This window comes from Melozone crissalis, unplaced genomic scaffold (assembly GCF_028551555.1).
Source record: "Melozone crissalis strain CALT ecotype California unplaced genomic scaffold, PUWL_Pcris_2 ptg000063l_1, whole genome shotgun sequence".
Classification (NCBI taxonomy): domain Eukaryota; kingdom Metazoa; phylum Chordata; class Aves; order Passeriformes; family Passerellidae; genus Melozone; species Melozone crissalis.
The window spans coordinates 3,901,378-4,031,143 of NW_026535841.1; the positions used below are offsets into that span (position 1 = coordinate 3,901,378).

At 44.3% G+C, this 129,766-nt stretch overlaps 5 protein-coding genes across 8 annotated transcripts; 2 read left to right on the forward strand and 3 right to left on the reverse strand.

Annotated features, from left to right (window-relative positions):
• Positions 1–476: 476 nt before the first annotated feature.
• CRKL (CRK like proto-oncogene, adaptor protein) lies at positions 477–14,940 on the reverse strand. The gene is made up of 3 exons (XM_054288956.1): positions 14,219–14,940; positions 10,679–11,141; positions 477–1,836 (listed from the first exon to the last, which is right to left on the reverse strand). The coding sequence occupies exons 1-3, from the start codon at positions 14,530–14,532 to the stop codon at positions 1,702–1,704; spliced, it is 912 nt and encodes a 303-aa protein (XP_054144931.1). The 5' UTR covers positions 14,533–14,940; the 3' UTR covers positions 477–1,701.
• A 5,705-nt stretch (positions 14,941–20,645) lies between these two features.
• Positions 20,646–40,149, reverse strand: KLHL22 (kelch like family member 22). Its single transcript, XM_054288946.1, has 7 exons — positions 40,076–40,149; positions 31,121–31,379; positions 28,471–28,636; positions 26,619–27,337; positions 25,297–25,489; positions 24,421–24,654; positions 20,646–21,799 (listed from the first exon to the last, which is right to left on the reverse strand). The coding sequence occupies exons 2-7, from the start codon at positions 31,351–31,353 to the stop codon at positions 21,422–21,424; spliced, it is 1,923 nt and encodes a 640-aa protein (XP_054144921.1). The 5' UTR covers positions 31,354–31,379; positions 40,076–40,149; the 3' UTR covers positions 20,646–21,421.
• Positions 40,150–40,460: 311 nt separating this feature from the next.
• Positions 40,461–68,231, forward strand: MED15 (mediator complex subunit 15). Of its 3 annotated transcripts, XM_054288944.1 has the most exons (18): positions 40,461–40,573; positions 45,423–45,510; positions 46,439–46,490; positions 46,917–46,946; positions 48,351–48,566; positions 49,117–49,376; positions 50,746–51,108; positions 52,185–52,283; positions 57,194–57,313; positions 62,544–62,686; positions 63,570–63,697; positions 64,603–64,737; positions 65,119–65,182; positions 65,333–65,399; positions 65,859–66,019; positions 66,156–66,322; positions 66,461–66,559; positions 66,674–68,231. In XM_054288944.1, the coding sequence occupies exons 1-18, from the start codon at positions 40,506–40,508 to the stop codon at positions 66,808–66,810; spliced, it is 2,397 nt and encodes a 798-aa protein (XP_054144919.1). In that variant the 5' UTR covers positions 40,461–40,505; the 3' UTR covers positions 66,811–68,231. The 3 variants fall into 3 exon arrangements, with proteins under 3 accessions (XP_054144919.1, XP_054144917.1, XP_054144918.1); XM_054288942.1 differs by lacking the exon at positions 57,194–57,313; XM_054288943.1 differs by lacking the exon at positions 57,194–57,313 and having other exon boundaries at positions 66,677–68,231.
• Positions 68,232–68,678: 447 nt separating this feature from the next.
• Positions 68,679–85,554, reverse strand: SMPD4 (sphingomyelin phosphodiesterase 4). 2 transcript variants are annotated; one of them, XM_054288837.1, is made up of 19 exons: positions 85,473–85,554; positions 85,013–85,099; positions 84,228–84,370; positions 84,006–84,081; positions 82,973–83,081; positions 82,318–82,370; positions 81,627–81,778; positions 80,480–80,612; positions 79,788–79,859; positions 76,346–76,435; positions 73,939–74,084; positions 73,410–73,500; positions 73,042–73,142; positions 72,587–72,750; positions 71,782–71,987; positions 71,007–71,240; positions 70,202–70,333; positions 69,928–70,056; positions 68,679–69,047 (listed from the first exon to the last, which is right to left on the reverse strand). In XM_054288837.1, exons 1-19 carry the CDS (start codon positions 85,509–85,511, stop codon positions 68,721–68,723), a joined length of 2,484 nt encoding a protein of 827 aa, XP_054144812.1. In that variant the 5' UTR covers positions 85,512–85,554; the 3' UTR covers positions 68,679–68,720. The 2 variants fall into 2 exon arrangements, with proteins under 2 accessions (XP_054144812.1, XP_054144813.1); XM_054288838.1 differs by lacking the exon at positions 76,346–76,435.
• A 22,295-nt stretch (positions 85,555–107,849) lies between these two features.
• Positions 107,850–126,656, forward strand: GGT5 (gamma-glutamyltransferase 5). Its single transcript, XM_054288850.1, has 12 exons — positions 107,850–108,036; positions 115,626–115,756; positions 117,320–117,409; positions 118,440–118,629; positions 119,432–119,589; positions 120,304–120,453; positions 120,871–121,004; positions 122,021–122,223; positions 123,721–123,812; positions 124,982–125,091; positions 125,425–125,532; positions 125,734–126,656. The coding sequence occupies exons 1-12, from the start codon at positions 107,876–107,878 to the stop codon at positions 125,878–125,880; spliced, it is 1,674 nt and encodes a 557-aa protein (XP_054144825.1). The 5' UTR covers positions 107,850–107,875; the 3' UTR covers positions 125,881–126,656.
• The last annotated feature ends 3,110 nt before the right edge of the window (positions 126,657–129,766 follow it).

Consider the following 129,766-nt stretch of genomic DNA (forward strand, 5'->3'; position numbering starts at 1 on the left):
AAGACAATCTTTATACCATTAGACATTTGTAAGATCTGATGACATTCTGCAGGTGTTTGAAGTTTCTCATTTTGCTACAAACAACAGCCTACCAAAGCTCAAAAATGGGAGCTGCTGTTTTCCTGCCAGCTTCCCCACTGGACATCTGCCTTAACCAGGCTCCTGAAAAGGGAGGTTTAGTAGCTGTATCTTTGCAGACATGTATTCTGTTAATTCAGTGTTCCACCATTTTGAAAAGAGCATTCCAGTTCACCTACAACACGCATTTGAGGAAGGTGGCACAGGATTCCCCTGTGCCTGCACTTTCATATCCTGCACCAGGCTGAGGCTGAGCACCCAGCTGCAGAACAATCACAGCAGGGGAGCTTAGCAGGGAAAAGCTACACAGAGAGGGGAGGAGCTACCCCAGTAACAGACACCTCCTGACCTCCTCCAGCCCGAGCGTTCCCATGGGAAGCCAGGCAGCTGACTCCAATTGACCATTCTCTACAGGATGCTGGGAGGGAGGGACGTGGGTCGTATATAAATCACAGCCAATGTCTCAGGGAGGGTAAAAGAAAGATGTCAGCATGCAGAGGAGTTGGGATGCAAGCAAGGAAAAAAAAGGAAGGGAAAAAGAAGATGAAAGCAGCTCTGGAAGAGAAGCACAGCAACACAGACACCCTGGTAAAAAGTTACTGTGTTTGAAAAGCAGCTTTTGATGAGCTGGGGCTGGTACAGCTAGGAAACTTTGGAGAGAGCAGGGAGCCTGCAGAGAAATGGATATAAAAGGTCTTTAAATGTTTAAATAAGAGGATTTTATCAGTATTTACCAAGTTCTTCTGTCCCACCCCTATCTCTCCTCATGGCAGTCTGATCTGTCTACCAAGTAACAGCTTGATGACAAGCACTTCTGTACTAGTCAAACTACACTTTCAACACTGCAGAAGAGCTGTTTGTAGACCAGGCCAATGTGTTTCCCCTTAAAGCTCACTTTCTACAGTTAGTGCTTGCAAAAATCAACAGAAATGCATTAAATATGTCAAAACCAAGTTACAAGTACAACCTCCTCCTGGGTTTCCTTATAAATAAATGCCTCAGCTTCAATGCAGCCGAATCAATGGTTATTTGCATGTAACACACACTGTTTCAGGAAGGTCAACAACAAGCTCAAGGATTAACAGAAAAGAGCAGTGTCTAATACAACTGCTTAGAACACATAAGCTCCAATTATTGTCCTTTAAAGAAACCATCATTTTAAATGTACTACCTTAGCACAGGTAATTTCAAAACTAAATCTTCTTCAGTTCTAAAATTGCATTTTTGTTGTTGCTCTTTGTTGGACAGTAATGCACGGAATTGCTCGTTTGATCTAAGATTAGGGCTCTTCCTACTGAGCAAACCAGAAAAAAGTCCATGGAAGTCTCAACAGGAAAGGTTTCCTTCCCAAACCTCTCTGCTATATTCCGGTTCAGTCTTGTCCAGCTTAAGGCCCAAAACAGTTTTAAAAGTGAAACTAAATTCTGGATGATGTAACTATGGTCTGAAGGTCAGGCAGTGACTTCAGTTGTATGAATTCCAAATGTACATTAAAGAAACTGTCAAACTGCAGCAAGCTGGAAAATGGGCAATGCTAGCAACGTGCCATTAAGTCATCATCCCACCTCAAAGAATGCCAATGGTAGCCAGGAGAATGAAGCAGCAGTGAGAGGGGCAGGGGAGTCACTCGTTCTCCTCGGGGTTCTGAGGGTCGAAGAGCTGCACGTGCGTGAATGGGAAGAGCCCTTTCCTCCCGTTCACCTCCCCTTCCCACTGCCCGTTGATGTTCATCCTCGTCACCTTCACAATGTCCCCAACCTGCAGGAACACAAACACCTGGTCAGGCATGGCTTCAGCATCAGGAACACAAACACCTGATCATATATGGCTTCAACATCAGGAACAAAAACACCTGGTCATACATGGCTTCAATATCTCCAACCTGCAGAAACAAAAACCCCTGATCATGCATGGCTTCAGTATCTCCAACCTGCAGGAACAAAACCACCCTGACCATACATGGCTTCAGTATCTCCAACCTCCAACCTGCAGAAACAAAAACACCTGATCATGCATGGCTTCAGTATCTCCAACCAGGAACACAAACACCTGATCATGCATGGCTTCAACATCAGGAACAAAAACACCTGATCATGCATGGCTTCAACATCTCACACCTGCAGGAACAAAAACACCTGATCATGCATGGCTTCTCAGCTCTGATACAAACCAAAGGAAGAACACAAGCCCATCACGGGAAAGAAATCTTGCTCTCTTCTTGGCAGAAGGGTCAATTGAACAGTTACTTTTACTGAATTACAATACCAACACTTTGTTGCCAAACATAATAATGCTGTCTGTGCTCTTTCTGAGACTCTTAATTACATGTATATCTTTAAAGATTACTGAACTACACCTCTTTTTATAGGAGAGCTCACAGCTTCATGCAACAGTATCTTTAGCTTAGATATAAATTCACATCAGTAAAGCCACCATCAGTGATGAGTCACAACATCCTTTCAAAAGAGCACAGTGCTGGGACTGCTTTACCAGCAGCTGACTTAAAAGAAATGTAGTTTTTCAAAGAAAGATTCCTAAGGCAAAAAAACCCATTACTTGAAGCTCTAATTCTGATGATCACAGTCTAAGAACCTTCTGTAATTTCTAAAATAATGGTACACTTCAAAGTGAGGAAAAGCAATCTCATTTTTTTTTTTATTAGTAGTAGTAGGTGTAGATTCTAACTTTATGTGTGGTTTTCACATCTACTTCCTGTCAGAGCATTTGAAGCAGGAATGATGACATGTCAAGACTTTCCTACCATAACTATTCTCTTCCAATCTGGCAGTGGAAAATGAGAGAAGTCTAAGCCATGACCAAGCATGAAACAACAGCCCAAATGATGATAAATTATACTCTTACTGTTCAACAGCTGTATTGAATCTGGATCAGGACAATTTACAAAGTGAAATATCCAAATTGATCAGAAGCATTTAAGACAAGCTAAATCCTCACTCTTCAGAGAAGCTTCTGGAGAGCTGAGCACGTGGTTTGTTACAGCAGCTCTCTGACTTTCCCCCTCCCTTCCTGTTTACTTATTTGACTCTATGTGGTAACTACAGTAAATATTAGAAAAGTGACATTAGCAGCTAGAAACTAATTTCACAAAAAGTAGAACCAGCCTGTGACTGATGCCCAACAGTTCCTAAGTTTCTTTCCCAAACTCGGTGCAAGCTCTTTGTAACTGAGCCTCAGTTACCAAACCACTGCTGTGAAATTCAAAGGAAACAAACTTTCATCTTATTTAAGGAAAACACAGACATTGATACAGTATGTAAAGCAATTTGTCTACATTTTCTAAATAGTATTGAAATTCAGACCAGATGAAGATAGGCCCTTGGCAACATCCTTAAACTTTTCAGGTGAGACCTGTTTATTTTATGTTAAAGAAAAACCTGAGTGTACAAAACAATGTGCATGTCACTAGATGATCTGAAGCCCATTTAACCCAGTTACCATTACCATAATATGTATTTTTGAAGATCACACAGAAGCAAGAACCCTTAAGTAAAATTTAAGATACTTAATAAACTCATTGGCAGTCAGTCACTCAGTGTTATGTCTCTTAAAATAAAATTAGTCAACTTTGAAATTATTCTCAGAGATTTAAGCCTTATGTGTTGCTCTGCCTTCCCTCCTTTTTCTCCATTACTTTGCTTGTCTGTGTCTTGTCTGCTCCCATATCTGAGACTGTCTCACTTGGAGCAATTGTAATCTTGTGCTTTTGAGAGAGGAGAAAACCCTTTGAAGTCCTTAAATTCTTGGGATATAACTGAGGCCATATTATTTTTTAAATGGACATTTTTATATATGCTGCTCCTAAAATCATGCAGCCAGCATACAGAATGAGCAGTTAAACACTGCATGTACACACAGAATTCAGAATTCACCCAACTGCCTTTCATCTCAGGGCCTGCTGCAGCATGCTCTGATTGAACATTTGCTAAAAAGCACAATTTGTCAGACTCCTCACTCCAGAAAGCTTTAAATAGTAACAAGATGACCTAAACAGGAACCTAGCAAATGTTTCTTTAGGAAAATGCTGATAAGATCTATAAATACTCAGTGTTACATTTGCTACATTTAAATAACCCTTGAAGACACATCCAAGTTCCAAATTCTAGACCCAACCTGAGGAAGATGCAGCCAATATCACAACAGCTTAAAGCGAATGAGTTGTGTTTTCACTACACCATAAACCAACTCACTCTCAAACCTTTTAATCTTAAAAATAATCTTTTGAATCAACAATGTGGACCTGCATTTTCTGAGTGTGACAATGTAATTCTGTTTCTGTGCTGTACAGATCAATCCATTATTCATTCTGAATCTCCAGAACAGAAATTCTTCAGCTTGGTTCTGAAAGACTCACAGTGGGAATAGGTTTGGAAATCTTTGCTTCAGCTGAGTGAAAAGAATATTTAAAATATATCTCCTATTGCATGGCAACAAACAAGCTGCCCTGTAGATTAAAGATGTGAAATGTCCTTTATGCTGCTGGGTGGGCAAAGCTGCTGCACACCAGCATCTGCCACTAAAGAGAGCTGGCTGACAAAAGCCACTCAAAACACACTCCCATGTGCTGAGAGCCACTGGAATAGTAAATTAATTTGCAATGACTTTGAGAGGGCTTTTATTTAAATGAAAGCTGCTGAACATCCTCTTGTGCAATATTATTTTAAAAATATAGTTTAGTAAATTAAACAGCATGTTGAAATAAGATTTTTGGTGCAGAAACCTTGATTTCATGCTACACTTACTCATGGATCTTACCTTATAGACCTTAATTTCAAAAATGTCTAGAAAAATCTGGTCAATTAGTCCCTCTATGTATTTTTCCCCAAGTGAAAGCATTATTTTTTAAATGCCTTTTAAAGCATGTTAATGCCATTAACATGGTCAGCTGAGGTGTAATCTCCCACTAGAATTATTTAACACACTATTTTTTTTTTTCAGAGCATGTTTTAAGCCAGTCAGAAGAATTGTCTTATGATTAGGCACAGGACAGAGTCAGGAGACCTGAGGTTCTATTCTCATCTCTGCCACAAACTTCCTGCATGACTCTGGACAGCTGATAGCCCTTATCTCAGATGAGGAGAGCACTTCCTTGGGCTCAGCATCTCCCAGCTCAGTGAATTCAGCTGGGAAGCACACCAGCATCACTGGAATGAAGTACCACTGCTGAAATGAGTAATAGTTCTGAAATGCTGCCATTTGGTTACACCCAGGTGATAAAAATCAAAATGTATTTTAGATAGCATCTTTCATTATGTCCTTGTTAGAGCATGAATTCAAAGCCCTGGGGAAACACAACTGTGGAACATGCCAGTCAGAAATGTTACTTCATTACTCTAGACTCTTCCATACCTGCCTTCCATCTGATTCATACTCTGCAAAAGCCATTTTAGTCACCCAATTCAGTGAGTTTTACAGATATTCCAACAATTCTATGTTAATAGTTTTATGGCTGATAAAGTTGTGTAATATAAGTTTAAGGTGATAAAAAGGCATTAAAATTCTAAATCATCATTTTAGCCCAGTGGGTCAATGCTATAGAAAACATTGCTTTGGAATGTACAGGGTGTTAAATGTCAGTCATTATCCTAATTAGTGTCAAAGCTCACTAACATTCATACCAAAACAGCTCCTCAGGCCAGCTGCCGGTGGAAGAACAGACAAGGTCCAACCCAGAAAATTCCTGGTCCCCACTGTCCCCAAAGGGGACACAGGAGAGGCAGAGCTCAGCCACTCTGCACACAGGACAAAGGACACTGAAGGAGCTGCTGCAGGGTTGGAAGATCCAAGGAAGATTAAGTAAAAGCACAGCTTAATTACTGAATTATCTTCACTTCTGATGTTGTGGGCCAGAACACAGTTGATGCCCAAAGTGCAGAATCAAACAGCTCAGAGGAAAAGCTCCATCCATTCCTGAGGCATGAAAGGAGGTTCAAGGGCAGCACAGGAATGTGGAAGTGCTAGATGCAATTAATCTGGCTCACCTAGGAACAGATTAAAACAAAGGAACTTTCCATTTCACTAAGAGCCAGGAAAACTGTGAGAGCAGGGTTTGCAGCATCTAAAAGTGCTGCTTTTCACTGCAGGTTGGCTCCTTCCAGTCATTGTCGTGACTGCACAGAATTTGGAGAGTTCACTTTCAGTTCAACATTTATAGCAACTAAATAAAAAATTCACACTACTCAAATACAGGATCAATACTTTGCTTAAAATCCAGACTTTGAGGGTTAGATGCACTTTAATGTGTAACACAGCAAGGCTAAGTTTCCTTGGCTAAAGAAAAACACAATGCTTGTTGTCTACTGAAAGAAGTAGCCTAATTTCCTAATTAAGAAAGTTCCACTGCTAGCACATTTTGGCCTACTTGTCTCAGCTCTCCTTTGAAGAGGGAAAAAGTTAACTGTAACCTAATTGTAACAAGCTCAGGAGAAATATTGTAAGTCAGTTATATAATTATGGTGGATGGATATTTATTTCACTAAAACCTTTCAGTGACAGGTTAACTCTGTACTAGCAAACACACACGTGTGTACATGCTACATCACAAAAAGGTAAACTATAATGCTGGCACAAGTCTATAAAAAGCCAACAATAGTATAAAAATGTTTAAAAATAATGTGCAACTTTTGTTTAAAAAAAAAGAATAAATCTTTGATTCTGTAACACTGTTAAGTCTAGAGATGAACTCTCTAGACTTAGAACGACTGCTGGTCTCTGGAAGCACTGCTGTCTTCAAAATTAACTCTGACACTGACATTTAAGAATCATTTTTTAAGCACAGCAGGTATGAATCTGGTGGCTGCTGCTGGTCTCCCACTGTCTGGCTCCTTACCCTATTTAATTCCACTTTATAGGTGAATACAGAATTTTTTGTTCATGTCCTGCTTACAGCTTGTCAGTTTGAAACAAGGCTTCACTAGCACACTATTTCTAATAGGCTGGCTATAGAATTACTGCAAGTTTTTAAAGGCTGGGAAACTTTCAGGTAGACTTTGCTGCTCTGTATCACAGTAACAGTGCCAAAGAGACAAATCCATCACCTTGAAGTGTAAATCCTTGGAACATGGGATTGCCCTCCTGGGTTTCCCACAGCAAGCAGCAGGATGGAAGAACAGCAATGCAGAACCCTGTGGGGCAGAGTTTTGGTCCCAAAAAGCACAGGACACTGTAACTCTGTCCTGCAGAACCCTGTGGGGCAGAGTTTTGGTCCCAAAAAGCACAGGACACTGTAACTCTGTCCTGCATCCCCCTTCCTGTGCAGCAGCAGAAAGGAAGGAAATCGCTGCTTGGCTAGAAACACACAAGTACAGAAACAGACCTGGCTCCTCGGCTGTTGAGCTCTTCGGTTAGGGGCTGGGTTTGGTGGTTTCTATTTTTATTTTGTAGCTTGCTTGTTTTGTGGTTTGGGTGTTTTAATGCAGTGTCCATAAAGTTCTACACACATTAGTAATGAAGTTAGTTGTAGTGAGAAGCTACAAAGTTCAATCTGTAGAATTTAATGTTCATTAAAAATATTAAATCTGAGCTGCCAAAGTAACTTAACAGACAAGAGCACATGTAAATCTTAGAAATACATGTAATTTACTGGAGGCTTTACTAACTCTTCCCTGGTGCAGGGAGATGCACAAAATTCCATGTACCACCTGCTGTAAGCTTTGAGATAGTGTCTCTACTTACAATTACCATTTTAGCCTATAAACAGATTATAGGTTAATTTTTCATTTTGGATAATAACACAATAGGATCGAGTCAACACTCATCCATTGGTAACTTCAATAACACAAATATTGTTGCCCAGAGAGGCTGTGAACAGCCCTGGCAGTGCCCAAGGCCAGGTTGGATGGGGCTGGGATCACCTGGGATAGTGGAAGGTGTCCCTGCCCATGGCAGGGGTGGGATGAAATGAACTCTTAAGGTCTCATCCAACCCAAACCACTCTGTGATTCTAGATAATGTTAAATAAACTTAGCCCAGCAAAAATAAATGCCCTGTTGACTATCATAGAGAAATAAAATTGTAGTTGCTCCTAAACTGTCACACTTTTAAATTCACCTGTTGAATTCATCTTTATCCAATCTATCAGATCTCATTTCAGATTTTCTGTAGAATAGTCACTTGGTCACTTACATTTTCCATGTAAGAAATTAAAAAAAACCCCAAAACCAACTTGTTTACAAAACAAACTTCTCTGTAACAGGCTATAAATTCTTACCTTTTCTTAAAGAAAGTTCTGCCAGCTCTGTAAACAATAATGGTGTACAATGGAACCACTGGACTTGCAGGCAGGGAGCTTGTCCCATTTTCAAGCTGAACCAAGAAGAATGGCACTGCTCCACTAAAAAGGAAGCTGAGCAGATTATTGTGCCATGCCTTTATTTACTCCAGATGCTCTTCTCTTCCTTTTTAGTACTGTCTGTGTGCTGACCACACAAGGCTCCAGCCAGCAAACAGATATTTTGCTTTCACACTGCTTTATCAGTTGAAATGAGGTTGCACAATCAGTAATTACACTCCCAAGGTGCAGCAGCTGAGCAGGCACTTAGGGTACCCCTATTCTGAGGGGGACAACTGTCAAATAATATTTTTATCAAAGAACACCATTAACTTTCTTCCCCAAAACAGTCCCATAACCTGTTTTTTGTCTAGCACTACTTTCAGTGGTCTTACAAAACAGAAGTTTCAAATGGTTCAGTTTATTTAGTAATGTAAAGAGCTCTCACAGGGCTGGGATTAAATATTTTATCAGGGTCCTGCAGGGGGTTGGCAAACTAAAGGAAAATAATGAAAAGAAGCTGAATTATTTTTTTCTTTAAGCATAGGCCATGTGACAAAATAAATATTGGTATAATGAACCTGCTGAAGTTCCCTATGCATGGATAGATAGGAGAAACTGCAATCACTGATTCCAATGAAAATGCAGAGCAGCTCCCAGAATTCTGCTTCTGAAGCCTCTTGAGAAGCCACAGTGTGGATGAGGTGCACTGGCACAGAAAACAGACAAAACATGCCAGTGTTGAGACACAAAAACACGAGGCAGTAAGTGATCAGAGGATGAGAAGAATCTCTCAAACAAAACTTGAGTAATTTGAAGGTTCAAACCAAGTCAAACCCATTTGTTGGCCAGAGAATGAATCCTGCTGGTGTCCCAGAGGAGCTGAACTGATGGGGTTAACTGGGTCACTTACAGGGCAAGTCAGAAAAGTGCACAAGTAAGGACCAACCCTCCAAGTGGTTCTGCTCCCTGTGCAAGTTCCCTGAAGTCATTCCATGACACATTGATAGCATAACAAAATCAATCTCTTGCCTTGCTCTGCTTGCAGAAGCATGAGTAGTTTTGGCAGGAATTTTCTGTACAGTGCAGTTGGCAGTGAATTTACACTTTGTTCTATGGTAATTTTCACACACTGTTCACAAATAACAAGCTGCTAGATTTCACAAGACAAAGAAATTGCAGTGATTCATATTTAACTTCTAACCCCACAAGAGTAACCTTAGAAGTGTTACAAATACAGGAGTAAAGCAATTAGGGTGAGCACTGTGAATAATGGGAAGTCACAAATATAACCTTCCAAATTTCAGTCAAAAGTAGCAGCCACAGGTAACAGCTTTTACCTGCAAAGTAACTGAGCAAAAACAACAGGAAAGGTTCTAAAGTGTTTTAAAAACCATTATTATTTTACTTGCTAAAATGTTGCTGCTTCCTATGCTTGTTTGCTTGCATTTGTGCTGGAAGTATTGCAGCATGCTCAAATTTCACTTTTTCCAGGTGAGACATTTTTGAATTACAGGCTAATTAGCCTCAGTATCATCTAAATGTAAAAGTAACAGTATTCTGGATACAGCTTTGAAAAACTTCTTCCAATCAATCATTTATTCCAGTTAAACTAGAAGTATGATATGAATTCTTTACTATTTACAGAATAACCCTCTAAAGTTTTACAAGATATCTCTAATAAAAATAAAATTAAAAATGCAATAGCAAGCACAAAAACTTGCAGCACTTCAGAGGTTACACTACACTCCTCACCCCCAGTTTAGGTGTTAAGGTTTCTTAACTTCCACTTTTGAAAAGCAAAGCAAAAGGGACTAGAATGTCTGATGTATTCTGCCCAGATTGAAGATCAATCAGCACAAGGTCTTTAATTGCATCTCACAGCTGAGGATCAGAAACACCAAGTGCATCAGCCAGCAACTTCTACTTTTCTCTGGAGGGTGCCACTGCCAGCTTTAAGCCTGGAACTCTACAAGGATTAAGGAAATATCTCTTTCCTGCCCCAGGATTAGGTGGAGAAGCAAAGCCATCCTGTCACTAGCACTTCTTCAGCATGTTACCCTTGTAACATCTGCACAGTTGAACAAGCAAGCAGGGAGGCAAAATACAGGTCCTAAAGTTATTTACTAGGTCACTTTTCTCAAAGGAAGTGGTAGAGATGAAGCAATTCTTGAGGACGTTTCTTCAGAATGTAACCTAACTTCTCAGTCCCTCGACATAAAACAGCAGACTCCACATGAAGTCACCGCAACAATTTTTAGTTTTTTCTTTCACAAGGCAATTGAAAACTCTGAGACTGGAGGAAACACTTACCTCTAATGCCAGCGCAGTCTTGTCATAAGCACAGGGAACTCTCTTTTGGACAGCTTTGGCATAGACTGGTCCATTCTGTGTGGATGGCAGAGGGTTGATCACTGCTCCAGGCGTGCTGGACGCGGAGGGCAGGGGAGTTGCGGTCTGAGGCTGCGCGTAGGCGTGGGCAGGTTCTGGGATCCCGTAACTGTTGGAATTCCTGTTGCCATGCTTCCCCACTGAGGGCCTGCCCAGCTTTTCTACATAAGGAACAGGGATCATCCCAATCCGACCCTCCTTGTTTCTGGCACTCCACCACTGTTCCTCTGGCTTCTCCACGATTGCCAGCAGCTCTCCCTTTTTGAAGGGAAGATCCTCGGCGTCGTTGCCGTGGAAGTCATAGAGAGTCCGAACGTACTCCAGGTTCTCCTCTGCAGGGGGCATGGCAGGGGCAGATCCAGATCCCATGGGGGGGCTTGGGTACCTGAGGGGTTGGGAAAAGGAAAGCTGTTGGTTTGTGTTTCCAGGAACAAAGCTAAGTGCCAGGTCTGCAGTAGGAACATCAACTAGAGAAGAGTTGCTTGGATTTGTAACAAAATCATTGCCTGGTAGCACTGTGAGGAATTTAATGAGCAACTCACACTTCTCAAATAATGACTTAAATACCCAAAGTAGCTTCCCCAGAAGCCCAATATAATCTATCATGGGATGCAGAAAACTGGGAGAAATAATGCAAAATCTTCATCCACCTGCTCTGGATTGTTGTGAAGATCTTAGAGTCTAATTAATTCTATAGCTTAAGTTATGACAGTAATGATACAGAAAACCAAATTAAGACTGTTGGGGTGATTGAGGTGGAAGGGCAACACATAAAAATGTAGCTGTGAATCTCTCCAAGAGTCCTGTGTCCCCTCCAAAGTCATCCAAATAATTCTGTTTTTAACTTCAGCATCTACTCTAAAGAGTTCAGTAAGTAAATGCAAGACTTGAAGCAGCGTAGAGGAAAAAAGGAACAAAAGTAACATGGTATGACACAAAGACTGTATGAAATACTTGTATCCACTGATAAGAAGGAACTAGGGAAAAAAACCCAGCAAGCCTTCTATAAATATTCCTTTGCCTATTAACCGTATTATCTATAATTTATTTACATAATTGTTTATTACTATGTCCATCATTTGTCAAATACACTCACTTTGTTGTCTGTGTTAATATATAAGATTGTCCATCAAATGAGAATGCTTTCACTATTTTCATCGTAAAATTTACCCATTTTATTCAGAGCAGCTGTCAAAAAGCCTCAGTGGATATAGGCCACAGCAGATAGTTATTATCTAAGCTATGGGAGCAAGAATGCATGTCATTAGCCTACTTCAATTCTCTTCTGCTACTTGCAAAACACCATGGAAGTCAAATCCCTGTGATTTCTGCAAGATCTGCCAGAAGCCCTGAAGATAAAGATATTCCATCTTTCAGACACCCTGCTGCAGCCAGGGCAGGGGGACAGAGGGAACCCTTCAGGAGCATTGCTCTGCATCAGGAGGGCTCAGGAACATCAGCAGGGATGGTCAGAGCTCACTACTAGAGATGCAAAACAAACAGAAAGTTTAAAATGGTCCATTTAGAACTGTTTTAAAAGTTTAAGATGTCATCTCCAAGATCTAGAAGTACTGAAGAGCTCTATATAGAAATCACCTTTCAGACTGTACTTTGTGAAATTAAAAGAATGAACAGCTTTCAAAAGCACAAGCATCTGTGCCCAGGAAAATGCCAGAGAAATGAGAATTAGCATAACAGTTCTGAAGCACATAGCACTGTTCTAAATCTAGTCCATTAAAAATAAAAATCCCAAAAATCTGGGAATGCTACCTTCATCCTCCCTCTTGCAGCAGGAAGCCTCCTTTGCACAGCATTTAAAACCATCAACCACATAACTGGTTTTTTTAAGATTTCTGATTTTTCAAAGTCATGCTAAGTTGATCCCATTTGTAGCTCTATTAAAAAGTCAATTCACTGCAGGATGGGTCCCACTTGTCTCTGTGCTGAGAGAACAATATGCAACCAAAACCTTGAAAATAAGGTGGCACTAAAACACTCACAGAACATTTCACAGGACTCCTCACAAATACCAAGTGTGCAATCAGCTCTAAGTTCTCAAGTGTTCTGAGAAAGCCAAGCCAGTCATGGCCATAAATGATTAAGAACAAATTATTGCATCCAGAAAGGTTCAAGAATATCCAGGTTGGAGAGCAGATGTAAGCATGAAGATTGCTTCAGCATTTTTCCTTCCCAACTCTGCACAAGTTTAAGCATGCATGTAACACTGGGCAGCTCCATTCCTACAATGGTGAAAATTATTTTTTTTTCATCTACCTATCCCTCTAGCCACAATCACTACCAAAGGCTGCCAGCAGCTTGCAGGGTTCCTGAAGGTTGTGCTTGCTGTCACATCCTGCCCATCACTTGACAGCTTTCAGAATGACTTTTGAACACTTGAGTTTTTCAACTTGACAAGCTATTGTCAATCTTTGACAAGTGACTGTCATTAAGCACTGGTCCATGCCAAGGTTCAATTGTGATTATAAACCTCAAAGTTATTCCTCCCTCCTAAGAGCTTGCTAATCTGCAAAACATAATAAGATATTAAAATGCAGACTTCAGAAGTGAACCAATTTGGATTTATTTTTTTAATATGTCACTACTTTTCTCTTATTTAATTTAATTCTATCCAGGAAGCCCTAAAGTTTTGACAAAAGATACTGAGAAAGGTTTTATTAATTAAAAGTAAGGAATGTGTTCTAGGGTTCTTCATAAGCAGTTCACTGATGCATGCTGCAGGTATGTCCCATGCTGGGACCAGGACAAAGAAGGAGCTCACAGCCAAGTCACATTTTCCCATCCTCCTAGAACAGCACTTCTCAGTAAGTGTATGGTGTATGCACATATAGATGAACAGTGCCATGAGCAAACTGTGAGAAATAAGTGTTTCCCTTTTTTTTTTTTTGTGCAGAAATGCCACTCAAGAAGTTTGGGAAATGGTGCCCTAGAATGTGTTAATGCTGACTTAACAGAGCAAAGCAGTCTAATCACATAAAAGCCAGCTCTATTGTAATCAGTGTGGGTGCAGGCGTAGACGGCAAACTAAGCTCACAGGCTGTACTTCCATCAGGGAGAGGACTGGTGAACCAGCTTCTCAACCATCCTTGGAACGGAGACAATGCTACACGAGAAGGGTAACACAAAAAGGGTGACGTGCGGCCACACCCTCTCTCAAAGCAATTACAGCCCGTGCAGAGGTACATGGAACCTTCACACACAAGGTCAGCACAGGCACCGTGGACAATTTGACTGAAAGAGCAACGCTTTTAATTGTCGGCGAGGTCCAGAGAGTTAAGAACGCCCAGAGTTAGAAACTAATTTATTAATATTTATTCATAGCATCTACATGCAGTGCCAGGCTCCGGAGCTACTGGGCTGGCCTGTGACACCGCTCCAGGTCGCACCTCAGGCGCCACTCGGGCACAGGTGGCGGAGGGTGTGGCGGGGGCGGGCGACACTCACCTGGGCGCGGGCTCGATCAGGGTGGTGGTGTCCAGGTAGTGGATCTTGTAGAACTCCAGCAGGGCGGGCAGGTGCTCGAACTCCTGGTCGCCGATCTTAAAGCGGCGGTTGGGCAGGGAGTTGATGATGTAGTGGGAGACACGGGAGTTCTCGGACACCGAGAGCACGTAGTCCCCGGGGCAGGTGGACGAGTCCCGCACCAGGAACATGCCGTGCCGCTGCCCCTGCAGCCGCGTCTGCGCCTCCGCCCGGGACACCGGGCCCACGTACCAGCTGGAGCGGTCCGACGAATCGAAACGAGCGGCGGAGGACATGGCTCCGGGCGGGGAAGGGGAAGGAAAGGGAGGAAGGAAGGTGAGGAGCCCGAAGGCCCAGGCGGAGGAAGAGACCCGGAGGAGGCCTGGGCAGAGAGGCCTGGGAGGTGGAGCGGGCTGGGGGCGAGGGGGAAGCGGCTCCTGCCTAGTCCGGGGGAAAGGAAACCCAGGGAAAGGGGGATCGGGGAGAAGGAAGTTCCGCGCCGCTGGAGGCGAAGGGCCGAGCAGCGGCTGGGGTGGGGCTGGCCAGACGCGGCGCGCAGGGCCCCCGAGTCTCCCTCAGCGGCGGGGTGTGCAGGGCATCCTTCCCGCCTCTCTCAGGCCTGCCGCCGGCCCGGCCAGGCGGGTGACGAAGAGCGGCGGCGGCTGGCACGGCCAGGCGGCCCGGGAAGGCGGCGAGCGGAGCCGGCTCGGCTCGGGGCGGGACGGAGAGGCAGAAGCGCCGGGCGCCGCGTCCTCCTCCCGCGGGTTCCTCCCCTCGCGAGCCGAGCTCCAAAATGGCGGCTGCGCCGGGCCGCGCGAACGCTCCGAGGCACCGCCCCGCGCACGCGCCATGGCGGCGGCGGCAGCGCGGGGCCGCGCCCGCCTCAGGGGCCGGGCGGAGGCGGGCGGCGGGGCTGGCTCGGGGTTTCGTGCCCCGGTGCCCCTCCATGGAGTCCGGGCGAGCGGGAGAGCCGCCCCTTCCCCATTTCTCCGCGCGAGTCACTCCGGCCGTCCCCGGCGCACCCCCGGTCGGTGCGGTGAGTGAGGCGGGGGTGACCGCGCGCCTGCAGCATTGAGGGAGCCCTGCCCTGTGAGGGGATGCGGCAGGCGCGCTCTGACACGGGTCACCCCCAGAAACTCCCCAGCCCTTGGCCTTAAGGTATCTGAGGGGGACCCTCCATCTTGTCCCCATCCCTGCTTGGTGCCGCCCAGCTCCGGGCTCTGCTCCCCGGGGCTGTCTCGGGCCGCTCTCACTGCTCCTGGCTCTGAGGGGTGCCAGCGCCCTGACCCCAGGCGGTTTGCAGACAGACACCACCTCCCCCGAGGTTTTGCTGTTTTTTACTAGTTAATTAATTTTCTTTTAAGGAACAAAACGGCCCACTGTGATAATCATCTCTGATCTCCAGATAATTTCCTACGTGCTCTAAGGGGCCGTTTCCTGCCTCTTCATAGCCCTGTTCGCAGATAACGGGGTCAAAGCCCGGCGTGGCCCAGGCGGGAGGGACGATGGTGCGGCAGCCGCTGAAGAGGAAGGAAGCCCCGGAAAGGACTCAGCAGGGCCCGGGGGCAGCGCTTGGCACACGGGGCGGATGAGCTGTTTGAATTTGAGCTTGGCGCCGGGAGCCCAGGCAGGCACCGAGCCCTGACTCAGTGCCGGGGGCCGGGCCAGCCGCACTGGGCAAGGGCGCGACAGAAGAACGGCGCTGCTCCCCGGAGGTGTAGAAACCTCTGCAAATGGTGTGATTTTAGCTCAGTCTTGTGACTCCGTTTAATTTGTGCTTCTGGTATTCGTTTTGCGTCAGGGCTGGCAACGTGAAATGAAGCAGCGCTTGAAAGAAAAAAAAAGTCAGTTAAAATGAGAAATAGATTTAAGATGTCTGTCTTGAAGCCCTTAACTGCACTGTTGTGCAGTGTTATTGCAGCTTTGCTGTCTTTATCTCATGCTCTTTTCCAAAAGTTCAGTCATTACTCAGTCATTTTTTTCCTCTTTGTTCCTCATCCTGCGTTGGCAGCCAGTGCCAGCTGAGGTGTCTGGATTGGAACATATGGGCTCTGTCTCTGCAGACATTTAGCAGAGTTCAAATCATCTAAAATGGAAGACTTCTCCAGTGTCGTGTTTTAGACAAAAGCATCCAGGAAAAGTCTCATCATCAAGATGAAAGGATCTTAAAGCAGTCCCTAAATCCATGTGCAGGTATCATTTTACCAGCCGCTGACATCCAGCCATCTCCTGGGTGGAAAACAACAGCTGTTAGTCATGTACAGCAGAACAGTGACCTAGAGATGAATAATTGCATCTGAAAAGTCACATCTATGCAAAAAAAAATTCATCCATTACTAGGAAATCTTACTTAGTAGCTATAGCTCTGACCCATTCCTCCTGGTTTAAGTGCTTGTATCTGCCAGTAAGAATCAGTTTTAAACACCTGTAGTCAGGCTACAATACAAAATGAAGGTTATGATGTTTTCTTGTGTCATTTGAACAGATCTGGCTTGCTTTCTGTTTGACCATGGCCAAAATACAGACTAAAAGATAGCAATTGGACTTGCAATAATATGCTAAATAATGTTTAAAAATAATTACAAAAGCTGTAAGTTAGCAGCAGATTTAATTACTCATAGTATATAAAAAGGAAATAAAAATTCCTGCTGCTTCATTTGATTAAATTGAAATTTTGGTTAAAGTAAAAAACAATAATACATAGTGATTTTGCCTCCATTTTGTAGAGATAATACAAGAATCTCAAAATAGTTGGAACTTGTCAGAAATAGGTAGTACTAATTATAAAGCAGTTTTTGTGCTGGACTGCTGCTGAAGAACCAGCACTTCCACCTTCCCACCCAGAGAGGATTCTAAGGCATGGAGAGGTTTTCAGTTTGAATGAATTTTTAAATTAGATGTTCTGAACTTGTATTGTGTGCATCCTTTAAGGAATTCCCTCTTCAGTTTTAGCAACTGTGGTTAAACTAAACCAGGTATTTTAGGTAAAAGATCCCACATTCTGCTTCCATATGAGAAAAACATTCATGACTTGTTCATCATGAATGTTTTCTGACAAGACTGGGCTCCAACTCCCTAGACTAGAGCCAATCATCTCAGGTGTATTAGATCCCTACAAATGCATTTGGTTTAGGAAGAATGGATGCCTGTCTGGTACCACTTTACCCTTTTAGCACATATAAAAACCTTTGTGCTCTTTGACTTTACCTGTTGGCAGCTGAGCAGGGCCAGTTCTGATGCAGTGGAGGGGATGGGGAGCTCCAAAGTGCATCAGCTGCCCATGAAATAAAGCTCAGCTGGCAGAATATCCCCTTGAGAAGGCCCTGCACCTCTTTCCTGTTCCTTCTTCCTTTCACCAGAAGCTTTTGATCCCATCACTTGGGCTGAGTGCCAAATAAATTGTACATGTGGCTCATCCCTAAGTAAAAAGTAAATTCCTGTCAAGGGTACAGAATAAAAATCCTTATTTTGTTTCAAATCAAGTACTGGGTAGGCCTCCAATGCAAAATTAACAACCCTAATTTAAACTAGGAGGGAAATGGGAAAGGATCTGTTGGATTTGGAAGTAGACAGCTGGAGAAGAAATAGAGTAGTGAAAGCAGTTATGAAACAAAACTGAAGCAATCACAATCACTTCTGCAAATGTGGAAGCCTGAAATACTTCAGGATACAAGTCCACTAATTACAAATCTGGCAAATATGCCTGTACAGCTTTACCTCTGTGCTGGCAGGAAATAGGAAAATAGATCATCAAGGAAGCTAATTACTATTCTTCTGGACTTCCTAATGTATCAGCAGTTTGAGTGTTGGTATTTTGATCACTCAGTTCTGGAAGAGCTGTTTGATTGTTCTCTCACAGACCAGAAATAACTTAAAGCTTTCTTAGTTCATTGTCCATCTGCCCACAATGTCTTGCTGGCTCAGAGAGCTTACTGTAAAAATAAAATTTAAAAAAAAAAGCCTTTTACTGTCAGATACAAGATTGACATATTTAGGACACCAGAGAATTTATAAATTAAAAAGAAATACAGAATCAGCTGGAAATCCCTATGAGTAAATGCTTTTATTGAGGTAACAGAAAGCTTAAGTGGGCTCATGAAAGTTCAGTTCCTGAAAGGAAAACCAATCAATAATAATTACAGCTCTTGTATCAACCTGTAATTTTTCCTGCAGAATCCTGAAAAATCCTCCTATCAAACCTGAAATCTTTCCTATTTTGTTTACATAGGTAATGGCAGTAAACAAGAAGTGCTTTATGTGTGCTGAGTAAGAGAAAATTGACATTTTTAAAGCAAAGCAATTTTATTATTATTTAGTCTGTGTGTAAGCTTGAGAAAAAGACATGATGGCCTAAAATGAGCAACTGCTAAAAAAATGATTAGGATGGTTTGAGCTAAACTCTGTGGTTTTTTACCTAAATGAAATACATGCAAGTAAAATAATGCATATTTAACTTTCAACAGTCACATTATGCTCAGATGTAAAGAAATTTTGGGGCTGAAAGCAAAAAGTTGATTTTTTATCAAATATTACCTGTCCTTAGGGTTAATTCATGTAACTTAGGGTTATTATACCTGGTAATATATATATAATATATATACTGGTATATATTTTATATAATATATATAGTATATATATTATATAATATGTATATAATATATATACTGGTATATATATTACCAGTAAGTAAAAACAAGAGAAAAACAATGTAGTGCTAAGGTAGGTGATAATCTGCTTTACGTAATTTCCTTGCAACTGCATCCTGAGCCTTATATTCATTAGCTTTGCAGAGCATCCAACTGCAACATTCAGTGAGTAATAAAATCACAAAAAAGCATATCCTGATAATGGAATAATGGATGGGCTCTCTAGAAATCAGTACTCATAAAAAAGCATATCCTGATAAATGGAATAATGGTCAGTATTCACACACAGAAGGAGTGACAGGGTAGAAAGATGGAAACTTTCTCCCCCAAAGTTTTCTCAAGATGTTTCTTTGGCTCATTAATTACTCATGAATGTCTTCTGTTCTCTGTAATCTAAGAATTAGCTCTCAGCTTGGTTATTTGTAACAGTGAGTAATACCCTCTAGTGGCACACACAGGAAAAGGAGCTAGACAAAGAATGATTAATTCTTTTTTCATTGTTGTAGAGGCTAACTAAGGTTTCATCTAAACAACAAAAATAACCCTCTATCTCTGTGTAACACCACTGGTCTGTCTAGAGGTGCTGGTTAAAATAGAAAATGGAAAACAATCACTTTAATCACTTTTTTGCTGAGGAAACAAATTGCCCCCTGCAGTCTGGAAGGAGTGGTTCTAGTGATAGCCAGGTCAGAGAGGGATGTCCTTACATCTGCAGGCTACATTTAATTCCTACACATCACAAGTAACTCTGCAGGCAAAAAAGGAATATTTATCAGTCTCTAATATTGCACTGTAATAAAGTCTGTATTTCCAGACCCTGTGTGCAGTACAGAGTTCACTATCAAAGAATTATCTTCTGAAAAAGCTCATAATCAGGGTTTCCTGCAGTTACCAGGCCTTTTGTTTTATTTGCCAATTGGCAAAGGTTCAGAGATGGAGCTGAAAATTGACAGTGCTGAAGAAATGACAGTGAAAGTGCTGAAGAAAATTGACAGTGCTGAAGTGCAACAAATGCCCCTCTTAGCAAGAAAAAGCTGTTGAACTTATTTAAACAAATGTGCAAATACTCTTAATCTTTTTCCAGCAGCCCAGTCTACTAAAGCAGAGTAATTGAGGTCTGGTTTGAAATCATCTTTGCCTCCATCACCAATACCCCAAGGAGGGGGAATATGCAGGAATTCCTGCATTTCTCTGAGTGGCACATCCAAGTGCAGTATTTGTCACAAGTGATGACACTTGCCTAGTCCCATGTCATTCTGATTGTCCCTGGTTTTGCCTTTCTGCAAGCCCATTATTGCTGTAAGATTTAAAAGCTTTTGGGAGTTTTTCAGGATTTTCTGCACTGATTACTCCACCCCTCCTACAGGAAGGATCTCATAGTGTTCAGTACCACACTGGTTCAGACTTTAAATCAGCTTCTAACCTAATGGTAAGCAAGATGGGAGTTAGGAACCAATTATTTTAAGGCCCCATGAAGGAAGGATTTACTGTGCCTTATCTTTCTCAGCTGTAGTTCCTGGCATTGGTTCAGCTACTGCAGAGTCTTGGACCAGTGTAATCTCCCATGCTTTTTGTTATCTCATTATTTTTTTTCTTTTGCTGTGGCAAACCAATGTCTGCTCTCTTTATTCTCTTGTAAAGCCTGTAATAAAAGAATGAAAAAATTGCCCATCTCCCAGGCTGGAGTAACTTTGCCAATCCTGCTGCAGGATATAATGAAACTTTCAGCCATCACATCACTGTTAATAAAACGGAGACAGCAGTTAAAAAAGTTCTGACAAGAATTTATTAATTTCTGGTTGAGAACAATGAAATGTGTCTGACCATGAAATGATGAGATTGCCATATTCTGTACAGAGAGATTTTTCTAGAAATCTCCTTTCCACTGTGTTGACAGAACTTGCAGTATAGAAGTTCAGGAGTGGGTGTCAGTTCAGAGACTCTCAGCCAGTTCCAGGGATGGCTGCATGCCCAGATGGGATGAAGGTTCAGACTTGCTACTCTTCCTGTTTCTGTACGTTCACTCCTGCTGAAAAGCTAATCAAGCTGTCTGACACCTGGCACAGGAGGGCAGCACTAGGTGTTACCTTCCTGTATTAAGCTGGCTAGGAAGTTTTATTACCCAAAAGAAAAGGAAAAAAAAATCTCAAGAAGCTATTTTGAGCTGAAAGCTGGAAGGAAAGAAGCTAGTCAAGCTGAGCCTTCTGTGCTTTTTTTCTGTCCATGCTGAAGGCTGAGAAAAGCCTCCTCCAAAGTACAAGAACCTCTATACACCTGGGGGAAATGGCAGTTGTGTGGTTACTGTGAAAATGCTGCTTTCTGGCAGGGGGGCAGTACTGACTGCCAGTGCATTTTGTGCAGGACACTTGCAGGTGGGCAGGTATTGACTGTGAATGGCATTTTGTGCGAAACACTTCTTTTTAAAACCTTTAAATACTTTTATGATATAAGAAAGACATATAAAATCTCTCAAGTACTTTCCCCAAGCCTTCATTTCTTTATCCACTGGCGAAAAAAAAAAGAAAAAAATTAAAGTTTTCTAATCTTCACTTGAGTTGTCAAATTCCTCCCAGTCTGATACACTCATAACTTCTGGTGGAAAGTCAAGATGATGTTTCATTCTGTCTGCATGCCATTCTGAGAGCCACTTCTCTGTTTCCATCAAAATAGCCCTGGGCAATGTGAGGACACAGGCAGCCATGCCAGAAATGTCATCCTCCAGCTGGGGCCCTTCCTCCCAGCAGTCTCTCTCTGCATCATAAATGTGCACATAGTCCATGCGGATTCCCCTGTTGTGGGATCTGCCTCCCAGCACATAAATCCTGTTGTCTAAGACTGCAATGCCTGGCTCTCCATGTCCTGCAGGAAGTGGGCACACATTTGTCCATTGATCAGTGCTTGGCTTATAGCAGGCAACCTGTAAAACAAAAAAAGAAATGAGAGAAGGCAAAACTGGACTGGTATCCTTGGCCATATTTTTATGCTTGGCCAGTAAACTTGTAGGCTGGCCATAAGATAAATTATTTAGGAAGGAATATCATCAGTTGATAATGGAGCCAGCATGTGACTATCTAATACAAGTACAGTGCTCAGCAGAAATTTGTGCATACATGCCACATAGCTTTGAAATCACAAGTTCTGACCCTGCTGCTGGAGTAACAGCTTATGTCATTCCTAAAATGTATACAAAAGTGAAAGAGATGGGGACGTGCTAATATAAGCCCAGACATAATTCACCTGTTTGCATTAGAGAAGAAATGCTGGAACATAAAATATGACAAATCTGCAAAGCTGCCTCTGTGCCATATGTTGGAGAGCTTCAGATTTCATTGGTACCTACCTGGCTAACTGCCTTCATTTGTAGGCACCTTCTTATCATTCAGACACACTCTTCAGCTAGATTTAATTCTGCCATCTCCACTGGCTCTATAAAAAGTTACTTTTTGGGTCCTCTTTTCAAGTCTCTGGCAGTTCTAGAAGCTGGAATATGGTTGAAGAGAATTCTCTCCAGATGTCCCTTACCATCAGACACTGTACATTTTAATTGCATTATACAGCTGCCATCCAGTACCCCCAAGTAAGGGGAATATGCAGGAACTTACTGCATTTCTCTGCATTTCTTCTTCTTTTCAAGTCTCTAGCAGTTCTAGAAGCTGCAATAAGGTTCTCTCCAGATGTCTTTTACCATGCTGTACATTTTAATGGCATTATACAACTGCCATCCAACATACCCCCGAGTAGGGGCAATATGCAGGAATTTACATCCTTAACAGCTCTGCCCTGCAATTACACACTGGTAATTCAAAAGTTCTCCACTTATAAAAAATGAATGGAAAGACAGCATAAAGGAAATTTAACTGATGTGCTGCTTACTGGGCATATACATGCCAATGAAGTTATCCATCAGAGATGTTTTAAAATTGGTAAGAATTCCAAGTGCTGGAGCTTTAATGCTTTGTGGGTGAGACAAAGTGTTCAAGACAGACAACAGTAAAGAAATCATTGGTAGTTCTGCAGGTGAGAGCTCATCTAGCTGAGCAGACAGTTTTATCTGCATACTTAGTAGGACAAAGACATTACATCTAAGTGCCAGCATCCACAAGAAGCCAAGAACAGACCCAGGCATTGCTGTATTGCACTAAATAGTTTATGTTATGTCACGTGGATTGTTATTCCCTTCTCCCATCACATGGTCTCTCCCTCATCCTGTACCCCCTGGTGGTCTGGCCCCTGGTTACCCCTCCTCAATGGTATCCCATTGGCTGCAGTCCTCTTCCCCGCCCCCATTCCTCAGGTATAAAAGTCTCCTGCAAGAAGGGAACCCTCTCTTTTCTACCTGGGGGCTGCCAGAGTCTGAGGTGTCCCTTCCCAAGCCAATAAACAGGACACTTGTCCCCATGTGGAGAAGAGCATTTCTGGTCTTTTGCTTTGTCCATGTAAGACTGTGTGGGCCAGTGTGGGAACCCAGAACATCCCTCTGGCTGTCCAGGACCCCTGCCAGGGGGCTCAGAGACCCTGGCACAGAGCCCAAAACACCTGTGGGTTTGATTATGACCCATGAAGCAAATTACCAACCTTAGATGAAGATCAGCAAGCCACAACAGTTTGACTAGAATAACAGTGAAGTTATCACGGGGTGGAAAAGTAGATTTTAGGGTTTTTAGTATGGGGGTTCAGGAGGCCAGATGGAGGGAACTGGGCATGTCCAGCCTTTCTCCTTCTTCTTCTTAGCCTCCATTTTCTGCTGTGATGTTGGCACTTACAGATTGGTTTAGAGTAGAAGCTCACTGTCTAACATAGGTGAGAGGTATTGGGAAGCAATTGTAAACATTGTATGTTGTATTCACATGCCCTCTGAACAGAGAGAAGCTGTGAGACAAGCAGAGGAGAAGGAAAACACAATTCTTATCTCACTTGCTGTGCCTGTGTTGTGCTATAGTAGAATGCAATATGGAGATTGTTAACCCAGAGTGAGGATGTTTTGTTCCCTTGGCCTATCAGGGCCAGGTGTGTGTGTTGGACTGTCAGGGGACAGTCAGGAGAGAATCAGAGATGAGTGCAGTGTGAGCAGTTGTGAGCAAGAGTGAGTGCATGGCAGATTCAGTTTAGATACAATGCACATAGTATAGTATAATAATGTAACTCATTAGGCTTGTGATGATGGAGTCAGATGCATCATTCTCTCTCTCCTTCATCAGAGTTGCCTTCGATTTACAATAACTGTACATGTAGTTTTTAGTATAAAGACATAACACTGCCCTGGGGGCAGGCAGAGTGCCTGGAACTGTCCTGCTGGATGGACCTTGGCAGGGGAAGAGAAAATTTTCTATAGATAAGATACAATGAACAACCTTGGGACCGAGAAATGAAGAGCCCTGACCCCTTCTTCAAGTGCCGGGCTGGGAAAAGAGACTTTGAACAATCTTGGGGTTGCAGCGACCCAGAAATGCCCCGAGAGGCCAGGATCCATAGCTGGCCAGAGTGAACTCAAACAACAGCCCAGAGCTGTGGATCTCCCAAGGTGTGCCCTGCTCTCACCTGGTGCACGTCTCTCCTGTAGCCGGAGTCGTTGTTGCTGCCCCCGATGACGTAGAGCTTGCCCAGCAGCGCGGCCATGCCGTGCCACGCGCGCCGCACGGGGCCGTCGGCCAGCGCGTCCCAGCGCTCAGTCCTGGGGTCGTAGCACTGCAGCTCCTTCAGGTAATCCTCTCCTCTCCTGCCACACGAGATGTACATCTTCCCATCCAGCGCCGCTCCCGCGTGCGCGTACACCTGCACGGCACAACCATGGCAAAGCAACAGCTTGGGTATTTCTCTCACTTTGGAAGCAGGGAATAGACATGAAGGGAGTGACATTGGTCATGAGTTATGCAGAGATCAAAAGCAGAAAGGATTTTCTTATGGACAGTTCTTTCTAATATATTATAATTGTGAATTTCTTAATGAAACACACCAGAATTTCTAAAAGTTCCAGAAATGCAGCATTCTCTGTCTTTATTGTTCCTTCATACTATACCTTACTCCCTAATCTTCTTGGAAGCCTTTTATTGGTGATTTTTCTTATACAAGCAGCGTTATCAGGAATGCAAGTTATTCTACTTAGTAGCACTCAGTTCAGGCTTTTTATATTTTCACACATTTATTATTTGTTTTATTAATAGCTTTAAGGATTAACACAATAAAGATGCAGGCAAAATCAACAAGAAAGAGGAAAAAAATAACATTTAACTGGAAAATGTAATTTACATATACTATTATTTCATTTTCTTGTCATCCATTTACTCCATATACAGAATTTACTGCTTCCCATCTGAATATCAGCAAATCGAAAGTTACACCTGAGAAAAACATCTAGCAAGCTTAAATAAGGAATTGGGGGGCTGTGGTAGTGTGTGTGGCTAATGCACTCCTTACCTCCTTCTTCAGAGGTGTCACATATTCCCAAGTGTTGGTTTTAGGGTCATACCTCTCCACTTCCCTCAGGTCTTCATGGTAATCTCGGCCTGCGACGGCATAAATATAGTTGTCCACGACACAAACACTGAGGTCAGCGTGCTCCTGCTGCAGGGACTGGATCTGGAACCATCTGTTGTGTCGTGGGTCATACCTTGTAAAAGAATGGGACCAAACAAAGTTATTCCTGCAGCTGCAGAATCACTGCAGGAATGCCAGACAGCTCTGGGGATGTGGGTACTGCACTGGCTTCAGCTGAAATTGAGCTCGTCTGTAAGTGATGTGAAATTTGGCCTTGTCAGCATTTTATTATTAGCAAAGTTGTTTTATTCTATTTATAGAAGATGTAGTTTGGCTGACATAATGATGCTATCAAAGCCTGGGTTTTCCATTATCTTGTACACTGCTGTCAGGTTACACATCACAATCTCTGTTTGCACAAAGCCATTCTACAAGGTAACACAGTCTAAAAATAGCACAAAGACTCAATCTGGATCTTCAAGAATACAAGAAGGGCATAAATATGTTGATTCTTTGATATAAATATCTTTGATTCTTTTCCCCAAATATCTGCTGCTCAAAGTGAATCTCATTATTCACTTTCATGTCAAACCATCTCTCTCATCTGGAAATTTTAGTTACAGAGAAAACTGGTTGAGAATTGAAATTATCCATGCCATAAAATAAGAGCAACTCAGCTAAGACTTGTAAAACTGAGCACAATATAAAGACAGAAGGGTTTATATCTGTTTTTGCAATGTAATGGGCATGAAGGTCTAAACCTGCTCCTCCCTCCTGCTCTTCTCTGTCATATAGTAATATAAAAGCACTCTGGAATGATGCAATTGTGCACACAGATTCTTGAAAATCTGTTGGTAATAGCATTTTATTTAAAATCCTTTTGTACTGGGACAAAAACTACACATAGAAGACTTCCAGAAAATGCTAGTTAAGAGAATATTTAGACACCCTAGAGTTCAGGCTCATTACTGCTTCCCACACCTTTAATACTTCCTCCTCCAACAAGGCAGAAAGAAGCACAAGTTAACACTCTGAATGAGTAGCTGTTTCTACACTGTCAGGCTCAGCTTTGTCTCATTAGCACTGCTGGGAGCTTCCTGTTACTATGAAGCTCATTAAATGAAGCTCATTTCTTGTGTTTGCTTTCAGTGAGGCTCCTGCCCAGTTCCTGATCATTTGGCTGGCAAATGTACTGACTGTCTGCTGGCTTACTGACCCAGAAATGGGCAATAAAATTAATAGCAGGATTATCCTTATCTTACCTCCAACACCTTGACTCTGCTCGAAAACCACTTACATTGTTGTCTCCACCAATTAAATATACAAAATTATTGAGAACAGCAATCCCTTGGTTGGACATTCTGGGGGCTAGTGCAGCTGTAAAGTGCCTCCACTCCCCCAACAAGGGGTTCAGATACTTGGCTTGATCACTGAGGACAATGGATGGAGTAGAATGCATCCCTCCAAATCCCACTACACACTGGAACTCTGATCTCAGCTGTGTCTGGGAGCTCTGAAGCATTGGCTGAAGACATTCATTCTTGTGGTACATTAATGCATCTGCAACTGTATCTTTTAAAGGACATGGACTTAATTTGTCATGAAGTCTTTGCAGGATCTGGGGTTCCATCAGAGGAAAACGAACTGTCTCAAGTAGCTTAAGGGGCTCCATCAGGGAGACCTGATCTGTCTCCAGTTCCTCTGGAGAATAATGATAAAAAAGTGCTCCATCATAAACTTCAAACTCATAGTTAACCTCCAAGCGGTTGCTGCTGAGAAGGGAGTAGACCTTCTGCAGGGGCAGCTGTCGGTACACCTGTGTCCTTGAGAAAGCTGTGAAGTTCTTCAGAATGTAGGAGTCCAGCTGCTCACTCAAATGCTTCAAGTCATAGTGGTCAGCTAGTCTGTACACATCAAGGATGTTCTCTTCATCCACCCAGGACATGAGGAAATCACAACAGAACTTAATGACTTCTGGAATCTGCAAGAGAGAGTGGTTTTTCATTTCAGACACCACCTGCCCCACACTTAAAAGACAGGAGACTGAAGCCTGGGATGACTGTAAGGAAATTGTCCAGAGAATGGCTGCTCCTCTCACAGTCTGAGCACCGTGGTCACCTGTGCCCTATTCACCTTTCCCTAGAGAAACAGAACTCAGCATGGCGGTGTGGATGAATATAACACAGCTCTTCTAGCCATGCTCTGCTGCAAGGCTAAGCTTGGCTTCAGGTGCAGCAGCAATGTGCCTTCCAGGACATGTGGGACACTGGGCACTGCCTGCTCTGCTGCCTGCCTGGAGCAGCCAGGAAAACACACAGGACATGGTGATTACAGTCACTCTCTGATTGTTCTTCCAGAGCACAACAGACATGCTATATCAAAGATTGTATCTGTAACAAATATTTCACTCAAGAGCACAGGAAGCCATTGGAAAGGAAAATGAATATTTAGTATTGTCTTCTGAAAACAATTTGAAGTTGTATCTGGCAGGAGGACCAAAGATCTAACTGCTGTCCAGGAGCCCCTCTGCTAACAAAGTGTGTAAAAACCAACCAAAGCAAGCACTCACAAAGTTTAGGATTTAGTACCAAAGCCTTGTGCAGCAGTTAGCTGCAGGGGAAATTAGAAAGCAAAAATAACTTGTCTTAAAAGCACATGAACCCTGCACTCAGTGCAGACCATAGTGGCAGGATTTCCTGTAGTGATGGGGTCAGGAGAGGCCGTGTGCCTGTGGACTCACCTTCAGCAGCACAGCAATTCCTGAGCAGCAAACCCTATTCCTTACCATAGGCCAGGGATTTTCTGTTTCAGGGAAGCTTTCACAAACAGATCAGTGAAAGTGAATGCTATATAAAATACTCCTCTAGATGAAATAGGTAATGTTTTAACTAGTGAAACCATTGGCACAAATGAGATGTGTAAGGACCCCATTCATTGTTCCTACCCTTCCACAGTCAGTTGCAGTGGATACAGCATCCCAGAAATCCTTCTTATCATGCCCATGCTCCTGCTCACCTCTTAACCCTCCCTCTAACCAGACATCCATGTTTTCTGTTTCTTTCATCATTGCTTTTGTATCTTGTTTCTTTTTTGTGACATCTCCCAGTACCTCACCTGGAGCTGACAGGCTGCAGCTAAGGTTTCCTGTACACTGTTCACACTGAGTTCCAGCTCAGAAGTGTAAATGAAGTTCAAGATTTTACACATTGCATTGTAGGTGATGCCATGAATATGAACTTCTTCTTGTTCCATCTCTCTCAATCCTCCTGCAAACATTCCTCTGCAAAACAGACAATGGCACATGCTATGGCAGATTTACATTGAAGCTATTTCCAGTTTGCTCATCTTATTTTGTCCTGGGAACATAAAAAATATTCGGAAATACAAAAACCTAGCTGGACACTTTAATGTGATCTAAGTTAAGAGTACAGGCCTTTAGGTCCTAAGAAAGTAACACTTCATTGTGCAGGAAAGCAGTAGGGGCACCTAGAAGGGACAGTTCACAAGTGAAGGACTTAAATACACACCCAGTATCTAAAGGTAGTCAATGGTCAAAGGCAGATACTCTGGGTGTGGGGGAAGAGGAAACAGAGGAACTCAGGACAGTGGATTTTTTTTCCAAGGTAGAGCAGTTCTTCCTTCAGTTAGAAGTTTGAATTGACTTGGGTGTTTGCTCTATGAAAACAAAGGAACTGCTCATCACATTGCCTGGGGACTGCCTGGTTTAATGGCCAGTGAGTCACCCTAGAGGCACACAGCAGTGACCCAGCTCCAGTGAGTTTTTGTGTATTATGAAATGATCACCACCACAGGCAAAGTCTTACAATGCCAAGGATATGTTAAAAGCCACTTAGAGTGCACTTAAGCAGAAGACACCAGTTCAGATAGTCTCTCCTCTTTATAAACCTCCAAGTACCACAGTGAATTTAGTGGAGGTAAGCTCAGTGTGCAGGAACAAGAGCTTTATTTCTGCAGAGAAATAACAGAGAGATGAATAAAGCCATAGTTAGTATTTTGAAACAGCCTGTCACTCTTGTGCTGAGAATAACACAGGAACAGGCAGGAGGCAGTATTGTAGAAAGAGCAAAAGAAAGCTAATTAATTACTTTATTATACTATATTACATTATGTTACATTACATCTAAACTGAATCTGCCAATCACTCAACTGCACTCCACTGCACAGAACCAGTCCTGAGACACACACACCTGGCCCTGACAGGCCAAGGAAACAAAACTCCATCACTGGGTAAACAATCTCCATATTGCATTCTACTTTTGCACAACACAGGCACAGCAAATGAGATAAGAATTGTTTTGATCTTCTCTGAGGATTAGAGAATGTGAATCCCAGAAATATTCTTGGAAAGTTGTGCCTTGCTTGCTTGCTTTTCTCTGTGAGGAGAAATGTGGCTACAACAGCCTCAGCTCCATCTTACAGGTCTGATTTTCCATTCAGAAGGAGTCTGCCCAGCCAGAAGCTTTGGATGTCACAGCTGTGACTAACAGCCAGCCATGTGCCTATTACTGTGATATTTTATGAAAAATCCCTTTGCCAGGATTTTTTCTCCTGAGAAGCTTCAACTTTTCCATGTTTTCCTATTTGGAATGTGATTTGGAGAACTGTTTACCCAGCATGTGAATTGTCTTTACTTCATAACCTGTGTCAGACTCTCTAGTCAGTCACGAGTTTTTATTATTCATTCTTTTCTAGCCTTCTGATATCTCCTTTCTCTTTCTTTAGTATAGTTTTAATATATAATTTTCTTTTAATACAATATAATAAAATAATAAATCAGCCTTCTGAGAACTTGGGAGTCAATTCTCATCTCTCACCTCGTCCTAAGACCCACAACAACACCCACAGCAACACGTGCCCGTTGCTGCTGCATGTCGCTCTAGGACACGAAATAAAACTACGCGGACTGTCTCAGACATATTTTATGAAAAATCTTTTTGCTAGGATTTTTCTCCTGAGAAGATGAGAGGCCTCAAAAACAAAATGTAAACAATGGTTATCTGCTGCTGTGGAATGCAACAGGTGCATCTGGGATTGGTCTCATGTGGTTGTTTCTAATTAATGGCCAATCACAGTCAACTGGCTCAGGACTCACTGAGAGTCACAAGCTTTTGTTATCATTCCTTTCTATTCCTTGCAAGCCTTCTGGTGAAATCCTTTCTTCTATTCTTTTAATAAGCTTTAATATATCATTTTCTTTAAATATTATATATATCTTATTTTATTTTATATGTTTTATATATTTTATAAAATATATTTTATATAATATATTTTAATATAATTATATAATATATATTTTATAGATATTTTATATATATATATATATATTATATAATATATAAAATAATAAATCAACCTTCTGAAACAGTCAAGATTCTGATCTCTTCCCTAGTCCTAAGGGAGATCAGTGCTGTGGCACTGCAAACACCACCACAGCGGACACTGGACTTTCTAAGGTAAAAATGAGGGTGTTTAATTTCTGACTCCAACATTTACTGATTTCCAAAAGTTTATTGATTTCCAAAAGTGGAAAGGATGACAGTGGAGGACAACATTGGAGGATGAAATTGGAGGACAACAGTGCCACCTCTCCAATGACTCTGGACAAACCAACAGTCTGTCAAATTTCTCTTCGTCCATAAAACAATGCAAACCAAGAAGTTATTTACATAAAGTGTGTGAGAAAATTCGTTACAAAAATGTAAACATCGGAAAATCTTAAAAAATCAGGATGACAGCAGCGTACCTGAAGTAGTCACAGGAGGCAGCCAGGAGGATGCGATGAGCCTCGATGGGTTTGTCCTCCACCACCAGCACCACATCGAAGAGGATGCTGCTGTCCCGCAGCGACACCAGCCCGCTGAGCAGCGCCTGCGAGTGCTCCGCGCTGCGGTACGTGCTGCTGCTGCGCTGCTGCTGCTGCACCGGCGCCTCCAGGGCACCTCTGTGGGCCTGAGTCAGCTCCTGCTCCTCAGCCATCCCAGGCACAAATGCTCAGCCACCAGCTGCAGCAGAATGAAATCTGTGAGACAACAGAATCGGCAAAGGTTTGTGCTTTTTGCTTTACAGACGGCGCTCTGAGCCTTGCCCGTCACAGAAAATAAAGCGACTCTTCAGGCAATGGAGACACAGCTGTGTCCTGGACAAATTATTACAAATTATACTGAAAACACACAGATGGGTGTCGCAGACATTTTTTCCACAGAAATCCTTTCTTTCAGATTTCTGTAGCTTCTGGGAAGCAAGGGCCCCCAGAAGAAGAATGTAAACAATTATTATCAGCTGCTGTGGAATGCAATAGGATGCACCTGTGATTGGTTCATGTTCCCATGCTTATAATTAAGGGCCAATCACAAGAGCAAGCTGGGGACAGAGTCCCCGGACACAACTTTGTTATAAATTCTTTCTTTTCTATTCTTAACTTAGCAAGCAGCCTCTGCAACTTCTCTCTTTATTCTTATTAGTATAGTTATAATGTATTATATATCATATATCAATAAATCCAGCCTTCTGATCAAGAAACAAGATTCTCGTCTTTCTCTCACCCCCAGTGACCCACACAAGACGCTGTAATAGATGGACAACAGCACACCAAAGGGGTAGAATAAGGTTTTCCAAAAACAGGTTTTCCAAATAAGAATAAGGTTTTCCAAATCCAGGAGTCAGGTATTCTGACTCCTGGGTTTTCACACCAATATCAGAGTACATGTCAGCGGGTATTTTTTTTCTCAGCAAGCGTTTCACTTCCCAATCCATTACCAACCCCCCTTGTTTCTTTTGTATTTCTGCATCATCTGCAACAAAAAATGGACGAAAATTTTGCCAAATTCCAAATGGCAATTTTGCCAAATTTCAAATTGGAACTCTGCCAAATTCCAATTGCCTGGCATTCTCAGGTAACTTTTCTGCAATATAAACTGCACCTTCCATCTTTCTCTTAATATTTTACCACAGAATCTCCTCTCTCCTCTCTCTCCCTGTGTTTGCTTTTTTGCATTTTCTGTAGCTAAGCACATTTCAAACCTTAATTGTGCAAAACACTGTACGAAACTGTAGGCTTCAAAGTGAGTTTCTTTATTTCGGCAATTTCAAGCAGGCATGCACAGCTACTTTCCACTTCCCCGTCACTCCCTGCAGAGAGGAGGTATTTCCTCCAGAATGAGCACTGTCCAAGGCTATCCTGTACCTTTTTCTAGGGCTGCCACTGACACACTGGGAAGGTCCCCTATGGCACATTGGGAAACATCTGTAAAAAGCTGTCTGCAAGTGATTGTTTCATGTCTGTGGTTAAGCAATCAAAATCTCATGAGTCCTCTTCTACCATCCTGTAATTTACCCTGTCCATTGTCTTTGAAGAATGTCAGAAGTTGTGGCAGTCAGGGCTTACAGACTCCATCCAGTTGTCAGCACACATTAAAAAACACCCTCCATTAGCCAAAGGAAGTAAGTGAGCTGATTTGGCTGCTAACACACTCAGAAGATCCTCTCTCCAGCAGGGAAATAGCTTAGTGCCACAAGGGACAGTCACAAGGGTTTAGCAGCAGTCAGGGAAGCAGAAGAGAACAAACCCAGCAAATGCAAACAGAGTGAAGAAATGGAACCATTGTTTCATTGTGGCAGCCACAGACAGTGAGGGCAGCACTGCAGATCTCAAACACTGCAGGTACTCTGGGCATGGCAGCCAGGAAGGAGCTGCCCAGATGACACCAAGAAATATGAGAGTGTTTATTGTTCTGCCTGAGGAAGTTACCCTACGCTGCCCAAAACAAAAGGTGAATGGGATGGAAAATACCCTGAGAAAGTGAATTAATGTTTATCTGCTCTTTGCCAGCAAAACCAAGAGAGCAGCTCAGAAGAGCAGCTCTGACAAAACAGCCTTGTGGGGAGCACTCAGGTCGATTAGAGAGGGAAAACTATCCATCATCAGCTGAAGAGATGAGTAATGGCTTATTTTTCATGACAAGTTGATGCTTTTCCTAGAAATCAAATGAAAGCAGACAAAACATTAGTGTATCATTGCATTTGCTCCTGGGGAATACTAAGAGTGATGGATTGAGGCAAGGGAAATAATGTAGTAAAAAAGGCAAGTGAAACAGGGAGTGTTACACGATGTTGATCAGAAATTTCCCATTTCACTAAAAGGAAATAAATGCAGCAAAACCAAAGTAGGGTGACATATGGTCCAAATGAGGAACTGATTAAGATTAACTCTGTTAATGTGGTTTAATGTGGTTTAATGTGGTTAAAGCTCCAAAACAGGTTTTATCTTTTCCTCTTCTTAGAGAGCTGTATCAAAAGAAGTCCCTATGGAAGTAAAATTACTGTATCAAAAAGCAGAAGTAAAAGCAACAAATTATCTATTTTCTGAATCCAAGGACATTTCAGGATTAGGGGAAACACCATGATCTTTGATACAATTTTATATCATATACTGCAGTCATTGGTTACCATGGGGAGAGAGGCCAAGGCAAGATAAGAGAGAGATAAAACTACAGGGGTACTGAAGCCCTGTAATAAGTGTTAGAAAATAAATGTATTGTAGGAGAAGCTGGTTACAGACAGAGATACATGCAGGGTAGAGTGGGAAACCCATATAATAATGCAAGCCTTTATTTATTTAATTTTCTTTAACATGACTGTAGACAGTTACTGTTCAGAATATATTCTCTATCTGAATAATCTTAAAAAGTAACAGAAAGAGGATGAAGCTCTCAGCAAGTAAAGCCCCAGAAGAGATCTGATCTTACAAATGTGGTAACTGGAAGCAGGAAGATGAAATGGTATTATGAAAGAGAGAAAATAGAAATACATTAAAAGGATAAATTATTTAGTGATTCTGTAGCCAGTGTGAGCATTAGTATCTGAATAGCTCTCAGTGACAAGTGGGGGCTGTCCTGCAGATCTGCAGGGAGTTTATCTCACACTTAGTTGGAGCAGATACAGACTTCAATTATGCCACAACCATTACCAAGAGCTGAACAAACCAGCTCTGCTGTGACCACTCTGCTGGGAGTGCAGCTGAACCATCCTCCACAGCTGATTTTTGGCTGGGTAACAGCTGAACCTGCAGATTTTTTGCTGTGCTCTTCTTTCTGAATTCTGGCAGTGCTGACCTCCTGTTCCCAACTCCTGTCCCTGGGCTGTACCCAGCTGTCACTGGTGAGCTGGACTGTCCCTCAGGGTGATGCTTGTACATCATCCTAAGGAACTGCTCCCAGCCTAAACAATTAAAGGTGAACATCTGTAGTATTAATCTATAAAGTCTGACTGACAGATGTGGTTAAGTCTTCCTTGAGCCAAAACCCTCTTAACTCCTGCCTGGGCAGTTTCAGGAGCTGTTAGACAACAGGTGTGAGCCCAAGGAGGGCAGAGGACCAGGGGCTGGCTGTGGGGATGTGGCCAGCAGGATTCCCTCAGCTGAGGGTGCTCAGCTCTGCAGCAGCTGCCCCAGGAGCAGCTAGGCTGGGCAGGGTTAGTGGGGTTGTCTTGTGGGCTTCTTTCAAAGAGAATTGGCATTTGGGTTTTCTGGATTAAATGCAGTGTGTTCATGGAGTTGATTGATAATTTTGTGTATTTCTTTGGGTATTGTTCTAAATGCTGATTACAAAATTGCTGAGGAGGGATGTTGCTGTTAGCACAGCACCCTGCTTGTCAAACTGTGTGGTCTGACCAGTGTGCTTTGTGCCTTTGATGCTGTCTAAAAATCAATTTTGTCTAATCTTTATTTTAAAAAAACCCAAAACAACCCAAAGCTGCCTAAATGTAATGTAAGCAGGACAGTTCTGGACAGAGAGACAGAACAGGTTTGTTCCTCCATCCTGAGCTTCTCTACTGTCAGCTTCCTGCTTGTAGGATGTACCTAAGGCTTCTCTGCTCTCTTATTTCTGTTATTGTGAAAACAGCTCTGGGACTGAGACAAGCTCTTAGAAATTTGAGTAATATGTTTGCTTTCCCTTCTCTTCTTGAGAAAGTTTCTCAGTACTGGTCAGTTAGCAGTGAGTTCAGTGGCTGAGTACTGCAGAACTAACCCTGCAGGTGGGAAATATGAGGAATTTTTTGAGTTCACTGTGCTTCTTTAACACTAGCAGAGATAACAAGTATTGTCTCATGTGCTGTGGGATGTTGTCTGCAGAAATAGGAAGTCCTTGTTCTGACCACTTTGAAATTACAGAGAAAATCAGGCTAGACATTTTCTTTGCTGGCTGCACAATGTATTTGAGTATAAAATGATGTTAGTTTGTATTTGTATTTTAGAGGATGTGGGTTGATGTAGTGATTAATTTTAAGGCATTACAACTGAGTTTCCAGTACATAAAGAAGAAAGCATATGGGATCAGTAAATGTACGTGCATGTCTGCAGGCAAGTGTAGAAAGATGTTGGCTGTTTGGTCACTTTGAATCAAGGAGTTAAAAAAATTGCAACAGGCAGAAAAATCCCCCATAAATGGAAAAACCCTCAGGGGTACCTAGAAACACAAGGCTGCTCTTTTTCAGTGGACTGAAATCTTCTACATTCTGTGTCTGGATTCCATCTGGGAACCAAGAGAAGGCAGCCATGCCTTGCAATGGAGGGAGCATGAAAGAACTTGAGTACTCCTTTCTCTTTCCTGTATTATACACAGAGTTCACTGAATCACCAGCTATGGACACAGTGAAAGCTGAATGTCTCAATGACCTGCAGATAATTCTGTGCTTGTCTTGTATTCAAATTCTACAACATGCTTCTGCTGATTACTGGCACAAAGAAAAGTAGAGGTCTTAGGCTTCTGATTATTCAATGAAATAATTAATTAACTACCCATTAAAAGAGTTCATGGTAAATTTTAAAAATAAAATCTCCTCTCTGATCAACAACAGAATATTTGCTTTCATAATAAAGGTATGTGGGTTATGACTGAGGAAGTTGGCACTGGGACAGGAGGAATTTAGGGAATGCACTGTAGTTTGATGAATGGCAAAATGGTGAGAAATCGGTATGCTCACTAAAAATCCTTATCCTTTTAAGAACACCTTTGAAGGTCTAGAAATGGAGTAACTCAACTACAAGCAGAGGGGAAGGGAAAAGTTAAAGGCATGGCAAATAGATAAGGTAGAGAAGAATGCAATGTCTGTCCTGATGATATTTTTCAGCACAGATCCATTGTCACACACGTGCTGCCATTACAGGAATGAACTCAGCCTCTCTCTTCTGGGGAGGGATGCTGTTTAACATGGTATAGATCATTACAGGAATTAACTCAGCCTCTCTTTTCTGGGGAGGGATGCTGTTTAACATGGTATAGATCATTACAGGAATTAACTCAGCCTCTCTCTCCTGGAGAAGGATGCTGTGCTCTAACAAGGTACAGATCATTTACAGTGCTGAAGGCTGTTGTTGGTGTGTGTGGTGTGATACACACCTAGCCAGGTATTCACCCCTTGTTGACCAGCATCCAGCTCACAGAGATGCCCCTGATGCCAGCTGCATGTGTGGCTTTGGGGCTGTCTTCTTGTAAAGTTGTGCTGACAGCCTTGATTCTCTCCTGTAGAGAAATGGCTGGATGCAGGAAGGATTAACCAAGTTAGTTTCTATGGAAACTCAGCCATTTTTGTACTCAGGAGCTCGTGGCTGTCAGTTACATCACTCCAAAGAGGTGTTTTACGCACACAGTGATATTTTCTTGTGCATCAGCTGTGCCCAAAATAAACTCAGGCTTGCTGGTGTCGGGTATCCAAATCTGTTCAGCTCACTGCCATATGGACAGGTGGCTCCAGCTTGGTGGGGGTCCCTTGCTTTCTTAGAAGTGTGGAATCATTTAGACTGAAAAAGAAACTTTGGGAGGTCTCTAGTCCAATCTGCTCAAAGCAGGGAAACCTTCAAAATCAGGTCAGGATGTGGAGAGCCTTGTCTAGTCAAGAGCAAAATCTCCATCCTTGTCAGCAGTCAGAAAACTGATTGTTTAACCAGCAGATTTATTTTCTTCTTTAGCTGTGTGAATTTTTTCCCTGCAGTTTGTGACACTTGCCTCTCATCCCTGGCATGCACAAAGGAGAGTTTGGCTCTACACTGTCCTGTGCCCATTAGGTAGCTTTAAAAATGTCAAGTGGCTCTGCCCTTATTCTTTTTGCCCTGTACTGCACAAAATCCAGCGTTCTTGCCTTGCAGGTGCTTGTATCTTGTAAGTGCTCCTGCCCTGTATGGCTCCTCCACTGAATTCTCAGCTGTTTTTTTCAGTAGAGAGCTCAAAACTGGGCATTCTTTTGGGATTATGAAGGTTTAACAGAGTGGGAAGTAATAATTCACACGATCTACTGGCTGTACTCTTGCTGACACAGCCCAGAATGAAGCTGGACCCCACTGGAGAAATCACATTCAGCTCATCAGGACCCCCAGGATCTCTCCTTCCAAAGCTGCCTTGCAGCCAGGCCTGTCTCCTGCCTGCTGGGATATCTGGAGCTCCTCTCACCCAGCAGGACTTTGCTTTTGCTGTTCAAAGTGATGTAGCTCCTCTTGGTCCCCTCTTGCAGGAGCTTTTCCCTGACACAGAACAGCCAGTGTGCTGTGCTGGTTGAGATCCAGACACATCAGGCACTTAAAAATCTTAATGCATTGGAAGAATCTGGAAATCTGTGCCCTAAGGCTGCCCACACCTTCATCTCTCCCTAGGGAGTGACAAGGATTAGGATTTAAAGCAGGTTTCAAGCCTGACAAGACAAGCTGCAGGAGCAAAGTGCTGAGCCCTGGGGATATGCAGGCAGGACCTGGCTGTGGAGCAGAGAACACAAACACACATCAGGGAATGAGCAGCAAGGGAGGCAGCTGGGTGCCCGCCAAAAGAGTTGGGAAAACAAATGTGATGCCACAAACAATGTAAAATGAAAAGCAAAACTATTGTTCATTCTGACTGGGGTGCAAATAGCAGAATAATTCACCAGCTGTGGGATAATGTGTAATGGGCACTTGCTACAGAGAAGCCAACTGAGTTCATGTTTTGTGTAGATAAAACTTGAGCCAGTTTCAGGCTTTTTCAAGGAAAAGGGAAGGCATAAATTACTTTTATCAGTAATTCTTCTTTCAGAATCCCTCTATGCATTCACAACTGTGCAAAAATAAATATTCTAAAATACTCCATTTCAGGAACCTCCTACAAATACAAGGAACAACCCAAACAACTCCTTTTGACAAGGTCCCCAGGAAAAGAAAGAGAAAGAAAGAAAGAAAGGAGGATATCTGGTATTATACCACATCTCAGCATTATTTTTGAGCACTCAAATGATGATATACTTTTGCCTGGTCTGCACACACAGTCCTCCATTACATCACTAATGGGAATAAGCAGAACACACTCTGCATTGACTTTCTGAGCCATTTTCAGTTTCTAGCATTAGTAGTATACTTGAAGAGTGGGAGGAACCCAAAGGTGTGGCTTGGGAAACAGCTTTTGCAAATGCTGCTGTCTCACAAATGCTGGCATTCATTCCTTTCAGCAAACACCTGAGGGGTTCTGCTTTCTTTTCTTCCCATAAACCCATTACAAGTTATTTCTAAGAAATATCCAGAATAAAGCGCCTCATTTAAAATGTATATGACAACACCACCATGGAGTATATCTATAATTAAATAAACGAGTATTCAAAAATATTTTTTCCTCCCATGAATAATTTTTAAAATTTAAGTATTTTTTCCTCCCTGAAGATACAAATGAGGTAAAACACTCAAATTAGAAAGCCCGTGTTCTTTAGGTTGTACTAACAACCTACAGAACATGAGCTTTCTAATTTGAGTGTTTTATCTTAGTTGTATCTTCAGTGTTGCAACTTACCCACATTCATAGAACTGTAATGTTTTCTGTTGTGCAATTTATATATTAGGCAATCTGCTCAAAGAATTTTGAGAAACTCAGGTAGCTGCCAAGAATTCAACCTGATTTACTGAATTGCTTAAATCACATAGTGACTTTTTAAGCATTCTAAAACACAAGGAGGAAAAAAGTTAGATAGTAATTATTCCTATGCCAAACACAACACTTAAATGACCTGGAAGAGAGCAAGGGCCTCTTCCAGCATTTCCAGCTCCAGTTTCTCATGAACACGAATTTTTTCACATTATTCACCACATGAATTTTGTCCTGGCAGGAGTCTGTGGGGTTCTGCCCCATGGTTTCGCCATTTCTCAGCAGAGCCAGAGACCGAGCAGCGTTCCCTGCGGGGGAAGGTGACCTGGCACCGCTCACCCCTCCCTGAGGCAGCTGGCTCCGGACCAGCCCTGAGGAGGAGGAGGAGGAGGAGGAGGAGGTCACAGCCAGGTCGAGCCCAGTCAGGGTTTTACTTTCTCCTGCCGGGCTGCCATTGCCCTTGCAGGGCTGACACCCGCCGTGCTCGCCCCTCGGGGCGGGCAGCGCTGCCGGTACCGGGCCCGGCCTCACCCTGCCGGGGCTGGGCTGGGGCTGCCGGGCCCGGGCGGGTCGCGCCGCCGGCTGCAGCCACGGCCCCGGCAGCGGCTCCGGCCGTGGGGCGCCCTCCCTGCCCCGGTGCCCGCGGAGGGCAGCCCTGAGGCGGGCAGCCCTGAGGAAGGCAGCCCTGAGGCGGGGCCGCGGCCTCGGCCGGGGTCGGGCCAGGACACGCTCCCACCGCGGCCCCCCGGGAACGGCAGCGCCGGTGCCGCCGGCAGGGGAGCGGCCCGGCCGGGGCCCGCGCTCCCCCGCCCCTCCGCAGCACCTACCGAGAGCGGCGGCGGCGCCTCCGCCTTCATGTGCGACCCGGAACCCACCGGGCGAGGGAGGGGCGGCGGCGGCCGGAACCGGGGCGGGCGGCGTGGGCGGCCCCAGCACAGCCCGGGCAGGTGCCGCTGCTGTGCCCGGTGAGCGCCGGGCCGGTCACGGCCGCGGGGAACGCGGGGCTGCCGCGGCCGCCACCCTCGGGGCCAGCGCGGGGCGCGCCCGGGCCGCCACAGCTGAGTAGGGCTCCTGGGCCGGACTACATTTCCCAGCGAGCCTCACTCCGAGCAGGGCAGATCCCGCGCGAGTCGGCGGGGCTCGCTCCAGGACTGCATTTCCCGCGATCCCTCGCGCGGCGGAAGCGGCGGCGCGGCGGTTCCGCGGCGGAGGCCCAGGGCAGCGGCGGAGGCGGCGGGAGGCGCTCCGGGGGCCGCCATGGACGTGACCGGGCCCGAGACCGACTGGCGCAGCACCAACTTCCGCCAGAAGCTCGTCAGCCAGATGTGAGTGACAGCCGCGGGCTCGGTGATGGGTGAGCCGCGCTCGGGCCTCGGCTGCGGGGCCCTGTCCCGGCCCCGGCCGTGCCCGCTCCTCTGCGGGGCTTTCCGGGCCTGCCATGGCTGCCGGGGTTCGTGCCCGCTCCCCGGTGTTTCCTCTCCCAAGCGTGGCCCTCTCCTGAGCGGCCTCGTTGCCAGATTTGCCCAGAGCCTGTGCGGGGTAACCGGGACCGGTCCGTGACTGGATTTTCCCGATCCTCCTTCACTTTCCCCTTCCTCAGCAGCACCGATTTCCTACCGTGCCTGGCACCGTCTGGTTTGGGGCTGTGATTTTGCCAGTGTCCGTGATGTTGTGAAATTTGGCACATTCAGCCCTATGAAAATCACTGTTATGAGGTTGTGTCTGGCTTTTGGGGGCAAATATGAAATAAAAATGCTGGTGGGCTAATGTGAAGCTCAGCTTGTTGCCTTTTCACTTTTCCTGTGTGAAATAATTGCTTTCCTTGAATTACTTTGCTGCTCTGCAGGCTTTTTCTGTATTTAATGGTTCTTCTGCTCCATGTAAGGTGACAGGCACAGAAGGCAAGCACTGTTCATTCTTTCTAAACTAGTGTTGGAGTGCTGCTTCGTGTATTTTGGAAAGCTTGATATTCCTTTCAATACCTAAAACTGAGCTGGTTTTCTATGACAGATGAGTAGTGTGAGTGTTTGTGGGTTTTCTACAATTAGGGTGCTGTTCCAAAATTAAACTGTTATAGTATTGAAGGAGTAGGATGGTGTTTGTGTGTCAGAGCCAGCCAGACTTCCTTGGTGCTCACAAGGGATGTTTCACTTTCTAAACTTTCTGTAAAGTCATTAATCTTGTTAGATTAATCCCTTCCTTCCTCTCTGTTCTGCTGCTTTGTCAAAACAAGCAAACAGAAGTGCCCTGAGTGCTGTGATTTGAGGAATAAATGTGAGTAAGCACTTGCAAACTCAACACAACCAAACCTGGATTTCTATTTGCCCTGCAAACTGCAGTGTGGTTTCTCTAACAGTGCTCAAAAATGTTTCAGTGGAAGTGCACAACAAGGGATTAAAAAATTTCTGCTACTGACCAAAAAATCTTTAATTTTAATGCCAAATAAAGAGGTGACAGTAATCCTAAACTTTTAATACATGCCCTCTGTTTATTTTCTTTTACACAAATGCACAGATGTCTCTGTCTGCTTCATGTGCTTTTTATTAGATGTAGTGACAGCTTTTTTTGTCACTCCCAGTTTTACAGGATGGATCAGATATTTGCATTCATGGCCTTGTTTAAAAAGCAAGCAAAACTGTTACTGGGATGGCTGGGATGAGTTGTTACAGTGACTGCAGCAGACTTTTTAAAGCAATTATTGTGTGTTAGGTGTCCAAAACAGCCTGGCCTGGCTCCATGGCGCTCTTGGGATAAGATGAATGAGAAATAAAATCAATGTACTTGCTACAACTGTAGCTGTCCGTGCAGCAAGTTCCTGTTTCTTTCCAGAAAGAAGTTCCAAGTTCCTGTTTCTTTCCCAGCTTTGTCATTAGAGGCTGATGTGGTAGGTGGAAGAGGGATGTAATTAAACATCTGGTGAATCACCTGAAGGTTTTTACAATCTGTGGGAAGGTTGTTCTGAGCGGTTTGGGAAATAAAGCCTTAAATGTGTGCACATCTTCAGCTCATCCTGCCAGCAGGAGGTGACACTTGTCAGGATAAATGTTAACTCTTGAACACTGAAAGCATGAAACAATCACATAACTCATTTTGAGTTATCTGAGTAGTTTCTGAGTTTTGAGGCAGCCTCTGTAGAGCTGCTGGCTCTGGGTGTCTCCATTTGTTGCAATTCCACACTTGGATTTTCATGACAACACTGAAGTTTTCTGGGCTTTGGCTTGGTCTGTCAGGAGTGATGTTGTGAGTGACCCTTTCAGTGTGGGCAGTGGGGATCTGAGGAATCTCTCAGTGCTCCAGGTGCTTGATTTGCTTGTGGACATTTGGGAATTGTGCTTTGGATGTCCTGAGTCCAGCACTGGGTGCTGTGGGGCTGCAGGGCTGAGCAGAACTCCCATACTGGAGCAGGACTGGGAAATCCTGAGCTCCAGTGGCTGAGGGGCAGCTCTGGCTTCTCCCAGGGTGTTCCAGGAGCCAGCAGTGCTGTGGGAGTGTGGAGAAACACTTCTGCTTGCAGGGCACCACTTTATCCTGGCCCTTACAAGCTCCAGTACATTCTCCCTTCTAAAGGCCTTTCCTTCAAATGCCTTTGGATGTTGGTGTTGCCTGAAGGACAGGTCTGCTCTGGGCTGTAAACTCACTCTGAGGCTGTGCCTGGCTCCTGCCCTGAGCTGCTGGGAGGCTCTGTGAGCAGGGCATTGTGCTCTGATGGTCCCTGGGATGCTTTGGGAGGTGCTGGCCCTGCATCTCCTGGTCCTGGTGTGATTCACTCAGCCCTGCTGTGCTCTGCCCAGGGAGGGAGCTGGGGCCCTTGGGAAGGAGAACATGTTCTGCAAGATTCTTCTGTTAGACCAGCTGGCCTGAGTGAGAGCTTGCACATATTTGGGCTGGAAAGAAGCTTTGTGAGAGTGGAGGGGGAATTCCTGAAGCTGCTGTTGGTGCTGAGTGCTGCATCCTGTGAAACCACAGCTCTCAGTGCTCTGCATGGAATCAGATTTTTAGTGCACATCTACACATTTAGTCTTCATCTACACATCTACATTAGTCTACATCTACACAGCTCTGGGTGTTCTGCATGAAATCAGATTTTTAGTGCACATCTACACATTTCCTAAGTGCTTACCAAGCAGATGGAGGCCGAATTGGTTGGTACCTTCTCATTCCCAAAGTTTTGTAGAGTTGGGATTTCTGCAAGGAATCTGCTCTGTGCTAAAGCTATGACTGCTTTAGCTGACTTCCGTAGTCTTTTCATGTAACTATTTTTATGTTGATTGCAGTTAAATACGTGAACAAGGAACAAGTTGTGTGGGTTTTTTTTCCCAGTCTAAATCTTTATTGGAATTCTAACAGACAGGACATTTTCAGTAATGCAGATGTAGCCACAATAATGCATCTTCCATGTTCTGTAATGTCAAGAGGAGATTATTCATATAAAAGCAGATAATTTATTTGCTTTTTGGACTTTTTTTTTCTTTGCTTTGTGGATTTTTTTCAGGTTCCTGATACCATATTGATCACTGTCTCTGTCACATCCTCTAAGTGCTACCTTACCTGTTACTTTCTTTGCTTCTCTCTGTGCAATCTTTGTCTTCTCTTTTTGTCTGCTCAGTTTTCAGTGCTCTCAACATGAAAGGCATTGTCACAGTACTGGGACTGGAAAGTTCAGGAGGATTCAGGGTAGTGTGGATTTAGAGACAGCCTTTCCAAAAAGGAAAGTGAAAAAAAGGACTTGTTAATAGAGAATTGGGTGTAGTTTCTTCCTCCACAGCAGAGCTCCTTTATGAGCAGTTCACTTCAAGGCTTGTTTGATGGAGGAATAGTTGCTCTGCACAATGTTCAGATGCTGCTGCAGTTTAGGAAAGCTTCATGCACAAACAGCATTGTTTTGGTGGCTGCCAGACCCCTCAGACAGGTTCCCATGAGAGCCTTGCAGCAGGTGCAGTGTTGGGTGTGAGCTGTGACAGCCTAAGCTCTGCATTTTAAACATCTGCTCTTCTCTGCTGAGACTGTCCAAAGTTTAATAAGATTTCCTTTTTTTGGTGAACCCTTTTGATTTAATCTTCTTGCAATCTAAGTCTCATTTTCAAAGTTTGCTTTTGCCAAGGCATGCCGTTAGCAAATCTCTGCTGTTAACCAGGTCCAAAGTCCATCTTGTCTTGTGTCCCCCAACATTCCAACAGTCATTGAGTTGATTCAGAAAGCTGAACTCATTTACCCATTCCTGCTGCATGGGAGGTCACAGAAATTCAGGGGAAATAAAGCAGTGGTGTCTCTTCAGAGTGGCTGAAACTTCCAGGGATCATTCCCCTGATCTGCATTTAATATTGGGTAGCTGCTCATGCGAGGCAGTCACCAAGAAATAACTTTCTGATATGTTAATTATGAAGTGAAAGTGTTTCCTGATCTCTTGTTTGTGGAGTTTAGACTGTAACTGCTAGGCTGCTTTAGAAAAGAACAGGTTTTGCAGGGAAGTTTCTGAGAATGAAGATTGGAACAGGGCTTCACCTGGCTGAACTCCTTGTTTTAGGATGTCTTTCTTTGCATATTCCATAGTTGCTGCTCTTTGATGTGCTGCAAATGTCCCTTCTTTTCATGTCCCCTGCCACCCTGCCTCTGCTGCAGCTCCTCTGTGCGCAACCCAGGCTCCCCCTCATTGTCCTCACTCACTGGTAAAGCCTCTGTGCCTTTAAACAACATTTTTTGTTTTATTCCTCCACCTTATGTTTACAGAATTCTTTTGGAAAACCCTGATGCTAGGAAGCTCAATCTCATTGTTTGCCAAACATGGGTTACATTAATCCTGTCATTTAGTTTTTCTCAAATAAACAAGTGCTGGTATTTTGTCAAAATAATGCATCAGGCAGTAAAATAATGACTTGTTTAGCAGTTTGCCTTGAATTTCTGCAAAGAATATTTGTGTTGCCTTTTAGAAATTAGTTGGCTTTTTTCTCCATTATTTATTTGAATAAACTTTATAAAGTGGCAGTTTTAAATAATATGTGTTGGTAATTTGGTTTGGGGTTTTTTTGTGGTGGATATTCAGGTTTTGTGTTTGTTTTTAATCTATAAATGAGAGAGGGGTAAAAAGCTGTTCACAGACCTTTCTAGCTACAGGAAGTATTTGTAATACCCTCAATTAAAATCCAGCCTTGTTTTTTTTCCTCTTTTATTTTTCAGTGATGAAGCCATGAGGAAAGCTGGTGTTGCCCATAACAAATCTAGCAAAGATATGGAGAGCCATGTGTTTATGAAGGCCAAAACAAGGGTAAGGCTCTGTTTGCTTCCAGAAGTTATTGAGTGTCAAAAAAAGTTTGTAACAAATTGCAGAAATACAGAGCCAGTGCACTTAGGAATACAGATTTATGTGAAATTTTGATTTTTATGTGCTGCTTCTTTTACCATGAGGGGAAGTGAGGAGTGGTCTCTGTGAAAGTCTGGCTGTAATGTACAGTTCTACACTCTTACCAAATCATAAACTTCTTCCCTGCAGCTGTTATGAGAAATTGGAAAGTGTTTTTGTCTCCAAATGAGCCATGTTTGAAATGGAGCCTGCCTTGGTGTAAATATTACAATGCTGATGCCACAAATCTGCACCCACTGTTGGCATCCTCCTGATGAGTTGTTTCATGGGTTTGTCTCAGCCTCTGCAACTTCCTACAAATTATGAAGCACACTAAGAAAATATTTCAAAGAATATTTGTCTTTTCACTTCTGACACTTCTGTCATGTTAGTTTTCCAAGTTATTAATTTACTTGTATTTGTAATATGAATTCAGCTTTAAAAAGAATTATTGTAGTACAAATGTGACATAATTCAAGGACTTCAATAATTCAGTATGCAAATAAGCAGATTCTGTCCTTACAAAAAAGGAATTATAGTGGATAAGAAGTGGAGAATGTATGTTGGTTTGTGATATTTGCATATTGTGGTGCTGTTAGTGTGGCTGTCAGGGAGGTTCTTTCCTGGGAATTTTGTGGTTTCTTGGTGTTCTTTTACCATCAACCACAATGACGTGTTAGTGAAAATATTCCTGGTTTGTAAACAGACTGTTCTTGGTGTTGAACTGCTCTGAAAAGCCCACACACATTGTGGAGTAAAATCCAGTGTGTTGAGGAAGAATCCTGAAGAGCCAGAAAGTAATGGTTATTCTGTTTTCATTTCTTATGCTAAAATACTCATTTTTCACCTCTAGGAGGAATATCTTTCTCTTGTGGCCAGGCTCATTATCCATTTCCGAGACATTCGTAAGTAATTTTTTACTTTTGGTTTTACTTTCTCCTCAATTGTGGTTTCTCATTGAATCATCATAAAAGAAAAGTAAATTTTAGGGCTGATTCTTAAAAAGTTGCTTTAAAAATCTTCCTTTAGTATGCATGCCTAATTTATAAATCCTATTTCTCTTACACATCATCTATAATTGAGAAGTATTTGAGAAATTATTTAAACTTGCTACTTTTCCTGCTTCCTAATTTTTTCTGTATCTTTGCTTCTTTCATATTTTTAAATAGCATTCTGATTACCAAATTGGCTTCGGTTAGTGTATGTTATTAGAGTTACAGTAGATAGTGAGGTTTTAAAATTACAATGTGAATATATTTCTTGTAGAGAGTATATCCAGAAGGTCAGTGTGACAATACTAACAAAGATGATTCATCATTTTTTCTTTGCAGACAATAAGAAATCTCAAGCCTCAGTCAGTGGTAAGAGTTCCTTTTTTGTTGTTGTTTTTTTCCTTCCCATACTCTCCATTTCTAAATAGACACCAGGGCTGTGGTTACTAAGAATAAAGCATCTGTGTATTGCCTAGCTGGGATATTAAATGTATTAAATGCTGCTGGAGTAAAGGAAGGGGAGCAGGACAGGGTTGGGGTTGTTCAGTGCTGAGGGTGAGGGGCTTGGCCAGTGCTTTGGGTGTAACACTGCAGGCTTCTTTGTGCCTGTTTGTACTTCTGTTAGCTCACAGCAATCAGGTTCTGAAAGCACCAGAGTGATAAATAATCTCCTGCTGAGCAGCCCAGGTTCCTGCCTGTTGGCTGCTGTGGCTCCCCAGGTGTTGCACCTGAGGCAGAAATATTTGTGGGGCCATTTGCTGAGCTTAGATCTGATCCTGGCTTCTGCCCCTGTGCTCACTCTCACTGCAGTGGGTGTTAGGGACAGTGTGGTGCTGTGCTTTTATCCCTCTGTAGGGCAAATGTGCAGTCTGGGGTTCATGAACATGCACTCTGGGAATTATTTTATAAGTATTCTTGAGAAGGAGGTGGTGTGTGTTCTGTACCTGGTTCATATTGCTGGAAATTATTTTATAAGTATTCTTAAGAAGGAGGTGGTGTGTGTTCTGTACCTGGTTCATATTGCTGGAAATTATTTTATAAGTATTCTTAAGAAGGAGGTGGTGTGTGTTCTGTACCTGGTTCATATTGCTGGAAATTATTTTATAAGTATTCTTAAGAAGGAGGTGGTGTGTGTTCTGTACCTGGTTCATATTGCTGGAAATTATTTTATAAGTATTCTTGAGAAGGAGGTGGGTGTGTTCTGTACCTGGTTCATATTGCTTCTGCACCCTGTGTTGTGTTTTGGCCACTTGAATTGCCTCTCTCTCTTTAATTTCATTTTTCTGTGTGCCCAGCATTCAGATGATGAAAACTGTCTTGAAAGGCACTGAATTTATTCAATGCATAATAACAGTGATGTTAGAGGGGGACTGTATAGCAAAGTCCATCCTCTGCTCTGAGCATTGCTTCTGTGACTTGAGGAGGAAGATCCACAGTGGGACTCTCTTGGTTTTTGAGGGTAAAAGCTTTATATCCTCTTGGAGTTTTGTTGGCAGTTTGGCTTGACTTGTGTATCAAGTTGGAGATGGCTAATAAGTATTTAAAATCTGTGTGGAACTTCACAACACTGGAGCACTTTAAATCATCCTCACTCTTTACAGAGAGGCAGAGATGTGCCAGAAGCCTCACAGGCAGGGCAGTGAATCTGATTTTGTCAGGATATTGGGTCTAGTCATGGTCTGAAGTTGCCAGAGCAGAGAGTGGATGATAGAGAGCAGGGGATTGTGGAGAATGGCATGGCTGGCTGCATTTCAGTGCCTGTTTCCTTTGCAGATCCAATGAATGCCCTGCAGAATCTAACAGGGGGTCCTGCAGCAGGGGCACCTGGCATGGGCATGGCCTCCCGAGCTCAGGGGGCACCGATGAGTGGCATGACAGGCCTTGGTCCCATGGCACAGCAGATGAGCCTCCCAGGGCAGCAGCAGCCTCCTGGCACCTCAGCCATGGCCCCTCATGGCATGCCGGGTGTCTCCACAGCTACTCAGCAGAGTAAGTGTTCACTTTGCTTCAGCCCCTGAGGTTGTTGGATCAGCTTTGCAGTAGTAAGGCATTTCCCCAGGGAAAAGGTGCTGAAGAGATGTCACACTGAATGTCATGCTAGATGTCATAATTCTGTTTAAATCAACCAAGTGAACTCAGAAATAATTGATTTCAGGTACTGCTACCTAATTGGATAAATGTCTTCCTTGGTATAGCCAGCACAGTGTAGCTGTTGTATGAGCAAGTTCTTTCATCATGTCAGCTTCAGAACAATATTTTTTTCAGAAGATTGTTTTTGCCTGTGCAAACATGTACCCAGGTTTTCCATGGTAAGATGCTTCCTGCTGGTCACCTCAGTGCACATTTCTTCCTGCACATTTTTACTCTCTACTTACTCTCAATGAGGGGAGAGTGAATTACAAGTTGGTAGTACAAAGTGTAATTAATTCTGCTGTTAATCCGTTTGAGGAAGCAGAAGTGTATACTGCCAAGGAAGGACATTAATAAATCTCGCATTATTTGGGTATCATATTTTAAGTCCTGTCTGTTTTCTCTTCAGCCCAGCTTCAGCTGCAGCAGATAGCGCAGCAGCAGCAGCAGCAGCAGCAGCAGTTCCAGCAGCAGCAGGTGGCCCTGCAGCAGCAGCAGCAGTTCCAGGCCCAGCAGTCAGCCATGCAGCAGCAGTTCCAGGTGCAGCAGCAGCAGGCGGCGGCCGCGGCCGTGGCGCAGCAGCAGCAGCAGCAGCAGTTGCAGGCTGTGCAGCAGCAGCAGCAGCACATGCTGAAACTGCAGATGCAGCAGCAGCAAAACCAGCAGCAGGTGATGGCAAACAGCTCCCATGGCAAATGTGGTGATGGGTGTGCTGGTTTGAGAGGGAGCCAATAGGAGATCCCAAGTCAGAACTGCGATTTATTGGGGAAATCAAAATAAAATGCAGTAGTACAAAACCACTGCCAGAGTCAGAAATGACCTGTCCCCCTGTGTGTCAGGGGGTGTCCCAGCCCCATCCCATGGGGGCTCAGCCCTCCTGCAGTGCCAGCTGTGGCTCTGCTGCAGCAGGGATCCTGCACAAGGGGGGAGTTTTCCTCTGCAGCTCCAGGGCTGCTGCAGATGGGCCTGGGCTCCCTCTGGCAGTGCAGGGCAGCAGAAAGCTGCTCCTCCGGCAATGCAGGGGGCAAAGGCTGCTGTGCTGTGCCAGGCTCAGATTGGATCCAGGCAGGAATGCTTGGCTCCTCCCCTGGGCGGAGCATCTCCCCATGGGATGCTGGGATTGGATCAGCCCTGCAGGGACACTCAGTGGCCATGGACAGCAGAGATCTCCTGGAGGGAGGGTGGGTCATGGAAGACATAAAGTACACTGCCCCACCTGTTTTTAACAGATGGTGATAGAATACAAACATTTGGTTACATCTTGCATTGTAACCTAAGACAATCAGTTACTTGTCGGTTGAGGCTTGACTTGTGTGGCAGTATCAGCTCTGCCTGTTACTAACACATTTCCACTTCAGGGTAGGGCTTCAGGATAGATTGGCAAGTTAACTGACAGCAGTATGTTACATGCTAGAGGAAAGGCTTTACAGATGCTTTGTTGCTTTCTTTTGTCATAGAAATAGGGAATTAAAATCTTTATCTCTTTCTTTTTATAAATATCAGGATAGTCTTTCATTCTGACAGAAATTGGGAAAGAATAGCCTTTGAATTACTCTAGCAATAGTGGCTGTTTTGTCACTGTGTGAATGATGTGTTGCCACTTGAAAAATATGTGTATATATACACGTGTGTGTGTATATGTATATATATATGTATGCATGTATGTATGTATGTATGTATATCATCCTTAGGTACAAAAGCAGGGAGGAAACTTCAGCTGTCATATTCTTGTGCAGTTTTTGTTAGGGGGTGATCACATTTGGAAAACTATCTGAGCCCTTTGTACAAGGGAAGCTGATGGACTTCACCTTTGCTTTTAAAAGTTACAGGAAAGCCTGTCATGTTGAAATACAGAGTATTTAACCATTGAGTGTTGAGATGCGTGAGGGATGAGTGGATAAAAAGGTTAGGCTTTCCTTTGGGCTTAAAACATCAATCTGATGTATTAGGATTCTGTTTATTTTTGGTTTATACTATAAAATAACTCTGCTGTTGCATTGCTGGAAGCTTTAACATGCTGACTTTTCCTGCTTTTCAGATGCAGCAGCAACAGCAGCAGCAGCAGCTGCAGCGGATTGCTCAAATGCAGCAGCTGCAGGCAGCACAGGTCATGCAGGCACAGCAGCAGCAGCAGCAGCAACAGCAGATACCCCAGCAACAGATACAGCAGCAGGCACCTCAGCAAGTCATGCAACAGCAGATGCAACAGATGCAGCAGCAACAGCAGCAGCAGCAGCAGCAACAACAACAACAGGTTGCTCAGGCACAGCAGCCTCAGCTCCCACCACAGTCCCAGCCTCAGCCCCAGCCCATGGTGTCTCAGCCTCAGGCAATCTCAGGACAAATCCCCAGCCAGGTTATGCCTGTCACTCTCACACCACAGCAGTTAAAAGCTATGCAGGTAAGGGCTAGAGACCAGCTGATGTTGATTTGTTATGTCCATCTAGAGAAATAAAACATATATCTGACTCTTGCTAATAATGAAGTATGAAACCATAACTTGTTGAGAGCTCTGCAGTTAGCAAGTTGTGGGTACAGGGTGTTTAAAGGTTTATATCTGGGCCTGCCAGTAGAGAACAGTTTTGTACCTAAGAGTTATGGAAATCTGTGAAAACTGCAGCTAGTATTTAAAAAATAATCTCTTGTCTCGCTCTTGAATGGACATGTGAAAAAAAGGAAAAGAAACATACTCTGGTTAAAGAAAAATTACCTCCATGCAGTTTGCTTTTCTAGAACATGAGCAGGTACTTTGGAGTGTTGTAGACTGCAGCCAGTGTTTGCTCTCTGCCATGCTGGCTTTGCTTCTGCTGCCATGTTGGGAGATTTGGTCACAGTTTGATGTGCTGGTTGTTCCTGCCTTGAAGAGAAGGTGGGCAGGACAGTAGTTCTACTCTGCTGAATCTCTTGCTGGGTCATCCTCTTAATAGTGCAGCTTTTTGCAGTGTTAGAGTCATTTTTGTCTGGGCTGCATAGGTTACTGTTGAGCCAGAGCTCAGACCTGGTTTTCTTTGGGCCTTACAAGGGAGGAATGGAGTGTCAGCCACACTTCAGAAACGGATGAGTTGATGTCTCCACTTTGTGAAGTGACATTTAACTACTCCCAGCTGAGCTAGGAGTAGCTAAATGTCATGATTGTCACAGTGACAGATGTAATGAAATTATAAACATTTGAAATGGTGGTCATTGGTAGGCTTGCTAAAAATTTAAGTGCCTATTATTTTTATTTATAAGACCTAATAGGAGAGGTAAGATGTGCAGGAAGTTTTTGAACTGGGTGTGCAGTCTGTGGGAAAACTATTCTAAATGTTTTAAATGTGGGAACTTGTTTTCACAAAAAAAAAATTAAAAACTTCGGTTGGTGAGGCTGATCTTGTCTCCATACCCCTTTTAATGGGCATAGTCAATGCAGTTGAAACAGGAGTGTCCTCCCCTGCTCAGGAGTGCATTTTTACTTTGGGTTTTGTTGTCATCCCCCAGGTCAGAGCCCAGCTGGTGCAGCAGCAGCAGCAGCAGGCAGCAGCAGCAGCAGTGCAGGCAGCTCAGGCCCAGGCTGCTCAGATGGGAGCCTCAGGGCAGGTAAGGGCCCAGTGTCACAGCTCCCAGCCTGTGCCAGGTGCATGCTGGAGATGAGCATGGAGTGGGGTTCTGGTGGTTCCTGGTGAGGGGTCTGACACTGCTCATCCCCTCCATGAAGGGGGTGTGGATTTCTCTGCTGTTTCTCCTTTGCCTGGAGTCAGAGGCAGGATTTCATTGCCAACCTCTCTGTGCATGCTCTCTGTCCCCAGTAGGTTCCAGTGTTGCCTGTTCTGACACAGGAATGCACAGATGGTCTCCTGTGGGCACACTACAAGTCTGACTGTTGGTACCTGGAGTGTATCACCTCTTCTTTCATTAGACTCTCCTAGGTGACTGCTTTGTTGTGTAAGCTGATTTCTGTACTGTGAATCTTTGCCTGCTCTCTTTAATCACATGTGATTTACCTTCCATCTTCATGTATTGGCTAGAAAAAAATAGTATAGATGATGAAATCTCTCTGCACTCCCCCTTCAGTCCTTTCATCTTTCATTTTCTTCTGAGTGAGATGGGCAGTAGATGTAGATGCTCTTGTTCTGGGTGTGAATTGTGAAGAACAAATGGTGTGTGTCACAAGTGCAGAGTTACATGGAAAAAAGAAAAGTGCTGGGTGAAAGCTTGTGTCTAACATGGTTTTCTATCCTGCAATACACCTGCAGCCCCAGTGGTTGTTTCTTGATGTGTGTCTGGTGTGAAGGAGACATGGGGAAAAAATGGGGAATGACTTGAGCTGAACCTCTTACCCATTTTCCACAAGAATATGGAATTCTTGTGTGGCTTACCTGTGTAGTGATTCATATTGAGGCATTTACAGACATGGGTAAGTACAAATATCAGCACTCTGTAGATGAAGAGAGAGGCAGACAGATGAAATGAGGCTGACTGGGACTAATGGCAGAATTCTTTATGCTACCCAGCCATTCCTTGGTTTTCAAGCACCATTTTCCATTCAGGGCACAAGTCATTTTATAGATTCAGTAAGAAGCTTTTTATGTGGGCTGTGATTCTCCAGTGAACACCTGCCAGGCTTGTACCAGGGACAGTGACTTGTACCATGGTGACTCTCAGCTGGCCACATCCTTGCTGGTGTGACCACTTTCTGTTTCTGAGTTTCTCCTTTGGCTTGTGTCAGTGTAACACAGGACAGTGGTAAGTACAGCTGGGACAGTGCTGGCAGCAATGCAGAATTCTCTTCCTACAGCTGAAATGTGAATTAAAACTTGTTTGTTTCTTAAATAATTTCCAGGTGGGAGCTGCAGGGACTTAGGCTGACTGGAAGGAGACACTGACTTTATTTTCTTGTTCCTAACTTCAGTGGTGCTCTTTTCAACTCTGAACAGATGGATTGTGCTTACGTAGAGTCAGCTGAATTCCTGCCCCTTTAGTGGCTTCATGTGCCAGTGGCTTAACAGCACAGTGCATTTGGAAAGCTTTGGGTGATGCCATGGTTGACAGCCAGTTTTGTATTGCAGCTTTATCCAGTCCTGTGTGGGGATTGCTCTTTATCTGCCACATGTGGAGTTTGGGATGTTCCACACACAGGTTTTACTCCACTGATGTTCATGCCAGTGCAAAATGAGTCTGCTAAAATTCACCTACCACTATGAAGTCCAATAACTAAATGGGTTTCTTGTACTTGTCTAAATATTTTCTCTATATAATAGATTTAAGATTGTGGCTGTATATAATATTACAATGCAGCTTCAGTGTTGAGAGTAAGGATTTCCTTTATAAGAAGACTCTTTTAAGGCCAGATTTTTGCTTTCTATTTAGTACATTTTTCAGTAGCATCAACATTTTGAATAAATCTGCCTTGATTTCTTTATTTGGTTCAGGGAAGCCTTTTTTAGAAACAAACCCTATCCTAGTCTTTGCTTGTTACATTTAAACTTAGTCTTTAAGGGCTTTCAAACTGGGAATTTTGCTTGCTATGGCTGCATTTTTCCTTTTCCATAAAGTTTCTGTAAATCCTTTTTACATAAAAGCAAAAGCAGTGCCAGGTTTAAACATGGATTCATGTGAGAAATTCTCTGAAGTTATAAAGAACCCACAGAGGTCAGTGTTACCCTGCTCCAGTCCTTGTGAGCATCTAAGAGACCTACACAAAATACATGCAGCACCAAGGAAAAAGATCTGTAATCAACTGCAGTTAAGTGTGAGTAAAGTTAAAGTTAAATATGAGTAAAGTGAAGTCACTGCAATTCCCTCAGGTGCTCAGGATGCAGAGTGGCTGATGCTGACTGAAAATCTGAGCTGCCTTTGGCACTGTAACACATGTGCTCACCAGAAGCTGTGTGTTTATGGGTTGCTGAATGTTTGGATGTTAAATGAAAGAAAGTTGCAGGTTCTGGATTCTATTTGTTCTATTCCAATTCATTTTTATCAAATAATGGGGTTTGTAGCTTTGGAAGGAGATCCTCTTCTTGCTCTCTGATTTATCTCAATTTACAGGGTCTGGAATTTACCTCATAAAAATCAATTTCACTTGTGGAGGAAGATATGTGTTCAGTTAAAATCTTTCTCAAAAGTACTTAAACATTTCTGCTTGTGTTCTTATTTTACAAGAGTAACTCCTTTATGGACATATTGCTTTGGAACCCCTTTCCTGACTCCTTTATCAAAGTTTCATGGGATTTGTAAATATAAATGAGCTGGAGAATGGGGGAAAATAGTTTGCTTTTGTTAAGAGAGTGGAATTGGTGTCATTTTATATATGTATTTCCTTTCCAAAGCACACATTTAAAAAAATACAGAAAATCCTAACCCAAAATTGGAAGCGTGTGCACTCATTTGACCAACCACAATACTACAAACAGCTGAAAACCTTGAACTGGAGTTTGTCATGCTGGTGTTCAGTGGTTTGCCAGACACTTAACCTGTGAATATTCTTCTAATTTCCTTTGCCTCAGTGGAAGTAATGTAAATCTTCACTTTTTGGTGGTGTGGCTTCAGAAACTTGCCCAAGATGGGACATGTGGGTCACCACAACCTGCCTGGGGTTGCACAGCTCCAGAGATCTGTGTGCATTCACCAGGGTCTGAGATGGGGTGATTGTGCCTGAAAGGATATTCCCCTCCCACCCTAGCAATTCCCCCTTTTATTTTTGGTTTTGTTAGGGTTTTGTTGCTTCACCAGCTCTCATGTTGACACTGTAGCTCTTCACTGCACTCCTGGCATCCCTGTGCTCCGTGGCACTGCTGGGTTGTTGTGTTTGCTCTGCAGCTGCTGCATGCTGTGTGTGCACGTGTGCATGTGTGTGTGTGTCTGAGGCACCCCCTTGTTCCCCTTTGAAATCCTGTCTCTGACCATCCCTCTTTGCTGGATGGAAAGGGACTGCATTGCTCTGATGTTGTCAACTAACAGCTGTGCTGAATTTGACACTGTTTTCTTTATCGGTTATTGCTTTCTTTTTTCAGTCTTGCTATGTTGTATTTAATTTTATTTATTTTTAACAATTGTAAGCACATGCATTCTTTGACTCTAGAGATGTGTTGCTGGCTGCTTCAGTCCATTTACATAAACCCCCAGCAGGAGTGCCCCAAACCCTTTATAGGAAAGGAGACTGCATTAGGTCAGTTAGGATTGTGTAGGTTCCTTTATGTAGGGAAAAGAGGTAGCTCAGAGAACTTTACTGTAGATCTTTGAAGCCCCAAACAGAAGCTTTTTTACTGATAAGTGAATCTGCCAAAGCTACCTGAATACTACCTCAAATATATGCTGTATTTGTTGTAAATTCTCAGTATGTGGGGTAATATCAAATTTTAATTAGCAGAGGGTTATATAGATATAAAAAATTAAATCTCTGTGGCTCATGCAGGCTGATGGTTCTGAAAGGTACTTTTAGACACTGCAGAGCAGCATAGTCCTAATACTATTTTAAAATAAAAATTGATTCTAATGCTCACCTTTATCATTTACCCTAAATTATTGTACTTTAGGGTGTGCTGATTCTATACAGCTGGAGAATCAAAAAGCTTGGGGAAGATTATGGACTCAGAAAAATTTAGCACACCTTAGTAGTAGAAGGTGTGCTTCTGACAAATACCGAAGGTGTGCATTTGACAAATACACATTTGTCAAAATGATGGTAATTAAAAAAGTACACTTGGCTTATTGTGTGGGTTATAAAAGAAAGGAAATAGAGTTTTCAAAGCTGCAAGTCCTTTTTGTCATCTTTGGCATTGTTATACTGGCACAGGGCTGGTGTGAAATTTGCTCACTGTGGGGCAGTGCCCTGCCAGCTGCTGCTGAGCTGTGTGACAAAATGTCCTGTGACAGAGGGGACGCGGCCAGCACTGCTGAGCCCTTGGGGCCCACAGTGGGGAAAGCACATCAGAAACCTGTGGCATTATAGAGCTTCTTACATGGAGAGCTCCTGACAGCAGAGAGCTTATTCCCAAGGATTGGAGAATGTATTTCCAAAGATTGGAGGACGTATTTCCAATGATTGGAGAACGTATTTCCAAAGATTGGAGGACTTATTTCCAAGAATTGGAGAACTTATTTCCAAAGATTGGAGAGCTTATTTCCAAGAATTGGAGGGCTTATTTCCAAGAATTGGAGAACATATTTCCAAAGATTGGAGAACTTCAAGATGTCAGGAAAAGTTAAGGAAAGGCTCTTTATGGAAATGACAGGATAGTCAGCCCCTGACCCATGAATCAGGCTGTCCATGGGCTCTGTCAGGGTACCAGGGGTTCATGAGGTCTCTCTGAAGATGGACAGGAGGAGTGTAAGAAGGAGTTGCATTTCCAGGCCAGCAGGGCAGGTTACCCTTAGGGAAAAGCTCACTAACCTCCCCTCCATGCTCCCCCTCCCCAGTCCCCGCAGGCTGCATGTGCTTCTCATCCTGCCAGTGCACTGCATTTCTTGTTTTGCGATTACTTTTGTCTGTTGTCCCTCTGTCCTCAAAGATGATCACCGCACCCCTGGCCCGAGGTGGGATGCAAATCAGACCACGGTTCCCGCCTGCCCCCGCGGTGCCGGCTCCACCTCCAAGCTCCGTGCCCTTGGGCGGACAGCCAATGCCACAGGTATTTACTGGGGTATTTACTGCCCTGCCCGGCTGCTGCCTCTCAGGCAACGGGAATGGGCACTCGTGCATCAAACTGTCAACTTGCTGCTGTACTCGGAGTGTTGGTGTGGTTTTTGTGGATACTTTTTTATTTTAAGTGCGAGGTTTTCTTGGGATATCAAATAAAGCACTTCTAAAGTGGGATAGATATTTATTTTAACTTTTAAAACTTTGCCTGTCAGGACCCAGGACATTCCTCTTGCTGCCCTGGAGGACTCAATACCCTGGCAAGGGGCTTAGACACCTTGGCACAGAGTCACAAACACCTGTGCCTTTGATTTTAGCCCATGGAAACAATTACCAACTTTGTGTGAAGATTTACAAGCCACAAGAGTTTGAGTAGAATGATGGTGAATTTGTCACAGGGTGAAAAAGTAGAATTTTGGGGATTTATAATGGGGGTTCAAGAGGCAAGTTGAAGGAATCTGGGCATGTCCTGTCTTTTTTCTCCTTCTTCTTGTCCTCCATCTTCTGCTGTGATGGTGACAGTTCTGGATTGGTTTAGAGTAGAGACAGACTGTCTGACATAGGTGATAGGTATTGGAAAATTATTGTAAATAAAGTACATGTAATTCTTAGTATAAAAAGCCAACACCACCCCAAGGGCAGGGACTGTGCCACAACCCAACCTGCTGGACAGATGTCAGCAGGTCAGAGAAATAATGTAAAGATAAGAGAAATTAAACAACCTTGAAAAGCAGAACTGAGGAATCTCGACTTCTTTGGTCATGGGGCTGGGAAAAAGAGACTTTCTAACACCTCAGGATCATCTCAACCACAGAAACCTGAGATTTGCCGTGTTCAGAATTGATTCAAGCCTCAAATTACAGGTCCACACTCCATGAGTGTGCATCTCTGAGTGTTGCAGGTCAGCACTGCAGTGTCCCTGGCTGAGTTGTGCCCAGGACCTTGCTTGGCCTATGTTCATGTACAGGTGATTCTTGTGTTATTAAACCTGGCTCATCCAGTTAGAGCAGCTTTGGCATGGCATCAGGGACCCAGAAAAATTTGAGCTGTTGTTTTCTGGCAGGCTGGCAGCTCCTATCCAGCTGCTGCTGGAAAATGCACCAGGTCAGAGCACTTCATTTCCTCTCAGGAGTTTGCAAAGGCAGTGACAGTGACCAGAAGGATTCTGCAGTCCCAGACAAACACATCTGTTGTCATTTCTGGTTGAGGATGGATGCTCTTTTCAATCCAGGACAGTGTGTATGTTAATTTACACAAACCCCAGCCATAGCTGTGGAGTCAGAGGGGAATTTGTGCTTTGGTCACTGTAGCAGCTAATATTGACTGTGATAATCATCTCCCATTTGAAATATCCACATGGATATTTTATTTTTGCTTCTATTTAATACTTGACTGATAGCAAAAGGCTTCTAGTTACAATATTATATCTAGTTACAATATTATATCTACTTACAATATTGTATCTAGTTACAAGTTATATCTAGTTACAAGGCTTCTATCCACAATATTTGAGGCTTTCTCATGGATATTTAAGTATTAGTTTTGCTTCTATTTAACACTACTGATAGCAAAAGGCTTCTAGTTCAGGCATGCAGTGATGGGGTGATCTTTAAGCACTGCCACTGTCACTGAGGAGCTCTGACTCCTGACACCAGTGAGTTCCTCATCAGAAATGTCTCAGTAGCCTGCCAGGGGGTGGGAAGGTGGTGTAGAAGCTGAACAAGTGGTCAAAGCAGAGAAATAAGAGAAATGTTTCATGAGCAATGATTGTAGTGGAAATGGCTCTGAAGCAGGTGCTGGGGTGAGTGAGTGGGTCTTGGTTTACTGGTTTTGTTCTGCAAATATTTGACAGCTCTGGACCAGCATGAATCTCTGGCATTGTCTGCCAAAATATTTTGTTCAGGTTCTAGGTAGATTAGAAATTAGAAATGTTGTTTTTTACATCTCCTAATCTTATAAAATGCTAAACTACTGCTGTCTGCTGGGTGTAACTTCCTGCTCATCAGAGCCCTTACAGCTGTTGGCAACAGGAGTGGAGGGCTGTAGCAGGTATGTGGTTATTGATCACTCATTTAAGAGCATCAAAATCCATTTAGATGTGGTATCAAAATCCATTTAGATGTGCTGATAGGGAGTTCAGGGTGTATTTTCTCTTTAGAAAAGAATCTAGGTGTTGCACTGAGGAAAGCTTTTCAACAGAAGGAGCAGATATGATATCAATACCTTGTGGCTATTTATTTTTATGCCATATAACAAAACAGTCTGGCCTTTTTTATCACAATACTCATTAGATTCTCCAGTGAGTTAATTTGTTTGGTTGGGGTTCTTTGCTTCTTACAGTCTTTTCAAACAATACAAAAATTACTGATATGAGGTTTTATTCCACAACCACCTGGTGTTGTGATTTACAACAGAGTCAGAACTGAGAGCCCTTCCCAGCCTTATCTCCTGGGTGCTGTTCTGTGCCTGAGACCCAGCAAACTGGAGCTGGAACTCACAGCTGGCTTTATCTTCCAGGACAGTGCTCTGAGCACTAAGCTTTGGGTTAGTGGGTGGAAATGCAAACTTTTATCATGCAAGCCTAAGTTCCTTATGGGCAAGATTTCAGAAAATGAGAGTGTGTGTCATGATCAGGTCACTGTAGAGGCACAGGGCAGATTGATGCTCATGGGCTGCAGTAGCTGTCCATGGACATGATTTATGTGCAGAAATTCACATCCCTCAGTGAAAAATGTGTGCTTGGGTTTCCTTGTGTCTGCTGAAGGTGCAGGGTGTACAAATGAGCAGTAACCATGGCCCAACTCTGGAGCTGAATGAATTCAGTGGAGTTAAAGCTCTGGAGGAGGGGTTTTTTGTCTTTTGGGTTCATAGCTATTTTTGTAGTGTGTTTATTTGTTCTTCTTATTTTTTAAGCCTTCTTTTTACTCAGCTGCAAAGAGCATTCCCTAGAAGTTGAAACTTCATTAAATTGTTACAGTCTTAATCTTTATCCTAAAAACAATGTAGAAACCTAAATCTGAAATCATCTTTAAACTTTTTCTGAAATGATGTGGCCAATGAACTGCTGTCAAATAAAACCAAGGCAGCAAGTTCAGAACTTCTGAATGCACGTTTTTGAAAATATCACAATTTTTCTTACTGTTAAGCATTGGCCTTTGCTGTTCTGACATGAAGGTGGCAGAGAGCAAACCTGGAAAAGAGGAAATCTGTTTGTCTGTGCAAGTATTTGGATGAGAAAGAGTAGTGCAAAAACTTCAATTCATCCAGTGCTTATGTGCACAATAAATGCTGCAGATCCTGTTCTTCACTTTTCTGGAGCATTTGTAAATTAATGTAAATAATATCCTTGGTGCTGAATTACACACAGCAACTTAAATCTGGCAGAAAACCTAATGAGATATTTCTCCTTCCTTCCCAAAACACAAGGATTTAAATGTTCAGAAGTAATTTTTTGTAACCAATTTGAGACACTTAACAGGGGCCTGATTTTCAGGAAGAGATGAACCACTCCAGGTGGTGTTAGTCTGACTTGGTGAGAAATGGGTGCAGTATCCATAGGGGTAATTCCAAATCCCTTTCTGTCTGATAGCACATTAAATGGGCTTGTGAAGGATCAGGGAATGCTCTTTGCAGTGTCCTTCCTTCCTTCCTTCCACCCATGGTGTCTGCAGGAGGCAAACTGTGCCTTTCAGCCTCAGAAATGCTTTTCCAGCTGTTGAGGAGAGATGTGCTGGTAAAGAATCCATTGAGCCCAGGCTCTGTAGTTGTTGATTATGGAGAAAAGGAGGATATTTAATTTCAGCCTCACTTGTTCCATGTATTAATATTAACTTTGTGTGAGGGGTTGCAAAGGTACTGGGGTTATTGAAGATTAAAAAAATCATAGTATATCAAGCTGCACTTGGTTTTGAACTGTTCTGTAATGGGTGATGAACTGGTATCTTCAAGATGAGCAGTTTTACACTGAGCTGGGGGTTGTTTGTGCCCTTTTGGGGGGAATTGGACCTTTTGCATGGCTGCAGTGTGAGGTACCAAGGAGAACAGTTCCTGTTGATGTCAGTGTGTCCATGCAGAAGCAGACAATGCAATATTTTTCAGTGTGCTAAATATCTTGTCCTCTGCACACAGCTGGGTTATTAGATGGGTATTTAACAAGACAGTGAAGGGCAACACCAATTTGCAGTGCCTGGGACTTGTGGATTTACTGGAACCTTCCCTTAAACGTGGTTTAGACTGAGGGAAAGAGTTGTTAATTCCAAGATGTTAATCAGTGATTTACAGAGTGGACACATGGGTTAATGAGCCACAATCTCTGCAGGCTAATTCCATTTATCTTTGTATGTCCTTATTTATAGCTTCAAGTCCTAAGAACTCTGCATGCTCCTTGAACAAATGTGATCCCTCAGTATCTGCATTACTGTCCCATGCCTCTGCCATTGCACAGGTTTTCTTGTTTGGTTTTGAGTGGTTAAGGGGAAAAATGTGAATTAGAACAAATGGGAGAAATTGCTCAAATTTTAGTGTTCATTTGGCTCTGGCACTGCAGGGTGTACAGAATAAACTTGGTTGTTTGGTGCTGTTCTGGAATGCTCTTACTTGCCTTTCTGTCCTTTAGGCACACCTCCTCATTCTCCAAAGGTCAGAAAGCTGCTTCATTTTTATTCCACCCACCTGCTCAGTTTGGAGTTTCAGATTTTCAGAACTCAGTATTTAAACAAGATGTTGGTGATTTGGCTTCCTTAATTTTCTTTCTTCCTTCTTCCTAAAGAAAACCAGTTGAGAAGCTGCAGAGTCTGACAGACCTTTGAAGGCTGTAATTAAAATGTCTAAATAAGGAGGGGTTTTTGACTCTTAATTATCAAATGGGAAATGTCTTTTCTTCCTGCTCTTCTTTAGTTCTAATAAAATACAGGTTTTTCACATTGCACTTCTGACATTTTAATTGCAACATGATGATTTGGGCAGTGAAAAATAATTATTATGCAGTTAATTCAAACTATGTGCAGATTTAATGGTCATTTCTACTGAAGTTGTTAAATTTACTGCCCTGAGAGCTTCAGGAGTGATGCAGGTGGGAGTGTCCTTGTGGGGGGAAAGGAAACTAATGCTTTCATTTCTTGTAGGCCTGAGGATCCCTTCTCTCCACAGGTACAGCCTGGTAGTTAGGTTCCCCTGCTCTGCTCCCTCTGCTGTCGCTGATGGTGTCTGTTCCCACCCTGCAGGTCAGCCAGAGCAGCATCACCATGATGTCCTCCCCATCTCCTGTGCAGCAGGCTCAGACTCCCCAGTCCATGCCTCCCCCACCACAGCCCCAGCCCTCTCCTCAGCCAGGCCAGCCAAATTCCCAGCCCAACTCCAATGTCAGGTGAGCCCCACTGACACTTCTGGTCATGCCACAGGTGGGAGGCTTTCAGAAATATTCAATAACCTTACTCTGCTTCTGTTGAAATGAATGAATGTTAATACCAGCTCCACTGGTGAGACTGTGCTGAGTTCACTCTGAAAAGTCACGTTTTACATTAAAAATCTGTGTATGAAATCTCACCAGGGCAGAACTACAGGCTGCCATAATGGTGCTTACTAAATGTCAGGACCCAGAACATCCCTCTGGCTGTCCAGGATGGCCAGGATCCCTCAGAGACCCTGGCACAGAGCCCAAAACACCTGTGGGTTTGATTATGACCGTGGAGCAAATTACCAACCTTGTATGAAGATCAGCAAGCCACGACAAATTAAGTAGAATGATAGTGAATTTATCACAAGGTGGAAAAGTAGATTTTGAGGTTTTTAGACTGGGGGTTCAGGAGGCCAGATGGAGGAACTGGGTGTGTCCAGCCTTTCTCCTTCTTCTTTCTGGCCTCCATCTTCTGCTGTGATGTTGGCACTTACAGATTGGTTTAGAGTAGAAGCTCACTGTCTAACTGAGGTATTGGAAAGTAATTGTAAATAATGTACACCTAGCTTTTAGTATAAAGACATGACACTGAATGCCTCTGATTGTCGTGCTGAGTGGACCTTGGCAGGGCAGGAGAAAGAATTTTATAGATAAAACACAATGAACAACCTTGGGACTGAGAAATGAAGAGCCCTGACTCTTTCTTCAAGCACTGGGCTGGGAAAAAAGACTTTTAACAATCTCGGGGTCACTGACCAGCTAGAGATCCCAACAACTAAAGTCATATCTGCTTCCAGGCTGAGGATCCTTCCTTGTCAGGTTCTGACAGGTTTAATTTCTGTTTCTTTTCCAGCTCTGGCCCTGCTCCTTCACCCAGCAGTTTTCTCCCCAGTCCCTCTCCACAGCCATCACAGAGCCCAGCAGCTGCACGAACACCCCAGAACTTCAGTGTCCCATCCCCAGGTCCCCTCAACACTCCAGGTAAATCATCTGAGAGCTGTGCTGCCCTCCAGGGCTTGGGCTGTGTTTTGGGAACTGTGATAATTCCTGGGAAACCTGTTCCTTTTGGCACAGTGTGAACTTCCAAGAGCTCTAGGTAGCAGCTGGCATTGCTGGTAGTGAGCAGGTCACACACACCACATAACACAACTGCTTGGATTCCCAAATCAAAGTCAACTGAAACCTCTTTTCTCATCACTGAACTATCTAATGGGTTTTTCTAACTTCCCCAATCTTTGAAAAGAAGAATGATAATTTAATGGAGCAAACTTACAGAGGCATAATGATTCTTTATTCCAGAAGGAGGGAACCCTTAGTGACACTGTGCAGGTGCAAAGGACAAAACCACTTCATCCCAGGCAGCACTCCAGTTAATTCCAGGCATGAGGCTGCTTTGCTCCAGAACACCTTCCCAGGTGTCCTCTGGCACTCCCTCCCAGTCAGAATAAGGAGTTTGTCACCTCCATTCATGGTGTCACAGACTGGCTCCTTCTCCTAGCACTGCTGTGTGCTTTGCAGATAGGAAAGGACCCACTTAACAAAAACCGCTGTGAATTAATTTTTTTTATTTTGTGTTTAAAGCATCAGAGTGAAGGCAAAATAAAGACCTAGAAAATGGGTATGTGGAACTTTGGAACTTTGCAGAAAAACATGTATTAAGTGACAATTGCTGTTCTGCCCATAGAACATGTTATTTCCATACAAAAACTAGAGGTTGGGCAAGCACTTAAACTATGGAGGGCATCCAGTTGTGGATTTGGATATTTGACACGAGCTACACTTTGAGAGTGCCACATTTCAGATCAAGATTAATTAAGAATAATGTTCTGATAAAAGATAAAAGTATCTTTTATCACCCTGTGACATGCAGTCTTCCTTTTTGCCAGGAAATCCAAATTCTGTCATGAGTCCAGCCAGCTCTGGTCAGTCAGAGGAGCAACAGTATCTGGAAAAACTCAAACAACTTTCAAAATACATCGAGCCACTCCGGAGGATGATCAATAAAATTGATAAAAATGAAGGTGAGGTTTCCTGAATTTGGCCATGCATTTACCTGTGTGAGCTCTCTTATCTGCTGAAGAAGCAATACTTTGTCTTTTGTGGTGACTTCTTTTCCAGGGATAAAAAAATGTCAGTGTTTTTCTTTCTTGCTTCTAACTAAAGACTGTAGTGTGAGCAATGGGCAAAACTCTTATCCTTAAATTCTCACAGTTTGTTTTTTACTTCTGATGGTTTTGAAACATGTAGAGTTCATGCTTTGGATATACTTAGGATTAGATGAAAGATCTTTAATCCTCACTGCTTTCTTTAGTATTGACTCATGTTTTCATTTTGACTGTATCTCTGTCTGCAAGAATGGAAGCTTTTCTTGCAGTCAGTGTTTGTTTCTCACTCTGTTTCAGACAGGAAGAAGGACCTGAGCAAAATGAAGAGTCTCTTGGATATCCTGACAGACCCTTCCAAACGGTAACTGTTCCTGTCAGCTTTCCCAGCTGGGGCAGAAATCTGCTGTTGGCCCCAGCCCTGTTGCCAGAGGCTGTCTCTGGGGCTCAGAGAGCAGAAACTGCAGCTGAGGTGCCCATTTGGTGCCTGATGTGGATGAAATTTCTCCCACAGGTGCCCCCTGAAGACGCTGCAGAAATGTGAAATTGCTCTGGAGAAGCTGAAAAACGATATGGCTGTGGTATGTAATGCTTTGTGGCAGCAGAGATAAGCACCTCATTCCAAAAGGGGTTAAGACTTGGCCAGGATCATTTTTGCAGTTTTTATTACTCATTTTTACAGTTTTTATTACTGAGTTATTACTCAGTGCTGTTAAAACTTCAAGTAAAGTTGGACAAAATAAGGAAACAGAAAAAGTGGGCAAGCATGTACTTTCATGTAAGTTGCATCTTTTGAATGAATTTCAATTTCTTGTGCTCTCTGCAAAGACTTGAGTAAATGTTTCTTTGGACTGTGACTAATTTCAGGACAGCCTTCCTAAACCAAAACTGCATATGGTTTTTTTGTTTACTTCCTCCCTTAATGTTACTATGCACAATTTTGAGAATCATTTGCATCGGAAGTTGGCTATAAATTTTTTCAGACTCAACAGTAAATATTTCTATTTTTGGTGATGATTAAAGCTTCTGTTGTGTTTCAGCCAACTCCACCACCTCCCCCAGTGCCCCCCACCAAGCAGCAGTACCTGTGCCAGCCCCTGCTGGATGCTGTTCTGGCCAACATCCGCTCGCCCGTGTTCAACCACTCCCTGTACCGCACCTTCATGCCGGCCATGACGGCCATCCACGGGCAGCCCATCACGTACGTACCCAGCTGCTCTGAGTGGAGCACAAATCCCTCTGTGGAATCACTCAAAGGACAGATGGGTTTGTGGGTTCCTTTTTTCATGTCTGGAATGTTTAATGATTCCTTTTGTGGGCTGTGTTGTTGTACACAGGGCCCCCGTTGCTTCCCCTCGGAAGCGGAAATACGAGGAGGATGAAAGACAGACCATCCCAAATGTCCTACAAGGAGAAGTTGCAAGATTAAATCCTAAATTCCTGGTGAACCTGGACCCTTCACACTGCAGTAATAATGGCACAGTTCATCTCATATGCAAGCTAGGTAAGAAGAAAGGCGGTTCCTTTCCAGTCTGGTTCCTCCCTGGGGCTCACAGGCTAGAAATCAAGCTCAGCTATGCACTGCAAGCCTCCTGTCTGGCAGGAAATGCTCTGCCCTGATGGAAGTGTGTTTGCCTTTCAGATGACAAGAATCTTCCAAATGTCCCCCCACTCCAGCTCAGTGTTCCAGCAGACTACCCAGACCAGAGCCCTCTGTGGATAAAGAACCCCAGGCAGTATGGTATGACATTTGTGTGTGTGCCAGTAGTGGGGAAGTGTGAACACTTCTTCTATTTTAGTGTTTTTAATGATTTTTATAACAACCTCCTTTATCTGTTACCTCTTTTTCCTCCAGCAGCCAATCCCTTTTTGCAGTCAGTGTACAGATACATGACTTCCAAACTCTTGCAGCTGCCAGACAAGCATTCAGTCACAGCTCTGCTGAACACCTGGGCACAGAGCATCCGTCAGGCCTGTCTGTCTGCTGCGTAACAGCTCTGCTCATGCAGCCAGGAGGAACCCTCAACAGCTGGCCAAGATCTTCCACAAGCCACTGCAAAACCACAGCAAGGGAGGTGACTTCAGAAGAAAGAAGCCTTATGTTGTTTTGTTCCTAGGTTGGCAGGTTCAGTAGAGAACCTGAGGTTAGACTTAGCTTTCGTGCTTTCTATCTTCTGCCTCTGTGGACTTTTGCCAGCATTTTCAGATATACAAAATGTGTATATATGGTTCTCAAGACTGTATTTAGGATGAGTTTTTTATTGTCTTCTTAGAGAAGAAATTATTTGTGGACTTCCATCAGGGAGTCTGGTATAAGAGGGGGGTAGGGAAAAATGTCCTAATTTGCTTCAGAATTTGCTCAGTGCCAGTATTTCTTTCACACTGTATGTTTTGTGACCTGACACTGCCCCAGAAATAAATGAGCTGCAACTCAGATGTGCTTGCAAACTTGCCAGTGGGTGCAGGAAATCTTTGTGACTATGAATTAGCTTTGCCCAGAGATGGGATAAATGACATCCTTTTAAAGCATCCCTCAAATATATGAGATAAATCTGCATAATTATACCTGGGGGTGGGAATGTGGAACCAAACAGAGCAAAAAAGGTTTCATTTTATAAAACCTTTTGTAGCTTATTCTAAATGCAACTTTGTATAAATGGTTTTTGGTTAGCATGGACCAGGTTTCTCACCCCAGCTGAGTAAGGTGGATGAGAAATAAGAGATCCTGATGTGCACACCGAGTTCCTCTGTAAATTCACTAAATGTGCACATAAAGATGGGGGAACCAACACTTAAAGGCCAAGTGACACTGATCAGTCCAGCAGGTTTGTAGCTGCATTTCTTCCTTTCAGAGTCCTTCTGAGGCACCTGGCTTCCAGTGGGAGTTAATGCAGTGCACTGAAAGTGTTTCTATACTACATCAGTTTTTTTAAACAAAAAAGGCAAAAAAAACCATCTCAGGAGTAGAACTGACAATTAATCCATTGTGCCTTCAGCTGTGGTGGGCACTCAGATCAGTCAGCAGCTGCCTTAGTGTGGGCACTTTGAATGAAAACATTACCACAAGTAACTCTAATTTAATGCATTTTTCATACTTCCCCACGTGTCCAAGTTGCTCCTTCTTGAGTTCCTGAGGTGCAGGAGAATTTCAAATATGAGATATTCCAATTATATCCTGCCCCACCTCTCTGTATGGTGCAGCAAACCTTAAAGAGTAGCTGGGCTCTCTTACAGAAGTGTCAAGAAATTGCTGTGACCTCTGTCAATCCATGTGGTGTCATCAGTTCTAGGATGTTTTTAAATGTGGGTACTTAGTGAGCACTGACTGAGGCAGCAGAATGCTGTCAGGATTTTGTACATGAGCTGATGCATTATCTGTTTGTTTCTACTGTAATAAATTTATTATTATTCCTGTGTTGGATGCTGACATTGTACTGCTCCTCCCCTGTTAGGATACCATGGGATGAGGGTTGCTGTGTGCTGTGGGAAGTGAAAATTCACAGGCTGTGAAGGGCAAGGGACAAAATCACAAATGGCTCAGTGTCTCCAGCACCACATCCTTCCTGTCCTCAGTGAACTGGAAGAACTGGTCAGGAGGTCAGTGATGATGCACCTGTGGCAGGACTGCAGTTTTATAAATACTCATGGCTCATTCCTCCCCCCTTAAAAAAAAAAACAAAAAAAAACCCAAACAACATATCCACTCGAGTCTACAGGAAGACTTTTATAAAAATAAAATTTACATTGATTATCTCAACAAGGCCACATCAATGTTTATAAAACTCCATTAACTTTAGTATTAAAAAATATTTTAGGAAGAGCTGATATAATTAAAACATTTTAGTCATGGAATCTTAGGCTCATCCTTAAAACATTTATTTCTAGAAGCCAGGAAGAGGAAACTAGTGTTCATGTGGTTTCCATCCTTCGAAGAAAAAAGTCATTATTACAGCATACAGAAAATATCCAATTAGGATAATGAATGTGCAGCCAACTGGCCCGACATAAAACCAGGATGCAAGGAAGTAGATCAGCAGCAAAGAGATCAGAGTCCTGTAGCTGGCCAGAAACCTCAGGCTGATCCTGGGTCCCCAGTTTTGGCTTGTTCTGTCCCTCACCACGGGGCTGTACCTGATTTTCTGTATGAGCTGGGGGTTGGTCAGGTGGTAGCGACAGAGTCTGCCAACAAAATCATCCCTGGAGCAAAGCACTTCCATCTGATCTGCAAACTGAGGGAAGAGGCATTCAAAAGTTAGTGTCCTCCTGCAAATGCTGTCATAAAGTAACTTATTTATGATTTTCTTAATATAGAGAGTGAGGATTATAGGGATCAAACTGCACTTTTTAACAGCAGAAATGGTATAAAAACCATTAGGTATGAATATTACAGCAGCCTGAGGAGGTCACTGGGGTGAGAGAAGGATGAGCATCTTGTTTCATGATCAGAAGGCTGGATTTATTGATATATGATATATAATACATTATAACTATACTAAAAGGAATAAAGAGAGAAGTTGCAGAGGCTGCTAAGCTAAGAATAGAATAGAAAAGAATCTATAACAAAGTTGTGTCCAGGGACTCTGTCCCCAGCTTGCTCCTGTGATTGGCCCTTAATTATAAACATGGAACATGAACCAATCACAGGTGCATCCTATTGCATTCCACAGCAGCTGATAACAATTGTTTACATTCTTCTTCTGGGGCCTTTGCTTCCCAGAAGATGCACAAATCCCAAAGAAAGGATTTCTGTGAAAAAATGTCTGCGACAGTATAAAAACACAGGGCAAGTCTGCACTAAGAAAAGAATTTACTTTTCCTGTTTAGAAGCATTCACTATGAATGTTATTCCCCTGTTCATCAACCATAAGTCCCTTAATAAATCACAATGCAATGTTTTGTGTAGGAAAAGCAGAATGACAGGTAGAGAAGCAGGCTAATACTACTAGAAAACACCCAACTAGACCACAGTGGAGAAGATGGAGTGAGAACAAACCAAAACAAACCAAGTGTCCCACAGGTACAGGTGAGGTAGAACAAGAATGTGCAGGGGGAAGGCCAGGAGGAGGAGGAGGAGGAGGAGGAGGAGGAGGAGGGCAGGGCTGTGCTCACCCTCTCGTTGAGCGCCGAGGACAGGCGGAACAGGAGCCGCACCAGAGCCGCGTTCTCGTAGCTGCGGATGGGCTGGAGCTCGGTGTCCCCCTGGTACTGCAGCTCAAACCTCCTTAAGCCATTTATGATCTACAAATGGGAAAAGAAACACCTCAACTTGCAGCTCGCACCTGAAACACCTTTGTACTGGCACCTCTCAGCCCCAGGTAAGGTGCATTTCTCTTGTATTTTCAGGAACAGCCCAGGCAGTGATTTGGAGTCGTTTTTCTCTCACCTGGTACCTGCCAAGGGGGGTGAGGATGAGGCCATTCTCACTGGCAATGCAGTCTGGAAGTTGTTTCTTTCCATTCTCATCTTGAGCTGTCCCACACTTCATCATCATCTGGGTCAGCTGGGCTTCACTCAGCTATGCAAGAATAAATAACACGCTTCTAAAGCAGCTGTTTGATCCACCCTCTATTTAATTTATTTCTCACTTCACAAACTCATTAGCCTTGGAAGTCTTTGACACCCAGCTCAGATAACAAGAACTGTTTAAGAGCACCTCAGTTATACATTAAAATGAAGTAAACCTCTCAAGATTTGCTTGTTCCTGTCCAGTTCTAGATTAGTGCTCTGGTTTGTATCTCCCTTAGCTCCCAAGGAGTATCAAAGAGCTGTCTCCTAGGGCAATTCTGTACAAGGGAGTGTGGCTGCAGAGAAAATAATCTATTATTTTTAAGTTTAACAGTTTGTCCATAGCTGCAGTTGTATTTTTACAGCTCTACATTTAGAAGATACAGGAGAGTTTCTAAAACTGCCTGTTTGGAAACAAGAGGACACCTTGGTATAAATAGGTTTGGTATAAATTATACAGTCCAAAAGAGTCATCACTTAAACAAAGTAGGTTTGATACTTAAAAATTCAAAACACCTAATTCCATCTACATTGAAAATGGCAAAGTTGAGATGATGTTAAAATGTACTAGCAAGGTCTCTGGACAGCTTTGTGACCCCACACAGTACAAGAGACACAGATGTACATTTGACAAATCCTGACTTTTGTTCTCACTGCCAAGTTCTTAGAAAGATGTTACTTACCTTAAAGATCTGGCACAAATATTCCAGTGCCTTCTCTAAATATTCATCTGTCTTTTTGATGCTGTCCTGCCCAATTTCATCAAGGTCATTGCCTGTGTAGGAACCATTCATGTCAGATGGTGTGAATCTAAACCATGAGAAGAAGGACTGGCTGGCCATGGTCTCTGCAGAATGGTCTGATATGGACTTTGCTGTCTGCTGTGCCTGACAAATTAACTGGGCCAGTTTTAACACCTAAAACAAACACCAAAAATTGTGTGAGATGAAGATAAAGGACTACTAAGCATCAACACATGGATAAAACTGTGCCTTGATAGCTGCAAGTGAGAGCAATCCCAGCAAACTCACTTCCTTAGTGCATATGGATTTGTGCTGTTAGCTGGATTTCCAATTAGGCAGAGGCAGTTCTGTTGGAGCATTTAAAAAACCTCAGAGCTGCTGAGGTTCTTCAGCTGCTTTTTTAATTTTTCCTGCTGATTTTGTCTGAGTTGCTGGTAGGTACTGATGAATCAGAAGATCACAATAAGCATGTTTGAGAGGAAACACCATGTCCTGCTCCAAGGCAGCAAGCTGTTACATTAACTTATTATTTATCAGAGAGAAGCAGATTTTTACAGCTGTGCTGGACTGAGACCCCTCAGGGTCCAAGAGCAAACTAAATTATTCAGTAATGCAGGGTGTGAAGCTTTCTACTTTTAGCTTCTGATATGGATGCTCAGCACTGAGGAACATCTGTCACAGCAGAAAGGCAGGTGCAAAGGAGCTTGTTGCTTACCAAATTCCTGACTTCTGTGCCAAACATCTGTTTATACTGGAAATCCTGTCCTTCCAGGCTGTAAACATGACTCTTCACCTTAAATGAGGCATCTGTAACAGCTGGAGACCGTGATGACAAAAAACTCCCACCAAGAGTGGGGCTCATAAAAAGTCGGTGTTGCCGGTGGGGAATCACAAGTTCTGGCTCCAGGAATAACTGTTCTCCTGGAATTTGAAAAAAGAACTGAAGATGGTTGCATAACACTGGTCTTGCAGGGGAAGGAGGCCTTAATTAGTGTTCATTATTTACTTCTCTCTGCCCAGAGCAGGAAATGTCAGCCTGCATGTAATGCAGACCATACAAAGCAGCATTTAAAATTCATAATATTTTTCAACAAAAGGCAGGGGAGAAACATGCTTCAGATATTGATACTTGTCAAATGTCACCACTGCCAAATTCACTATATCCTAATTATCCTGAAATGCATGCATGACTCTTTTACTAAGTACAGAGACTTTCAGAGATATATGAAGTTTAAATCTTGAGGTATGTAATGACATAATACAAGTGTACGAAAAACTGACAATTGTAATTGGGCTCTTTATCCTTTAAAGAAAAATTGTGAAATGCAATCTATGGTGATTAGAAGAGAACTATAGACTAACTAAACCAATTGACACACATTAGTGAAGACAGACTTTTGAATGGCAAAATAGCATGAAAGATGGGAGAGGAGTGCACCTCAGTGCTAATGAGATGAGATGTAACTATTATGAAGAAAGATTGAGACAGGACAACAGAAGATGTCAAAATATCCTTTTACCTTTGAGGATCATTTCAGCTAGATTGGGCTGAGCAAAGACCTTAGCTACTCGGAACACCATGAGGGCATTTTTTGGACTGACCAAGTCTGTCCGAAGAGCTCTGTTGAGAAATCCCACAAACAGCTTGGTGTACATGAGCAGGTTCTCTTGAATGAAGGCAGCCCTGTCAAAGTGAGTACAGGATTTGTGAGTACACCTATTTAAAGAAGTGTTATTTGTCTTCTACCAAATAAGGCAGTAAGGGAATGTTTTATACTGTCTCTGGAAAGATGGTCAATTTACATTGAGAGAAAAGAATACTCTCAGAACAAAAACTAGTGTTCTAAGAAATCATTCTCTAGTCTTATAACTAAGGAATAACTGAGGAATTTAACTCAGGTTGGTGCACAGTTCCTGAAATCCTGCTGTTTTACTCAAGTTTGGCTCAATCAGCCCCAGCTGCTCCCCTCCTCACCATTTCTCTGAGACGCTGCGAGGCAAAGGCTCCGTGCTCTGCGGGGGCTTCTCGGGCGCGTACCTCCAGGGCTGCAGGTAACTCAGCCACATCTCAAGAACCTGGGCAAAGTCACACATAAACCCACATGAGTGCCAGGACTTTACTGGAAAGGAAGGCAGGAAGGGCTTTTTGTTAATTTTTTTATTTGTTATATAAAGTTTACTGGTCTAGAAAAGAGAGACGACCAAGAAACGATAAAAAAAAAGACCAAGAAACAGCTGCTAAACAGCCATAACTAATAACTACTTCGAGTAACTAATAACTAGTCCTAGTAACTAATAAGTAGTTCTGTTGAGTACAGACTAATTGGAGAAACAAGTACATACTGCTCTGAAGGAGGCATCCAGAGGCCAGTGGCCAAAACAGTGCTGCAAAAAGATATAAAGCTTCTCCTGGACAAACCGAGGAATCACAACTCTGCAAAGAGATTCAAAGACAGTCACGTGTATAAACTGGCAGCAAATTTTAAAAACTAAACACCCAACCCAACACACTTCCACAAATGCAAATAGAGAAAGAACTGAGCAAAATTTGATATTTTTTAATTGAAACTACTTCAAGTCATTGAATTTCAACTCAAATTATTAAATAGCAAATACTAAACTAACTTTGGCCAGAATCCTCTGGTAGCATTTTCTTTCCTCTACAGACTAGTGCAATAGCTGCTGCTGAAGATGCCCTCCCTCAGAGGATGTGAGAAACATAATCCATTAGCTCTCATGTATTTTTAATAATGTACTTCTCTATTTAGCATCAAAACAGCCTAATTCAACCTCTCAAAGAAAGCTGAGATGTTCATGGAGAAAGCTCAGCTCTTCAGTTCTGTACATTTCAGAGACATGCTCATGTACCAACCTTTTAAACTCCTCCAGTGGGCTGGCTGTGTGGGAGTGGGCTGAAGGGGAGAGAGGCTCTGGCTTCAGGCTGTTGCTGAAAGCATGCAGATGTTTCACAAGCAGTCTTACCACTAGCACATGCTCTTCAGTGGGCTTGAATGACTCCTGGATTCAAAGCAAAAGAGAGGCACTAATGAGTGTCATTTGCCAAATGTCCAGGGAATTCAGGAAAATTATATTCTCAGATCAAAATACAGGAAATGCTCTTTTCCTTCTAGGTTCTTCACCACAGTTTGGTGCCACCTGATTTTGGACAGGTTTGCTCCCCAGGACAAGCTGCATCAATCTTCTGCCATCAGCTCACTAAGAAACAGCAGCAAATTTGGATTGTAAGAAAAGTTATCTACCATTCTCTAATGCACTGAATTTTGGGCTAGCTTTAAAGAACAGAATAACTTGTAGATTTTGACTTACCCTTTTCTGAAAAAAGAATATTCAGCCTTTCATTATGGCTACAAGTTCCTTGCTGCAGAAGCACAGCAGGTCCTTTGCTTATACTCATGGCTGGCTGTACTGAGTTCTCCTTCCTAGGCTGGTACCATCGGCCTTACAGGAGAGAACAATCCTGGACAGTTACAGTAAAACAGGAACTGGTTTGAGTCCTGTGAGATCCTGCTGGTTCCAGCACCCTCAGGGGAGAACAGCCTGGCTGGGAGCAGCACCAGGAGTGATGGTGAGCCAGAGTGATGTTACTGTGAGGAGTGTGACACAGCAGGGAGGTGCACGAGGCACAGAAGTGCTGCTTCAAAGCACAAACTCCTTTGCTACTAAGAGTAGTGAGCTAATACCAATCCACCACTGAAGGCAGATTTGAGATTTGTATTCTGTTTCACGGAAGTTGAGAAGAACAGTGTACATGAAATGTAACTTACAGCTGCAAATACAATGGAAAGTGCTGGAAAGGTGTGTGGGATTAGCTGCAAGAAGTTTGGAGTGCTTGAGACAGGGAGGGAGTGTGTGTGTTTATGTCCTCTCTCAGCAATGCCTGAGGCACAGCAGATGCCTTTTTACACTCTGAGATTCCTCATACCCTGTGACACTCACTGCAGGCTCCATGACAGACACAGCCCTGCAGTGCAGCCAGGCCTGGGACTCTCCTAAGGGAGGGAGGGTTAAACCTTTACCAGTTCTAATGAAGGCTGGGCTTGTTTCTGACAGCTCCAACTTGGATCAGCACATTTCCCACAGTCCTGATGAGTTTATGCAAGACAGTAGAACTCCAAGAAGCTGTGTGGTCCTTGGAGTTTGGACCAGGATCTCCACAGCAATTAGAGAGGCTCAGTACTCTGCTACAGGCCTTGAAAAGTGCAATTTTAAAAGCCCCAAGCCCCCCCTGAAGGTACCTTTGGAATTTACAAAACCACCCTATTTCAATACATCATTTTGGGTGATGTTAGTTGTTTCTCCACATAGCAGTTCTTACATTTCCTCTTAGCCTGGATCACCACCATTATGATCATCACTGGTTTAAAAACTATTTTCCCCACAAGTGTTTTTGTTGTTAAACCTTTTTGTACAGGATGGATGTGTACCACTGTTAATTCTTAATACAGTAATTAAATGAATATAAAGTAAAATAGACTTAAGGTAGTACTTTCTGTGTCCCTTTCTAAACAGCACCTTGAGATATCATAGCACTTAATTAAAACAAATCAAAACAAAAAAAAAGGATTAAAGAGCAGGGAAATGCCATGTAGGGCTAAAGAGCTTTACAGTACATAAGCTCAACCCTCCCCATTCCCAAAATGAAGACCCAATGAATAAAGGGCTGAAGTAGGAAAAGAGGAATCAGCAATCTGTTCCAACAGGAATGTTTTTGCATGCACATTTCCTGAACAATCTGCAAATGTACCACTTGTGCTTTTGCAAAAGTGGACAGCCAAACTGACATTGCCACCACAAATTTAGTATTATCCAATGACATTTCCTTGGCTAAAAACCCCCAGATGTTACCTACCTTAATCTGGGTGACAGCCATGCAAATTCTGATCTTTTCTTCCACGCAAGGTTTGCTTAAATGACTACTGAGTGAGAGGCAGAAATCTGCCATTGGTGGAGACAGCTTTGGTGCCAAAAAACAGCATAGCTGGTAAGTCTTACATTGCAAAAATGCATTTCTAGAAATACAGTTTCCAATCAGTCCTCATAACATGCTAGACTTTAACTCTTTTCTCCATCACCTTTGCTAACATCTCTCAGTATCAGTTTCACTGACCAATTTGGTGAATTTCAATGCAACGTTCCCAAATTACAAAACCACACCTTGGCAGAAGGAGCTGCTGTACAGCCAGCACCAATACACTTGGCAGATTATAGGATGGAACAAGATTCTTAAAAAAGGAAACCAAATGAAAAGATGGTAATACTTGGTATGCGTGGAGGGCCTGGTAGCTGGATTGGGCAGGACTACCGTGGTGTTTACTGGAGATACTGAGTCGGTAGTGGAGAACCTCCAGCTGAGACAACAGAAACAAAAAGGAAGGGGGGAGGGAAAAAAGGAGAGAAGAGAGCAAGAGAAAAAAAAAGTGAGAATGAGCCCAAGGAAGAAGGGTGGGGGGAAAAATGAACATCACAAATACAGTCAGGGACAACATATCACAATAACAACTGCAGCCACAGTATCCTCTTCTTTCTGGTGTTGAGTAGATTGATTCCATAGCATTTCTTATCCTTTCATAGTATTTCTTATCCTTTGTCAACTTGGAAATACAACTGGGAGCAAACACAAAAAAATTGGTGGGGAATACAGAGCTTTTGCCAAATAAATTCCCCATTTCAGAAGCGAATTGAACTGCAGCAACAAGGATTTACACACTGTTTATTAAAAATGGAGTAAGAGAGAAATATTCTGCAAGCTTTTTAACGTCTGTTTTGAAAACTGTCATTTCTTCCTGTTCTGCTGGAGAAGCACAGTTTGTATGTGGAAGAAGTTTAAATTGGACTTTCCTGCCCAGAGAAATCCTGTGTCTTCTCTCTACTTAAAGGCCATTTGGGAAGGCTGCAGTTCCTGTGAATTTCCTCAAAAGAGGAAATTACTCTTGCTGTGAGGGAAACATTACACATCTAAAAAGGCATAGATATACCTAGCACAGGTATGCTGATGCAAAAGGCACCTTGCCATAACACTGAAGTCTCTGCAAGCCTCAGCCAGATCTCTTTTTGAAGGAACAACCTGATCAGCATTTTCTGACTATGACAGTGAAGAGGATACTGTAGCAACAGTGACACACATGTATGAAATTAATGAAAAAACATAAAACAAAAAATGTACACTACACAGACCCCAATGACTGTTGTCAGGCATCTAAACTAACTCTCCAGATCACACCTCTGCTGCCTTTAAACAGCCTCTACCCCATCTCCTCTGTTGGCAGCTTCTGGTTCCACACCCTTGGAGTGGCAGGATGGTTCCTGCAGGCTCCCCAAGAGCTTGGGCAGATTTTCTGCTTCCAAACTGACTCCCCTGCCACAGAAACCTGCAACCCCCTGGATTTTCATGGCTGTTCCACATGCAGTGCTGGGGGCTGAACACCTGGCTTTGGAAGGTCAGGAAGCATGACATAAAGTTTGATCAAACTACTTCTTTTTAAGTGTTTCTTGTGGTAACAGCAGAAGGAAATAGGAAAAAAGCTGCTGCACACTTGGACTCTAGATCATCAGAGAGAGAAAAAACAAACAGACAAAAGAATTGGAAAATAGTTGAATTAAAAGGGAAAACAATGACAGCATAGCAAATAGCATCAACCTCAGGTTCACAGCAGACCCAAGAAGAATTCAAAGCTGTAATGTGTATCTTCTCAAAAGAAAATGTTTACTATTCATTCCCATTCCACTGCCTTCTACTTATAAAGGGAAGTCTGTGATGACATTACCAAGGCTTAAGAAAAATCTATGGCTCTCCTTCTCAAGAAAGTTACTTATCTGAGATCTGCTTGGCCCATGACAGCAAACAAATCTGGCTGCTGGACAGAGTGAGCAAGTTCTGCAGAACCTCAGCCCACCTTCCAAAACAGACATGCAGCCAGTTCCTATCAGTGATGGTCACACAGCTCTAGATCCAGCACTGAATGTCACTAATTCCCTTCCTCCCAAGCACACAGAAGGCTGGATGCAAGCAAGTGAACCTGCAGAATAGTCAATAATTTAAGAATAAGGAATAGGGCCATCTTGGGTTTCCAGTCAAGGTCTTTAATGCTTGTGTTAAAACAGAACTTCCACTTCTGGATGTTCTACTTGCTCATCTGAGGAACTACAAGGCAGCCTGCTCTCCCTCAGCCCACCCAGACTACAAAGCTCAGGCTAATGAACAGTCCTGCCCTGATCTGGAACCTTTCCTCAGTCCTGCATGAGAGATCCTTCATCCATTCATGTATCTCATGGGGAATTCCAGTCCCCCATTCCACTGCTCCACCCCCCCAAAGAGGAAGACTTCCTATTTTACATGTTCATGATTACTTCCCATCAAAAATGAAACTAAAATACCATCAGGGAGTTATGGCCTCAGGCTGTGGCTCAACACACCTTGTGGAGGATCCTGAAGTGCTGATTTCAGAGAACTGTAAGCTCTACCTAGGCCCTACTCCACCATAAGGTGCAGAGTCATTGTCTGCAACTGCTGCTCCCTAGTGCTAGAAGAAAGCATCTGAAATACAGAGGGTGAACAGAGGAGAGAAGTTTAAAGCAATCATCATTTCTGGCCTAAGCACAGCGCTTGATGCACAGAGACTGGACAGACAGACAGACCAAAGGTACTTCAAGCAAAGCCTTTCCATCACAGGTGCACAGCCATGCTGCTGGGAGTCCCAAGTGGAGACTTTGCAACATTAGTGAGTTTGCATTTTGACCTCAACTTTGAGAGTAAAAGACAAAACCCATCCCATTTCAGCTCTCCAATGTTTTTCCCTAGCAAGATATAAATGTGTTTTATTTCATATCCTGTGGAGTGAAGGATTAGAATTTCTCAGAACTCCCATATTGCACTTCCACACAGGAATAAATCCTGAGTAGCTTTTATTATTTCTCTCCCCTTCTATGAAAGTCCCACTGTGACCCAGAGGGAATTCAGAGGATCAGTATTTTCTCCTTCAAATTCCCTTTACATTTATAATGCCTTCAATCTTAGCCTCCCCAACACTTACTCACTTCTTACATGCAGTAGTTTGTTACTGAACAGGCCACCACAAACTGCTTACAACAGTGCATTATCTGAGCAAGAGCTTGTCAGATAACCCAAATTCTGCAGTTACAGAACTGCTTCTGACACCATTATGGTGAAAAGCATATTTTGGAACATGAAACAATAAAAATAGCAGTTTGGAAAGATTTTTTAAAATTTGGATTTAGGCTAAAAATGGTTATGCATGTTAGAAATTACTAATTGGTATTTCAGTAACAGTTGCTATCTCTGCTGGAAATCAATTTGGGCTATTTTTAGCAGTCATGTTGCCCCAGTGGGATTTAACACAATGGTTTTATAGTGGCATCTTCTGAATCATTAGTACTTTGGTATTGATGTTCAGATTGTTGTGACCATCCCACAAACTCATCTCGAACAAAAAAAAAAAAGAAACAAAAACCAGAACAAAACTAACACAACTTCTGCAATGAAGGCAAATCTGGATGACACACTTATTCACAACATTCTTTGTAACTGGATTATCAACTCTGGCACACTTATGTAGATACCCTGGTAAATTTCTTTCCTTTGGACCAATACACAAAAATAAATTCTGCACAGAACAGGAGATTTACCCCAAGGTAAGAGCTCAACCACCAGGTGATGCTCATGAGTGCAGTACAAACTATTACCTTGACGTGAGGGGACTGCATTTTCTGATACATTTCCAGTGAGTAATGATGAAGCCACATTTCAACAAAGATCTGCAAAACAAATATTTTCTCAGCTAGGGAAAGAGAAGTAATCCCACAATGTCAGTCAGAAGATAATATAAGAAAGACCACAGTATTCAACTTGAAAACTAAGCTGTACTGGTAAATAGGCAGCACCTATTCAAGATGTTCCAGGTTATGCCAATGGCTGAGATGACAAAGTCTCAGCACCTGCCAGGCATCAATTAGTCAGCTCAGCAGCACGACAGGAACTTGTTTCAGAACAACTGCTAAATCCAGATTTTCTTTTCCTTCCCTTGATAATGAACAAAACCAACTTGGCTGTGTTTAACCTTTGCTTTTGCAGTGGTGGTATAAGATTTAAAAAAGAAAAGTGGTGTAAGATTTAAAAAAGAAAATCAGATGCAGAAACTTTTCCAGAAAAAAAATACTCAAATGCCTTAGATCCTTAGTCTAAGAAAAGGTATCAAGTGCCTTTCCAAGCTACAATTGAACAGCCTCACAGTGGTTCTTTGTTGCAATAACAGGAGGCAGCAGCTGCACTGCTCAATTCCAAAGTCAAGCTAAAGCAAACTGGCCAATCTGCCTGTGCTTTAACAAGAAGAGATCCCTCAGTGAGCAGGGCATTTCCTTCCTTAAATGGCAGGTACCTGAAGCAGTGTTTCTGATCTCCAGATCTCCTGGGAGGCTGGGTCAGCGTTCACAGAGGGCTGGTGGGCAATGTGCCTCTTCAGCAGGCTGGTGTGGTGCATGCCATAGGAGGAGAAAGGCACTGCTGGGGACCTGGAGGACAAATGCATGGAATGACACAGGTCAGGAGGGCTTGGTGCAGCACAGGGGGATGGAGAGATGCATCATTGTTTGAACCAATATTTTACACACTTTAAAACAGTCTTTCAAACTGCATAATTGATTACACATTTCAAACTTCTGCAACTTCCTGTAATTACCAATTACTTCAACTCTAACTATAGCCAAGCACTGCACCACTGTTCCTATGTAATAAGTACACACAGATGAAGTGTGGAGGTGTTTTCTATTCGATTTTATTCCTGTTGAAAATTGCAATGCAAGATGGTTTCAATTACCATCTGTATGGCAGATTATCTTTTGTCAAGTGGGCAGTTTGCCTTATCTCTCTCTTTGAGTGACCACAATCACACCTCCCTCGGGAGGGGACATTGCTGATAACAGCTATGGAATGTCACTGCATGGCTGATAAGAACTACAGCATCCCATTGGGAGATGTGAGCCCAGAGGGAGGAGCCAAGCATTCCTACCCAGATATAATCCAGAGGTTTTGAGACACCAGCACGGCTTCTCCACTGGATTCCCCAGAGGAACAGCAGCTGCCTCTCCTTCCACTGGATCTTCAGAGGAAGAAGACATCCTTCTCTACAGGATCCCTGCTCCAACAGAACCACCCCTGACACCGCAGGAGGGCTGAGCCACAATTCCAATGGGACTGCCACCAACACCCTGACCCACAGGGCATCAGGTTGGGTTCTGACTCTGTCAGTGCTGTTCTAGTGTACTGCATTGTTTATTTTATGCTTTTATTTTTTCCCTTTCCCTATTAAAGAACTGTTATTTCCTGCTCCCATATTTTTGCCTGAGAGCCCCTTAATTTAAAATTTATAGCAATTGGGAGGGGTGGGGAGGGTTTACATTCTCCATTTCAGGGGAGACTCCTGCCTTCCTTAGCAGACTCCTGTCTTTCCAAACCAGGACAGTTCCAACAAGCCATATTCTGCCTGCACTGCTCCCACAATTTGCCCCTGACACTGGAGCCATTACCTGGGAGTAGGGGAAGGGATGGCTCCCCCAGGGTTTGAAGAAGGTGGGGGAAGGACACTTCCTTCTGTGGGCAGGAAACACTTGAGGTATGTGTCCACCAGGATGAAATAAGCACTGTTGGAAGGGCTGACGTGATGGGTGGCAGGAGAGTTCTGCAAGAGACACACAGATGTACCTGGGGTTAAACACTGCTGCTTTAAGCCAGTGCTGGGGGTGATGTCAGACCCCCTCAGCATAAAAAAGCAGAAGCCCAGTGTTAGAAAGGGTGAACTGGCAGCAAACACCCCTGGAGCAGAGGAAAATGAGCTGTGACAGAAGGGCTGCTGCAGCAGTGAATGCAACCAGGCAGAAGAGAGGGAACAACAGGCAGAGGAACCAAAGAACCACAGCCCACAGCACCAAGCTGTAGTTCTGACTGCAGAGAAACCCTCACTGGGTACAGGGGGACAGAAACCATTTGGAACCCACTGCCTGCTCCTTGCTGCCATGGCTGCTCACTGGTGAATCCAAGGGAGGTACTTTGTTTATTATCCAGTCTTGGATCACCAAGTGAACCAAAGCAATAACAAATTCCAACAGAACAGATGAAACTGCTGTTCATTTAGCTACACAGCACCCCAGCAGGCTCTTTAAGAGGATTATGGAGAAAGGCCAGTACTATTTAAAGGGAAAAAATGTGAAAGGTACTTACCTTCTGTGTAATCAAACTGATTGCAAAGTAAAACATGTAGTATTCAAATGGATCTGGAAGAACAGAGTTAAGGATCACATAATAAAAAGCAGGCACAGCAGTTGGATATTGGGAGGTGCTGAATAGACACAACATTGGTCCTTTTCAATGCTAAAGTACCTTGCCAGAGCTTTTGTGCAAATTCAGCCTTGGCTTCTTGCTCTGCAGCTGTCTGAAACATTGGTGACTGAGGTGTTCTCTGTGTGACAAAGTGTTCTGTGCTACTCTTGGCACATCTGACTACTTCAAACTGAAACCAGCTCAGCTACAGCTACACTGCTTCCAAAAATGCAAAGTGAACGTGCCCTTTTCCTGCCATATTGCATAAACTACAAGCAGTTACAAAAACAAAAATTGTGAAATACAGCCTCTGCTGAGAAACACTGGGAATTTTGTTGTTGACTTCATTAAGGCCAGAAATTCCTCCAAGAAGGGTTTATAAGAGGACACGTTTATTTTAAATTGTAAATCTAAACATTCCTAATCAGCCCAAACTCTTCAGCATGACCATGATTTACCCCACATAGATAAGAAATGTTTAACAGAAACACTCATGATCTCTCAGTTTTAGATATTTTTTAAAAAAAAATTAGATATTCAACAATTAAAAGGATACTAAGAGCCAAATTCAAACCTAAACCACCAGATGAAGGAAACTGGACCTTGTTGTGGTATAAAGAACATTCTGGTAGAACTTGCTCTTGTATTGAAGCCTTCACAGGGCCCTGAAAGACAGAGTAAGGAAATGTTAATCATTTCATTACAGAGTAATGTAATATTAATCTGGCTACTCAGCATATTGCAAATTATGTTTTAGATAGTGAAATTCTGCATTCCAGCATTCTGGGGTGATCTCTACACTCAGCTCAGTGATTTTATTGCATTGCAGGAGTTCTGTGTCCAAATACAAGGTTGTACAGGGAAAGTTGAAAACACTCAACTTTTTCTCTGAAAACGAAAATTCAGTGTTTTCTAAATTTAAATTCAGTATTTTTTTAAAAAGCCTTTACAGTAACTTTCCCAGTTGGAGTGGGAGAAGCAGAGTATTGGTGTTTGGCTGCTGCTTTTGTCCAGGTAATTGAGCTGTGCAATTACCATATACTTAAATGAGGTTTCCTTTTGTCAAAGCCTGTAGGACTATCTGAACCAATTGGCAGACAGCATGTGGGTGGTAGCAATAGAAGAAACACAGCAAAACAACTCTGCAGATGAACACTTTTGCTGGAAATGTGACACTTCACATCCAGGACAGCAGTCAGACCTTTAACACAGGCACACAGCACAGGCAGGGAAGGCTCTGCTCTGGGATAAGCTTAGAAAATGACTTTCAATCCTGCAACTACCAATAACCACACTGTTGTACTACATGGATTCTTACACCACACAACTCCCTCTGGGGACAGAGTAAGAATCACAGTGCAGCTTTCTTGGCTGAACACACACATCCAGCTGCTGAGAGCCACAATGTCCCAGAGATTTTATGGCTGGGAACTCTCCTGCTCCACTCAGGAGCCATTTAAAGAAATGGGTCTGCTCCAAACCTGGAGCACTGAGGCCACACTTTGGCCTGCACTGAAATGTAGGTACAAAGTGCAAGCAAATTTCCACAACAACTACATTCCCTCCTTACAAACTATTCAGTTACTCACTGGAAGATATGAGACTGGGAAATCATATCTGTACTCTTCTGCTTGGAGTTTGTAAACCAGCTTCATCATTGGGCCACTGCAAACAAGCATCAGAAAGTGAATCCCATGGTGAATAAAAACCCCTCTGCTGCCTCACTTCTGTGAGCTTAGCTTTGCACAGTGGAAAAAGGTCATTTGTTCACCAATCCATTTCTTAATCTGTGCTGAAATGAATGAGTTCACCTGGGATCCAGGAAATCCAGAGCCACAGAATATTCATTGGGGTTTGTTCTTCCCTGCAGGCAGCGAAGGTTCCAGCCCACGATGATGCCATCCAGGCTGCCAAAAATGCTCTCCACCAGCCATGGGAAGATGCCATGGAGTTCCTGCAGGGAAAACAGACACAAAGAATTGATGTGCACAATTCCTCACTTGGGCAATCTCTCCTGCCTGTACTAGAACACACACAAAGAAATGTCAGCCATTTATTTATGTCTGTTTCTGGGTTATCACTGGGCAGATCATCCATTCAAAACATTGCACTATAACACAGCAATTATGGGAGACTTATCCTGATTTCTGATCCTACTGGAGTTACAACAATGCTCATCAGCACCACTTGCAGTTATTTGCTACATTTTAAAAACAAGTTTTCTTTGTAAATTGAGGCTGAAAGGTGTTAATGAAGGGCGGTGAAATGAAACAACCCTTTCATGACTAGAAAAGGTTCTTAATTCTTGGCAACACTGCATTCCCGCTGTTTCACTGGAGGCCCCCGAAACCCAGAATCACAGAATAAGTTAGGCTGGAAAAGAGCTGAGATCATCGAGTCCATCCTGTGACCAGACACCACCGAGTGAACCAGACCCTGGCACTGAGCACCACTTCCCTGAGCACCTCCCTGGGCAGCCCGTTCCACACAGATTGTCTTGATAAGACAGAGAGGAACAATCTAAGCAGCAATATAAAAACCACTTTCCCTGAACCACACCAAGCAGGGAGGTTCTGGAGAAGCAGGGGCCGCTCACCTTGGCAGGCAGCTCCTCGATGACGGTCTCCAGATCGCGGCACCTCTGCGCGAACGGTTTGTTGACACAATCCGCCTTCAGCGTGGCCTGGCACAAACCACAAGGGAAATGCGATCACGGCAGCCGGGCAGGGCAGGATAAGACAGCACAGCACTCACCGCGGCCATGACCCCGCAATCCCCCCTCAGCATTCCCTCAGGACAGCACCTACCGTGGCCATGACCGTCACAATCCCCCCTCAGCATTCCCCAGGACAGCACTGACCACGGCCATGACCGCCACAATCCCCCCTCAGCACACCACTCACCGCGCCCATCACCGCCACAATCCCCCCCTCAGCATTCCCGCCATACCCGGGACAGCAGCACCGCGCACCGAGACACCGCTGAGTGCCCGCCCGGCCCGTTCCCGGAGCATTCCCCCGGCAGGAAGGAGGAGGAGGCCGTGTTCCCGCACTCACCAGCAGGAAGCTGGGCTGCTGCAGGTGCGGCCCGGCCATGCCGCCGCTCCGCTCCCGGCCCTCAGCGCGGACCCCGCTCGCTCCCTGCGCCCGCGCGCCCCTTGCGCGTCACGGCCCGCGCGGATGACGTCACTGTTGCCATGGAGCCGGCCCGCGCTGAGGGCGGGCAGGGCCGCGGCCGTGGCAGAGCCGGGGAATGGCCCGAGCCGGGAGCGTCCCTCAGGGATCACCGAGGGCACCCAGCAATCCCACCCTGTGCCTGCCTGCCTCAGGGCCTTATCCAAACACTCCTTGAACTACGCCAGGTTTGCCCTGGGGAGCCTCTTCCAGTGCTCAGCCACCCCCTGGATAAGAACCTTTTCCCAGTATCCAGCCTAAACCTCCCCTGGCTCAGCTTTGTGCCCTTTCCTCGAGTTCTATCCCTGGTCACCAGAGATGGGATCAGTGCCTGTCACTGCAATAGCCCTGTGAAGGTGTTTGTGAAAAGCTCTAATCATGTTTTTAAAATTTTAAAAGTTTAGTAGTAATAAAATGGTTATAAAAATAGCAATACAATTAGAGTAATAATAATTTGGACAAATTGAATTAGGACAATAAGAGACAATAGAGACAAACAGTTACAGACGTCCGGGTACCTTTTCTGGGCAAAACAAGCCCGAAAAAGGACCCACGTTAACAGAAGATTAACCCTTAAAAGCAACAGCCTGTTGCATATTTATACACCTCATACATGATGCATAAATTCCATTCAAACACAGGATTCTGTCTGGTTCTTGTTAACTTCTTCCTCTGAATCCTAACAGTGCCTTCGAGGTGGGAAGAAGTTCATTACTTCTGATAATGGAGCAATAAATTCTTTTTCTCTGAAAGATTTAGGTGTCCTGTGGCTGCTATCTCGCTGCGAGTCCTTTCTTTTAAAAAAAGTATCCTACATAGCATAGTTTCTATTTTAACATTATGTTATAATCTAAAACTATATTTAACACACGACTTAAGAGAATTAACACAGCATCACTTTCTAACACAACACATATATTATTCATTTTAATAATTGTGAAAAGCCAATCATAAAATATGCATTTTTCACGTGTGCCCTGTGCTGGGTGTGATGTGTCCTGGTGGGATTCCTGCCGTGTCCTACACGTGCCTTTGTAGATATGGACTGGCTGTGAGTGAGCGCTGCTCCTCCAGATGGGGATAACGAGCTGCTTTAGCTCCAGAAAAAGCTGCTGGGACCTGATGGCAAGGATTCTGCCTTGTGTTTACTTGGCTGTGATGTGTCAGGAATTAAGGAAACGTAGAGCTGGTGTGTTTTCAGCGGGTGATTATAGTAAAACAGGAAATTTCCGACATGAGGAATGATTGGTACCTGATTCTATTGATTCAGAAGGCTGAACAATTGATTTATTAAACTATACTATATTACATTAATACTATACTATATTAAAGAGATGTTGTACTACAAAGAATAATAAAAGATATTAAAGAAAACTCATGACTGTCTCCAGACAGCCAGGACACAGCTTTGAGTGATTGGCCAAGGAAACAAAACAAATTTCAGCAGGAAACAAAACAATCTTCAGCAGAATCCAATTGACAAATCCCTTTAGATAAATAATCATCCTAACACATTCTACATGTGCAAAAACAACAGGAGCAGCAGGTAGAGGTAAGAATTGTTTTTGTCTTCTTCTCTCTGTGCTTCTCCAGGAAAAAAACCCTGAGAGAGAGAATTATGTCTCTCTCATTTCAGAGAATGTGAATGCCATAGGTGATAGGATTGGAGAAAGAATGCAAGAGGAAATAAAGGATTGGGTGAAAATGTGGAAACACAGCACTGGAGGTGAGGTCAGTGATGCCTGTTTAAACAGACAGCTGCATGGGAGAAATGTATCCAATTATTTGAAGCACTAATGGGACTGCTGTGGAGAACTGTGGAAGGACAGTTTTGTGTGCTCTGGAGCCTGCTGAAATCAATGGTATAGGTTCATTATCCCTCATTTCCACATGTATATATAAGATTGTATATGTATTTTTTTCTCATTTAGCAGATGCAAAGACCAAAGTCCAGAAAAGTCACCTTACCTAGGTTTCCTCTGATATGCCACTTATCTAGGTTTCCTTTTCCCCTTCTTCCCAAATTTTAACTGCCTTGAAGCCACAGCAAGAAGAAAGGCTTTTTCTGTTATTGGTATGTTTTTTCCTGAGAGAAGTATTCCTGAGGGATTAGGAGGCTGAGCTCTTTTCTGCAAGTATGGATTCTGTGGTTTTGGGCTTGTTTTATGTTTTTATCATTTATTGTCAGAGGTTCCTGACAGGAAAAGAAGTGACTAACCAGCCATACCAGGAGCTCTCCTGGGTAGCCTCACATTTGTCACCTTGGTATAATCACTAGAGCATCAATCAAGCTCTACAGAGCTAATTAGGTTAATGTAATTGTCATAAAGATTAATAACTCAATTTGTGCATAGAATATTGAGTTAATGCAACACTAAGTTACCAGAAAATCCATGAAGAAAAGAGAGTCTCTAAATCCTCCAGTGCCAGCTTACACTGCTGCTGATGCTCAGGTTAAACATTTGGGACAAGAACCAGACTGTGTGGTTCTGGTGCTCACAGTGCTGGCTCTGGAGCTCACAAAGCCTTTTTTCTTTCTGAAAGCAGTACTAAAAACCTTTGAATTAATCCATATGAGGCATCCTCTGCACCATCCACAGGCATTGATGGCAAGTTTGGGTTCAGGAGTGTTATATCAGGGCTTTAGGAAGTGACTTTTCCCCTTCAAAAAGAAGTGTTTGTGGTGAGAGATCCCATCTTTTATAGAGCTGGTGAGCATCAGAGGGGGAACCAGAAGCTTTGGGACACTCCAGCTTCTCTTGAAGTCTGACTCAGATGCAGCAAACAAGCCCAAGCTGGGAACACGTGACTGCAACCTGATTTTGCTGATTAATGAAAGGAAAAGGCAAATTAGAAATAATCTAATTCAGAGAAACAGCACAGGCATCTGATAACATAGTCAGACCTTGTTGCTTTTGCAGGGTTAATTTAGTCTCTTCCTGTAAGTACAGGTTAGAGTGTTCTAACAGTGGAGATCTGTCAAATGTTTTCTTTTGGCTGGAGAATTGTTTGGGTGTTGATGTGTCAGGGATGGGTAAAATGATTAGAAAATATCCAGTGTGTTCAGATGTGATGGGAACAAAACCAGACTACCAGTTAATGAGAAATCATCTGGAACAGGGCCTGGATTTGTATAGATGGGGAGAAAAGGGGAATTTTCAGACCTGTCATTATGTTTCTAGCCCAATCAAAGTAACTTCTGTCTCCAAAGCTGTTCAGTTCATGCAGACACCAACTTTGTACTGTTCCTGACGTGCACAGGCTTGCTAAGGCTGCCAGTCAGAGTTCCACATGGCTGGAGATGGGACTTCATGTGTAGTCTGGGAAAACATTAAACATTAACTCACCCACTGCCTGTGATGGCTTCTCCTGTGAAGGAAATGTTAGCAGCCTTGAACCACAGCAGGCTGAGGCATCCCCATCTCCACCCAGTTTGAGTGTGTGCAGCTCTTTGGGCATCCATTGTCATTTTTCATAATGATTCCTACAAATTTGTTATATTTTTGCCTGGTTTCTGCAGGCAGAAATTGCTTAAGATGTTGCATGACAGCATGGTATCAGGAGGTCCAGCTCCAGCTTGCCTCCCACAGTCTTGAGAGTACCTTAAGAATATTCTGATTTAATAAGCAGTGTATTTTGTGCCTGTTTATGGGTACTTGGAGTTTTGAAATTTTGGCAGTCCCATTTTGAAGATTTTCTTCTCCATATGAAGCGCTGGAAATTTGGTTTTCATTAAAATTGGATTTCTTGCATAATCACATGAATCCAGGAGCTTGAGGCATAAGTAATCTCAGTATTTCAACACTTGGGATAAAATATGAGTTCTGGTGGCAGTGTGTGTGAACATAATGCATTATGCAGGGGGATAAAGCAACTCTTGGATCAAGAGTCTGAGGAAGCTGCATATGGTGACCATTACTGAGTTTTGCTTTTTTATTATAGAGGTTGAGGTCTGGGTTTGGGCTTTGAAAAGTAAAGCCACACTTAAGGTTCCATTTTCCATTTTAGTTTCTGGTGGTCCATAATCTGTTTTTAAGTAAGATTAGCCCGGGCAAGAAAACTCTTTGTGCCATTTGTGAGAAGCTTTTCCTGTTGATTTTGAAGGAAATAGTGTTTCAAGCTGATAACTGCTTTCATTTCCAGAAATCTCCCTGCTTCTTAAACGAGATCTTGTTGCAGTAAGATAAGGATGAATTGCTCAGCTTTAACTAATACTTGAAGCATGCAGTGGGAGCTCTGCTTGCTGTTTATACTTTGCCAAATTGATGTTCCTGTTGCAGGAGTTGATGTTTCAGTTCACCAGGTTTCTGCAAAGTGCCACTGACAGCAAAGTCACCTTCTCCTGATGAGCTGTAGAATGGGGCACTGAGCTGCCTTTGGCTGCACCTGGGTGTGCACAGTGCTCCCCACAGCCTGAGGGGAGGAGTGGGCTCCTGATTAAATTCTGGAATTTGCCACAGAGCCCTGAATCAGCCTCTAAATTCTGTGCATTTCCAGCTGTGCAATCTGGGCCTTCCAGAGAGAATCTTTATTTGTCAGGTAATTTATTCTCACTTAGAGCACAGACCTCTTTGTGTTCTGGCACATTTCCATTGTTTTCCCAACTGCAGGATGTCCACCAGTGTGGTGGAGAAGCATCTGTCCTGCTGCAGAGGGACAGTGACAGTCCTTGCTGCACAGTGCTGGGTACCTGTGACTGTGGTCACCCTTTCTGTGTCCCTGAAAAGCAGCTTCTCCAACTGCAAGATTTGTGTCAGGTGAATATTCCCAAGGAACCTGCTGAGCTAAAACCATGGGAGGAGGTGCTGGGATTAGTTTGGCATCCAGCTCCCTTTTACAACTCCTGTACTCAAAAAAACCCAGTAAATACAGCTCTAAGCTGCTTAATAAAATGAAATATAATAAAGAAGAAATAATAGCCTTAGGAAGGGAGGCAATTCAGAGCTATAACATGAATGGAATAAGCTGTAGCTGGTTGGTTTTGTAACTGATACAGTATTTCATGTTATTTTTATCCTTCCAGTTAAACCCAGATACTGCCATCCTTAAAGAGCACAGAATCAATTTAATGATACCTTTAATAATCTTTGCTTTCCTTTTGAAAGCCATATTTTGGAAGCAGGATGTCTCTCCCACTAATGGCTGTCTGCCAACTGGCTTTCATCTTTATCCTTTCTGATTCTGCAGCCTTCTACCCATGTGAATAATTTGCTCTCAGAGCATGTTGTTTTTAGCTCCTGGCAGTCAAGAAGAGAGAAATCAATGTAGATTGCTGGGGTGAGTGACCAGGAGGTGAAACTTGAAAGCCTTGAATATTGGCTGCTTCAGCCTGACAAGCATAATGAAGTGTGCATGAATGGGGAGCTGCATGGAGCCACGAGGGAGGATCAGTCACAGGACCTCAGAAAAGACCATAAAAAAGAACAAATATATAAGGTCTACTGAGGCAGAAAGTAGGGACTCATATAAGAAACTTCTATGAATACTGAACAACTTCTGGTGTAATTTCACCTTTCAAATCTATTACTCACATTTATTGTCCACTTTCTTTTTTTAATTTGACTTAATGTGAGTGGCCACTGGTTTTCATGAAGGTGCTTACAGACATGGTATTGACATTTGTATTTAGTCAAACACACTTTTAAATATATTTTGGATTTATATTATTTTTAAATTCTCAGAAGCTGGCACTTTCTTGTTCCTTAAAGATGGAAGGTGGATTTGTTTCCTTGCAGTACAAGAGCTGAAGTTGCTTTTCTAATGTAACACCATTTTGAATGCAACAGATTTTCCACAAACCAATATTTGCTTCTTTAATTTTATTTCTCATTCCAAGTGCCCAATTCTGTAACCAAACTTGTCATGATAAAATCTACCAGTCATACAGGAGATGGAATTAAGGGTGGAATTAAGAGTTTCTGCTTTGGATGCTGAGCCAAGCGTTCAAGAGCATTTGAAATGTTGAAATGAGAGAAACTGTCTTGAACAGCTTGTTCTTATCCTGAACCAGATTTCTTGGTGTATTTCCAGCAGTACTGAACAGAACTGAGAAATGGGCCCAGAACTGAAATTTGGGACCCAGTAGGACAGGCCCTGTTCTGTTGCTTTTCTCCCTGGGGATTTAGAGCCACCATAAAGCAAGCTGTGTGCAGGGGCTCCAGACTCATGCCTGTCACACACAGCAGGAAACAGAGCAGATAGATTACCAACCAACAATTCATCCTTTGCATGTGAAATTCTCAATTGCCAGATTTCCTGGGTTGAAGTTTATTTTGTATCACAAGAGTGGATTTAAAATAAACCCTACAGTACGTAAGGGCTTACAGGAATATCATAAAAAACAGAACATCACATTGTTCTATTCTCCAAAATAATAAAACTTTATAATCTTGCTTCTAAATATGAAATATTGAATAGTGAATGTCACAATAGGTGCCTGTAAATCATGCAAGTTTGGAGAGTGAGTAAAACATTTGACTGAGGGGAAATATAAATTTTTTATTGCTGCCGTGGTGGGAAATGAATGTGATTTGTAGGATTGCTGTTGGTTAAAATGAAATACAGTTTATTGCACAAAGAGGAAGGGATTCAGACAAGTGCCACATGTGGGGTTATTTCTGTTGTGCTGTGTAAGTTTATGACTATCAACAGTTCCTGTTCTAGGGAGCTCAGAGACTGACTGAGAGTAGGAATTGTGCTTGGGCTGGGCTGTCATTCAAGGATAGAGTTCAGATTGTGTGGCAGGTACCTAATGCCTCCATATCTTGTTCCTACATTCTTCAAGTTCAGAAGTTTAGGAGTTGCTGAACAAGCCACAACAGAGGAGAAAAAGACATTGGCAACCTTATGGTATCTAAAGTATATTAGCTGAAAGTTATTGAAATGCATTAGCAGAAAACCCCAGAAATTTCTGAGTGTTGGTCAGCTCCAGGGGTTAAAAAATCACCTCTGTCAATGCCAGCTGAGCTATTGCTGAACCTGGAGTGCTGGCAGTCATCTCCGGATCTATCAGCCGTTTTGTGCAGCACAAAACATGATGTCATGTCAGGACTGTTATTGAAGCAATGCTTCAGGAACAGCCTGGGGAAGATCCTTTTTCCTGTAGGTGTCCTCATCTCCCAATCTATTCACCAAATTGTGTATTGGTTTCCAAATGCCCTGAGGAACTGATGGATCCTGCACAGATGTTTCCCAAATTCAGCCCACCTGATAGGACAGTGTGCTCATCAAAACATCACTGGAGAACAGCAGTAACTCTGCCGCTGGGCACAGCTGGGTCTATTCCCACCTAAACCTTCCCAAGTTTTGCAGTGAATCCCAAGGTGTAAGCCTCAGTACAGACATGGAGTTAGAGTTAGGAACCAAAGAAAGAGAAATCTACATGTGGAGTGAGACAGGGACATCGAGAGGGGTTGTCAAAACATTGGGAAGGCTTGATAGGGTTCACCATGTGCCCTGAAGTGTGGCTGTTGTTCTGGCTGAGAGCCCAGTCAAGGTTCAGAGTCAAGATTATGGCTCTGACAAGGAGAAATACAGCCATATGGCAGGAGTGGAGTTCAGAGGTGATACCACAATAAACTGAGGGCTTTTGCTTGCGTGATCCTTTGAGTGGGGACTGGAGTGCCCCATGGATAAGGGACATCTTGAGGGTGGGTGAGGGATGGGGTCTAGTGGCTCTTGGGCAGACACAGACAGGTCATAGAGTCATGTAAGTGGAAAAGGCTTTTAAAATCATCAAGTCCAGCCATTAACCCAGCAGTGCTTCTCATCCAGAGCCTTGTTCCCCTCTGCCTGCGTCTGAGCTGTATTTGCTGGGCTCAGAGCTGTATTTGCTGCCCACACCAGCCCCATCCAGGCCCTGCAGGTCACCAGGAGGGAACAGAAGCAGAGATTCTACAATCAGCCCTCAGCAGGGATCCACTCATGCTGAAAGCACTGGGGCTGTCACTGCCAGAGAGGAAAAGAACCATGCCATGAATTTTTCCTTAGCACAGCCAGGGTTAACACAATCACCCTCAAAACACACTTATTTTTCTTGAGACAGAGCTGCTCTCCTATGTAAATAAAGATTAAGTTCATTGAATCCTTCTAAAGGACCTATTATCAAATTGTGTTTAGAATTGCACAGAGGTCTGGGCAGAGGGCAGAGTTCCCAGTTTCACTAATGAACTTTGTTTCCAAGCCTGTATCTTTTTTTAAAAAAAACCTCTTCTCTATTTCCCAGAAATGTGTTGAGCCTTTTGACCCTTAGAAATCATATCTCATGTTTCTAGCATGCTGAGAGTTCCTTGCTTCCTGTCCATGATAGTTTAACCTCTGGGCATTCACATTGCTTCCCCACCATCGCTGAGCTGCAGCTGTGCAATTCCTTTCCTGTTGCTGTCCTTTTCAAACTGCTCTCTTGCTGTTCTCTGAGTGTTTGGATTTGACATTCCTGTTACTTCTAGTAAAAGGAAATGACTAAACACCAACTTCTACATCATTTTACTGTTACCAACATTATGTGGCTGATCAGAAATGCCAAATCATAGCCTCAAGAAGAACAAAACTTTCATTCTCTTACATGAGCTATATTTGCATATTATTTTATGCAGGATGAGAATTCATGCTGTGCTGTCACAAAGGAGCAGGCATCAGCTTGGAGCAAGGAGGTGCCTGAGGGCTACTTCCAACATCCAGCCTTGTTATTGACAGTGGCAGTGACAATGACAGTGACAGTGGGGCACTATTTGTTTCAGAGATGTAGACACCTATCCTCTGCAGCAAGTAGTCACCATTAATCCTCACATTGCTGAGTCACTGGGGAACCACCAATGGAACTGCTTGGACTCAAAAGCAAGTTCCATCTTTAATTTCTTGTGGAAACTGGCTATTATGGAGAAGAGCTCTTAACTGTAGTCTGGTGTAAGTATTACTCTCTGTCATGTTCTCTGTTGGAAATTATTTCCAGTCTACCACATGTTCTCAGAGAGTTGTTACCGCCTGTGTTGTGATTGTTGCTTTGACAATTAAACCTTGAGTCTCAGGTGACTTCATGTGTCAGCATAAATACAACTACAATAGGAACTTTGCTTTTGGGTTTCTAATGGGTCATGGGAAATGAAGTTTATAATTTGTAAGCTATGAGTTGAGGTGGTTTTGGGTTTATCTTGAACTCCTCTGACACAACGTATTTGCATTTATCACGAGATCATATTTAACTGTCCAACACATCCATGAGGCATGAGCTAAACATTGGCTGTTGGGTGCAGGGCTGTGGCTAAATTGATAAAGCCTGTGGTTTTTGAAAGAGTAAGAAGTTACTTAAATCTCCCTTTTTCTTTCTTGTTATGAATCCCTTTATAGTTCACATTCTAGGACTCCTGCTGTGCTGTGACTGTGCTCAGCCTGTTTTTCAGAAGAGCTCTGAGAAGCTGGCGCAGTTGCCCAAAGGGTCAGAGGACAGGCAGCTCTCTCACACTCACACTCAGTGGGTTTCTTTCCCTCTGATTGCTCATTTAGGGAAATGTTCCCAAAGCCTTTATTCTGGCTTGTTGCACGTATTCCTGCAACTTCATGGCTTGAGGTGCTGTAGTCAGGAGGGTGGCAAAGGGGACACGATTTGCAGAGGGTTTCAGAAGGTGCTGCAGTCAGGAGGGTGACAACGGGGACAGGATTTGCAGAGGGTTTCAGAAGCTGCTGCTTTGAGAGTGGCTCTTTGCAGGTCACATCAGTGCTCTGGGCTCACTGGGGTGACAGCAGTAGTGACAGGACTCAGCACTGAGTCCTCTCCCATGGTGCAGTGACAGTGTTTCCTTGGGCTGTTCTGTTTTTCTAAAGCAGAGCCTCGCCACTGTTATTGCACTGCTGGAGTAAAAGCAGTCTGGGGGATCAAGAGTGATGAGCCTGAAAGGAAGCAGCACAGTGAAGATGTGTTTTGCTCTGAAAGTTTTTATCATCCTGTAAATCAGAAGCTGGATGATATTGCAAAAATCCATTAAACTAAATTATCAAGGGGTACCAGATACAAAGAGGCACTTGTGGCTCAGGAAGTTTCTGAATTTCAAGTATTTGGAGGCTGAGAGATCATTTAGGGAAGAATCACTACACATTTATTGTTGCACTCTTCCTGCTGTAGTCTTCCTTGGGCACCCAGTGCTGGCTGCTGTGAGAGACAATTGCTGTGGAGTTCTCAGTTTTACCCACCTGCCTGTTTTTTTGTTCTAATATAAATATAGTCAACATCTAAGCCTATTGTTTAGAAAGGATGGAAATGTAAGCAAATGAGACAAATTTTCTTTAGATGAAACAATATCTGTGACCATGAAACTAGGACAGATTTGTGCTGTATAGACATTATTACAGGCATGTTGTATGTATAGATGTCATGTATATACAGACTATATATATATATATATATATATATACAGACTATATATATATACACAGAGACTATATATATATACAAACACTATATATATATATATATAATGTCTATATATATATATACAGACTATATATATGTATATAAAATGTCTATATATATATACAGACATTATGTAGACTTATATATATAGTCATTATATATATACAGACATTATATAGACATATCTATTACATTTGAACATTCAACTGTTTCAGGGGGTTTTAGAATTTTTTTCTCTTTCTAAACAATATATGCAGAATATAAACATTTTCTCAATATAAACACTTTTGGTTTTACTGTGTTTATGTTTTCAAAACGGCCATTTGGTTAATCTTGAATAAACAAGCCTCCAAAATATGGTGTTGGGCAATCTTGGCCACTGATGTATGTGATGAGTGTGTTTATGTGTGTGTCCAACTCTGTTCAGACTGACTGAATTTCATGTCAGGCAAGGCAATACAAAACCTGCACAGTCTGCTGGAGTCCAGGCTTGGCAGCTTTCTGGAATCCAGCACACATCTGCCCTTGATTCTGCAGCAAGGCAGACTTTGGGAGGAAGCAGAAAAGGGAAAGTCCAAGTTGGCTCCAAAACTGAGATGTGGCACCATTTTAGCACGGGACATGAAACAGAGACTGACATTCATGAGCTGGGTTTCACTTGTCCCAGGCAGTGGGAAATGGGAATAGGCAAAGGAAAGAAAAAATGCTGGTTCCTTTTGGCAGGAGCAAAGGGTTGAGTCCAGAATTGTTTCTTTGGGCCTTGGTGATGGCTGCCTGATTTAAAGGACAAGGCTTTCCCATTCCAGGAGGTGATAGATGCTGGGCAGAGCTGCTGAAAGAAAAGAATTGTCCTTGTGGGGGGGGCATGGCCATGTCAGGAGGGAACTGCCAGGGAGAGAGTAGCCCCAGGCACCAAGTGTCCCAGAAAGGACAGAGATGAAGCTTTAATAATGAGGCACTGTCCATGCTCTTGGGCAGCTCAAAGGATCTCTGTAATTGATTATAAATTCCACATGGTTTGGGTGTGGAATGCTTTCATGGCTGTGCAGCACTCAAGAGGCTGCACCAGGAATGGCCAGCTGGGAAAGCTGTGTGGACAAGCAGCAGAGCTCAGAGAAGAAAGCAGCAGGCAGGAGGATAGATGCTGATGGGATAAAGGGATGGAAATACCTGGTAGGAGAGCTGTGGATTTCTGTAACTCATCCAGGGGCCTGAAGTGACAGAACGTTTGGTCACTGCCCATGTACAGCATCCATAAGACTCTGCCTGAACGAGGCAGTGAAAGAGGAAACACTGTGAAAATTGCTGGTGCAGACAGAAAGGAGAAGAGGGCCAGAAGGGAAGCCAAGATGCCATCAGCCTCATGGCTGTGGTACCTGGAGCTGGGTTTTGGTTTCCTGAATTTCAGAGAGGTTGGTGTGTGTGGCTGAAGGACAATTTTCCACCCTGCCTGCTAGCATGGTGTGGGATCTCAGCCTCTCAGGACTGAGGTGCAGAGTGACCAAGACCACCCTTGGGGGGCTCGGGAGTCCTGAAATGTTGCCAGAAATGTCTGGTGGCTGGACTTTGATCCTACACGGGAGACGACATCAGTATGAGGATAGGAGGATTTCACTGGGGTGAATGGTGAAGGGATAAGTTAATTGGAGTGTGAGACACAGGGTTTAAGATTTCTGTACAGGGGGGTCTAGAGAAGTAAGATGGAGGAATTGGGGCGTGCCCCTCTCCTTCTTCTTCTTCTTCTTGGCCTCCATCTTCTGTGGTGATGTTGGCACTTTGGGATTGGCTATTACTAGAAGTGCACTGGTTAAAAGGGTAGAGGGTATTGGAGAAAAATGATAAATATTGTATACGTAACTCCGAGTATAAAGATAGGTGGCCGCCCCGGGGGCTCTCAGTGTGTGCCCATGGCTGACAGCTGAGCAGAACTCTGTCAGGCCAAGAGAAAATCTTTTAGATAAGCAATTAATAAACACCGAGACCGAGAAAAGATCTGAAGTCCCTTCTCGTCCTTTGGAGCGCGGGCTGCCCAAGGCCACCCCAGGCCTTTCCAGACCATCTAAACAGCCGAGAATCCGACAGCATGGAGCTCTGGAGATGCACGTTGCGATCCAGATTATGTGTTCCAAAAGCTTTCAAATTAATTTAATTTTCATTAAACTAGGACACTCTGTCCAGTCGCTGCTGAAAGTCCTTTAATCTGTTGCAGACAAACCCCAGATGTTTCTGTGTTCATTATTTATTTTGTCCTTTCTACATTGACCCTGGTGTGCTGTGGAGAAACTGTTTCTTTTTGTTAAATGCTGCTGCTCCCATCTGCCCTTTGGTATGGAGACCAGCAGCTCTGCTTTTTTGGAAAAATCACAAAAACCAAAAAAACCCCAAAACAAAACAAAATAACCCCGAATAAAAACAAACAATTCACCCCCCAAAAATACAAACAAACAAACAACTCAAATGAAAAAACCAAACCAAACCAAACCAAACCCAACCCCAAACAACCCCCCACAAACCCTCAAGGTTTTCTTCAGTCCTTTTTCCTCATGCAACTACCTCTCTTTTGATGGTTTCTGTGGAAATTACTGTACTGGCTTAGGATTTGAATCCAGAGGAGGTTTGTGAAATGTTCTGTCCTGGTACAGCTGCTGCCACATGATCTGGAAAGGACCATGTTATGGTTGAGAACTAAAATGCATTGCTAACAATAACTTACTTGCATTTTCCAATCTGATAAGATGAAAATGTCTCACTTCAATATGATAAGAAACTTAACCAGCTGTTGTACAAAGAAAATTAAAATTAAATATGCAAAGTAGAAAAGAAAGGGAGGATATGCACGAAATTCTGAAAACAGCTCATTTTCTGTTGAAATAAAAAGATGTACTAAGGCATCTCAGCTCAGGTGTTCTTACACTATATATTTAACACTGATGAAGATGAGCATTCAAATTCTAAATGTGGGAAAGCAGGGATTTTTTTTCATTCCTGTTGCTCATGCTCATGAATGATCAAAATTTGACTTCTTGCATTTTCTACCCCGTGTTCCAGCTGAGTAAATTTTGGGACTATAATATCAGCATGTCCCTGGAGGAAAGAGTGTAAAATTTTGAAGGAGACATTTACAATGATCACAGTGTGGGAAAGTTGCTAATGAGAAGTGATACAACAGCTCCAAAGGGAATTGTGCAACAGCCTGGAGTTTGAATACCAGGGAATTTCCAAAGTAAAACAGCAGTGAAAGATAACCAGGGGAAAAGAAAAGTACAGAAAACAAACTCTACAAGACTGATTTTCTCTTTTCCTGCATGCTGCTCTTCCACTTTCTAGGGAAGAAAGCAAACAAGTTTCTTGTGCTCTTGCACAAGGAAAGAGTCACCTCCCATGGGCTCCCAGGGCCTTTCAGGAGGAAAGGAAGTTATTGTGAACAATTCTGTTATCCCTGGAACCCAGACAGAGCTGGGAGCCTACATCTGTAGTTGCACAGTACCAATGACCTTTATTTTGTGCACCAGGACATGGCAAGGGCTGTTTGTGGAGCTGGGTTTTATGGTTCTGTCAGCCTCTCTGAGGCTTGCTTTGCTTGTGTGAAAAGTGCATACTAAATGGCTCTATGCAGATATTTATCATATGTATTTTGATGTATTGATTAGTAGTGCTGTATTAACATTTTAATAACATGATAAATGTAGTCTTGTAATTAAAAGGTAACTTTTGTAGTTAAAATAAGTACTATGTAAGTGGGGTATATTTTTTTAAGAAAGGAATGAGGCACTCACACCAGATAGCAGCCACAGGACACCCAAATCTTTCAGAGAAAAAGAATTTATTGATCCATTATCAGAAGAAATGAACTTCTTCCCACCTCAAAGGCGCTGTTAGGATTAAGAGGAAGAAGTTGACAGTGACCAGACAGAATCCTGTGTTTGAATGGAATTTATGCATCATGTATGAGCTGTATGAATATGCAACAGGCTGTTGTTTTTAAGGGTTAACCCTCTGTTAATGTGGGTCCTTTTTCAGGCTCATGCTGCCCAGAAAAGGTACCCAGACTGTCTGTAACTCTTTGTTTCTATTGTCTCATATTGTCCTAATTCAAATTGTCCAAATTATTATTACTCTAATTATATTACTATTTTTATAACCATTTTATTACTATTAAACTTTTAAAATTTTAAAAACAGGCGATTGGCATTTTCCACACCTGTGAAGTGCATGAGGACCATAAGGGCAGTAAGGAACCTGCTCTTCCCCCATTCCCTTGCAGTGAAGCTCAGCTTGCTCTGGTTTTCCGCAAGTGCTGGCTCCCTTATTGACCTGCAGCACTCACACATCTGGAATTTATTCTTCTCAAAGAGCTGGGAGTGCAGCAGGGAGAGGGCAGTGCTGCAGAGTTCTCGGGCTGTGTTTAAGGTGTTTAAGCTGGGATTCATGAGGGCAGAGCCTGAGGCAGGTGTGAGGGAATCTCCTCAGCAGCTTGTGGCTTCCCAGAGGCACCTCCTGCTCCTTCCCATCCTCCCTGCACCAGCTGCACATGTCCTCCCTTGCTCTCCCTGCCAGTCCTCTGATGCTGATGGATGTCCCTGGATTCCAGTGAAATGGAAAAGTGCAGGACTGCAGTGTGGATGCTGTGTGGATGCTCTCATTTCTCAGGAAGGGCTGCAGGGGTAGGCAGAGGTGGGGCCTGCTGACTTCACAGGAAAGTGCAATCTGTTTGGCTCCATCTCAGCAGTCCTGCTCATTTTGGAGGGGAGATGAAATCCAGATGCTGGTCCTGGTCTTGATTCCTGACTCAGAAATTGCAGTGTGATTAAGCACTTTGGAAAGCCTCTCTGTGCACAGCAGCGCAGCTCTGTCATTTACCTGGGAATCCCACAAAAGCCTCCGTTCTCATTTAGGGGAATTTTTAGAAAATATTTCCCCATCCTTGATCTTTTTTTGGAGAGGATGAGGTTGTTTTCAGATAATCTCTTAAGATAAAAGTCCATATTGTTTTTATGTACCCTTAACACCAGGAACTTTAAAAAAAAAAAAAAAAAAGTAAAAAGTGAAAAGAAAAATGTTGTAGCTGTTGCACAAGAGCTTTATGCAGACATCACATCCCCACTGCCTGGGGCTCAGCATGTGCAGCCTATGGAGAATTTGCCCACATCTCCTGCATGGTGTGAGCTTGCATTGACTGAATGTGTGGGGCCAGAACATGGAGCAGGGACCCAGAGTGTGGAATGGCAGGGGAGGGAGAAGTGGGATTGCTTGGTAGGGGACAGTCCCTGCTTTGTGGAGTTGGGAACCAGGGTGTTAGAGGCTGGAGAAGCACATGGAGGGCTTGGAAGAGAGCACACAGCCAAGCTTGTGGGTTTTGCCAGTGTAGCATATGGTAGAGATAATTCATGCTATTAATGTATAAAATATTGTAAGATCCAAACGATGTCTTATGACCATCCTGGCCAGGAGCACTGTCTTATTCATATACATCTAGTTCCTGGACACTCGTTGAGATAAACATCGGGGTTTTAATGTAAGAATAGAAGTTTCCAGGGCGATAATCGCTGGCTTCCCCGGGTCGGGGTCCACCCGAGAGTGATTATCACCTCAAAGACTATATCTACCACGATGGCACCACTTTGTTACGTGTGAATGCTGACTTCCCCAAAGTTCTCTGACAGCATCGAGACGCCTGGACTGGATCTTTGTCTGACTTTGCACATGTAAAGCCCCTGTTCTGCATGTGAAGGGACGCAAAGAACATTCGGTCATCTCTGCCTCGGGCAGAATAAACTGTACAAGAACTCGCTGCCGAGGCAGCATTTATGAACAGGGGGAGACTGACATTTCTGAGGTCAGATCTGGGTTCACCCAGTGCCGATCCCGGGCTTGACTCTGCCCTTGGCTGTGGTGGTTTTTGACAATCGAACTTCAATCTCGCTAACAAATTAAAAAATCTTTGCTAAATTTTCTTATAAGTTTGGCTCACGATTTGATCATTTATAACAGCCAGCATTTAAATAGCCATTTACCTGGATCCCTCTCCAGCATGGAGAGCAGCCCTCATTGGAGAGAACCTGTGCTGAGCACCTCACTCTCCTGCATGCAGACCTCTGCCCTGCTCTGTCGAAGACATTTTTTCATAGAAATCCTTTCTTTGGGATTTGTGCATCTTCTGGGAAGCAGAGGCCCCAGAAGGAGAATGTAAACAATGATTATCAGCTGCTGTGAAATGCAATAGGATGCACCTGTGATTGGTTCATGTTCCATGTGTACAATTAAGGGCCAATCACAGGAGCAAGCTCAGGGAAAGATTCCCTGGACACAGAACTTTGTTAGGGATTCTTTTCTATTCTATTTTTAGGTTAGCAGCCTCTGCAACTTCTCTCCTTATTCTTTTTAGTATAGTTATAATGTATTATATATCATATATCAATAAATCCAGCCTTCTGATCATGAAACAAGATGCTCATCCTTCTCTCACCCTGGAGACCTCATCAGGTCACTGTAATACTGCTCTGTACCAAACTTCAGGAGGTTTCTCTTCAAGGTCCCTGTGGGTGATGCTCTGCTCCTCGTCAGCCATTCCCCTTAATTTAATCCAAGCCAGAGATTTGCTGGTGTTGCATTTTCATCCTCGTTGATTCCCTTTTTGACTTCCAAATTGTATTTCAACAGCACTCCTCTTTCTGAACATCTTTCTAAGGCTTTTGGTATTAAAGAGTTCAGGATTTGAGTATATTACTTCTCTCTGTGAAGATCCCTGGCAAAAATCCCTCCTCAGCTGATGTGCTTCCCTTGGGTGTTCAGAGTGGCCCTTGTTGCCCTGTGCTGGGCCCTGGGGAGACCAAGGGAGCTCCAGCCTGCACAGGACAGTGAGCAAAACTGATCCAGGCAGCTCCTGAATGAGCATGGCAGTGAACCAGCACTCACTGAGCTCGTACAAACCATATGATGGCAGCTCTATAGGTAGCTACACACAGATACACACTATACTATAAATATATTATATTTAGTGCTTCCGTCTGGGTTAAAACCCTCCACAGATATCCTTTGGGGTCACTAATGTAATACTCCAGCCTATTTTAGACAATGCAGGGTTCAGGCAGAGTTTGCTGTTGGTGTCTTTGGATGCACACAAAGCTCCCTTTTGTTTTCTCCTGCCCGTATTTTCAGCTGTTACAGTAATTGTACTAATGAGGTTTAGTCTTTAAGAAAACTGATGGATTTGGTCCAGAAGGGCACTCAAGAGTTAAGGACTGAATCAGAAGGACTGAATCACTGTTAATCTAATATTGAGCATAGCTGCAGTGTAGGAGAAAGAATAAAGTGCTGATGTTTGCAGTAAACTGTGCCTGGATATCCTCATGGAATGAAATAAATGGAGAAGAGTTTCCCTTGGGCAATGGTTTGTGCCATGTGTCCCACTGAGTTGAGCTGTGCAAAAGTTGACTTCCACTGGGCCAATGTCACTGTGAAATAGAGATTGTTCTGGTTTGGGTTCCACAGAGCATTTCCAGCAGGCATTACATTTAGCCAGCAGGAAAAGGAAGAAGGAGGCAGCAGCTTTTCTTTTAACCTTGAGAAATTCAACAAAGGCCGAGGAATCCCTGACATTCTGCACGTCCCTTTAGGCTTTCAGTGGTGTGAGAAATGGTGTCTGTCCTGTGATGTCCCCTTCAAGTGCCTTCCAAACTCACGCTCACAGCCCACAGAGAGACATTCTTTAAGTGGGAAACTGAAGGACAGTGTGGTTGAGGAAAATAGCGCCGGAGTAGTATTGGACTGTTGAAACTTGCTGTCCTCAAGATGTAGCTTTGTCCTCTCCAGTCATCTGTCTCTGCCCTGCTGCTGTGCTGCTAAAACATGGAATGCTTGTGATCGCCCTCCAACCCTTCAAGGCTTTGTTGGATGAATCTGTTTAGCCCTTACACTGGAGCCAGAAGTGTGTTTGCAAGACTTGAGATGAAGTCCTGCCAAGTTTCTCAGCTAAAAGTGTGAGAGTTATTCCCTGGCATGCTTTCCAATTAAAAGGAAAACAAAAAAATCTTGATTCAGAAGGTACTTAAATGTTAATCTCAGCAAAGTATAAACCTATGAGTAAATTAGGAACATATTTCCCTTTTCTGATTTCAGTAACAAAAGAAGGATTATTTGGCTTTCCTGCACCAGGTTTATGGGTTTAACTATTATCCTTAATTCTGAGGAATTACAGAAGGAAGAAAAATATGAATAAGAAATTCTTGAGTATCAGAATTTCCTGATTCCAAGTATCTGTTTCTCCAGATGCCTGAACACTTGATTTTTGTGGGAGCAGACCCATGACCCTCAATAAAATAAACTTGTTTGTGTGCAAAGAAAAATAATGTGCAAAGTTTAGTGTGTAGCAGTTTCTGACAACAAATGGACTTGAGTACTGAGACAAATGGATCATGGGCACCAGCTGTGGAACTCACAGCCATGTCCCTCAGAAAATCTGGACAATAAACTCCCTGAATATTGCCTATTAAAGGGTTATTTGATTATCATATAGAATTAATTTATAATCCTGGGTTATAAATCAGCATGACTGAAGTAGGGGACAAACAGCGTATGAAGTACATCCAATTTGGCTTTTGGTTGCAAGACCTTGGAAGCTTTCTTAGACTCTTGTCCAATGGTTAAAACCTAATTTAGAGCTGGGAAATATAAAATGCATTTCTTATTTATTACAGTAAGAGCTTGGTGACTGTAGACAACGCTCTGCAGACAAATTCCAGCAGAAAGAACCATCCCCCTGAGTATGTTGCAAAATAATTTGGACAGTGTAGAGACCAAGGCAAATGAGGTTATTTAGGACATTAGTGTGAGAATGGCTCATGAGTTTGGTGTACATTTAGGGTTCTTTAAATGTATAATTTTAAAAGATGAGATGAAGGGTGATAAATTGAGTGTCAATATCTTAGCTTTTCTGTGTTGAGTACAAATATCTGACTTTCTGTCTGTTGTATACTTTCCCTCAATCAGTGGAAAGCAGCACTAAAGAAAAGGAAGTAAAATGCAATGTTTGAAATGTCATTCATGCCACAAACTTACTCTTTTGCTGCACACAAAGCTGCAACCTCTGTTTTCTTCATCTGGCCCTGGACTCTCATGAATCCTGCTTCAACACTGAGTCTTCATCTTCCCCGAAGGTGGCTCCTTGATTTGCTATCTCCAGGCTTATTCTGCCAAATGAAAGCATGCTCACAGCTTGTGTGGTTGCTGGGGCTCTTAGGGATTGTCTCCTCACCTCCAGGCTCCCAGGGCTGGTTATGAGGGGTGTCTTTCAACCAGCAACCAGCTTTCTTCTCCTCAAATACAGCTGATGCAGCATCATCCCAAACCAGCTTCACTGTCAGAGCAGCAGTGACTACAGATGACAGCTCTGTGTGTCAGGATGTGTTGAGGCTTGAGGTGAAATTACATTGTCTCAGTGCAATACACAAACCAAGGTGCACCACGTCCCCAGCAAGGCTGAAGGAGAAGCTCCTGGTGCCTCCAAAGCCTGCCCAGGTCCCTTTGGTCAGTAGATGACTCCCTGTACTCTCCCCACCAACTCAGCCCATGGCTGAGACTCTTCAACAGCTCTGTAATAACCTGAGAGGGAAATTGGGAAAGAAATCTGAGGATTTACACCCTTGGATAATTTTTTACCCTCCAAAAGACAGCTGTGGTCTTCACATCAACCTTAGCAATGCCTGTACTCCAAATATTACATAATACTCAAATTTGATCTCTTGATTGCAGATTTGGACAAAGATGTAGCAGGACCCCAACAATGTAAAGGACAATTTAAAGATACTCTGCCTTTTTATAAGTTAATGAATAATGATTCTGACAATAATTAAAATTCTAGTTTAATTTTCCCAGAGTGTATCTTGGCCTGTAAGGGTCTTTAAATACCTGAATCCCCTTTCAAGCAGCATACAAAGCTCTTCATGCTGGCAGCAGAAGACCAGAGAGTGCAGGCTATGTATGGGGATTTCTGCCAAGGCCAACTGTGCTCCCAGACAATGATAGCAAATGTGAAAGTTTTGACAAACAAACAAACAGAAAAATAGAGGTCAAAGTCCTGAATCCCAGCATATGAACTGCTAAGCATCTTCTGACATGGGAGGGTCAGTGCACATGTGGTCAAAGTTGAATGTTGCACCAAGACTGTAAAGGTTGCAAGGTGAAAGAGACAAAGAGGCTCAGTCTTCATTTCCATACAAAAAGAAAAATGGATTTTTACTGTGAGAGGCAGCAGTTAGTTGGGATAACTAACTATTAGTAGTTATTAACCATAACTATGACTTGGCCTTCCCAGGCCATCCTTGGCCTCTCCCTTGCTCTGGGAGATGACATTCTCCTTTACCTCTCTTGCCTCTCCTTTACCTCTCTTGCCTCTTCCAGGTCTCCTCCTTGACTGCACAATGATAATTTTTTTCCAGATGCAGAGGTTTGATGTGCTGAGTTAAAACCCAAATCTGGAAACTGGGAGAAATTGGAGAGACTACAGTTGAATTCTCCACAACATTTGTTGAAAGTGAATAGGCAAAATCCACTCGTCTCATTGGTACTGAGTGATCAGCCCTGCTATGAGTTTAAAGGGAAGATCTTTCCCAGAAACAGCAGGATGATGATTCTTTAAGTGCGATACTGCAATTTGTCAAAAATGAAACATTAAAGTCATGTAGGGATTGAGAAACTCTACAAAATCAGCAATGTTTGGCAATGGAGTGAAGAGTCACATTAGAGCTGAGGAGGCTTGTTTGCTCATGCCAACTTTTTCTTGAACTATTTTCAGTTCTCATAAGGTTGTAACCACAAAAGAAAGACATTTTAGCCTATCAAATCCATTTACTGAGATATGACATGCGGAATAGTATTGCTTATAGACAAAATTTAGTGGGACGAGTTCAAAATCTACTCTGAAACACATGTGTAAATCTGCACAGGTGAGTTCCCTTCTCCCAAATCTAGCAGGGAAAGGACCACAGGTAACATCTTTTAGAAAGACAGCAGGCAGATATGGAGCCCTATCTTTAACTTCTCGAATATAAGGAGAACTGTGTAATTAAGAGGCTGTTTGGGCAGAAATTCCTGCTGTTCATCACTGCTCTGTGAGGGATCAGGTCTGTCCCAGCGAGGTGCTATGCACAGGTTGGCCCCCAGAGCTCTTGGTGCTCTGGGCACCAACGTTTGCAAAGTGCTGCTTTATTCCAGTTGTTCTCTTGTGCTCATTTACAAAGGATGCATGCTGTGGACACTGGCAAGATGTACAGATGAAAAAGAGGACACAAAGATTATAATAACGTTATTATTATTATTATTGTTGTTGTTGTTGTTGTTGTTGAAGGTAAACTAATAGCATATATGAAGGTTCTAGCTTTGTACTGTTGAAGGTTCTAGTTCTACAAACCTTCTACTGTTGAGGGTTTGTACAGTGTGTTCAGCTTTTACTTCTATGAGTAGTTTTAGAGGAACAAAACACCCCAAGTTTGCAGTGTAGGGCTGAGGTAATTTCCCCAGTGATTCACACTTCTGTTAGGTAATTTGTGCGCCAAGAATGGGAAGGCAGAGAGGCTGTGAGAAACAGGAGTGGTGTGCAGAGTGAACACATTCAGGAGTGAATGTGTTAAATGTTTTCATCAGATAGACACACGAAAAAAAGGCGGATTGTGGATCTGCAAGAAAAGTTATAAAAGAGAGTAGGAAAGACAGCACACAGTTCGCTTTTTAGCAGCTTTAATGTTCGAAAGAATGTGATCGCTGTGGGCAGAGCCCACTGCAGCGGGACCTCCCTCACAGGCCGCGATAAATCCACTTCCCCCGAGCGGGGCAGGCGCCTCCTCGCCGGGACAGAGCCCCGCGGCTGCTCTGGGGCAGGACAGCCATGTCCACGGGCAAGATCTGCTGCCTGGTGCTGCTGTCCCTGGCCGTGCTGGCGGTGGCCGTGACGCTCGTGGTCATCCTGAGCCAGCCCCGGTGCGCTGCCCAGCAGTACCGGCACGGCGCCGTGGCTGCCGACACCGAGACATGCTCCCTCATCGGCCGGTAGGTGCGCGGAGCTCGGTGTGGGGCTCCCTCATCGGCCGGTAGGTGTGCGGAGCTCGGTGTGGGGCTCCCTCATGGGCCGGTAGGTGCGCGGAGCTCGGTGTGGGGTTCCCTCATCGGCCGGTAGGTGCGCGGAGCTCGGTGTGGGGCTCCCTCATGGGCCGGTAGGTGCGCGGAGCTCGGTGTGGGGCTCCCTCATCGGCCGGTAGGTGCACGGAGCTCCGTCCGGGGCGTGGGCTCCCTCATGGGCCAGTAGGCGCACGGAGCTCCGAGGCGGGGGCTCCCTCATGGGCCGGTAGGTGCACCGGAGCTCGGTGTGGGGCTCCCTCATGGGCCGGTAGGTGCACCGGAGCTCGGTGTGGAGCTCCCTTATGGGCCGGTAGGTGCACCGGAGCTCGGTGTGGAGCTCACGGACGGGACCCGCACTCAGCCAGGTCCCGCTCCGGTGCCGCTCCAGCCGGGAGAGCAGACGGAGCCTCCGCCTCCGCGGATGATGCTTACTGTCGTTGCAATGTCCCAAAAATCTGCAAACCCTTGGCCTTTTGGAAGGTATAAATATTTGTAGTATGCAAGTATAATGCTGGTTTTAAGTGGGGACGGGAGAAATTTACTTTTCGTGGCGTGGTAGATCTGTCGGATAAGGGACTTAGAGGAGCTTGCAGAGAGCTGCAGCCAGGCTTCAAAAGAGACAAGGAAGGGAAGGCAGGGACAAAAGGTATCCCTTCCTTTTGGGGGTCTGTTCTGGACTGAAGCCTGCAGCAAGTGTGTCTGCTATGAAGAAAAAAGCAAAGAGCAGATTTAGATTTAGCAGATTTTCTACAGTCAAGACAGTAGAAGTATAAAAGACATATTTACACCACTTGGAAAGAAAGATGTACATTAAAAAAGTTCTCAAGATGTCCGGGTTGTACACCTTCAGTTTGGGTAAAACTTGTCTCTCAAGCATTTTGACTTCCATGTGATTATTTTACTATTGTTTCAATTATTAAATATCCATGAAAGCAGAAGGATGGAAGTTTACATGTGATGCCGGATGCTCCATGATGGATGCTGTGTGCTTTGCCTCATGGCTGGGGAACTGAAATGAGACATGGTGCCATAATATCACACTTTGATTCTGGCAATGATGTACAGCATTTGTGAGCAGCTGGAGAAAATATACAGTGGCTGCACGTATGTCAAGCAGTGAGATGGGGTTTTTATGTGAAGCCACATGTTCTTCAGAAAGCAGAAGTACTTTTAAAATCACTATTAACGGAAAAAGAGGAAAATACATAATTGGATTGCCCAAAGAATCTGCTGGGGAAAACCATTGCATTTGTTTTTGCAGCTATTGTAAACTTTAACTTGATGTAGTGTGTAGTCAGCTGGAAGACGTTGAAGTGAGAGGCACGGAAATCTGCGGTCGGTGAACAACTGAGCAGCTTTGTCTCGCTGGCTGCTGCTGCTGGGCTCTCCCTGGTTTCCTTCCCTTCTCTCAGCAAGGAGTTCCCCAGGCTTCCCCAGCCTCCACCACAGCTGCACCCCCAGCCTTGCTGACAGGTCTGTGCTGTCCCTCCACTCCCATGGACCAACTTGAATTTCCTACAAACAGTCTGCCAATGATCCCCACAAAATCCTGCCCTTGCTCCACCTTCCCAGCTCATTTTCCCTTCCTTTTGCATCTGCACATCAGGTCCTGCTCTCTCCTCCAGCCCTGCCAAGCGTCTGGGATGTTCCCAGCCACGGCTGCTCTCCTCCTGTGCCTGGGCTCTGCCCTGCTCACCCTGTGCCTGGTCAGCCCCATTCCCCTGCTGCTGCATGAGTGCTGCTGCTCTTCCTGGTGTCCTTTGCCTCCAGCCATTCTTGGAAATCTTTGTGCTCATTTCATGCTGTCCTTAGACTCAGAATGAGACAAACTCCTGTGTTGTTCTCCCAGCTGCTTCTGTGCATGTCCTTATAAAAGACAATAATAAAAGTAAAATTGCTTATAAAAGTGTTCGTCTGCAAGAGAGCTTGGGACCAGAAGATTTATATTATATTTACCATTTTCCTTGTAGACATATTTCTTTCTCCATCCCACTGGCCCACAGTGGTGGCTTCATTCTTCTCTCTAGGAAGCTCATTGCATGTTCTGCTCTGCATGTGATCCTGTTCATTTTCTCCCAGACATTTCTGTGCTGTTATACCTGTGTGTCACTTTTTAAGCTGTCAGCTCTCAGCACATGATGCTCTTTAGTGCTCTCAGCACTACATTAGTTCTCAGAGCAAACTGCCAGGTGAGGAATTGATGTTCTTTCCCTGCTGAGGATCCCTCAGATGGCAGTGGCAGTGTGAGAATCCCTCAGCACAGGGGCTCTGGCAGGGGCTCAGCCTCTCAGAGCCATCAGCTCTGCTCTGTGACCTCCTGTGTGACTCTGCAGGGTGACTCAGGCTCCCCGATGGGAGCACCATGAGATGATAAGCACACAGCTCCTTCCTGCCTCATCTTTGCTGAATAAGATTTTAGGAATTTTGTCACAGCAATAGCAATAAAATCCAATTTCTGAGAGCAGTCCTGGCCATTAGGCCCTGCTGTCCCCACTCTGAACTGGCAGTTCATGTGACACTTCAGGAACAAGGTGAGAGCAGGGCAAAGCCAACAAAGCCAAGCAGCCCTAGATGCCAGTCCCCAGATAGCCTACAGGGCTGGTTTGTCCCTGCTCCTCCTCACTGACCTTGCAGTCCCTCTCTCCTGTTGTGACCCCACAGCCTCCTCTTTCATCCTGCAAATCCCCCCAAGCTCACAGGAATCCGTGTGGGGGATGCTCACAGAACTGCTCTGGTGCCTAAAGCCTTGGAATCTAAAAGCAGCCCCCAATCTCTGACTTACTCACAGATTTTATTCCTTAATTTAAAAATTGTGTTTATTTTAAAGATAAACTCAAACAACATGCTCTGTGAGTTGTCCGGAATGAAATTAAATTATACTCTGTTGGTTTAAGATTCTTCCATTTGGGAGTCTTTGTGTGTTCCTAATAGAATTGTCAGTTGAACTCACTGAGAATAACTGAACTAAAACTCTTGCCCGAGGAGGAATCTTGTATTTCAATGAGTGGGATAGTGGGCTGGGGAAAACTCCTCAGGGCCCATGTGTTTTCCAGCTCTGGAGATTGTGCTCATGTACTCTGGATTTCTGAAATCTTTATGGAACTCTTTGGGTCCCTGCAGAAAGTCAGCAATCTCAGTGAGCCTTCAGCCTGTCACCACCATCCTGAGCTAAACTCCCCCTCAGCCATCAGTGCCCAGCTCTCAGTGCTCAGCAAGGTTGGGTTTCTTGCTGTGTTTGTTCTGCTGGAAATTGGGGACTGAAATCAGCCTTGTACAGCTGCCTGGTCCAGACTAAAACCCTGCCCTGGGAGAAAACTTGTCCCTGAATGAAGTGAAACATTGATGAATTTGGGATGGGAGGCTAAAAGGAGAATCAGGGCAGTTTTTACCCAAGGATGTGAATTTGGTACCACAGCCCACCTCACTAATTTCTCCTCATGTCAAGAGCCCTGAGGAAACAGGAGATGATTGTCCTGTGACAGTAAGAAATGCTCAAACCTCACCTCCAACTCTGAACTCTTGTTCCCTCCTGGAAGAGGCTCTTTTCATCAAGCATGCACAAAGCTCTACATTCCCTACCAGTGTGCTGTTTGAGCTCTGTCATCCACTGCTCTGCATCCCTTTGTTTCCCAAATTAGCAGAAGCAAGAGCCAGCATAAGGTCAGGGACACATTTAGGAAAAATGTTCATTCCCAGCGATGGGATTCACTGCAGAAGGAGAGCTGACCTGGCTTGGCCCAGCAGCCATCTCTGATCCCACTCCTCCAGTGAAGCCTCACACAAACCCTGGGAACCAGCCTTTGAAATCAACACCCCCGGGGGGAACAGGGTGTGGGGAGGGTGAGAATGGTGAGACTTTAACAGAAAAAGTCTGCAGCCCTGGGAAACTCAGCTCTAACCAGAAAATCTGATGCAAAAAAATCCTTTTCAGTGATGGCCCAGCAGATTTCTGAAGAATGTTTACCAAATCCCAAAGGATTTGGTTTCCCTTCTTGGACATTTTAAATTTGGTAACTGGCCCTTTTTTACAGAAGCAGTTGTTGCTTTTGCTCTTCAGAAATCCTATGGAGGCAGCTGCTGTGTAATGGGTGGTCTCCCAGTCCCCAGCCTTGTTTAGCAGATAAAAAAAGGCAATAGAATTTAATACATTAGCATTTCCAGTGTGTTTAAAGGGGCTTCAGGGCTCTCTCTAGCCTAGGGCAGAGCAGAGGTCTGGTCTGTAGCCCAGCACAGCCCATCTCTGCTGTGAGCAAAGTGCCACCATCCACCCTTTCCAGGGAAGGTGAATCCATGTTTGCTGCTGCTGGAATGGGATTTGGTTGTTAACATCCTCTTCTGCTCCTTCTCATAAGGAAACTCCATTAATGACTAAACCCCAACCCTAATTGTCAGGAAGGATATGGGATAAAACATTGTTATCAGATCTTGTCAGCTGCAGCACTCTGGGGTATCCCTAGGGAGACCTGGTGAGGTGCCACAACTTGATTAAGGGCTTTGCATTATAACTGAGCTCATTGCAGCAGAGATCCATCTGAAGGGAGCCAAGTAATGGGACATGAATCCAGATGTGGTTTTGCTATATGTAATGGCCCTAAATTCCCCAGGGCAGGTCTGTGATTGGAAATGAGTGAGCCATGCACAGGGAGTCACATGTGACACGCCAAGAGCCAGCTCAGTGTATTTTCTGTTGAATTTCAGTCTCTGGAGAGGCTGGGGGCCAGTGTGAATGTGCTGTGAATTTGGGTGAGAATGGTGCTTTTCAGGCTTTGGGAATGTCCCTGATGTTCCATGTTAAGGTCTTAATACATTGCACTGAAAAGTGCACTATACCATCTCCAAGCTTCTTTTCAAAGCTCTTTTTCCCTATCAGAACCATCCCTTTCCCTGCCAGAACCAGAACCATGCCTTTCCCTACCAGAACTATGCATTTCCCCGCCAGAACCATGCATTTCCCTACCAGAACCATGCCTTTCCCTGTCAGATCCATGCCTTTCCCTGCCAGAACCAGAATCATGCCTTTCCCTGCCAGAACCATCCCTTTCCCTGTCACCAGGCTTTGTACACGTGTTCCCTCACAGCCCGCTCTCCAGGGGCTCTGGGGAGCACTGTCCTGGCTCTGTGCAGCAGTCCTTCTTTCCTCTTTTTCCTTAAATTTTCTAATTTTTCCCAACTTTCTAACACTTTCTGGGTCTTCTGCAGAGGTGACTGAGTTTTTTAGGAAGCCCTCGTGTCAGCAATTGTTGAAGATTGCAAGGCAAGTTGTTTTCCATTGCCATCTGTATGGCAGATTACCTTTGTCAAGTGGGCAGTTTGCCTTATCTCTCTCTTTGAGTGACCACAATCACACCTCCCTCGGGAGGGGACATTGCTGATAACAGCTATGGAATGTCCCTGCATGGCTGATAAGAACTACAGCATCCCATTGGGAGATGTGAGCCCAGAGGGAGGAGCCAAGCATTCCTACCCAGATATAATCCAGAGGTTTTGAGACACCAGCACAGCTTCTCCACTGGATTCCCCAGAGGAGCAGCAGCTGCCTCTCCTTCCACTGGATCTTCAGAGGAAGAATACATCCTTCTCTACAGGATCCCTGCTCCAGCAGAACCACCCCTGACACTGCAGGAGGGCTGAGCCACAATTCCAATGGGACTGCCACCAACACCCTGACCCACAGGGTGTCAGGTTGGGCTCTGACTCTGTCAGTGCTGTTCTAGTGTACTGCATTGTTTATTTTATCCTTTTATTTTTTCCCTTTCCCTATTAAAGAACTGTTATTTCCTGCTCCCATATTTTTGCCTGAGAGCCCCTTAATTTAAAATTTATAGCAATTGGGAGGGGTGGGGAGGGTTTACATTCTCCATTTCAGGGGAGGCTCCTGCCTTCCTTAGCAGACTCCTGGCTTTCCAAACCAAGACAGCAATTAACAGCTTGGGGTTCAAAAAAGCACCTCCCAGGGACATTGGTGTGGTGAGTCCATCCCCTGCTGCAAGGGGCTGGATGGGTGACCCTGAGCCTCAGTCTCCATGTTCAGATGCTTTTTTACAGCCATGTAAGCTTCCATCCTTCTGCTGTCGTGGATACAGGCATTGAATAATTGAAAGAACAGTAAAATAATAATAACATGGCAGTCAAAATGGTTGAGCAACAGGTTTTACACAAACTGAAGGCGTACAACCTGGACATCTTGAGAACTTTTTTAGCTTACATCTTTCTTTCCAAGTGGTGTAAATATGTCTTTTATACTTCTCCTGTCTTGACTGAATTTCAATTAAATCTGCTCTTTGCTTTTTTATGGCCAGGGAGCTCCCAGGAGGCCAAAAGCCGTGCAGAAACAGAAAGCCTGATATTCCCTACTATTTCTTTTCTTCCCACTCGTCCACATGTCATTTCCTTGCAGGCAGTGGTTCTGAGGCACTTGGGGAAACAAAGGAAAGGCACATCAGCCTGCCTGCTGGCAGCATCCTGTTCCTGAGCCAGCAGGTCCCAGCCATTCCGTGGATGGAAAATAAACACCAGCCTCTGTGTGTGCTCTGTGTTCCCATGCAAACCCTGGGACCAGCTGCACTGCAGCCACTGAACTGCTCCAGTCTCCCTCTGGCTCTGCCTTATCTGAGCAATGACCCAGTGAAGGAGTCAGGAGCCTTCCTAGCAAACCCCAGTGCTGGCTGTGCAGGAAATGCCATCCCATTTCCACTGCAAGGAAATGATGGCTTTCAGATGTTCTTGAGGGAAGTATGTGTTGAGACAATTTCTCTAACAGAACCTCGTTGCTGTCAGCAGCAAGAGGCTGCCTTAATGCCTGTGCCTTGGTAGAAGCAGTTGAGGGTTTGTTTCCTGTTGGTTTGGTTGGGTTTTTTTTTTTTTGTTGGTTTTTTGGGGATTTTTGGGCTTTTTTTTTTTGTTTGTTTCTTTGTTGGTTTTATCTTTGGAAATACAGGGAGCAGGCTGGGCCATTTTTGTGCTAATAAGCCCAGAAGTCACATTGTGGGAACAATGCAAAGCTAATTGACAGGAGTTTTCTCAGGAGTTTGCTTCACATGGACCCAGTGTTCCCACTTCAGTGCTCCTGTCCAGTTAACCAGCATAAGGCTTTATTAGGAATGGCATTTGGGAAGCTAGAGGTCAGTTGGTTGGTTCCTAGTGTGTGGAAAGCCTCTTCTGTGCTCAGAGCATCCTTCTCCATGTCTTGGGACTCCTTGCTGTCCCTTTCAGCCCACAGCATTTGTGAGCAGCTGCAGCTCTCTCTCTCTCCCATAACTCTTTGCCCAGAGCAAGTCTAGCCTGCCACAGGTCTGGCCTTGGCTGCTCTTCCCTCCTGTGGAAATGTGTGTGGACCCTCCTTTCTTTCCCTCTAATTGTTCTTTTTATCCAGCAGAGGAAGGTGCCCCTCACACCCCACACTGCATTTCTCCAGCTGCTCTCCTCAGGTTGTAGGGTCCCAAGGGGGCATTTTCAGTGGTTCCTCCATCCTGACATTCCTGGATTTCAACAGTGTCTTTTTTCTTCCCTTCCCACCACAGGGACATCCTGAAAAGTGGAGGCTCAGCTGTGGATGCTGCCATTGCAGGCTTGATCTGCACTTCAGTGATGAACCCCCAGAGCTCAGGCCTGGGTGGTGGGGTCGTTTTTACCATCTATAATGCCAGCACAGGTATGGCCTCTGCATGGTGCCCTGTCCCTCTGCAGATACTCAAATCAGAATCCTGCCTGCTCTCTCAGCAATATTTTGAATATAAAAGCTACATCACAAAGCACACTTGTGCTCTTAATCCAAAGCATCCAGCACAGGGAGCTGTGATTGTCATTTCACAGCAAGAAATGTGTGTGGAGGAAAGAGCTTTGATAGAAAATGAGCTGGGTTTGCCCCTCCTTGCCCCTCCAAGGCAATCCCAAAGTCACACCATCCCTGCAGGCAGGTGTGAGTGGCTGAGAGAAGCAGACAGGAGGGGTTTGTGCTGGCAGTGCTGGGCTGGCAGTGCCAGCTGAGCCCTGGGATGGCACCTGAGGGGTTTGTGCTGCCCCAGCAGCTCTGGCAGTGCCTGCTGGCCCTGGGGCTGTCTCACCAGGGCTGCTGTGACTCCCCAAAGCAGTGCTGACACCTCCTGTCCCAGGAGATGCATCTCCACTTCAGAAATCTAAACCTGGCAATGTTCCGTGTCTGCTGGGGAGCCTTTCTGTGTTTGGCTTAAACTCCACTGTTGTTTTGTTGCTTTTATGTCTTCAACGTGGGAGTTTTTAAATCTTGGCTTCCAAAAACCCCCAGAGCTTATATATCTAATAGTAATATCAACAATAAGCACTGTAACAATATAATCATTTTAAAATCCCTGCCAAGTAGTTTCATCGAGTCACAAATCTGGAATTGGGTGTATCTTATGCAAGAGCCTAATTTGGCAGACCACCTATGTTTTTTTTCTTTTTTCCTTTTGGCAGACCACCTATATTTTTTTTCTTTTTTCCTTTTGGCAGACCACCTGTATTTTTCTCCTTTTTCATTTTGGCAGACCACCTATATTTTTCTCCTTTTTTCCTTTTGGCAGAGCCGTGGAACTTTGTTTCCTGACAACAATCCTCCTGTGCTACCTGAGTTGTGCTGCTGCACAGAGCTGAGGCTCTGGGTACACCAGGGAGCACTGTGGGCTCCTGCAGCACAGCTGGCTCTGAGACTGTGACAGGGACAAATACAAGGCAGAGAAGGAGTAAAGTGATAGGGTAGAACTATGAGTGTATGCAAGTGGGGGTTTGGGTTTGTTTTTGTCCTTTCGAGCTCCCTGATACATAGAGGCCTTCAAATATGATGGACTTGCCTCATCATCATTTGGTAAATGGCCCTCCCAGGAGCATGAGGCTCACATCGTGCCTCTGACATGTCCCATCTGTAGAAGTAGTGCAGGAACCTGCAGGTGTGAGGCAGAATATCCCAGCCATGCACCCTGGGGGGATCCTTCACTGCCTGGCCTTCAGACAAGCCCTGGCCTTCTCCCGGTACTTTCAGTACCTTTGGTGGGCATTGCTTGGCTTGCTCTAAATTAAAGCACAGGAATCAAGGACAAGTTGTGCTGACACCTGACCCTGCAGGTGCACTTGGCACACCTGGCAAAAGGCTCCAGAGCAGCTCAGCTCTGGACCAGCAGCACGTGCAGTGATGACTGAATGGTGATGTTCACCTGCTTCAGGAGGAAAACATGATGTATTTCCCTTCTCTTCTTTCCAGGGGCAGTGGAGGTGATCAATGCCCGTGAGACAGTCCCACGAGTGTTTCCTCTCAACCTCTTGTCTGGCTGTGGTGTTGGCTTCCCCATTGGTAAGGACACAGCTGTGTGCCCTCCTGTGTGCACAGAGCTCAGGGTGGGGACCTGAGCACCTCACTGGCTTGATCTGCAGTTCTGTCTGGTTTAACACCCTCTACCTGGATTGCTTTTTGCAAAAGTAACTAAAAAGATTAGGGCCATAAACATAAAAAATTCCTGGCAACCTGACCAGCCAGGCAATGGGGAGCCAGCATGAGGAGAAATCACAAGGTAACTTCTCTCTGTAGGAAGTCTGCAGTTCAAGGCTGGATTTCCCTAGGCTCTCATTCCCCAGAAGTTCTTACAGAGAAAAATAAGATCAATAGCTTTTGGGAAAAAAGGAATCAATCTTGTGTGCTTGCCATGTCCACAGATGGGGGAAGCACGCTGGCACAAAGGGGTTGGGTTGCTGGGCTCAGGCACTCTTGCTTTAGCAGCACATCTTGGATCTTTCCACATTTCTTGCTGTGTTCATTCTCCTTCCCTGGAATGTTATCTTTTGGGGTGTATCCTAGATTCTGGAGATGTTCTTACCCTTGGAAGAGCCTGAAGAGGAATCAGGAGCAGCTCTGGTTGGAAGGGACAGCTGGAGTTCTGCTGAAAGCAGGGTGATGTCAGGTGTTGCTCAGGCTGCCCAGGGTCAAAGAAGGAGCGTGTCAGACATGTGACAGCTGGTCCTCTCACATTTTTTAATTTCCCCAGGGATGGAGAATTTCATTGCTTCCCTTGTTCTGATGTTTTCCCAGGCCCCACCCCAATGGAGAGCCATTTCTCCAGTGTCCAGCTGCCACCTCCCTTGCTGCTGCCCCTGCCTGTTGCCTGTTATGTTTTCAGCACACCTCAGGCCTGGCTCCAGCCTCTCCACACCCCTGCTGCTCAGTAACAGGGAAACACATGAACAGGAAAAGGCAATTATCAAACCCAGCCTGCTTTTAGAAGCCTTGGTTGCCTCTACCAGCCCAGACTTGGACTGGAGAGCTTTCAGAGAGGTGGGACCCCCAAACCAGTGCTGTGTGGGTGTGACAGTGCTGCTGTGCTCCCCAGGTCCCCGCTGGATTGGTGTCCCTGGAGAGCTCCAGGGTTATGAGGAAGCCCACAGGCGCCACGGCCGCCTGCCATGGAAAGCCCTGTTTGAGCCAACCATCAAGCTGCTTTCAGAGCCACTGGTCATTTCTCCAGTTCTGGAAAAAATTCTCCATCACCCAGCCTTCTCTGGACCAGGGAAAAGCCTGTGGTAAGAGCCATGGATGACACTGCAGGGTGAGGGCCGCTGCTCCCTCAGCTCCAGACCCTTTCTCTGACGTTGGAAAGCACACAGCATGCATAATCCAGATCAGCTCTTGGTAGGAAAAAAATGTCATTGGCTTGGGCAAGAACTGTTGTAAAAGTGATGTGTCGGGATCTCTAACTGGTCAGTGACCCCAAGAAAAGTTCCAAAGTCTCTTTTCCCAGCCCAGTGCTCAAGGAAGGAGTCAGGGCTCTTCATTTCTCGGTCTCAAGGTTGTTCATTGTTTCTTATCTATAAAAAATTTTCTCCTGCCCTGCTGAGGTCGGTCCAGCAGGACAGTTCCAGGCACTCTGCCTGCCCCCAGGGCGGTGTTGTGTCTTTATACTAAAAACTACGTGTACAATGTTTACAATTCCTTCCCAATACCTATCACCTATGTTAGACAGTGAGCTTCTACTCTAAACCAATCTGTAAGTGCCACCATCACAGCAGAAGATGGAGGCCAAGAAGAAGAAGGAGAAAGGCTGGACACACCCAGTTCCTCCATCTTGCCTCCTGAACCCCCATACCAAACCCCCAAAATCTACTTTTCCACCCTGTGATAACTTCACTATTATTCTACCTAAACTGTTGTGGCTTGCTGATCTTCATCTAAGGTTGGTAATTTGCTCCATGGGTCATAATCAAACCCACAGGTGTTTTGGGCTCTGTGCCAGGGTCTCGAGCCCCCTGGCAGGGATCCTGGCCATCCTGGCCAGCCAGAGGGATGTCCTGGGTGCTGACAGTGATGGATGTTCTTGTTGAACAGCCCGCTGCTGTGTGCTGGTGGCAGATTCCTGAAGCTCGGCGAGTCATTCCGGTGGCCAGCGCTGCAGCGGACGCTGCGGGCCGTGGCGGAACACGGAGCTGCTGCGTTCTATGAGGGGGAGATTGGGAGGGCCCTGGTGGAGGACGTCAGCAAGGCTGGTGAGTAACAGCTCCAGGGAGTCCTGACACACATAAAAACTGGCCTTTCTCCCAGCCATTGGGTCACAGAGAGCCTGGACCAGGGGGAAGCCAACCCGTGCCATTTGTTTGTCACTTGGGGTGGTGCCTGACATGGGAAGAAGCCACCTTTTCCCAGTTCCTGTAACTTAGGCCCAGAAGCAGGGCTGAGACCACTCCCTGCTCTGGCTTTGCCCACTGTGCTCATACACTCGCGCCTCTGACTCCTTTAGGCTTTGTGACATTTAGAGAGGGAAGAGATCAAAATCCCACACTCTCCCTCTGTTTTCCCATCCAAAGAAGCCCAGCTTTTCCCCAAGTCACAGATGAAATCACAGCATGGCACAAGTGCTGCCCTGCCTGCCCTGCTGCTCTCTGCCTTGGGGTGCAAAGCTCTCCCAAGCACAAGCTCAGGGTGACTGCACCAACACTTCCTCCAGCCTGCACACTGTGAGAGAGCCTCCCATGGGGGCAGGTGTGATTTCCCTGCTCCTGGCACCAACAGCTTCAGCTGAGCTCCCTGGAGGTGCCTCTCCCTGTGGTGAGATGGGGTTTGGCAGGACATGAGGATGTGTGAGGGCAGTCCTGTGCTGGGTGGGAGGAATTTGAGCTCCTCACAAGCTTTACCAAGGCTCTGCTGCAGGCAGATCTGAGTTTCTGTGCTAATGGCAGCTCCTGGGTCTCTCTCTGTTGAAGGGTCCAGTCTCTCACTGGAGGACCTTCGAGCGTACAAAGCACAGCTGTCCTCAGCTCTGAACATCACCCTGAACAACCACACCAAAGTGTTTGCTCCAGGACCACCCATGGGAGGTGCAGTGCTCATGTTCATCCTCAAGGTATTGGAAGGTAAATTCCTAATGGAAAGGGGTCAGCAAGGGGTTTTCAGAGAGTGTTGCTCCAGAGTGATAAAATGCAATGGGCAGAAATGGAGTTTTTGAGCCAGAATGGGGCCCAAAGCAGCAGTGTGACCATGCTGTGCAGCAGGAGGATGAACTGGTTCACTTGTACAGTGGGTCAGCATCACCACAGCTGCTGCAAAGGCAAAAGGATGCATGGCTTTCCCAATGCTTCAAAAGAAATTGAAGTCACAGTGGAAATTAGTACTTGGTTCTTTCTGCATCCACATCCTTCTAAAGCAGAAGGGAAACCTGGTAAGAACTGGGATGGGAAGAGGAGGCTCCTTTCAACCTTTGTTTTTTTTACACTTCTTGAAAAAACAATGCCTCTGGTCTATTAGCAAAATTATTCCATCCTGCTCCACAGAGTATAAATTCCACAAAGAATCACTGGCAACACCTGAGGAGAAGGTAGAAACCTATCACTACATTGCAGAGGCCCTGAAGTTTGGCAACATGCTGAGACCCCACATGAGTGACCCAGCCTTCTCTGAAGCCCAGGTGAGCTCCATGGTGTGTGGGTACAGTGCTACAGCACCGAGCAATGCTCTGACATGCTCCTTTGTTGGGAAGATGCAACAGGAAAGCCTTATAAATATGATTGTCTGGCAAAAGATTTTGAGAATATGGAAACTATAAGTGAGATTGAAATGAAAGCAAGCTTTGAGATACCTCAGTTACTGAACAACTGGAAAACAATGGCGTGGCCAGCTGAAGATGATCCCCTTTTGATGGAACAACACCCTCTGCTTGCAGACAGCTCCAAGGGTCAGGGCAGACCCTACAGCTTGGCAGAAGGGGCCCAAAGAGGAGTTTTTAGGGTTTAAAATGTAGCACAGTATGGAAATGTAATGATTCTTATAGGCTGTATGGAAATACTATAGGATTTGTATCTTGTACTAGATTGGTTAGTGAGAATCAGAATATTCAACACAGAAGGAGATTTATTGTATTGTAACGGGAACTTCACTCCCTTACCCTTTTACTCTCTTACCCCTTTTACTCTCTCACCCTCTCATCCTCTCTCCCCCTCTCTTCTCTCAGCCCTGCTCCAGCTCCCAGCAGGGCCCTGTACCCAGGCCCTTTGCAATGAACCCCAAGTTCCTGACCTGGCCTCAGAGATCTCTGGTGTCTGTCCATCCCAACTGTCCCACCCCCTGACACTCCTACACTCCTTCTTTGCAGCCTGGAAGGAAAAAAAAATCATTAGAGCTGCTACTGAAGAGCAATACAGCAGAGTTGGCCAAGGCAGGATCAGGATCAGGATCAGGATCAGGATCAGGATCAGGATCAGGCTGTTACTCTGCAGCTTCAGCTGCAGCTGGCCCTCACTTGCCTGACAAAGGCTGTGCACATGCTGAGGTGCCCTGGTGCTGAGCTTGGTCCATTTTCTGGGATGAGAGCGGCCTGGGGCTGAATGCTGCCACCCCAAGCTCTGGCTATTGGGGCTCAATTGCTGAGCCCAAGGACAGGCCCGTGCTTTGGTGCCCAGCTCAGTGTCCTTGCTGTGCTGGCAGGTGCCTGTGGAGACCCTGCTGTCTGAGCAGTTTGCTGAGTCTGCCAGGCAGAGGATAGATGCTCGTGGTGACCACCAGCTGAGCCACTACAGCCTGCTGGAGCCCCTCCTCAGGGAGCAGCACAGGAGCCTGGGCACGAGCCACATCTCCGTGCTGGCTGCAGACGGCAGCGCCGTGTCGGCCACCAGCACCATCAACTACCCGTGAGTAACCGCACTGGGGACACTCACACAGGCTGGGCCAGCTTCACAGGGCACCTGGGAGGGCTGGCTGGCAAAGCAAAACCTCTGGGCTTCACTGGTTTAGACAGCTTCTGAGCTGGGAGTGTTTTGTGGAGATAACCAAAAACTCCACAGCTTTGTGGAAGTTGTAAAGCCGGTTTGTTTATTACAGCGCCGGACGCATGCGGAGATGACTCTCCTTAGAAGACATGCTCTCCTTAAAAGACCTGTGTACTTCTGGGAACTTCAGGTCCCTTTTTATCCCCCTCTGTAGCAGACTCCATAGAGCTTACTAGAGCTCCATGGAGGATTGAGACTTAACAGTAGGAACTGCTGAGTCCTGATGAGACAGCAAAATAAGCTCCTGTCTTCTACCCCTCGCCCCATGGCTTATCTCTGTAACCTCATAGGCCACTTTTCCCCTAACCCTTACTATTGGACAAGTTTGGATCCCCCTATACCCTATAAAAAGGGGCTGTTTTAGCCCATTTGACAGAAGAAGAGCTGTCGCTGGACCCTTCACAGACTCCCCAATAATCCATAGCTGTGGAACCGCCAGGACCTCTCCTTCTCCTCTCTTGCATCTGCTGCAGCCTCAGCCAAGGGGTCCCAACCTAGCAAGCAAAGAGCTGATATCCTAAGAGAGCTGAGAATCACTAAAGAGCTGAAATCAATGAGCTTGCTAAGGGTAGCCATAGCTGCAAGCTGACTGGGTATTCGGGCACTCTGTCTCCCAGAGGGACTGAGGTATCCAGACTATCCTGCATCGCTCAGTGATAAGGCCAAGATCGGGGTCTTATCCCTCTCTCAAATACATATGCATACAATTTCACAACAGGTTCATGCATATTCATTTTTACAAATACATATGCATACAATTTCACAATAGGTTCATACATATTCATTTTTGCATATTTCACGTGACATTTGCCCACTAGTTCTTTATCAGACAGAATTCCTAGGTCAGGCTGACCTGCTCTCACAGCAGTCTCTGTCTCTCTGTATCACCCTCTGTCTCCCTCCCTTATCCCCCCCTGTTCTTCACTGAATCAGTTTCCCTGAGCCTAGGCTTTGCAGTCAGGCTACACAGCCATGTTTTCTTTTCTTTTCTAACCACAGACTCAAAGATGAACATTTCACCTAAATCAAAATGGATTTCAACTCTGGAGAATTTCTACTCTGTCTCAGGAGTCCCTTTTTCATGTGACAGCCAAGATCCATGAGCATCAGCTCCAAGGGCTGCCATAATTCATGAGGATGCAAGAACCTGCTGAGGCTCTTGCTGAATTTCTGTGGCACCAGTAACAGGAAACTCATCTCTGTCACCAGCAGCAGCACAAATTCCCTTTGGACACCCTCACTGGGACACTTGCAGGCTGGGAGGAGGCACAAGTTACTCACAGGATGCCATGTGCAGTAAATATCATCCACAACAGGAGAACCCTGGGCACTAAAAGGCTTCATCTTTCCTCCCTGCAGGTTTGGCTCCCTTGTGTATTCCAACCAAACTGGGATCATTTTAAATAATGAACTTGCTGACTTCTGCATAGCAAACAGAAGCATTAAACCAGGTGAGCATCCTCATCCTCAGAATAAAGCACAGGGCCAGGGGATGGACACACAGGCTGTGTGCGAGTGGGCAGGTGTCACAGACATGTTTTATGAAAAATCCTTTGCTTAGAATTTTTCCTCCTGAGAAGCTGAGAGGCCTCAGGAACAAAATGTAAACATTGATTATCTGCTGCTGTGGAATGCAACAGGTGCATCTGGGATTGGTCTCATGTGGTTGTTTCTAATTAATGGCCAATCACAGTCCAGCTGTCTTGGACTGTCTGAGAGTCACAAGATTATATTATCATTTCCATTTTCTTTCCTTTGCTTTCAAGCCTCCTGATGAAATCCCTTCTTCTATTCTTTTAGTATAGTTTTAATATATCATTTTAATATAATATATATCATAAAATAATAAATCTAGCCTTCTGAAACATGGAGTCAGATCCTCATCTCTTCCCTCATCCTGGGACCCCTGTGAGCACCACCACAGGCAGGAACAACCTGTAAACTTACACTTGTAAGTTTACACTCTTTCCTTTCCTACATCTGGATGAGAGGAAGTTTATTTCAGACTAAAAGAGGATAAAGCTGTAGTGAGTCTGTGTCTACCCACATATCTCCTTGTATGGAAATACAGGAGTTTTGGCTTCTAGCCAGAGAAATCAGAGGTTAAAAAAAAAAAAAAGCTGAAGCTGATCACTGGCTGATGGGAAGGGAAGAAGTGGAGAAACTACTGCTAAAAGAAGCCTGGTGATATTTTAGGCTCATGTCTGATTCTGAGTACAGAGCTGTGCAGGCTTGCACTGAGCTCTGTGAGCTCTGTTGGTGCAGACATGGCTCTGTGCCATCAGCTGTCCCTGCTGGGAGAGGACACCAGTGCTGCTGGGACAGGATTTCTGCTGAGGGCTCCTCATCTGGTTGGATGAGCTGCAGCAAATCCTGAATACTTGTAGGATGCCCTGTCCTGCATCAAGAGAAGCTTCTTTAGCTTGTGCCAGAAAGGTCCCAGTTTCTTGGGAGATGGGCTTTCAGTACAAGGAAAATTTTCTGGAAATCTTGAGCATCTTGAGGAAGGAACAGCTTTTTTTGTATGGGAGACAAAATAAAGGCAAGGTAGATGAAGCTGTACTCCTCCTATCCTGTTCAGAGCCACATGGAAAGAATAATATCTCTGCTTCTGCTCTAGGAGAGAAGCCTCCCTCAGCAATGGTGCCTTCCATCCTCCTCTCCAAGTCAGGGGACATGCTGGTGATTGGAGGAGCTGGGGGGAGCTGGATTATCAGTGCCACCACCATGGTAAGTGAAACCCACAGCAAGCTGCCAGGTTTTCCAGCCCTCCCAGATTTCTAACCATGGTCAGTCCCTACTGACCTCTCCTTGCATCTTGACTCCTTGGTGCTTTTGTTAATTTGCAATTTAGAAGTCATTAAAAGTTGAGACTGTAGGCCAGGGAAAGCATTCTGGGAAGTATTACATGCTCATCCTGTTCTTTTACTTCCCCCAGAAGTCACCACAAAAGCAGGACACCAGGCTGGCAGGCCCGTGGGTCTGGCTCAGTGCAGCCTGGCTTGGACAGCCCAGGTTCCATGTCCAGCTGGGCAGTGTGGGATTTGATTTATTTTATTGCAGGCAATTATAAACAAGCTGTGGTTTGGTTATGATTTGGAACACGCCATCTCAGCTCCTGTCATGCACACCCAGGGGGACCGTGTCCTGTTTGAGGACTCTTTCAGCAAGGTGAGTGGCCTTGGTGGGGAGCAGATTGCTTTGTAACTCTCCTGGGTAATCTTTATTTTGCCTCTGGCTCACCTCCTTCCTGTTTAAACCTCAATTCCTCAGCCAGGCTCCACACACACATCCTCCTGTTTCACACCTGGCAATGTTGAGATCTCAGGCCCCTGCCCCATTCACTCCATTTCCTCTTCTCTCCCCCCACAGGAGGTTAAGACTGGCCTGCTGGGAAGAGGACATAAAGAGAAGCAAGATAAACTTGCAATGAATGTTGTACAGGGAATTTCCAAGGAAGGAAAGTGCATCTCTGCTTTCTCTGATAAAAGGAAGCTGGGGAAGTCGGCTGGGTATTAGTGTGAAATGCCTTCACCATCCACAAAGCCACAGGAGATCCAGAACATGCTTTGCTTGGATTTGCCCATAATTCCCATCAGGATGTCTCCTGGAGCATGGGCACAGCCTGGGATTGCCTGCAGGTCACCCCAGGCAATACAAGGAGAGGTCAGCCAGCCTTGTTTAGAGCTACACCTTTCATTATGTGATGCACAGAGAACACATTTCTTGAGCACATCAGTTACTCAGAATGAGAGAATACAAAGTGTGGAAGGAAAACTGGTCCAAACCCCACTGAGATCACTGTGAAGTGGCCCAGCTGCATCTTCCATTCCTGATGGAATCTCAGTTTCTTTCAGGCTGTTCCACAATAAGCCTATTGCTGGGGCGCAGCAATGTGAAATACAGAAGTATTTTAGCCATGAACAAGGAGCATCTGTAGGGTCAGGATTTTAAAATCTGAAGCATTCAGGCTTAGAGCATGGATTTGGAGAGGGAAGATATCAAAATTCCACACTCTCCCTCTGCTTTCCCATCCAAAGAAGCCCAGCTTTCCCCAAGTGGCCAATGAAATCACAGCATGGCACAAGTGCTGCCCTGCCTGCTGCTCTCTGCCTTGGGGTGCAAAGCTCTCCCAAGCACAAGCTCAGGGTGACTGCACCAACACTTCCTCCGGCCTGCACACTGTGAGAGAGCCTCCCATGGGGGCAGGTGTGATTTCCCTGCTCCTGGGACCAACAGCTTCAGCTGAGCTCCCTGGAGGTGCCTCTCCCTGTGGTGAGATGTGTCTGTGCCAGCTCCCCCTCCTTAACACTGGTACATCAACTTTTGGGTCAGGAAGGCAGTGGAAATGCTGCTTTTGGAAGCTTTAGAACTTTCTTCAAATTGCAAAGTATCCGTGATCAGGAGATGTCATTTGCAGCCCTGAGCCCAGCCTGGCCCTGAGCTCAGCCTTCTCACCAGGACTGCTGAGAAGTGATGCAGCTTTATCAGGCATTAGCAGAATTCTCCCATATCCTCCATGCTCCAAATCCCCGTTTACCACAGCCTTCTGTCTCTAGTGTTCCCTTCAGACCACACAGAGGGCATTGTAGGACTCTAAGAACTATCACAGAAAAGGAAAACTTTTGGAGAAGAGAAGACCTGAACACAAAAGGTCCTGGATTTTGCACCTGGATGCAAAAGGTCTGCAGTTAATCCATAGCCTTGCCCTGCTCAAAATTGCCAAGAGAATCAAACGTTCATGAAAATAAAGCCTAAAACTCAGAAAAACCCCAAAGTTCTTCAAATATACAAGGTCAAATTCCCAGAATCTTCCAAAATTCGATTTTCTGAAAGCTCCTGAGCCTGATTGCCCTATGGGCACAGTGTTGTGTGTCTGAGAGACAAAGAAACCAGAGCCAGGCACTAGCAGAGCCTCCCCCTCACACACAGAGCCCATGGGACTCCCTGGTCTCCAACAAATAGAATCCCTCTGTAAACATAAAACAAGCACACACCATTAAAAAACACAAATTAAAACAAGGCCAGCTGGATTTTACGCCAGTGTTTTTACCCACAAAGCCCGTCCAATAAAGCCATCCATTTACTGAAATCTCAGCCTTCACTTGCATTTTAGTGATGGTGGGAGTGAGGCTGCCCAGAGCCAGACATGTGTTTTCCTTCACTAGTTGTACCCCAAGGACTGCAGCACTGCCCTGCTGCAGCAGGGGATGATTGATGAGTTACCAGGTCCTGACCACAAGCTGGAAATCGAGTTTCCCATGGATGGAGCCAGCTCCATGCACTGCCCTGCTCCCTCCTTGGCCAAGTGGAATTCATCTTATATCCCCCAGCTCAGGAAGAGCTGCTGGAGGGTTCTCCATCAGAGAGAATGGTTTCTCCATCAGAGATGCTCACTCATTGTGGAGGTGGCCTGGCAGCCTGAGAGCAGCATCACAGTGCTGGTGAAGGGGAAAGGAAACAACCCCAAAAGCCGAGGAGCAGTTTTTATGTTCACTTTGGCTATGACCATCATAGAAACCAAATCTAGAGCTAATTTGCTGAGGTTTTCTGCCTTGATGAACGCCCCTGTCCCAGCTGGCAGCTCCGGGGTGCACGGTGGTGGTGTCAGGAATAGCAGCTGACACGGGAAGCCCTGACAGGCACCAGACACGTCTGCAGCAGCCCCAGACACAGCCCAGACAGGATGCTGGCTCTGGCAAGATCCGGGGTTATTTCCAGCTAACCCCACCGAGCTGGGAGCTTACAGCAGCAGCTGAGAGTGGCACTGCTGGAGACAGGGACAGCACCCCCAGCTTCCCTGCTGGGCCACCTTCAGCACCCTCTGGTCCCTCTCCATCCTGTTTCACTGCAGAAAACCCAAGTCACCAAGTAACAAAGTCTTCCATTACCTTTGCTTCTGACACAGCTTAGGGTGAAGCACCCTGCAGCACTCCAGCCTGTCACCTTTCCAGCGCAGCAATATCACAGCTTCTTCCCACCACAAAGACATGGCAATATTATCTTTAGTCCAGCACTCACTGCAGTTTAACTGCTTTGCTATTAACTTTGCAAGTGAGCCAGTGAAGCAGTTTAAAAACCCATCACAGATTTAATTTGCAAGACAGAGGGGAATGGGAGTGCAGATCTCTCAGCACAGCAGAGACTTCCAGAATACCTGGTGAAGCTGAGATTGTACCTGCTTTGTCATCTCTGCTTTTACCCTGTCACCTCCTCACTGCTGCTGAAATCTGTGGATCAAGAGCCTCTCAGTTTGGTCTCTCCACATTCCTGCTCCTCCCAACAAAAGAGCATTATTTTTGTACTTAAATCAACTTACATGGACTTTTAAAGCATCATTGTACAGATGCTGCTCTATTTTCTAATGAAGTCTTTGAGTTATATTTTAATAAAGTGTTTTTAAACCTGTCTGGGTTTTTCTCCTCTAAACCTGTTGCCTACCCCATCACACAAGCACAGAGGACTCCATGCAGGTGTTTCTCCAGTTGTTCACTCTGGAGCCTCAGATGCTGCTGGAGAAGCTGAGGAATGGTGCAGCTCGTGCCACTTGTCTCTCACAGCTGAGTTTTGTTCCCTTGCAGAGGCTGGGTGGTTGCCAAAAGAAACTTGTACTAATATCAGAGTGAAGAATGGGGGCAAGAGGTGAACCCTCCAGCTCGTGATCTGAATTGCCTTTTAATGGCACAGCTTCCTTCCACATCAGCTGGAATCAGCCATGGAATGTGTCCTGTTGCAGGCAGCCCTCACCACCACACTGTGTGCCCCCAGGAGCAGAGCCAGCATTCAAAGGGACATGGAATGATGAGGGACCTCAGGGACCATCTTGTTCTGCCCCTGTCATGGGCAGGGATGTCACTCACCAAATCCAGTTGCTCCAAGTGCCATCCAACCTGTCCTTGAGCGTTTCCAGGCATGGCACAGCCAGGGTTTCTCTGGATAAACCTCTGCCAGGGCCTCACTGCTGTCATAATCAAGAATGTAATCTTAATATGTAACTAAATGTACCCTCTTCCAGTTTGAAGGCATTCCCTCTCCTAGCCAGAAGATTTTCCCTGCAGCTGAAACATCCCATGTGGTCTCCAAGCAGGTGGCAGAAGTGCCTGCTCTGTGTACAGATATGTCCAAATGAGATGCAGATAACTACAGCTTGCACAAGTACCCACAGCTTTTTAAAAAAATAAGGAGTAAGTGAAAGCTGTGGCTCAGTTTAACAAATCCTTCCTCTGCAGCTGTAGCCCAGTTTAACAATTCCTTCCTCTTCTTTCCTTTGTTTTTCCTACTGCTAAAAACCAAAGAAACTTCTGCAAAGTCAAGAATTCAAATGCATTTTGTAAGAACAGTTGTAACTAGGAGTGTTTTAAGCTTTCCACAGGGGAAGCTTTTTAACACAGGTTATGAATAATAG

Excerpts from the sequence above, each read along its gene's own strand:
- CRKL (XM_054288956.1), bottom strand. The coding sequence starts at position 14,532 with ATGTCCTCCGCCGCTCGTTTCGATTCGTCGGACCGCTCCAGCTGGTAC. Across the intron at positions 11,142-14,218 it reads CTGATCGAGCCCGCGCCCAG|GTACCCAAGCCCCCCCATGG; the intron begins GTGAGTGTCGCC and ends CCAACCCCTCAG. Across the intron at positions 1,837-10,678 it reads AGACTGCGCTGGCATTAGAG|GTTGGGGACATTGTGAAGGT; the intron begins GTAAGTGTTTCC and ends GTGTTCCTGCAG.
- KLHL22 (XM_054288946.1), bottom strand. The coding sequence starts at position 31,353 with ATGGCTGAGGAGCAGGAGCTGACTCAGGCCCACAGAGGTGCCCTGGAG. Across the intron at positions 28,637-31,120 it reads GCCTCCTGTGACTACTTCAG|AGGAATGTTTGCAGGAGGAT; the intron begins GTACGCTGCTGT and ends TCTGTTTTGCAG. Across the intron at positions 25,490-26,618 it reads GCAGAGTCAAGGTGTTGGAG|GTATGACCCACGACACAACA; the intron begins GTAAGATAAGGA and ends TTCTTTTACAAG.
- MED15 (XM_054288944.1), top strand. The coding sequence starts at position 40,506 with ATGGACGTGACCGGGCCCGAGACCGACTGGCGCAGCACCAACTTCCGC. Across the intron at positions 46,491-46,916 it reads TATCCATTTCCGAGACATTC|ACAATAAGAAATCTCAAGCC; the intron begins GTAAGTAATTTT and ends TTTTCTTTGCAG. Across the intron at positions 64,738-65,118 it reads TAAAATTGATAAAAATGAAG|ACAGGAAGAAGGACCTGAGC; the intron begins GTGAGGTTTCCT and ends ACTCTGTTTCAG.
- SMPD4 (XM_054288837.1), bottom strand. The coding sequence starts at position 85,511 with ATGGCCGGGCCGCACCTGCAGCAGCCCAGCTTCCTGCTG. Across the intron at positions 84,371-85,012 it reads TCGAGGAGCTGCCTGCCAAG|GAACTCCATGGCATCTTCCC; the intron begins GTGAGCGGCCCC and ends TTTTCCCTGCAG. Across the intron at positions 71,241-71,781 it reads GCACAGAAGTCAGGAATTTG|GTGTTAAAACTGGCCCAGTT; the intron begins GTAAGCAACAAG and ends TGTTTGTTTTAG.
- GGT5 (XM_054288850.1), top strand. The coding sequence starts at position 107,876 with ATGTCCACGGGCAAGATCTGCTGCCTGGTGCTGCTGTCCCTGGCCGTG. Across the intron at positions 118,630-119,431 it reads GGACCAGGGAAAAGCCTGTG|CCCGCTGCTGTGTGCTGGTG; the intron begins GTAAGAGCCATG and ends CTTGTTGAACAG. Across the intron at positions 121,005-122,020 it reads CAGCCTTCTCTGAAGCCCAG|GTGCCTGTGGAGACCCTGCT; the intron begins GTGAGCTCCATG and ends CTGTGCTGGCAG.